The following is a 144,179-nucleotide window of genomic DNA, read 5'->3' as shown; positions in this document are numbered from 1 at the left end:
ATCTGTCTTGGATCTTGGGTTGGAGAATTGAAGAAATTCTGTTTCAATCTCACCTTGGATCTTGTTTATTTTCACTGCAATTGAATTTCCATTTCTGTTACTTGCGTCTCATCTACTTTCTTTGCAATTTACAATTCCCTTGCAATTGTTCTTGTTGGATCTAGGAAGGCATTGAGATCTAGACTTGGTTTTCTAGTCTCTGGGTCCTGAGATCTAAATTCCCAATTTACATTCTGTTTACTGCTTTCCATGTTCATTTACTTCTCTGCTCCAAGATCTGATTTCATCCACACCCTCTTCTACTTCTCTACTTGATGCAATTTACTTTTCCTTGTTTAAATTCTGCAAATCCAATACCCAATCCCCTTTACATTTCAAGCCATTTACATTTCTTGCACTTTAAGATTCTGCAATTTATATTTCTTGCAATTTAAGTTTCTGCCATTTAATTTCTTGTTATTTAAGATTCAGCAATTTATTTCCTGTTCTCTTTACTTTCAATGCAATTTAAATTCTGCAAATCACCAATTAATCAACCAAATCTTGATTCGCTTGACTAAATCAACCACTAAACTAAAATTGCTCAATCCTTCAATCCCTGTGGGATCGACCTCACTCCCGTGAGTTATTATTACTTGATGCGACCCGGTGCACTTGCCGGTGAGTTTTGTGTCGGATCGTTTTCCGCACGTCAAGTATTACTCAATACATCAGAAAAAGACATTTTTTAAAATCACATAAACACATAAATTTGAGAATCATAATAAAAATATAAATCATAACAAATCCTTCAGCATCAAAGTAAGTAATAAAAATTTCAAAATCATAGGAATCAGAATCAACAATTTAACATCAAAAAATCAAAATCAAAGTAAAATAATAAATATTTTAGAATCATAGAAACCAGACTCAGTAACTCAGCATTACAAATATAAATTATACTTAACCTAACTCACAGAAATAATGATAGGAATCAGAATCAACAATTTAACATAAAAAAATCAAAATCAAAGTAAAATTATAAAGATTTCAGAATCATAGAACTAGACTCAATAACTCAGCATTACAAATTCTTCAAAATCAAAGTAAGTAATAAAATGTAGAATGAATTATTTGATGAACTCTTAAATTTTTTATTGCTAGCCTTTTATTAAAATGTAGAATGAATTAATTTTAAAGATTTAACTTTTGTTGTTTATTGGATATTGTTGGACTTTTTATTTTTCTACTTTTAATAAAAAAAATAAATTTTCAAATTAAAATTCAAATATTAAAAAATAATTAATTTTATAAAATTTTATTTTTTTATTTATCGAATAATTCTAACCCCAAACCTTTGATTTTTTATTGTTGGACTTATTTAAAAATTTATAATAAATTAATTTAAAAAAATTTTTTTTATTGAATATTGCTAGAATTTTTTTCTTTTTCTACCTTTAATAAAAAATTTAATTTTCTAATGTAAAAATAAAAACAATAAAAAATTAATTTTATAAAATTCTAAATTTTTTATTTTTAATTTTTATTCACTGTATAATGATGGACTCCCAGACCCCTGACTTTTCTTTTATTGTTGGACTTATTAATAAATTAATTTAAAAAATTAATTTTTTTATTTACTGAATATTGTTTAGGAAAAATTTTAATTTTTTAGTTTAAAAAGTAATTTTAAAAAATTAATTTTAAATTTTTATTTTTGTTTCTTTATTCACCAGATAATGTTGGCTTCCTAGACCCTTTAGATTTTTATTGTTGGACTTTTTTTAAATTTAAAATAAATTAATTTATATAATTTAATTTTTTATTTACAGAATATTGCTAGACTTTTTTAAAAATGTAGAACACATTAATTTTAAAGATTTAATTTTTTTATTTTATTTGATATTGTTGGAATTTTTTTAATTTTTCCACTTTTAAAAAATTATTTTTTTAATTTTAAAATTCAAAAATTAAAAATAATTAATTTTATAAAATTTTAAATTTTAAAATTTTATTTTTTTATTCACCGAATAATACTGGCCATCGGACCTTTGACTTTTTTATTGTTGGACTTATTTAAAAATTTATAATAAAAAATTTTTAAAATTTTTTATTTACTTAATATTGCTAGACTTTTTTATTTTTCTATCTTTAATATAAATTTTAATTTTTTAATTAGAAAATTAAATATTAAAAAATTAATCTTATAAAATTTTAATCTTTTTTATTTTTTATTCAACAGATAATGTTAGAAGCCACGGACACTTGAGTTTTTTATTGTTGGACTTTTACTAAGATATAGAATAAATTAATTTTAAAGATTTAATTTTTTTGTTTACTGGATATTGCTAGACTTTTTTTTATTTTTTCACTTTAAATAAAAATTATTTTTTTAATTTTAAAATTCAAAAATTAAAAATTAATTAATTCTATAAAATATTAATTTTTTTTTTGTTTTTTATTCACCAAATAATGTGACTTCCGAACCCTTGACTTTTTTTATAGTTGAACTTATTTAATAATTTTAATAAATTAATTTTTTATTTAATGAATATTTTGGATTTTTTTTATTTTACTACCTTTAGTAAAAAATTTAATTTTTTTTATTCAGCTGACCCTTGACATTTTTATTTCTGGACTCTTTTACAATTTATAAAAATTAATATAAAATTTTATTTTTTTATTTACTTAGTATTGCTGAACTTTTTTAAAAATATTGAATAAATTAACTTTAAATATTTAATCTTTTGATTATTGAATATTGCTGGACTTTTTTATTTTTTTACTTTCAAAAGAACTTAATTTTTTAATTTAAAAAGTCAAAAATTAAAAAATAATTTTGTAAAATTTTAAATTTTTTATTCACCAAATAATGCTGGCCACCGAACCCTTGACTTTTTTATTGTCTGACTTATTTAAAAATTTATAATAAATTAATTTTAAAAATTTAATTTTTTATTTACAGAATATTGCGAGACTTTTTTTGTTTTTCTACCTTTAATAAAAATATGATTTTTTAATATAAAAATTAAATCTTAAAAAATTTATTTTTTAATATTTTAAATTTTTTATTCACCAAATAATACTAGACTTCCGAACCCTTAACTTTTTTATTGCTAGACTTTTATTAAAATGTAGAATAAACTAATTTGAAAGATTTAATTTTTTTTATTGTATATTGCTAAAAAAAATTATTTTTCTTCTTTTAATAAGAAAATTTAACCTTTTTAATTTAAAAATTTAAAAATTAAAATATAATTATTTTATAAAATTTCAAAAAAAAATATGTTTATTTTTTTATTCACTAGATAATGCTGTAACTCCGAACCCTTGAGTGTTTTTTATTGTTGGACTTATTTAATAATTTGTAATAAAATAATTTTAAAAATTCAATTTTTTATTTACCGAATATTGCTGGTTTTTTTTATTTACTACCTGTAGTAAAACTTTTATTTTTTTAATTTAAAATTTAAATTTTTTATTTTTGTTTTTTATTCACCAAATAATGCTGGCTCGCAAACCCTTGACATTTTTTTGGACTTTTTTAAAGTTTATAATAAATTAATTTAAAAAATTTAATTTCTTTATTTATAGAATATTGCTGGAATTTTTTATAAATGTAGAATAAATTAATTTTAAAGATTTAAATTTTTTTTACTAAATATTGCTGGACTTTTTTTTATTTTTTCACTATTAATAAAAAAATAATTTTTTTAATTTAAAAATTCAAAAATAATTAATTTATAAAGTTTTAAATTTTTTATTTTTATTTTTTTATTCGTCGAATAATGCTGGTCATTGGACCCTTGACTTTTTTATTGTTAGGCTTATTTAAAAATTTATTATAAATTAATTTTAAAATCTATTTTTTTATTTACTAAATATTACTGGACGTAATAAAAAAAATTTAACTTTTCAATTTAAAATTGAAAAATTAAAAAAATTAATTTTAAAAAATTTAAAATTTAAAATTTTTATTTTTTATTTATTGGATAATGCTGGACCAGACCCTTGAATTTTTTTATAGTTGGACTTATTTAACAAGTTTAATAAATTAATTATAAAAATTTAATTTATTTACTTAATATTATTGGACTTTTTCTATTTTATTACCCTTAGAAAAAAATTTAATTTTCTAATTAAAAAATTAAATTATAAAAAAATTAATTTTAAAAAATTTAAATTACGTATTTTTATTTTTTTATTTACCAGATAATGCGGATCCCCGGATCCTTGACATTTTTATTATTGGACTCTTTTCAAAATTTATAATAAATTAATTTCAACCATTAAATTTTTTTATTTATAAAATATTGCTAGAATTTTTTAAAAATACAAAATATATTAATTTTAAAAATTTTATTTTTTTACTGAATATTACTGGACTTTTTTATATTTTTACTTTTAATAAAAAAATTAATTTTTTAATTTAAAAATTTAAAAATTAAAAGATAATTAATTTTGTAAAATTTTAAAATTTTTATTTTTGTTTTTTTTATTTACCGAATAATGTTGGTCACCGAACCTTTGACTTTTTTATTGTTGGACTTATTTAAAAATTTATAATAAATTAATTTTAAAAAATGTAAATTTTTTTATTTTCTGAATATGACTGGACTGTTTTTATTTTTCTACCTTTAATAAAAAATTTAATTTTTTAATTTAAAAATTAAATAATAAAAAATTAATTTTATAAAATTTTAAATTTTAAGTTTTTTAATTTACCGAATAATGCTAGACATCGGATCCTTGACTTTTTTATTTTTGGACTTATTTAAAATTTTATAATAAATTAATTTTAAATATTTTTTTATTTAGTGAATATTGCTGAACTGTTTTATCTTTCTACATTTAATAGAAAAAATTAATTTCATTAATGTAAAAATAAATAAATAAATTTTTTTATAAAATTTTAATTTTTTAATTTTTGTTTTGTTTTCTTCGGATAATGCTGCCCCTAACCCTTGACATTTTTATTGCTGGACCTTGTTTAAAATGAATAAGTTAATTTTAAAGATTTAATTTTTTGTTTATTGGATATTGCTAGACTTATTTTATTTTTTTACTTTTAATAAAAGAATTTATTTTTTTAATTTCAAAAATAAAAAATAATTAATTATATAAAATTTAAATTTTTTTGTTTTTATTTTTTATTCACTGGATAATGCTGGATGTAAAATCTGTGAAATTAATAAATAATTAGTCAATAAATTAATAGTTAATTAAAGAAATTAAAAAATTAAATTTTATAGTTTAGCAAGGTAGAAATATCAAAAATACAAATTTTGATACCAATTTTAAAGATTTTGACCCAAAATTAGGCCAACAAACTAAACCGAACGAATCGGACCTAAGTGGGCCCAAACCCACTCAGCAACCCTAATATATGGCTGGCTAACAGCCTTCTTTCTTCTTCATTATTTCCTTCACGAAGAGAAAAGAGATTTGAAGAAAACCCCAAAACCTAATTTCCAATTCAATCTTCATTTCATCATAACTTTCAATTCGGAGTTTCGATTGACGAGCCATTTGCGGTCACGCGTGCATCTCAAAGTTCTCTTCAATTATATTTAAGCTAAGTGGTAAGTTTCTCTATAATTTGTGCCCAATTTTCTATTCCCCTCTTTTCCACAAAATTAGTTTGGATTTTGAGAGATTTTGATGATTTTGGTGGTTTAGATACAATATAACATTGGATAATTATTGGGTTTTACTCTAATCATTAATGGGTAAGGTAAGAAAATTCTAAATCCTTGTGAGTTATCCAATTTTGTATGCCCTAGTGCTAAATTATTGAATTGTATGAACTAGTTTGAGTTTATGTTGAATTAGAGTTGAATTTGTCAAATGGGAGCTCTTGGAACAAACCCTTGGTGCCTGGAATCATTGGAGTTAATTAGAAATCTTGAAGCTTGAATTATGGTAGTTTTGGGTTTAGGGAGGAATCGGCCAAGGTATAGTTTTAGTTTCTCATAGTTAAGATATAATGTGTCGTGAAAATTTAGGCTAGTTGACCATAGGATAAGATGAATATATGAATTATTATGTTTAATGAATAATGATGATAATTGTCAAATTTGATGTAAATGGGAGTTGAGTTGGTGGTTGGATTGATAAGTTATGACATGAACGTAAAATGTAAATTTTTTGTGTTTGATGTTGAAATTTGTGAAAATTGTAATTGTAAAAGTTGATTAGATTGGAGGTTTGGGATGTGGTATGTTGTGGAATGAATGGATAGTGTATGAATATGGTTTGAACATGTTTGGTGCTGTTTTGGCTAGGAAATAAGGGTTTTGGAATTGAAAATTTGAAAAACTTGTGGTTTGGTGATTTTTAATGAAACTTGATTTTTAACCAACTTCGGTGGTCCATAACTCTAGCTTTGGATTTAGGTTTTAGATGAAATTTGTTCAAATTAAATATAATTTCAAAAGCTTTATAACGGTATAAATTTTGTGGGAATTGGAGTTTTGTAAAGGAAGTTATGGACATCGAAAGTTAGGTGTAAAAACTTAAATTTATAGACTTAACAGCTTTTTACCCATTCTGTGTAGCTCGCATACACAAACACGCTCCCGACGCGGCCATTGGGCTCTGCCTAGAGGTTCTGCGAACACGGAGGAGTGACGCGTATGTGGGAAGCCCATTTTCAAAGCCGTGTATGCAACCATATGGCACGCGACGCGGGAAAAGTTTGCTATTGAGAGGCTCGCATACGTGGACCAGTGACGCGTACGCAAAACCCTTGTTTTCTGAAAGGTGGTTTTTTGAAGTTTTGAATCATTTCTCTAATTAACTTTCCAAACCTCTATAATTGCTTTTAAGGTATGATAGCTAGTGTTTAAGTTTTAGGACGAGTAAGGATATATTCAATAGGATAAAAGAGGTAGTTTCTATTTAATGTTTATAGTCAGTGACTTAGGATTACAAAGTACTATAGGTAAGTTAACTAGGGTAGTTTAGTGAGAGTTCTACATTGATTAAAGAAAAGATATCAAGGTGTAGAGGAGATAGGTTGCATATATATATATATATTAAAGAAAAGAATAAATGTTTCATCTGAGTACTCTTTCTTAAAAGTGTGACCCCAGGAGATGGTGGAAGGTAAGGATCCCCTTCTTTGTTCCTCCTGGTATTGTAAAATCGCTTCTAGTGAGATGGTAGGAGGTTATATCCCCTCCTTTATTCCTCTTGGGCATATAAGAAAGTACCTCCTGGGTAGACACAAGGGTTGTGGTTTCGCCCCACTTGCTCCAGGTTAGTTAGTATAGAGGCTCCCGGGTAGATGATGACAAGTCATCTTAGCCTAGTTTCACTAGTCTTTTTCTTTGTTTTCATTAGGTTTTATGCACTTTCTTGCATTCTAAGTAAGTGATTTGGAATGGAAATGCATGACTTCTTTGAATCAAACAACCACCATCTAATTGATGCTAAATCATGAGGTTTAGGCTAAATTTAATTGAGTTTTTAATGATTTATAAACCTTGTGAATTTGGTGATACTTTGATTGGTTGTTTTGATTAATTGTAGGTGAAGAAAAGAAGAAAAGAAGAAAACGTGGCCTAAGAAGTGTGGCTCAAGGAAGGAGGAAGTGTGGCACAACAAACCATGAAGCTCTCTCCAAGAGCACTAAGCTCACTAAGTGAGCGCTATACTTACTCCCAGGGGACCAAGGCACAATGCTCTGCTCACTTTGTGAGCTGAGCACAATATGAAGCCAAGAAACAAGGAAAGGAAAAACAATGCTCAGCTCACCAAGTGAGCATTATCGAGAGCACTAAAGAAATAATTCGAAGAAAATAAGTTGCAAGTGCATGCTCCAAGGCTTGAACTCATGACCAAGGGGATGAGGAAGGTGCTACTCACAAGGAAAAATAAGCCAAAATGGCCAAAATGCCACCTCCAGGATTCGAACTCAACACCTCAACGAAGAGAGGAGAGAGAAGCGCTACTTCCTTCACAAAGGAAAATTCAGCGCATGCTTCCCTCAAGTTTCGAACCAAGGACCTCCCTTGGAAGAGCCAATGCTCAGCTCACTTAGTGAGCAGAGCACTATACTTAGTGCATCACTCAATACAAGACACGGACCAAGGGAGGGCAGCGCGCATAATCACAAGGCAAGGAGCACAAGGCGCGCACAAGACATGCACCAAGGCACCAAAGTGATCTGAGCATTCCCCTGATGCATTGCACGCTACAAGGGAATCCACACAAGGCCTCAATGCTCAGCTCAACTTGTGAGCTGAGCATCCCCCTGGAAGCAAATTCTTCATGGGCTAAAAATTGAATTAAAAATCCAACTTAATTCATTTCTTCACCAAATCAAAAGTCCATCCAAATTCCAAAATCCAAGAATAGAAAGTGTATAAATAGGAGCTAGTTTGATGTAATTAGGACCTTTAGAATCACTTTTGAATTTTCCTTTAACTTCTATTTTCATTTTTGATCTTTTACTTTGGAATTTAGTTCTTAGAGAATTGGGGAGGAGAATTGATCTCTCTTCTTCCTTGTTCTTGCTTGAGCACTCTTTAATTTTCTTGCTTTGGATCTTGGGGGAAGAATTGAAGAATTTCTGTTTCAATCTCACCTTGAGATCTCTTGTTTACTCTTTCTGCATAATTGAATTTCAAATTCCATTTACTGCTTCTTCTTCTGCTATTTCTGCAATTTGCTTTCCTTTATTTCTTTTGCAATTGTTCTTGTTGGATCAAGGAAGGATTTGAGATCTAGACTTGTTATCTAGTCTCTTCCACTCCTGAGATCTTCAACCACTTTTTATTTGCTGCAAATTAAGCATTGCTTTTCTGTTCTAAATTCTTCAAGGCATTTTACTCTTCTGTTTGAGATCTACTTCACTGCAATTCAATTTTCTCTTTTATGTTTAATGAAATTTACTTGTTCTTGTTTAATTTCTGCAATCCCAACTCCCAATTCCTTTTATGATTCAAGCAATTCACATTTCTTGCACTTTAAGCTTCAGCCATTTACATTTCTTGCCATCTAAGTTTCTACAATTTCATTTACTTGTTCTTTAAGATTCAGCTTATTTGCTTCATTTGCTCTTTAATTTTACTGCAATTTCCCCTCTCCCTTTACATTTCAAGCAATTTAGCTTCTGTCAATTACAAACCACTCAACCAACATTTGATTCGCTTGACTAAATCAACCACTAAAGTAAAATTGCTCAATCCTTCAATCCATGTGGGATCGACCTCACTCTTGTGAGTTATTACTACTTGATGCGACCCGGTACACTTGCCAGTGAGTTTTGTGTTGGATCGTTTTCCACACATCAAGTTTTGGCGCCGTTGCCGGGGATTGAAATAGATTGACAATGATTAAGTGAAGTGGAGGTCTAGATTAAGCACTTTTTCTTTGTTTTTCTTTATTTTTACTAAGCACATTAACTGTTTGACACATTGTGTCACCTAACCTTCTAACCATATTTTAGCACTAGAATGTTCATGTTTCATTTGGTTTGTTTGTGATTTTTGCAAGTCATGGAGGCTGAAGTGCGTGAAGAGGGAGTGAGCAACAATGCCCAGCCTGCAAGAAGGGTGTTGGCCTTGACGTCGGGATTTTTGCCAGTATAGAATTTCATAAAAACAGTCGCGTTGTAGATATAGTCTCTAAACTGACAGAAATCCCTTCGTACAAACGTTTGGGTGTCACAAGTAACAAACCCCTTTAAAAATTGTTAACCGAGTATTCAAACCTCGGGTCGTCTTCTCAAGGAACTGCAAGGGGTATGTTCTTATTATTGGCTATGGAGATTGTGAATTCGGGGTTTCAAGAATGAGGAATAAGTAATATAAATGGCAAGTAAAATAAATGGCAATTAAAATAAATAAATACTATAAAGCAACTTTTGGCAAGGTGAGAGAAATTAGAAGTCCAACTTAGTTATCCCTCTCAACAATAATAAAAGTTGTATCTTAATTCCACTTAGTTAACCTTTGAAGCAAAGGTAAGTCAAGGGATTAATTAGTTTGACCTTCGAATCCTATTTATTTTCTAAGAAAAAGTTGGGATTATTGAAGTTCAGTTCAATTAGCAAGATAACGATTATCACTTACGCTGAGTTTGATAACTGTTGAGTTACTGATTTCTTAACCAAGGCCAAAAGGGGGAAAAAGTAAATTGCTGGAATAAAATATCTTCAGATCGGAAGCAATGGTAGCGTAAATAAAAGCAAGCAATCATAAACTGAAAATACCTCAATTATCATTAATTCAAACAATAATCTGTGACATGGAATAATTCATAAATTAAATTATAAAAGTAAATAATTAACTCAAATGCTGGAATAAATAAATAAAGTGAAAGGGAAGCTTAAAAACAAAGGAACATAAAAACCTGGATCGAGAGTCACTTTTACAAGCTAAGAGAAGTCCTAAATCCTAATCCTAAGAGAGAGGAGAGAACCTCTCTCTCTGAAAACTACATCTAAAATAATAAAAAGAGAATTATGAAAGCATGATCTGAATGGATGCAATCCCTCTACTTTATAGCCTCTAATATGAGTTCTCTGGGCCAAAAACTAAGTCAGAAATAGCCCAGAAGTCACTTCTAGCGCTTTCTGGTCCGTACAGGTCGCGGACAAGTGACGCGGCCGCATGGCTCACGCGGCCGCGCGGGTTGCGTTCCTACCAGGTCACGCGTCCGCGTAACTCACGCGTTCGCGTCGCCTGGCATCGGGGCAGCTATGGCAAATTATATATCAAATCGAAGCTCCGGACGTTAGATTTCCAACGCAACTGGAACTGCGTCGTTTGGACCTCTGTAGCTAAAGTTATAGCCGTTTAAGTGCGAAGAGGTCAGGCTGGACAGCTTAGCAATTTCTCCGACTTATTGTATTCCTTCTACTTTTGCATGCTTCCTTCCCATCCTCCAAGCCATTCCTACCCTATAATATCTGAAAACACTTAACACACATATCAAGGCATCTAATGGTCATAAGAGAGGATTAATAATAAGCAAATATAAGATCAAAGAAGCATGTTTTCAATCAAAGCACATAATTTAGGAAGGCAAATGTAAAACATGCGAATTGTATGAATAAGTGGGTAAAGAGTTGATAAAATCCACTCAAATAAGCACAAGATAAACCATAAAATATGGGTTTATCAACCTCCCCACACTTAAACAATAGCATGTCCTCATGCTAAGCTCAAGAGAAGTTACAAAGGAATGAAGAGGAATGATAGAATGTATGAGATGCAACCTATGAATGCAACTAAATGCAAAATATTTCTACCTACTTGGTTAAATATAAATAAGTTCTTCAAGACAAATATGAACTGGATTTCACTAATTCAAATCATAAAATACAACACAAATAATTTGCAAGAAGAAGATAGCTCATGAAAGCAGGGAACATAGAATTGAGCACTGAACCCTTACTGGTAGTGTATATCATTCTAACTCTCAAGTGTCTAGGGTCGATTCTCTCAATTCTCTACTAATCTTGCTTTCTATAGCTTGCTCTTCATCTAACAATCAACAAAAATTTAATGCACCAATACACAAATCAAGAGGTCTTTTAAGGGTTGTAATGGGGTTAGGGTCAAGGTAGGATTGTATTTGGCCAAGTGGACTAAAATTTGAATCCTTAATTAACATAAACTATTCCACCTAACTTAGGACAATCCATGTAATCATAATATAAAATCTGACTTCCCATTAACTATGTTTTCCATATATTCATGCATTCTAATTTCAAGTACAACTCATATGCATTGCTTTCACCACTTACTTTGGGGCACTTTGTCCCCTTTCACTTATTTTGCTCTTTTTTTATATATATTTTTTTCTTTTGTTTTTCTCAATGCATATGATTAATTTATTGAATGCATGAACATGTCCTAAACATTTCTTTCACATTTTCAGAAAATTCTAACATACTCAATTCTCAAACCAGATGTTTCCAAACCCACTCTTCCCCACACTTAATTCATAAGCATTCTCACTAGTCTAAGCTAACCAAGGATTCAAATTAAGGACATTATTGTTTTTTGCTTAGAGTTAATGATGTGCTAAAATAAAGAACAAAGGGGTAAAATAGGCTCAAAATTGGTTTGCAAGGGGTAATGAAGGGTTAAGGTCATATGGGTATGTAAGCTCAGTGAAACAAAGGCCTCAATCATATAAGTGTATGCATACATCAAATAATGGAAATATAGAATTAAGCAAGACAAAGATCACAATATTAGAGAGAAAAACACACACCAAAATTAAAATATTGGTTGATAGAATGCAACCAATCAAATAGGCTCAAAATCTCACTGGTTTTGTGTGTTCAAGCTTTAAACCATGTTCCAAAATAATATTTCTTCAAACAAGTTTTTCAAAAAGTTTTATTCAAATTAGTGAAATACTATATAAAAATTTCTTGAAAAAGAAAATATTACTTCAACCAAGTAGTAACTAAATGCACAAAATCAAACAAACATGCAAATGCAATGATTAACAAATTAACATTGGTGTTGAGAAGGGATTAGCTAACCTGCGGAGATCGGTATCGACCTCCCCACACTTAAAGATTGTACCGTCCTCGGTGCATGCTGAGATGTGCATGTGGATGGGGGTTGTGGTTCCTCAGCTGGTGCTCTCTTGTAGAGGCTTTCTCTTTACCCGTTTTGGTGGCCAGCCTGAAAAAGGGAGAAGAGAAAGGCACATGAAGTCAAAGGGATGGATCAAAGAGGAGGGCGGTACGAGTGATAATCATGCCAAGCAAAAGAAATAGTGAATGAAAGACATGGTCGCGATTCCATGTGATCAGTTCATCAATAGAAATATAGCAAGGCATGGGGAGTATTGGATGCAAGATGTTTATTAGCATGCCGGCAAGGGCATGAGTAGCATAGATCAAGCATCAAAAGCTTTAATGTATTGTTAGTCGTGAGAAACTAACAATAACATTTGTATTAACAATTATATTTAATTAATAAAATAGTAAAGGAAATTTGTGAAAAGCAGGCATTTATAGTAGTAGATTAAAAGAAATCTTAAAAATAGTGCACAATGCCATACGGGCGTTTTCACAAACACATAGCATGAATGGTAAATAAGCTATTTGAAAGTATTAAATTGAACATGCAAGCAATCCTTTAAAAAGTAATATATAATTGTCAAATAATCCACAAAAATATAGAAAAGCAATGACCCAAATAAAATTCCAACACCAATGAAAATAATGCAATGAATGAAAGTATGCAATTAAGTAAAAGAAAATGAAAGATAAGGAGAATGAGAAGGGAAAGAACTGAGTAATAAAGGAGGAAAGGAAAAATTAGGATTGGGGAAGAAAAGATAAGATATTTGGCAAATTTAGGTTGAGCTGTGCGACGCATGCGACGCGGCCGCGTGGGGCACGCGTTCGCGTGGATGCGCTTTAAGTATGGTCACGCGATCGCGTCGGTCATGCGGTCGCATGACCCATGTTATGCTTCTGGCGCGAGTGCAGCCTTGCGCCAGCACAACTCTCTGTTCAAATTAATTTATTTGTCAAAATAGGGTGACGCGATCGCGTGAATGTGCTTCAGAAAATGGAAGACGTGGCCGCGTCCGCGACGCGGTCGCGTGATAAGGATTGTGCTTCCAGCACCAATCCAGCACCACTCTCACACAATATTTCATTGTGCATCCTTTTACATCGAAAACTCAGGACACACGGCCGCGTGGGGCACGCGGTCGCGTGGGAGGCCATTTTTCCCATATGACGCGGTCGCGTCAGCGACGCGGTCGCGTGGGACGATTTGTGCCATTGGCACGCCTCCAGCCACGCTCTCGCGTGACTCTCTGTTCGTTTTTTTATTTTCTCCCCTCTCCTCGCGACGTGGAAGCGTTGCTGATGCGGTCGCGTCGCGTGGCCCCCTTATATATATATATATATATATATATATATATATATATATATATATATATATATATGCAAGTATGCAGTATGCAATGCTAATATGAATGTTATGCAAAACTCCAGGTTCAATACAATAAAATAAAATAAAACTTGAAAACAAATAAAACTAAATAAAAATGAAAAGGGAATGATCATACCATGGTGGGTTGTCTCCCACCTAGCACTTTTAGTTAAAGTCCTTAAGTTGGACATTTGATGCGCTTCCTGTCATGGTGGCTTATGCTTGTACTGATCCAGGAATCTCCACCAATGCTTGGAATGCCAATAGCCTCCGGGGTCCCAAACTAGGCATGTGAAGGTTCTGAGCAGCTTCAAACAGATTTTCAGGCTCCCGGGGTGATGAATATCAGAATATTTTCCAGGATCCCAAACTTTGGTTCCAAATCCGCTTTCATTTTGATCTATACTTTTCCATCTGGGCGGTTTGGAAATTAGATTCTCGCCACGGTGACCAAACGTTCTCTGTGATCCACTCAATTGAGCATGATACCAATCCTTGCACTTCGAGTTGAAGCGTGGAACCTTATTGAACCTTGTGCACCGGCTCTGAGTATGAGCCATTTTCCTTTCACTCTTAAAGCCGCATAGAGCTCTAAGCTAGCCATCTGTTTCAAGCAAACCATATTCAAGTGGAATATTGAAGATAAAAGACAAGGATTTTACCCACTTGTAGTTTGTGGTGGACGGTAACGGCCTTGGGATAGGTGTTTCCAGTGGTTCTGTAAGTTCTACTCCCTTATAATCTTATGTGAATTCTTCCACTTCAACCATCTCTTGATCAGAGTCTTCAATTTCTCCCTTATCATCGCTCAAGTCATATATTGGAGGTTGAGAAAAATCTACCTTAGCATCTTCTTCATATTCACTCGGGGAAGATTCTTCTGTCTCAAGGAATTCACTTGCAGATGCAAGTTCATCACTGAAAGAACAGGACTCGTGATCATCATTATCAAGTAAGCCTATGTCCTGGGTTATTCCGTTCAGTTCTTCATAAGATATTTGCAATGGAGGCGGTGCAAAATCCTCCTCAGCGTCAATTGTAACATCCTTGACGGAGTTTTTCATGACAACCAACTCTTCCTCTTCTGCAATGATAGCTTTCTCTACTTGTTCTAATACGAAGCTATGCTCTATGCTGTTCACTGGAGCTTCCTGCATCTCCTTTGTACTGCCTTCTTCATTGGATTCTCTGCATAAAGCCATGGGGGTCTGTTGAGGGGTTGAGCGTCCGGAAGACAATTATTTTAGCCTCTCCACCATTGCTTGCTCCAGTTGATGAAGGACTGTAGTACATTGTTTTAGTGATTCTTCGAGGCTACCCTGTGATTCTGACTTTGATGGATATGGGTATTGTGTATGGGGGAGTGGTGGTTCGTGGGGGTAATTGGATTGGCATTGGGGCGGATAAGGATCGTATGGTGGCGAATGGCGAAAAGAAGCTTGTGAGTGTGGTGGTTCGAGGTCATGTTGAGAGGATGGTCTATAGGCACGGGATGGGGCTTGTTGGTAGTTACAAGGTTGTCCACCATATCTTTCAACTAGGTATGCATTGTAGAATGGTCGTTGTCCATGATATCTTGGAGGGTATTGTTGCCTAAAGGGTTGATTAGATCCCCTTGACTGCATCCATCCTTGATTGGTCTGACCTTGATGCACATTTCTGCTGTAGTTTCTATTTCCTTCAACAAAGTTAGAACCAAACTCAAAGCGAGAGGGGTGAGAATTCATAGTAGCAAATAAAGATAAAAAGGAAAAATAAAAATAAATAAGCAAGCAAAAAAGAAAAATATTTACAATAACCAATAATAAGGCACACGTTTGCAATTCGCCGGCAACGGCGCCATTTTGACGTCGGGATTTTTGCCAGTATAGAATTTCATAAAAACAGTCACGTTGTAGATATAGTCTCTAAACCGACAGAAATTCCTTCATAGAAACGTTTGGGTGTCACAAGTAACAAACCCCTTTAAAAATTGTTAACCGAGTATTCAAACCTCGGGTCGTCTTCTCAAGGAACTGCAAGGGGGTATGTTCTTATTATTAGCTATGGAGATTGTGAATTCGGGGTTTCAAGAATGAGGAATAAGTAATATAAATGGCAAGTAAAATAAATGGCAATTAAAATAAATAAATACTGTAAAGCAACTTTTGGCAAGGTGAGAGAAATTAGAAGTCCAACTTAGTTATCCCTCTCAACAATAATAAAAGTTGTATCTTAATTCCACTTAGTTAACCTTTGAAGCAAAGGTAAGTCAAGGGATTAATTAGTTTGACCTTCGAATCCTATTTATTTCCTAAGAAAAAGTTGGGATTATTGAAGTTCAGTTCAATTAGCAAGATAACGATTATCACTTACGCTGAGTTTGATAACTGTTGAGTTACTGATTTCTTAACCAAGGCCAAAAGGGGGAAAAAGTAAATTGCTGGAATAAAATATCTTCAGATCGGAAGCAATGGTAGCGTAAATAAAAGCAAGCAATCATAAACTAAAAATACCTCAATTATCATTAATTCAAACAATAATCTGTGACATGGAATAATTCATAAATTAAATTATAAAAGTAAATAATTAACTCAAATGCTGGAATAAATAAATAAAGTGAAAGGGAAGCTTAAAAACAAAGGAACATAAAAACCTGTATCAAGAGTCACTCTTACAAGCTAAGATAAGTCCTAAATCCTAATCCTAAGAGAGAGGAGAGAACCTCTCTCTCTGAAAACTACATCTAAAATAATAAAAAGAGAATTATGAAAGCATGATCTGAATGGATGCAATTACTCTACTTTATAGCATCTAATCTGAGTTCTCTAGGCCAAAAAATGAGTCAGAAACAGCCCAGAAGTCACTTCCAGCACTTTCTGGTCCGTACAGGTCGCGGACAAGTGATGCGGCCGTATGGCTCACGCGACCACGCGGGTTGCGTTCCTACCAGGTCACGCGTCCACGTAACTCACGCGTTCGCGTCGCCTGGCGTCGAGGCAGCTATGGAAAATTATATATCAAATCAAAGCCCCAGACGTTAGCTTTCCAACGCAACTGGAACTGCGTCGTTTGGACCTCTGTAGCTAAAGTTATAGCCGTTTGAGTGCAAAGAGGTCAGGTTGGACAGCTTAGCAATTTCTCCGACTTATTGTATTCCTTCTACTTTTGCATGCTTCCTTCCCATCCTCCAAGCCATTCCTGCCCTATAATATCTGAAAACACTTAACACACATATCAAGGCATTTAATGGTCATAAGAGAGGATTAATAATAAGCAAATATAAGATCAAAGAAGCATATTTTCAATCAAAGCATATAATTTAGGAAGGCAAATGTAAAACATGCGAATTGTATGAATAAGTGGGTAAAGAGTTTATAAAATCCACTCAAATAAGCACAAGATAAACCATAAAATATGGGTTTATCAGACCTCTTACACAATCCCCAATCCCAGACATTATGGGAGCAGCATCCTCACCCCAAATGTTCAGGCAAATGACTTTGAGTTGAAGCCTCAACTAATTACCTTGGTGCAGAATAATTGTGCTTATGGAGGTGGCCCTCTTGAAGATCCCAACCAACATTTGTCTGTTTTCTTAAGGATTTGTGAAACAGTCAAGACAAATGGAGTTCATCCTGACATTTACAAATTACTTTTGTTCCCATTCTCTTTGAGAGGCAATGCTACTCAATGGCTGGAAACCTTTTCCAAAGAGAGCATCAACAATTGGGATGAATTGGTGAGCAAATTCCTAGCCAAGTTCTACCCACCTCAAAGGGTCATCAAGCTGAAAACAGAGGTGCAAACATTCATTCAAGTGGATGGAGAGTCACTGTATGATGTCTGGGAGAGATACAAGGCCTTAATCCGGAAGTGTCCCCTAGAAATGTTTAGTGAGTGGGATAGACTCCAAAACTTCTATGAAGGGTTGACCCAGAAAGCTCAGGAAGCATTAGATCATTCAGCAGGAGGCTCATCGCAGCTAATGAAGATAGCAGAGGAAGCCCAAAACCTCATAGAGATGGTGGCAAACAATCAATACTTCTTTGCTCATCAAAGACAACGCCAAACAGCCCAGAGAAGGGATGTATTTGAGCTGGAAGGTGTGGATACCATCTTCAAAGTGATGCATCAACAAATTCAGCAACAATTTGAGCAGATGGCTAAGAAAATTGATGGATTGCAAATCGCTGCAGTAAATACACAAAGCCAATCTCAAACTTCACATGGATGGAAGCAATATGAAGAAAGTTTTGGGACATTCAATTATGAGCAACAAAGCCCTGAGCAGGTGCAATGCATGAATAACACTTCAAGTTCATTTCAACATAATTTTCATGGTGATGCACACAAGACACCCTGGAAGACTCATTCTAATTCACGGTGGGGTGAGCATCAGAATCTAGGACAAAAGGACTTCAACTCTAGCAGCCTCAGCAACACAAACAACCGCAACCATTCATCCAATAATACTAACCAATTCAAAAGTTCACAAAACACATATCACCAACCCCATAACAACTCACAAAACCACCAGAATAACTTGCCCACATCCATATTCCACCCACAAAATACCCTCGCAAATGGTTCAAACAATTTCCAACAACAACCATCTCACTTTACACAACCACAACCAAATTCAGATTCTTAAAGAATCTCTAGTCTGGAGATGATGATGGAGAAACTCATGAAAAATCAAGAAGCAGCAAGAAAAGATCAAGAGATGGCAAGCGAAAACCAAGAGGCCTCAATAAGAAATCTTGAGATACACATGGAGCAATTGGCTAAGAAAATTTCAGAAATGGGTGAGAAGAGAGCAAATACCTTTCCCAATGTCACTGAAGAACACCCAAGAGACAAAGGAAAAGCTATAAAGTGGGAGGAGTGCAAGGCAATCACAGTGGAAAGTGAGAAGACTATGAAGAAGGAAGCCATCAATCAAGACAAACACAACAGAGAAATTCCACAAGAAGAGACAGAGGGGAAAAGTAAAGAGGATCAAGAAACCAAAAATGCACAAATTCCAAAGGGATACAAGAACACCCTTGAATCACAACTACAAGAGAAGAAGGAAGGAGTGAATCATTGTGTCCCCAAACTTTCATACCCTCAGAGGTTTAAAAAAGAAAATGAGAATAAGCAATACTCAAAATTCCTAGACATATTCAAGACACTCAGCATCAATATTCCTTTCTTGGAAGCACTTGAACAGATGCCACTACATGCCAAACTCATGAAGGAAGTGCTGACAAAGAAAAGATCCCTGAAGGAAGGACAGATTGTTGAGATGACAAAGGAATATAGTGCTATCCTCCAAAGAGAGTTGCCAGAGAAGAAAGATGATCTTGGGAGTTTTTACATACCTTGCACTATAGGAAACATAACAATTGAAAAGTCATTTTGTGACCTCGGTGCAAGCATAAACTTGATGCCTTTTTCTCTAATGAGGAAACTTCAAATTTCTGAGCTGAAGTCCACACGAATAGTTCTCCAAATGGCTGACAAATCCACTAAGCAAGCACTGGGAGTTGTGGAGAATGTGTTGGTAAAAGTGGGAAAATTCTTTCTCCCCACTGACTTTGTTATCTCAGATATAGAAGAGGACCCTAACACTCCCATCATCTTGGGGAGGCCTTTCCTAGCTACGAGCAGAGCATTGATAGATGTTGAAAAAGGAGAATTGTTGCTGAGAGTGCATGACGAGCATCTAGCATTCCATGTTTTTAAAACCTTGCATGAACCCATTCAAGAAGAAGATTTTATGAAGGATAAGGCCAGAGATCAAAGTTTGAAGGAGGCAGTCAATGAGTTAACTCCAAGACTTCTAAATCCATGCTTGAAAGTAGTAGAGATGGTGCAACAAATCAAAGAAGTCAAGGAGGAACTAGATCCAAAACCCCCAGATGAGAAATTCAACATCCCAGATAAAGAACTACCAAGGCAGAGAGTATCTCTTGAGAAAGAAAAGAAGAAGAGGCCAAGAAGGTGGAGAAATAAGAAGATCCCTACTGAAGGCTTCTCACCAGGGGATAAAGTGATGATAAAAACTGAACCAATGAAGGTGTGTCCACAATTATCTGAGTACTATACTGTGAACCGGATCCTTTCACTTGAACATCTAAAGATCATCAAAGAGGAGACCGGAAGGAAGTTCACAGTAAGAGGAGAAAAACTGAGGCACTATGATTTTCAGCCTCCATGATCAAAGAATGAAGGATGTCAAACTAATGACAATAAAGAAGCGCTTGTTGGGAGGCAACCCAACCTGAGGTAGTTTTCTTTTCATAAGCTTTTCAATAAAAAGGTTGTATGATTTGTATGTATTGCAAGGAGCTAAGTTTGGTGTTCCACACCAAAACAAATTAAGAGAGAATGAAGCATTCTAAGTTTGGTGTTCCACCAAAATTTGATCTAAAAACACATTCTCACTTTCTGCCTAATGCTAGCTCCAAGCAACCAGACAAATCATTTAACCATTTAGCTGTTTTCTAGTTCATAGTTACATAACTTTTGGCAAGGCTAAGAGAATCTATAATTGGTTAACTTGTTGCATCAGAGGTAGTGGCAAGGAATTGAGTTTGGTGTTCCCACACCAAATTAAATCCAAGAGACACACTCAATTTATGCATACTGACCATTCATTTAAGGGCTTGAGAAGCAAGCAACTTTTGAGAATTATGCATGAAACTAGCCAACATGTGAAGACAGTTTGCATTATGACTCAAAAGGGATACAACAAGAGGAAGAATGAAAAGCTGCAACTCAAAAGGTTGTATCTACACTTAATCCTTGTTGTTGTGAAATGTTTTAATTCAGAAATTCTTGTATGTCTTGCTAAAGTGTTCATCTAGTTGCAAGTGAAGTTGTTTGATTAAATATGCTGATATGCATGATGTTTGTTATCCATCTCTTAGCTTTGAATTCTGTTTTGTTTCCCTTGCTGTTTGAATAAAAGAGAGATGTTTAATTTAGAAAAGTAATTGTTCAATGTTGCAAAAGTTAGAATAAAAGTTAGTGGTGGTATATGTGTTTGATTTAATTGATAGCTCATGGAATAAATGCTGCAAAATGACTTGTTACTTGAAGCCTAAACTAGTTTGCTGCTATTATCTCTCAATTATTGAAAGTCCCTTGAAAATAAACCAAAACAGAAAGAAAAAGAAGAAGAAAAGCCAAAAGTTGGCAAAGAAACAAACAATAAGGCTAGACACCAATAGCTTGGACCCTAGGACATATGCCTGTGGTGTTTATGTACTAGGATATACTTGGACAAGTAAGTTCTAAGGAGTATTTTAAAACTTGGCAACTTAAATCAACTGATTTGGGATTGCCAACTGAAAGTCCACAATGAAGAGCAACCTAGCTACAAAATATTTAGTGATCCAAAAAGATGCTGGGCATCAATGATCCTAGGAAGAAGAAGGTGAGCCATGTGTCTGTAGTGAAGAAATGTTGAGTGAAATTAAGCTAAAGGCCACTGCAACATTTGCCACCAAGCCTTCAATAAATAATAAGCTCTTTATGCAAAAGAAAAAAAAAAGGAAAAAAACTAACAAGGGAAATGAGCAAAAAGTGAGGAATTATAGTAGCAACCTTGGTGAACCCTTAAGGAAACATTGTTTGTTTTGACAGCAAGTAATAAATGAGCTACTTTTAATCTGCATAAAACCCCATAGACCAAATTCAACTATCTGCTTAATAAGAATATATATACTTATCTATTTCATTCTATCTTCTCTTATGTTTGATGCTTGCTTGGGGACAAGAAAGTTTTTAGTTTGGTGGTGTGATGACAAGTCATCTTAGCCTAGTTTCACTAGTCTTTTTCTTTGTTTTCATTAGGTTTTATGCACTTTCTTGCATTCTAAGTAAGTGATTTGGAATGGAAATGCATGACTTCTTTGAATCAAACAACCACCATCTAATTGATGCTAAATCATGAGGTTTAGGCTAAATTTAATTGAGTTTTTAATGATTTATAAACCTTGTGAATTTGGTGATACTTTGATTAGTTGTTTTGATTAATTGTAGGTGAAGAAAAGAAGAAAAGAAGAAAACGTGGCCTAAGAAGTGTGGCTCAAGGAAGGAAGAAGTGTGGCACAACAAACCATGAAGCTCTCTCCAAGAGCACTAAGCTCACTAAGTGAGCGCTATACTTACTCCCAGGGGACCAAGGCACAATGCTCTGCTCACTTTGTGAGCTGAGCACAATATGAAGCCAAGAAACAAGGAAAGGAAAAACAATGCTCAGCTCACCAAGTGAGCATTATCGAGAGCACTAAAGAAATAATTCAAAGAAAATAAGTTGCAAGTGCATGCTCCAAGGCTTGAACTCATGACCAAGGGGATGAAGAAGGCGCTATTCATAAGGAAAAATAAGCCAAAAATGGCCAAAATGCCACCTCCAGGATTCGAACTCAACACCTCAAGGAAGAGAGGAGAGAGAAGCGCTACTTCCTTCACAAAGGAAAATTCAGTGCATGCTTCCCTCAAGTTTCGAACCAAGGACCTCCCTTGGAAGAGCCAATGCTCAGCTCACTTAGTGAGCAGAGCACTAGACTTAGTGCATCACTCAATACAAGACACGGACCAAGGGAGGGCAGCGGGCATAATCACAAGGCAAGGAGCATAAGGCGCGCACAAGACATGCACCAAGACACCAATGCTCAGCTCACTTTGTGAGCTGAGCATTGCCCTGATGCATTGCACGCTACAAGGGAATCCACACAAGGCCTCAATGCTCAGCTCAACTTGTGAGCTGAGCATCCCCCTGGAAGAAAATTCTTCATGGGCTGAAAATTGAATTAAAAATCCAACTTAATTCATTTCTTCACCAAATCAAAAGCCCATCCAAATTCCAAACTCCAAGAATAGAAAGTGTATAAATAGGAGCTAGTTTGATGTAATTAGGACCTTTAGAATCACTTTTGAATTTTCCTTTAACTTCTATTTTCATTTTTGAGCTTTTACTTTGGAATTTAGTTCTTAGAGAATTGGGGAGGAGAATTGATCTCTCTTCTTCCTTGTTCTTGCTTGAGCACTCTTTAATTTTCTTGCTTTGGATCTTGGGTGAAGAATTGAAGAACTTCTGTTTCAATCTCACCTTGAGATCTCTTGTTTACTCTTTCTACATAATTGAATTTCAAATTCCATTTACTGCTTCTTCTTCTGCTATTTCTGCAATTTGCTTTCCTTTATTTCTTTTGCAATTGTTCTTGTTGGATCAAGGAAGGATTTGAGATCTAGACTTGTTATCTAGTCTCTTCCACTCCTGAGATCTTCAACCATTTTTATTTGCTGCAAATTAAGCATTGCTTTTCTGTACTAAATTCTTCAAGGCATTTTACTCTTCTGTTTGAGATCTACTTCACTGCAATTCAATTTTCTCTTTTATGTTTAATGAAATTTACTTGTTCTTGTTTAATTTCTGCAATCCCAACTCCCAATTCCTTTTATGATTCAAGCAATTCACATTTCTTGCACTTTAAGCTTCAGCCATTTACATTTCTTGCCATCTAAGTTTCTACAATTTTATTTACTTGTTCTTTAAGATTCAGCTTCTTTGCTTCATTTGCTCTTTAATTCTACTGCAATTCCCCCTCTCCCTTTACATTTCAAGCAATTTAGCTTCTGTCAGTTACAAACCACTCAACCAACATTTGATTCGCTTGACTAAATCAACCACTAAACTAAAATTGCTCAATCCTTCAATCCCTGTGGGATCGACCTCACTCTTGTGAGTTATTACTACTTGATGCGACCCGGTACACTTGCCGATGAGTTTTGTGTTGGATCGTTTTCCACACATCAGTAGATACAAGGGTGTGGCTCACCCCACTTGCTTCGGGTTATGATGAATATTGTATAAAAGTGCAAATATATGATGTATAAGTAATGTTATGACAATAATTTACGATTATGAATGAAATGAGGCTTTTGCACTTACTTTATCTGAGATACAAGTTTTCTTAGGTAAAGAGCAATGGCTTGCCACCACGTGCTCCAGGTTGAGACTCGATATTCTGTTGACCCTACGACGTAAGGGTGACCGGGCACGCATAAATTTCTGCAAAAGATTCTCCCAATGAGTAAAATTTTTATATGAGAAAAAGCTATGCATAGATTCTTGGGGATGCGAGTCGAGGGACAGTCCAGGGTTTAGTAGCCGAACTTGTCGGGTTGACTTGATAATTGACAAATGAGACTTATCAGCCATAGGACAGGCATGCATCATATGCATATATTTGAATTGCTTGCTTTTGCTCTTATTGGGAATGTCTATGTGACTTTAATATGCTTAACTATTATTCGTACTATCTGTATTACTTGTATTCTAATTGTGTTTGTCCTTATTTACTTGCTTGTCTGTGCGGTTCTACCGGAGTGGGAGGTTTTGGATGAAAGTAGATGATGAAGGGTTAGGATAAAGTTTTGGTTAAGTGTAGAACCTTAGAGGACCACCCGATTTATGATTTTCTATTTTAAATTTTTAGGTTATATAATCTAAGTGTCAGAGTTTTAGGAATACCTCTGACTCTTCCGGGACCTTATATATTATCTATGTGGGCACCTTTACCATACTGAAAAGCCCCAGTTCTCATTTCATAAATGTTGTTGCTTTTCATATGCATGATGTGACATGTCTTATTGAGCATGTTGGATTTGCTTTTCTTGGAAGCGAAGATTTATCTTTTTGGAACTTTTTATATAATGTATTTAGATATATATATATATATATATATATATATATATATATGTGTGTGTGTGTGTGTGTGTGTAGTATTTCTCTGAATTCATATCAGAACATGTTTTATCCCTCTGAGAGGTTGACTTTGGAGAATTAGGATTGGTATTTTATCTTTTGGTTTACTATTGGGTTGTATCTATATATATTCTAGCTGGCGTTGACTTCACAGGTCGAATCTAGAACTTAATTATATTTATCCGTTGGAACTCTATATTTATATATATGTCTTTTACCTTCCGATATAAGCTTTCTATCTTATTATTTTTTGTGAGCGATGCAAATCTTCAGTTTATTTTGATCGTACCTCTTTTTTTCAAGACTCCTAGTTATATCATCATTGTTATATTTATATGTATTTTATTTTTAGAAGTCGTAGCGCCTCATCATCTTTGATTTATGACCTAGGCATAAAGCTCTGAGTGATAGGGTGTTACACTATGGTATCAGAGTAGTTCGTTCCTGTAGAGCCTGAGAAACAGACTGACTATGCTCTGAGCATACTCTGAGTCGTGTATATGTGCTATTTAGGATATCTGACTGATATACATAGCATAAAGTTCATGAGCATGAATTTGAAACCTTGAAGCACTAGACTTGAGATATTGAGACTGGTCACCTTGATATCAATTGTTTGGTATGAGCAGGAACTAAAGGGCGTCTCATGGACGCAGACGTGGACGTGGTCAAGGTCGAGGTCAGAGAGGTAACGAGGTAACCATACCGATAAGGAGTTTGACCGATTTTATTACCGCTATAATGAGCGCTGCTGCTGCTATTAGTGTTGTTGCTGCTGCGACCAGCCGAGCGATGGGTAGGATGGGACAACAAATTGGAGATGGCAGCAAAGGTGGTAATGAACATGAGGATAGAGATAATATTCCGAGTTCCATGGTACCAATGGAGATGGTGAGTTATCTAGAGTTAGTTAACACAGGTCAAGTAACAGGAGAAAGCTCGAGAAGGACTGTGGCGGCAAGGAGAGACCGCCAGGAATCTTACACAAAGAAAAAGAAAAAGAAGATTATACCTAGGAGCTAGAGTTTCAAAAGTGGTCGTTATGTCACTTCACATTCTCAGCGCCATAACAATGACTAAAGAAACGACAACTATCAGCAACCTAGCAAAGAAGAGGAAGCAATGACTCAACCAAATAATGTAAAGTACCCGAGATGCAAAAAGTATTATCCAGACAGACCATGCAAGGCCGGGCTAGGTGTATGTTACAGGTGCGGGGAACTAGGGCCTATGTCTTGGAATTGTCCACACAAGGAAAAGTCGGGATGCAGCTGAATCTGATTCTCAGACCCGAGATAATTGTGAATTTGTAGCTAAATTCTTAACTTCCTTGCACAATATGGGTATGTAGCATTCATCTATAACGCAAGACTAAGTTGAGAGAATCATGATTTCCAAATGAATGATCGACCGATGACTTCCGATTATTGAGACAGAGCGATATTTGGTAAATATAGAAGAGTGGCTAAGTTCTAGGAGGATAGTAATCAGAGTGACGTAGTAAAAGCGTTTTGAGCTTTCAAGTTGAGTTATATTTAAGGGATTAGAAGTGCTGACTGTTGCGCAGAATGATGATCTAAATTCTGTAACGGTGAACACTAGTGGAGAGAAGTTAGGACCAAAAGTGTCAAGCTTAGGATCGAACCTTAACTTAACTATAATGCATAGAATGTTGCCATTTGGACTGGCAGAACCTAAGATTTAGTTAGCACAGGAATTTGTTCGACCAAGCATTTTTCCATGGAGAGTGTCGGTTATGTCAGTGAAGAAGAAAGACAATAGTAGGAGGCTTTATCAGAGAGAGAGAGAGAGAGAGAGAGAGAGAGAGAGAGAGCGCCAACAAATCATCGCGACTCGATCTAGTCTTTCTTTTGTAACTTGAACGGGAATTTTATCTCAAATTTCTTCTTGAAAAGTAAATTGATCATCTCCCCAATTCTATTCTTTACTCGCTAATGGGTAGAAAAATGCCGGTTAAGAAATTTTTAATAAAAGCAGCATTGCAAGTACAGTTCTTAACCGAAGAAAATTCTACTATCAATTTAATTTTTGTCACAATGAAAATTTAATAACTGGGAGTAGAATTCCCAGGTCGTCTCCCAACGAGTTGACACAAGGTGCAATTTATTGGTTAGGATTTTTCTGAGAAATTATTGAAGTTGAGAACGGAAAATTAAATGGCTTGGAATTAAAGCGATGAATGATAACAAGAAGTGTTGTATATTTAAATAAAAGGCCTTGGCTAGGAGAAAATTAATTGGAGTTTCTATCCTTGTTGATTTTCTCAAGTATAATAGTAAAAGGTTGTTGCTTCCACTTAGTTATCCTCTAACTAATAAAGAAAAGTCAAGTAGCTAACACTGAGTCTGATTCACAAGTCCTAATCACTTCACACGGAAGGATTAGAGTTAGTGAAAATTGAGTTAGCCATCAATTTCCAATTACAAATTAATACTTGAGTATTCCAACTCAAGGGTTTCCAATTAATCAACTCCAAAGCCAAGTTGGGAGCTTTACTCCATTAACATGAATGCCATTTTCACAAACATGTAAAGGGAGTAGATAGGAAACATGGTAATTAAAATTAAATTAATAAAAGCAAAATTGGAGCTGATAATTAATTGAAAAAAATCAAACAAGTACTGGAATTAATATAAAAATAGTTCATTGCATTAATAAATTCAAAATTAACAATATCCAAATATGACCACGAGAAATTAAATGGAAAATAAAAGAGTAGAGTAATTGAAAAACAAACTATAACGACGAAGACTTCAATCGAATGTAGTGGTAGCTTTCTCAATATCCAATCCAAAAGCAAAAACTAAGAGTATTAAGAACCCGAGGAGAAGTAGTATTTTCTCTCTCTAGAATTCAAAAACTAAAACTAAACTAAGTGAAAAGTGAAAAAGTGTCGTGTGTCTCCGCTACACTCCTGCCTCTAGTCTGTGTGTTTGGACTTGAAACTGGGTCCAAATCAGCCCAGAATTTGCCCCCAGCGAGTTCTGATATGTGCAGCATGTGGCGCTCTATCACGCGTATGCGTCGGCCACGCGTACGCGTCGCTAGTCGTTTGCACTTGTCATGCATACGCGTCGGTCACGCGTATGCATCAATGTACGATGCGCCAATTCACGTGCACGCGACAGCCATGCATGCGCGTCGATCTTCGTTGCTCAACTCCTTAGTTTCTTGTGTTCCTTCCACTTTAAGATGCTTCCTCTTCATCCTTTAAGCTATTCATGCCATGTAAACCTGAAAACACTGAACAACCACATCACGGCATCGAATGGTAGAAAGAAGAATAAAAAAATTAACAATTTAAAGGCGTAGGAAGCAAGTTTTCAATCATGGGACAAAATTAGGAAGAATTTGTAAAATCATGCAGTTTGTATGAATAAATGTGCGAATGATTGATAAAATCCACTCAATTTAGCACAAAATAAACCATAAAATAGTGGTTTATCACTCGCATGTATCCATTTCTGAATCTTGCACCTTTAGAGATAAGTCTGAACTTGTTCGATATATCAAGCTACCCTTGAATCATTGCCAACTGGTATTTCTTTAAAATCAGCTGAGACTTACCTAATTCGATATGTCTTGCTCCCTCTATTAGGATTTTGGATTTGAATTTTTCTTGAGATGTACCTTAATTCTTCTCCTTGTGTACTTTGTTATTCTTCTGCCACTTTTGTTCGATCATTATCAAGGTTTCGGTCATCGAACCGTTCTAGTTACTGGTTCACTGATTTATTGGTCTAACTGGTCTAACCGTGGTTTAACTGGAAAAACCGTTTTAGAATAAAATAATAAATAAATTATAAATAAACATCTTAGAATATAAGAGCATCTTGTGAGTGACTATTGAAAGAAATGCCCATTCAAATAGTACAAAGTGTGAAGATATCAGATAATACCATGATATATTAAAAGAAACTCAATAAACAACACTATAATCGCTATTGCAAGAAGTCCTGAGAGAATGCAAAGCTAAATTAAAACAGTAAATATAGAAAGTAACATTTTAAAGAGAGATAACAAGTATATCAATACTCCATACTCAATACTCTTAACTGTTATTATCCTATTCCACAACATATGCAAACTATAATGTACAAATACTTCGTTTTTACTCAAATATCTGTACTATAGGCGTATCTGCATCATATACTATTAAATTAAACCTCCTAATTGTGACTATAATTTTGATAAAATGGCAGTATTTACATATTTTTATTTGTGCAAAACGGAAGACCAGACTAGATAACTTTCTTACAAGAAACTAGTATAACTTGGAAAACAACAATGATAAAGTGGTGCATGAATCCCCACACTTTCGTACAGCTGTACCAGCAAGTGCATTGGGTCGTTCAAGTAATACCTGAGCGAGTCAGGGTCAATCCCACGAGGATTGTGGTTTGATGCAAGTTATGGTTATCTTGCAGGTCTTAGTTAGGCAGATCAGAAGGTTGTTGGAAGAGTTGTCAAATTTGTATTAAAGGAATATTGTATGTAATACTCTGTAAATAAAAAGGAATCAGTAATAGGGATATGTTGAAGGATTGGAGTTGCTTTGTCTTTCTGAATTAACTATAGCATTACTGTCTTCTTTGCTTGTGAATGATCTCTTCAATGGCAGGCTGTAAGTGATTGGCGCCTTTATTGAGAGGTCATCAATACTTCTCCAGATCTGAACCCCAGGGTTAGTGTGGATCCATCTCTGCTTGAGGGTGAAGTGTGTACAGTCCATTCTCCTTAATGATCCTACTCAAAATGCCACAGACAAGGTCGGATCTTCCGAATCAGAGAATGAGGCATCATAGGGTTCTAGCCTCTACCACAGAGACCCAAATCTCCCCAAAATTGGCTGAACTGGTATCTCGAGAAGTCCCCAACGAAGTCGTGGATTAGCCGTCTAAGAGATGTATGATTCAAGCTAGTGGTGCGTGCTTTCCACTGAAGTATTCACACGAACCCAAGTAGACGCGGGTGTTTGTCAGGCACATTTGTCTTAATTTGATTAACAGAGCTGATTATCACTGATCATCCTACCCACCATGTTGAAGTACGAATATACATCTTAGAATTAATCAAACATGGATAGAATAAGGAACAGTAATACTTTTATTAATTCATGGGACTCAGCAGGGCTCCTCCCCTCAACCTAGGAGGTTTAGAAACTCATACTGATGCAAAATACAAAGTAAAACTCGAAAATAATGGTTGTCCTCTCTTAGGAGAACGTAAAATACACTTTAAATACTAAACAGATGACTAACAAGGGTAAAATAGTCTATTTAGTGCTAAAATCCACTTCTGGTGCTCACTTGGTGAGTGTTTGGGTTGAGCTTTGATGAGATCTACATGCTAGGGGACCTCTTGGGCGTTGAACACTGGCTAGGGGATCCTTTTTGGGCGTTTGGATGCCGGTCTCTGCTTTTGGGCCTGGACGCCAGGAAGGGGGCTGGAAGCTGGTGTGGGACACTAGTTTTGGGCCTTTTAATCCGAAGCAAAGCGCAGACTATTATACATTTTTGAAAAGCTCTGGAAGTCATCTTTCCATAGCTGTTGAGAGAGCTCTATTTGAATGTCTCTAGCTCGAGAAAAGCTCTTCCGAGTTTAGGTAGGTCAAATTCGGACAGCATCTGCAGTGCTTCTTCTGTCTCTGAATCAGACTTTTGCTCCAACTCCTCAATTTCAGTCAGAAAATAATTGAAATTGTACAAAAATACAAAAACTCATAGTAGAATCTAAAAATGTGAATTTAACACTAAAACCTATAAAAATTTAATAAAAACTAAACAAAACATGCTAAAAACTATATGAAAACAATGCCAAAAAGTGTATAAAATATCCGCTCATCATAAAGCCATGAAACAGAGGAACACAGACTCAACTTTTACTAACCTAAAATCAGTAAATCAGTAATCACAAATTCCAAACTCAAATCAGCAGCATTACAAAAGACCTAAGAGATCACAAATCACAGATTTTACCTCAAATCCCTGAAACAGAGTAACATAGACTCAACTTTTCACTAACCTTAAATCAGTAAATTACAGTTTCACTAACATTCCACTGGTAGCAGGAAGACGATGGCGGGACAACTAAGACACGATGGCAACACCACGGCGCACTAGCTGGAGGCCTGATGTTAGGATTTTTGCCAGTAAAGAATTTCATAAAAACATTCGCGTTGTAGATACAGCTTCTAAACTAACAGAAATCCCTTCGTGCAAATGTTTTGGTTGTCACAAGTAACAAACCCCTTTGAAATTGATAACCAAGTATTCAAACCTCGGGTCGTCTTCTCAAGGAATTGCAGGGAGGTATGTTCTTATTATTGGTTATGAAAAAGTGTGTTTGGGATTTTGGATTAAGGTAAAAGGTTAGTTGGGCAATGGGCACAGGTATATTTTCAAAGCAATAAAAGTAAATGAATGACTGTAAAATAAACTCTTGGCAAGGTGTAAAGACTGAAGGTCCTATCCTAGTTATCCTTATCAATTATGAAGAGAATTAGATTCTTTTCCCACCTTGTTAACCTCTAACTATGAAGGTAAGTTAAGTGGATGAATTAATTTTGATTCCTCAGGTCCTAGTCTTTCCTTGGGAAAGGCTAGAGTTATTGGAATATGAATTAATGAAATGAAGAAATCCAATTTTCAATCAATAATGAGTTTGATAACTCTAGAGTCACCAATTATTTAACCAAAGCCAAAAGGGAAACAGGAAAATCCAAATTATTTATATAAATAAAAGACAGCAATCATCAATCTGAAATATCTCAAATAACATTAATTAAAGAGATCAATCTAAACATGGAACAGTTCATAAATTTAATTGGAAAAATAAATAAAAAGGAACATTGAACCTGAATCGAGAGTCACTCTTAAAAACTAAGAGAAGTCTTAAATCCTAGTTTCTAAAAATCCTAATTTCTAATCCTAATCCTAATCCTAAGAGAGAGGAGAGAACCTCTCTCTCTGAAAACTACATTTAAAACTGTAAAAAAGTGAATTATGAGAGCATGATTATGAATGGATGCATTCCCCCACTTTATAAACTCTAATCTGTGTTCTCTGGGCCAAAAACTGAGTCAGAAACAGCCCAGAAGTCACTTCTAGCGCTTTCTGGTCCGTACAGGTCGCGGAAAAGTAATGTGGCCGCATGGCTCACGCGGCCGAGCGGGTTGCGTTCCTGCCAGGTCACGCGTCCACATTACTCACGCGTTCGCGTCGCCTGGCGTCGGGGCAGCTATAGCAAATTATATACCAAATCGAAGCCCCGGACGTTAGCTTTCCAACGCAACTAGAACCGCGTTGTTTGGACCTCTGTAGCTAAAGTTATAGCCGTTTGAGTGCGAAGAGGTCAGGCTAGACAGCTTAGCAGTTTCTCCAACTTCTTGTATTCCTTCCACTTTTGCATGCTTCCTTTCCATCCTCTGAGCCATTCCTGTCCTGTAATCTCTGAAAACACTTAACACACATATCAAGGCATCTAATGGTAATAAGAGAGGATTAATAATAAGCAAATATAAAATCAAAGAAACATGTTTTCAATCAAAGCACATAATTAGGAAGGCAAATGTAAAACATGCAAATAGTATGAATAAGTGGGTAAAGAGTTGATAAAAATCACTCAATTGAGCATAAGATAAACCATAAAATAGTGGTTTATCAACGCCTCAAGCAACAATTTCACCTGGGAATGGAAGAGGTGCCAAGCTATAAAGGGAAGACACCGCGGAGAAGGAGAAGGAAGAGGCCGCAGAGACGCGGCGGCAGCGGTTCTGTCCAGGAAGCGTTATTTTTGGGTTGGAAAGGAGCTAGGGCTTGCTCCTATTGTGTGTTTTGTCCAGGAAGCTGGAATGAGCTGGGTGTTTAGTGGGGTGAGGGACTGAGGGGGTAACTCGCGTGGGGTGGGTGGGTTTTCTTTTTTTTCCCTTAACAAATCAAAACGATAGTTTCATACGAACTGGTCTAACCAACCGGTTTAGCAATTTTCAAGCAGTTTTGTCAACAGCGATTTTAGCAAGAAAACCAGACCATTTTCTATGCGGTTCTTGATTGAACCGGTTTGATCGGTCGATCCGGTCCGGTTTTTAGAACACTGATAATTATACAAGACATATTTTTTATTTCTTGCGAACACTGTTCGTATTGTTCATTTGTCTTTTGAGCTTAATATCTTTTTGAAAATCAATTTGAGCCTAAATTAGTATCACGTATAATTCCTAGTTGTAACCATCGAGACGTTGATTCCTTAGAGCAAGACTTTTGGATGAGGAAGATAAAGCATGTAAGTGTGCGACATCAAGAGGAGTTTTGGAGCTTTAAATTCTTACCAACCGTAATGCCTATGATTAAGTTAAAGAGCTAGAGTGCACCGTTTCTATGGATGCCTGAATGTGAAGAAAGCTTTCGAATCTCAAGAGAAAGATTAACCTCAGTGCTAGTATTCATGATACCCGAACTTAATTAACTACTCGAAATTATTGTGATGCATTATCAAAGGGGTTTAGGATGCGTGCGAATACAACATCGTAAGTGGTGACAGACGCCTGAGCAGGAAGTCTCTAAGTATTGCTTGGATGACCAAAGAGAAAGAACTATTAAGTAAGTTAAGGTCTTAAGTTGGGTATTGAGAAAGTAGATGAAAGTATCAAACTGAATCGATTGCAATTTCCAAATAGTGGTAAGGCTAGAATTTGAAGAAACGCAGCAAGAGGATAAAGAACTATCAAGGATGTTGAATTCGTTAAACAAGAAAATCAAGAAGAGATCGAGGGAGACAAAAAAGGAACTTGGAGGAATGAAGAAACGGATTTGGAGGTATAAGAAGAGATTAGTATGCCTAATGTCAAAAGTTGACACGTGAACTGTTGTTTGAAGCTCATAAGAATGAATTTTTGATTCACCCTATAATTACTGAAACGTATCATGATTCAAAGAAGATATTTTTGGTGGACCGGAATAAAAAAATGACATGGCGGTGCATGTGATTAAGTAGCTAGCATGTTATAAAGTAAAGAGTGAGCACCAGAAACCATACAGAATGCTGCAACCATTGAAGGTTCCACAATGAAAGTGAGAAAGGATTGTTATTAATTTCGTAATAGATTTACCAGAGTCTAGGACAAGATTTGATGTCGTTAGGTAAACGCGTATTGAAGGACCAAGTCCACTTACTTTCTGCCTATAGAAGAAAACCATTCATTGAAGAAATTGGCGAGACTCTACATCAGAAAGATTGTAAGCTTGGACGGTGCACGAATCACCTCTAAATTGAAATGAACTCAGAGAATTAAGCGTTTTAGGTCCCGAAATGATAGCCGAGACGACAGAAAGAAGATCAAACAAATTCGAGCTAAGATTTTAATTGTGTAAAGCCAACCGAAGCCTAGAGAATAGAAGAAGGAAGTCCTGTATTTTTGAAGGTTACTGTAACAAACTAGAACCGATGAGCAATCAATGCTAGAGGGTTGAAGCTGAAGTGCTTTGGGACATGAGTTAGTGGCAAAAAAGGACCGTTACAGATACTGAAGAGAACTGGGCCAGTGGCGTATCGGGTAACTTTACACCCCACATCTTTTGAACCGGTATGACGTATTTCACGTTCCGTAGTTTCAGAAGTACATTTCTGATGGCAATCACGTATTAGAACCTGAACCAGTGCAACTGAGAGAGAATCTAACATTTCAAGTAACTACGGTTAGAATTGACAATACCAGTGTTAAGCGGCTATGCAGGAAAGGAATCTCATTAGTAAGGGTTGTTTGGAATCGAATCAGATACGAGGAACACACCCGAGAACTTGAATCAGAAATAAGGGCAGACTACCCTTACCTATTTTCAGGTAACTGAATCTGAATTTTAGAGACAAAACTCCTAATTAGGTGGGTAGGATGTAAAATTTATGAAATTAATAAATAATTATCTAATAAATTAATAGTTAATTAAAAAAATTAGAAAATTAAATTTTATAGTTTAGGAAGGTAGAAATATTAAAAATACAAATTTTGACACTAATTTTAAAGGTTTTGGCCCAAAATTGGACCAACGGACTAAACCGAGTGAACTGGGCCCAAGTGGGCCTAAGCCCACAAACCTAACCCTCATATATGGCTGGCTAACAGCTTTCTTTCTTCTTCATTATTCCCTTCACGCAGAGAAGAGAGATGTGAAGAAAACCCTAAAACCTCATTTCCAATTCAATCTTCCTTTCATCATAACTTTTAATCCGGAGCTTCAATTGACAAGCCGTTTGTGGCCATGATTTTATTTCGGAGTCTTCTTCAATTATATTTAAGCTAAGTGGTCATTTTCTCTATAATTCGTACCCACATTTTTTTCTCTTTTTCACGAAATTAGTTTAGGTTTTGAGTGATTTTGATGGTTTTGGTGGTTTAGATACAATCTAACATTGGATAATCATTGGATTTTACTCTAATCATAAATAGGTAGGGTAACTTGTGGGTTATCCAATTTTGTGTTCCCTAGTGCTAAATTTTTGAATTGTATGAATTAGTTTGAGTTTATATTGAATTAGAGTTGAATTAGTCAAATTGGAGTTCTTGGAACAAACCCTTGGTGGCTGGAATCATTGGAGTTGATTGGAAATCTTGAAGCTTGAATTTTTGTAGTTTTGGATTTATAGAGGAATCGGCCAAGGTATGATTTTGGTTTCTCATAGTTAAGATATAATGTGTCGTGAAAACTTAGGCTAGTTGACCATAGGATAAGATGAATATATGAATTATTATGTTTAGTGAATAATGATGATAATTGTCGAATTTGATGAAATGGAGGTTGAGTTGGTTGGTTGGATTGATTAGTTATGACATGAACATGAAATGTATATTTTTGGTGTTTGATGTTGAAATTTGTGAAAAGTTAATTAGATTGGAGGTTTGGGATGTGGTATGTTGTGGAATGAATGGATGGTATATGAATATGGTTTGAACATGTTTGGTGCTATTTTGGTTAGGAAATAAGGGTTTTGAAATTGAGAATTTGGAAAACTTGTGGTTTGGTGTTTTTTAATGAAACTTGATTTTTGACCAATTTCGGTGGTTCATAACTCAAACCTAAAATTTAGGTTTTGAATAAAATTTATTTCAAATTAAAGATAATTTCAAAAGCTTTGAAATGATATAAAATTTGTGCAAATTAGAGTTTTGCAGAGGAAGTTATGGATGTCAGAATTTAGGTGCAAAAAGCTGAATTTATGGACTTAACAGCTTTTTACCCATTCTACTTAGCTCGCATACCCGAACTCGCTCGCGACGCATCCATTGGGCTTTGCCCAGAGGTTCCGCGTACGCCTAGGGGTGACGCGTATGCATAGGGGTGATACGTACGCAGGATGCCCATTTTCAAAGCTGTGTATCCGACCATATGGCACACGATGCAGGGAAAGCTTGCTGTTTGAGAGGCTCGCGTACGTGGACAGAGTAATGCGTACGTGGAACTCTTGTTTTCTGAAAGGTGAATTTTTGAAATTTTGAACCATTCCTCTAACTTTCCAAACCTCTGTGATTGCTTTTAAGGTATGATAGCTAGTGTTTATGCTTTAGAATGAGTAAAGGTATATTTAATAGGATAAAAGAGGTAGTTTCTGTTTAATGTTTACAGCCGGTGACTTAGGATTACAAAGTACTATAGGTAGGTTAATTAGGGTGGTTTACTGAGAGTTCTACATTGATTAAAGGAAAGATATCAGAGTGTAGAAGAGATAGGTATTTTAATATATATATATATATATATATATATATATATATATATATATATATATATATACTTCTTATATTATAAAATTGATTAAAGAAAGTAATAAATGTTTCATCCAAGTATGCGACCTCAGGAGATGGTGGAAGGTGAGTATCTTCTTCTTTGTTCCTCCTGGTATTGTAAAATCGCCCCCAGCGAGATGGTGGGAGGTTAGGATCTCCTCCTTTATTCCTCCTGAGCATATGAGAACGTATCTCATGGGTAGATGCAAGGGTTGTAGTTTCGCTCCACTTGCTCCAGGTTGGTTAGTATAGAGGCTCTCCGGATAGATGCAAGGGTGTGATTCGCCCCACTTGCTCCGGATTATGATGAATTATGTATAAAAGTGCACATATATATGATGTATAAGTGATGTTATGGCTGTAATGAATGAATATGAATGCAATGAGGCTTTTGCACTTACTTTATCTGAGATACGAATTTTCATGGGTAAAGAGCAGTGGCTTGCCACCACTTGCTCCAGGTTGAGACTCGATACTCTGTTGACCCTACGACGTAAGGGTGACTGGGCACGTATAAATTCCCAGAAAGGATTCTCCCAATGATCAAAATTTATATATGAGAAAAAGATATACATAGACTTTTAGGGATGCGTGTCGAGAGATGTATGTGTGTGTGTGTGTTGTGTGTGTGTGTGGGGGGACTTTTTATATTATGTATTTATACTTATGTGTGTGTGTGTGGGGAGCTTTTTATATTATGTATTTATGTGTGTGTGTGTGTTGGGGGGGGGGGGACTTTTTATATTATGTATTTATATTTATGTGTGTGTGTACAGTATTTCTCCGACTTCGTATAAGAACATGTTTTATCCCCCCGAGAGGTTGACTTTGGAGAATTATGAGTGGTATTTTGTCTTTTGCTTTACTGTTGGGTTGTATCTATATATATTCTAGTCGGCCTTGACTTAGCAGGTTGAGTCTAGAACTTGATTATATTTATCCATTGGAACTCTAGATTTATATATATGTATTTTACCTTTCTGTATAAGCTTTCTATTTTATTGTTTTTCTTGAGCGATGCAAATCTTCGGTTTGTTTTGATCATACTTCTTTCTTTCAAGTCTCCTAGCTATATCATCCTTATTATATATGTATGTATTTTATTTTTAGAGGTCGTAGCGCCTCACCACCTTTGATTTACGACCTAGGCGTAAAGCTTTGAGTGGTAGGATGTTATACTCGACCCCCAAACCCCGTGACTTTTTTTATTGTTGGAATTATTTAATAATTTCTAATAAATTAATTTCAAAATTTTATTTTTTATTTACTGAATATTATTGGACTTTTTTATTTTACTATCTTTAGTTAAAAAAATTAATTTAAAAATTAATAATAAAATAAATTAACTATATAAAATTTTAAATTTTTTATTTTTATTTTTTTATTCACCAGATAATACTGGTCCTAGTGTAAGACCCAGGTTTTTGAAAATTAAATAATTAGCTATTTATGAGTTATTATATTTGTTGAGTTTTGTTTTTAAGAAAATTATTTCTAACAAAAATAATTAAATAGAATTTTATGATTATTAAAGTTTAATTCAATTATGACTTATTCTATTAGTTTAAAATATTTATTAGAAACTATTTTAAAGATAAAATATTTAAATTAACTTTTATTATTATTATTATTATTATTATTATTATTATTATTATTATTATTATTATTATCTAAAAAAAAACAAAAAGAAGAAGAAGAAGTGACCGAAGCCTTTAGTCATATGCTATATATATATTGATACATGCTTTATGCTTATATGCCTAGGTATAAATAAATATATATATATATATGTATATATAATCAAAGGTAGAGAAATGGAAACGTGGCTTGTTTATATAAAAACATATATAAACATAATGTGATACAATTCTTTTATTCCATATCATCATTCTTCATTTCATTCTTATCATCACCACCGAAAGAAAGAAAAGAATAGAGAGAATGTGAGTTTTCATGGAACCGTGATCCACACCAAAAATTTTATTTTCAATTTTTTGTGATCAGTAACTCTAATAAAAAATCTAATCCGGTAAAAGTGTTCATATCTTCCTCCTCTATGTATTGGCGTCACTTTTGATCGGTGAAAGTTGACGATGACGTAGTTCCTCTTTCCCTTGAGTTCGGCCAACTGGAGTTCTAGGAGGCACAGATGATTTCTGAAGCTTTCCTCTTCAGCAGCTCGGTCAGAAAGTTTCTCCGAAGTTTTCGTTGATTTTGATTTCATACGGAGGTAGGGGATTTTGTTTTGAAATTAACTGTTTTTAAACTATGAATGCCATGGAAGTCTAGTGGGTATTTGTAAATAATTTATGATTGTTTGAAATGACTGAATGATGAGTTTGAGTTGTGTTTGTGACTCAATTTGATGAATATGTATTTGATTTCTCGATTGAAAAGAGGTTGAAAAGGGTTCAGTTTGGACCCGAAAAAGGGTGGCTAACCCCAAGTTTTAGGGGAAGTGCTGTCAAAATTTTTATAAAATCTGAGGTTTTATTTGAAAAGTTATTTTAAAAGATTTGGTTTTAAAAAATTAAATTATTTAAAATATATTTAGTTAAGAAAAGATTTATTCTATTTTAAAGTTTGATTTATTAAGGAAAATATAATGTTTTAAACCCAATCTTTTAAGGAGAGATTTTGTTTTAAGTAAAGATTTGAGGTCGGTTTATTAAGAAAAAGAATCTCTGCCACAGGAGAGCAGAGAACAAGGATTTAAAGAATATATTAATTAATGAAGCGTCTGCCACAGGAGAGCAGATGTGACATTGTTTGGGCCTTAGTGCCAAATATAAAGTGGGGACGCCCACACACTGAGAACTGTTTTCCAGATGTACGCTTATTGATTTGGAAAGTCACACTGTATGCGGCCTGGCCGTACGACTTAAAGTCACACTGTATGCGGCCCGGCCGTACGACTTATAAGCATACTGTATGCATCTGGAAAGCCATATCTGGGACTTGTGCCCGGGTAATGTCGGGAGCGGGTAGGCAACCGACACATGAGCTCATGGCCTGCATTAGGAATAGACATGCATCATGTTGTTTGCACATTTGTGTTTGGTTGTGTTTGCTTGTTATATTTTCTCTGTGATTGTGTTGCTTGACTTGTTTGTCTTATTGCAATTTGTTTGTGTGTTGATATGTTTCTTGTGCTATTAGTTGGTGTATTGAGGTGACTGAGAATTGGGCTTTGTTTTTAGTTCAAAAAATTAAAAAGGGTAATTAAGTATATGAAGTAAGAGTAAGAAGTATTTCCAAAGGTTTTAAAAAGAAGAAAATAGTTTTATTAAGTAAAGTCAATTATTTGCATGTTAATCATTACTTTTACGGCATTCTCATTCCCTACTGAGAACGTGTGGTTTGTTCTCACCCCAAAATCTTCCACCCTTTCACTGACACAGGTTCGAAGATTCAGTTAGGAGATGCAGACGACTAGTAGATTTACTTGTGATTCCTGTTATTTTTATAGAGTTTCCTCGCCCTTGTTACTTTAAGTTTTATTTTATCCAGAGGGGTAGATATTGTATTTGAGTTTTATATTGAATTCATTTGTATAGCACTTATTATTATTAATAATTGTGTGATCGTAATTACTACAAAATAATTTTCTGGTATTTTCTTATAAACTGAAACGCGATATCGACCTAAAGGCTCAATAGTAAATTTATAATAAAGGAAATCAGGTCCGTACGCCTTACTTTTGGTACGATCATGATGTGCTAAAAGTTAGGGTGTTACACCTAGGACCCTTGATTTTTTATTGCTAGACTTCTTTAAAAATGTAGAATAAATTAATTTTAAAGATTTATTTTTTTATTACTGGATATTGCTGGAATTTTTTATTTTTTATACTTTTAATAAAAAATTAATTTTTTAATTTAAAATTCAAAAATTAAAAAATAATTAATACTATAAAATTTTAATTTTTTTGTTTTTTATTCATCGAATAATGCTGGACTTTTGGACCCTTGACTTTTTTTATTGTTAAACTTATTTAATAATTGTAATAAATTAATTTTAAAATTTTAATTTTTTTATTTAATGAATATTCTGGACTTTTTTTTATTTTAGTACCTTTAGTAAAAAAATTAATTTTTTTAACTTAAAAATTCAATAATAAAAAAGTTAATTTTATAAAATTTTAATTTTTTAAATTTTTTATTCACCGGATAATGTTGACACTCGGACCTTTGACATTTTTATTTTTGGACCTTTTTAAAATTTATAATAAATTAATTTAAAAATTTAATTTTTTTATTTACTTAATGTTGGTGAACTTTTTTAAAAATAAAGAATAAATTAATTTTAAAAATTTAATTTTTTTGTTTATTGGATATTGCTGGAATTTTTTTTCTTTTACTATTTTTATTTAAAAATTAATTTTTTTAATTTAAAAAGTCAACAATTTAAAAATAATTAATTTCATAAAATTTAAATTTTGTATTCACCAGATAATTCTAGGCACCGAAGCCTTGACTTTTTATTGTTGGATTTATTTAAAAATTTATAATAAATTAATTTTAAAAATTTATTTCTTTTTATTTATTGGATACTGCACACTATCCTTTTAATTTTTCTATCTTTAATAAAAAATATCATTTTTTATGTAAAAATTGAATAATAAAAAATTAATTTTATAAAATTTTGAATTTTTTTATTTTTTTATTCATCAGATAATACTAGACCTCCGAACCATTAGCTTTTTCTTTGCTAGCCTTTTATTAAATTGTAGAATAAATTAATTTTAAAGATTTAATTTTTTTGTTTATTATATACTATTGAATTTTTTTATTTTTCTTCTTTTAATAAGAAAATTTAACTTTCTTAATTTGAAAATTCAAAAATTAAAAAATAATTAATTTTATAAAATTTTAAAATTTTTATTTTTGTTTCTTATTTACTGAATAATGCTGTACTCCCGGACCCTTTTTTATTTTTATAGTTGGACCTATTTAATAATTTCTAATAAATTAATTTTAAAAATTATTTTTTTATTTAATGAATATTGCTGGTTTTTTTTATTCCTACCTTTAGTAAAAAAATTAATTTTTTAATTTAAAATTTAAATTTAAACAAAAATTAATTTTAAAAAATTTAAATTTTTTATTTTTATTTTTTATTCACCAAATATTGCTGGACTTTTTTATAAATATAAAATAAATTAGTTTCAAAGGTTTAATTTTTTTATTTATTGAATACTGCTGGACTTTTTTATTTTTTCACTTTTAACAAAAAAGTAATTTATTTAATTTAAAAAATTCAAAAATTAAAAAATAATTAATTTTAAAATTTTTATATTTTATTTTTTATTTTTTTATTCTCCAAATAATGCTGGCCATCAAACCTTTAACTTTTTTATTGTTGGACTTATTTAAAAATTATAACAAATTAATTTTAAAAATTAATTTTTTTATTTAGTGAATATTGCTGGACTAAAAATTAATTTTTAATGTAAAAATTAAATAATAAAAATTAATTTTATAAAATTTTAAATTTTTTATTTTTTTATTCACTAATTAATGCTAGACCCCGAACCCTTGACTCTTTTATTGCTGGACTCTTTTTAAAGTATAGAATAAATTAATTTTAAAAATTTAATTTTTTATTTATTGAATATTGTTGGATTTTTTTAATAAAAATTTAATTTTTTAATTTAAAATTTTAAAAATAAAAAATAATTAGTTTTATAAAATTTTGAATTTTTATTTTTGTTTTTTATTCACTGAATAATGTTGGACTCCTATACTCTTGAGTTTTTTTATTGTTGGACTTATTTAATAATTTTTAATAAATTAATTTTAAAAGATTATTTTTTTATTTAATAAATATTGCTAGACTTTTTTTATTTTACTACCTTTAGTAAAAAAAATTAATTTTTTAATTTAAAAGTTAAATAAAAAATAATTTTAAATTTTTAATTTTTTAATTATTGACTTCTTAAAAATTTATAATAAATTAATTTTAAAAATTAATTTTGTATTTATTGAATATTGCTAGACGTTTTTTATTTTTTCTACTTTTGATAAAAAAATTAATTTTAATGTAAAAATGAAAAAATAAAGAATAATTTTATAAAATTTTCATTTTTTGTGTTTGCTTTTCATTCATCGAATAATGTAGGCCCTTGGACCATTGACTTTTTTTGTTGGCCATTTTTTAAAATTTAGAATAAATTAATTTTAAAGATTTAATTTTTTTATTTACTAAATATTGCTGGATTTTTTTTATTTTTCTACTTTTAATAAAAAATTAATTTTTTAATTAAAAATTCAAAAATTAAAAAAGAATTACTTTTATGAAGTTTTAAATTTTTATTTTTTTATTTTACGAATAATGCTGGCCCTGGACCATTGACTTTTTTATTGTTGGACTTATTTACATACTTATAATAAATTAATTTTAAATTTATTTATTTTAATTGAATATTGTTTATTTTTTATTTTTTTACATTTAATAAAAAGTTTAATTTTTTAATGTAAAAATTAAATAATAAAAATAATTTTATAAAATTTTAATTTTTTTATATTTTTATTTACTGGATAATGCTAAATTCCCGGACTCCAGACTTTTTTATTGCTAGACTTTTTTTAAAATGTAAAATAAATTAATTTTAAAGATTTAATTTTTTGTTTATAGGATACTGCTGGACTTTTTTTATTTTTTTTTAATAAAAAATAATTAATTTTAGAAAAAGGTATATATAGAATCACAAAGAGCCATGAAAGAAGAACGAGAGATTTTGATCAGGTTAAGTGCATAAAGGATAAGGGTGGAGAGGTGTTGGCTCAAGAGGAGAAGATTAATGAAAGGTGGAAGAGCTACTTCTATAAGTTATTTAATGAGGGACAGAAGACTCTTTCGAGCCTTGGTCGGTTATCCACAAGAGAAGAAGATCAAAACTTTGACTACTATCGAAGAATTCGAGACTTCGAGATAAAAGAAGCTTTAAAGTAGATGAAAATTGGCAGGACAGTAGGACCTGATAATATCCCGATTGAGGTTTAGAAGAGCCTTGGAAAAAAATGTATCAACTGGTTAACCAAGTTTTTTAATGAGATTTTAAGGTCAAAGAAGATGCCTAATAAGTGGAGAAAGAGCACCTTGGTACCTATCTACAAGAATAAGGGGGATATACAAAGTTGCGAAAACTATAGAGGGATCAAGCTCATGAGTCATACCATGAAGTTATGAGAAAGGGTGATATAATAAAAGTTGAGAAAAGAGACACAAGTAATAGAGAACCAATTTGGATTTATGCCAGGCAGATTTACCACTGAAGCGATATACCTATTAAGAAGGATGATGGAGAGGTATCGTAGTAATAAAAGGGACCTACATATGGTGTTTATTGATTTGGAAAAAGCGTATGATAGGGTGTCAAGGGAGGTCTTATGGAAGGTTTTAGAAAAGAGGAGAGTAAGGATCACATATATTCGTACAATTAAAGACATGTATGATGGGGTCACAACTAGTGTGAAGACTCAAGGTAGTGTGACAGAGGAATTTTTTATTGGTATAGGATTACACCAGAGATCATCCTTAAGTCCATACCTTTTCACGTTAGTCTTGGAAGTACTCGCAGAGCACATCCAAGAGCCTGTGCCATGGTGCATACTTTTTGCCGATGATATCGTCCTTATGGGAGAGTCAAGGGAAGACCTAAATAAGAAGTTGGACTTATGGAGAGAAGCTCTAGAAGGGTATGGTCTGCGCATAAGCTGTAGTAAGATGGAATATATGGAATGCAAGTTCAGTCTGAGAAGGAAAAACCCTAATATAGAGGTGAAGATTGGAGAAAATATCCTACGAAAAGTTAAAAGTTTTAAGTATCTTGGGTGCATCATACAGGATAATGGAGAGATTGAACAGGATGTAAATCATAAGATCAAAGCAGGTTGGTCAAAATGGAGGAGTGCATCTGGTTTTATATGCGACAAAAAAGTGCTTTTAAAACATAAAGGTAAAAAGCATATGAGGATGAACACCAAAGGGGAGCACGAACATATGCTGAGTGTGGCAGAGATGAAGATGTTGAGATGGATGAGTGGTCATACGCGATTGGATAAAATAAGGAACGAAGATATAAGGGAGAGAGTTGGAGTAGCACCCATTGTGGAAAAGATGGTTGAATCGCGTCTCAGGTGGTTTGGACATGTGAGAAGAAGACCGATAGAACACCCAGTCAGGAGGGTGGATGAGATGAAAGATGGATAAAGGGGTGAAAGGCAGAGGAAGACCTAAGAAGACCATCTATGAGGTGGTCAAACAAGATCTACATGTAAACGGTTTTTCTATAGACATGATACATGATAGAGCACAATGGCATCGTTTGATTTATGTAGTCGACCCTACCTAGTGAGACAAGGCTTTATTATTGTTGTTGTTGTTGTTTTTTAATCAACGAATAATATTGGTCCAACAGACCCTTGACTTTTTTATTGTTTGACTTATTTATAAATTTATAAATTTTATTTACTGAATATTACTTGACTTTTTTTATTTTTCTACTTTTAATAAAACAAATTAATTTTTTTAATTTAAAAATTTAAAAATAAAAAATAATTAACTTTATAAATTTTAAATTATTTGTTTTTGTTTTTTATTCACCAAATAATATTGACCCAAAGACCCTTGAGTTTTTTGTTATTGGACTTTTTAAAAATGTAGAATAAATTAATTTTAAAGATTTAATTTTCTTGTTTACTGAATATTGTTGTACTTTTTTTATTTTTTACTTTTAATTAAAAGTTTAATTTTTATTTAAAAATTCTAAATTAAAAAATAATTACTTTTATAAAATTTTAAATTTTTTATTTATCAGATAATGCTGGCTCACCGGATCCTTGACTTTTTTATTATTGGACTTATTTAAAAATTTATAGTAAATTAATTTTAAATAATTTAATTTTTTTATTTACTAAATATTGCTGAACTTTTTTATTTTTCTACCTTTAATAAAAAATTATTTTTTTTAATTTAAAATTTTAAAAATTAAAAAATAATTAAGTATATAAAATTTTAAATTTTTTATTTTTGCATTTTATTCATTGGATAATACTGACCCTTGACCTTTTTAGTTTTGGACTTATTTATAAATTTATAATAAATTAATTTTAAAATCTATTTTTTTGATTTATTGAATATTATTAGACTTTTGTTATTTTTCTACTTTTAACAAAAAAAAATTATTTTTCTAATGTAAACATTAGAAAAAGCAATTTTATAAATTTTAATTTTTTTATGTTTGTTTTTTACTTATTGGATAATGCTGATTCCGGAACCTTTGATTTTTTTTATTGCTAGACTTTTAAAAAAATATAGAATAAATTAATTTTAAAGATTTAATTTTTTTGTTTATTGGATATTGCTATATTTTTTTTACTTTCAATAAAAGCATTTAATTTTTTTAATTTAAAAATTGATAATTAAAAAATAATTAATTTTGTAAAATTTTAAATTTTTTATTTTATTTTTTATTCATCAAATAATACTGACCCAAACTCTTGATTTTTTTATTGTTGGACTTATTTATAAATTCATAATAAATTAATTGTAAAAATTTATTTTTTTATTTATCAAATATTGTCGGACTTTTTTTTTTTCTACTTTTAATTTAAAAATTAAATAATAAAAAATAATTTTATAACAAATTATCAAGTACTGCTGGTGAAGTGCAACTTCGGCTCGACGTAGCTGAAAATCAAGTAAAGCCACATAGTGGCTTCCTTTGTGAGCCGGTTTGCTCTCAGACTGATGGGAGCCATTTTTGTGTTGCAAGTCCAATATGAACCTGGCTCACAGATCTTTTGTAGAATCGCATCCCATGGTTTTTGGTCAATTCGTAGGGACTTTAGTTTCTCATAAGCATCCTTTTCCCCGTGAAGGCCGTGGAATATTGAGAAGATTTCTGATATCATCCGGCTTCACGGGAATTGCTTGACCTCAAAGAAACACTTCCTCCATGCCTGCCTCGTAATAATTTGCATAGAACTCCTTGACTAGGCGTGGGCAAACGTCCTCCACTGGCCCTTGAGTCGAGAAGTCCCAGCCCCATTTCCTCACTAGTCCATTGACATACTGGCAGATTTCATCATCCACCGCTAACTGACTCTCGTAGTGGAGCTTTGTTTTGGAGTACAATTTATCATAATATGACTCCACAAATCGGTTTTTTGAAGCGAGTAGGATCATTGGTTGGGCGCCCTTTTCCGTAACATCCACGAAAGCCTTAACGCGCTTTTCAATGGTCTCACCACTGCGATCACTTGGAGCCCGGCGACAATTAATCCTGAAAAGAAAGGATTGCGGAAAAAATCGGTCAACTTACAGCCAAAAGGGTTTTAAGGCAAAATGGACAAAGCTAAAGTCAAGCAAACAAAGAGGGAAAGTATAATCAAACAATAATCCAAATGTGCATCAATTGAGGAAGTTCAAATTCTATGGAATGAGGTTAAAAGCACTAAAATACAGTGAATTTAAAGGTTTGTGACATTGAAGAAAGATAGTGCCACAATTAGAAAAAGAAAATGTCCAATTCACTTTAGTGTGCCTAAGATGCCTTAGAGAATTCTCACAAAATAAAACAAATAAACAAGAGAGCATAAGGACATTAAGGCAATCAAAGAATTGATGCAATTGTAATGGATTCTGCAAAAAAAGAGTTTTAGCATATGATGTGCAGTGATTGAAATTCAAATTTCAAAGAAACCAACATGACATTTACACACAACACATATACTCAAAACTTAAATGAGTGAGAAATTTGTTGATCCTTTATCACAAATATTCATCTCAACAATGAATCATGCCAAAGAAAATCAAACATTCTAAATCACATAGTAGCTACAACATGCAATTCAAAATGCAAAATAGGCATAGAGGCATATAATCGAACAATTGGTGCATGAGATAAAGAAGAATAATGTTAAAATCAGCAGCCTTTCACATGAATTCAGTAATTTCAGCAAGAACGACACAAATTAAGCATCAATATCCATCAAATAATCAAGAATAAACATTTACAATCACATCAATGCATACCGACGTTAATCACTTGCAAACAAACATTGACTTTCAAGCATTAAACCAAAAATTTCATTAAAAACTGAGATATTTTTTTTCGAACACTTAGTGTGCAAAGGCATAAAACAAATCAAATAGCACAACCAAATATTCGTTCAACTTCAATTTACAGAATTCAGCACCAATTACACAAAACCAACAACATATTGCAAAAATTCAGCAGCAAATCAGTCAAACAATCCAAACCAAATGAAATTCAAACTCAAGAATCATGATAGCATGATTAATTATATATATAAACCAACGCTAATCATAATCAGTAAATCCTAATTCTAATCTGAATCAACCTAACAGGAACAATATTTCAACAAAACATTCAGCAACTTAAGAATATTTCCAATTTCTCAACACAATCACACAATTAACCCAATACCTCCAGCAATATATTCTTAAAAAACGAGCAGTAAAACAGTGAATCTCCACACAATCAAACAATTTTCATACAATCTCAGCAGCAATTTCTCAGCAATTAAGCAGCAAAACAACGAATCATAAATATAGTCAATCAATGCAATCAAACAATTCCAAACAGCTCCAGCAGCGATATCCATAAACAAAAAGAAATTGCAAATAATTTCAGCAGGCAATTCTCAGCAAAATCAGCCATTAACATAACATGTCATAGAGTCAGACAATTAACCAAATGAACTCAGTAGCAATTTATCCATTAATTCACTCAACAACTCAAAATATTTCCATACACCTTCAGCAAAAATCAGAATCCAACAAACTAAATTAACCAAAAATCAACTAAAATAGAAAATTAAACTAAACTGAGCATAAAACTGGTGAAAATTAAAACTAAAATACTAATTAAACCTAAACTAAATACTAGTTATAACTGAAACAAAGATAAAATTCCAAAGGAGAAGTTGAACTGAAACCTGTTTGAAGAACAGGGAAGGGGAATGCAGAAATAGGGGAAGCTGGGGAAGAAGACGAACCAAAACGCGAGGAAGGATAGGAGGGTTAGTCACCACGGCTCCGTGATTTGGCGAGGCTGACGGCGGCGATAACAGACGGAACGACGGAGCAAGAAGAGAGGAGGTGGTCCTGGTTCGAGGGAGAGAAGAAGAGAAAGGGAAGAAGAAGAAAAAGTATCGGCGGTGATGGTGTCCGGCGCAGCCGACGGCGGAGGCGATGGTTGAGACTGGGCGAAGAAGAAGATGGAGATGGGGATTGGGGAGGGAAGGAGGGCTGCGCGAACGCTGCAGAGAGAAAAGATAATTAGGGTTTGAAACCTTTCCTTCTTTCTTTTTTTTAATTTTAAAAATAGGGATCGCGCGCGCGAGGAACTATTGCTCTTGCGGTGTTTACCTATGGGAACCCCACTCGAGCTTCACGCAAGAATTCTTTTTTTTTTTTTTAAAAACTTACTAAGCTTAAAAAAGGGTTTTCTAACCTAAAACTTAACATTTTAAAGCCAAATTCAACCCTAAAAATTTACAATTGACTAAAAAATATAATAAAGCCAATAAAAAAGGATATTCAAAATAAGAAAAACTATGAATAAAAGGATTTTTTTTTCAACAAAAACAACCTAAACATGCACAAGACTTCTTAACCTAAATATTTACATTTTAAAAACAAATTAAACTCCAACTTAACAATATTTTTTTTAAAAAACTATTCCACTATTCAAACATGCAATTAGTAATGAAAATTTGCTAAATCAAGCTAACAAACAAGATAACTATTTACAAGAATAATAAACGAAAGTGAGGTTTGGAAGGTTTTATTATAATGAGGTGTCTCCCACTTGACACTTTTGTTTAAAGTTCTTAAGTTGGACATTTTGGTGAGCTCTTTGTCATGGCGGCTTATACTTGAATTCCTCTTTGAATTCTCACTAATGTTTATAGCTTTGAGCATGGCGCCATCTCCTCCGTCGACGTCTTATCCGATCAATCTCAGTGTCACATAGTTCAAAGTTGTGCTTAGCATTGTTATGGTATCAAAGCTATAAGTTTCTGATATCAGAAATTCAATTCTTTTAAGTTCAATGATATTTCTTACAAAACATTGCAGTTGGCAAAATAGAACCCAATTAGTGAAGTCTTACCCAAAGTCAAAGTGAAAGATATTGAAGATGTTACTAAAGAGACTGTGACAAGAACATTAAAAATGGCCATTACTTTCCATTCAATCCTCTAGAGTGACGATGGACATTGGCTTGGAGATTATGGAGGTCCAATGTTTCTTATGCCTGTCTTGGTAAGTTTTATTTTGAACATTTGATCTTTTTTTTGTGTGTGAAATTTTCTCTGTTAATTACTATATTCCACATATTCTGACCTTGAAACGCATGCTTTTTGACAATATTGAAATTTCATCCTTCAAAATAGTGTTTGAAATTGTCTTCCTTTCCAACTGATAACATTGGAACTCAAATCATGTTTGGATTAATTGCTATATTATGCATATTTTGGCCTTGAAACATATTATTTTTGGAAATACTATAACTTTTTGCCTTCAAAATTATGTTTGATATTGTCTTCTTTCTAACTTGATAACTGTGGATATCTAATACTATTTGGGATATCCAATCAAACAAATAATTACATTTTCTGTCACTGGGGCACTAAATAGTAAATACAGTCTTAATATCTGAACATAAAAAGAAGATATGCCGATATCTCTATAATCTACAGGTAAGAGCTTCGTCCCATCCTTCTCCCTAATCTTTGGGCTTGTCCTAGAAATTATTCTCATTAGTTAACTGTAACTACAGAACAAGGATGATGGATGGAATTTGCATATTGAAGGTCCAAGCACCATGTTTGCGTCTGTTTTGAATTATGTTGTTTTGAGATTACTTGGTGAGGAACTTAATGATGGAGGAGGGGACATGGAGAATGCATGAAACTGGATTCAATTACATGGTGATGCTACTTACATAACATCATGGGAGAAGATGTGATTTTCAGTTAAAATCTTAGCATACCTTTGAGTCTCTTAATTTTTTTATTTTAAATTTTTATCATATGAATATTAAGATATTTTTAATGATTTTACTAATGTATATGGTATATTTGTTTATTTTCTACTTTCTGATTTCAGGTGCTCGAGGCACATGAATGGTTAGGAAATAATTTCATGCACACTGAGATATGGCTACTTCTATACTTGCTCCCATTTCATCCAGGTTATTGTGCTTTATTCTAGTTGTTTATCCATCAATATTCTCAGAGAGAATACATGAACTAATAGATGGGTAAAAATATTTTTAATTTAGGAATTATCCACTTAAGTGGTTATCGATGTTAATGAACTGTTACTTAAATGATAGATTATTTCCAAGAGTTCATTTTTCTTTCATGCTTTACAGTTGAGTGTTTCTTGTTGGGATTTTTATAATTGGATCAAGTTTCTGATATGATCATTTTTTGTATATTAGTTGGACTTTTTACCCCAGGAATAGAGAAAATTGTACTATGATAGTGAGAACTCCTTTCAACCTAAACACAAAACTTGATCTTGTTGCTGGAATGTTGTTTGCAATTGCATCTTTCAGGCTAACCGGTGGAAGAACCCATATCCAACCAAGGTTTTAGTCAAATTTCTCGTTGTATCATTATTGTTCTAACATCTAAACTCTGGCAAAATGTTCTTATCCTACATTTAGTTAACTCTATTTATTTAACATTGTAATACTCCGTAAGTCAGCTCTTTGTTTAGCTCACTACTTAACTAATTTAGTCATGAAGTGTTCAAGAAAGGAATCATGGAAACAAGTTAGATATAAAACTGAAACAATTTAGACAGCATTCGGATGGAAAAAGATTAACAAGCCTGCAACACATTACATCAGTATTCACCCAATACCCAGATAGGGAATATGTTTCTATACGCAGCATAAGTGATCATGCAATGCTTGTTGAACACCCCCATGAGTTTGTAACAGGAGAGAAAAGAAACATTGATTTAGTTAATTTATTTAGTATTTTAACAATTTAAATGATATATAGAATGCAAGATATGGGGTTCTAAAGTCAATACCTCTTGTGGATAGTCACTATTGTCCATCTGGGAATTTATCATGCGGCTGCACAGTGCAATGATTTTGGATCTATTTTGGCTTGTTCACACATTTATATTCCACGTGAAATATAAAATTATATGATCAGACAAATGCATGATAACATGAATTTACAAAGCATTCACTACAAGAAAATAGAATATTTGTAACAAAAATTTTGTATCAAATTTAAAATTGTTACGAAAAATGATTTTTTGTAATAATAATTGGTGATTGTTACAAAAGAATAATGTTTTGTAACAACATTACAAGTTGTTACAAAACATTTTAATATTTTGTAACAACTTGATTTTTTTTGTTACAAATTATATTAGTTTTTATAACGAACTGTTGTTTTGTTACAAAATATTATAATATTATAATATTTTGTAACAAAGAATAAAATAGTTGCAAAAATTTCAATTGTTTTGTAACAAAAAATTAATTTATCACAAAATTTAACATTGTTTGTAACAAGTTATTTGTTTGTCACAAAATGTAAGTATATTTTACAATAAAATTATTTCAAAATGTTAAACACTTCGAGAGTAAAAAAATTATTTATATAATTCTTTTTAGAATAATTTATTTTGTTTCAAAAATTAAAATATTTTACATATTTTAAGTTATTTTTATTATGAATAAATTATGATTTATTTTATTAAATTAAGCTCTAAGAAATTAATTTATTAGGAATGATTAAATTATTTTTTATAAATACTTTAAGTTTAAGTTAATTTTATCATAATTAGTTGTTTTATTAACTTTTACTTTTAGAGATTAATTTATTAGAAATGATTAGATTCATTTTTATAAATACTTTAAGTTTAAGTCACTTAATATTTATGTACAATTTTTTTTATAATTAGTTATTTCATATAAATTGAAATTAAAATTCTACTGATGAAAAAATAATAAAAAGATATATAATTTAATTAGATAATTGATATTTTAGATTTAAATATAATATATAAAATTTGATGAATATATTTATTTTATAATTTAAATTTAAAATAATTTATCTCAAAATATGTTTATTTTATAAAAAAAATCAGAAACCTTTATTCCCAAAATGAGGAACCTAACCCTAATTTTACCCTTCCTTACCAAGATACCATCACTCAGCCACACCCTACCACATTTCATCCCCTTCAACGTAACAAATTTCAGAAATAAAAAATCAGAAAGAGGAGAGTGATGCAGAGGAGGAGAGATATTGCAAGAGGACGCCGCTGCTGTCGCCGTGGGTCATTTCTGCCGTCCCCGCCGTCGTCCTTGGAGACCGTTCTTGCTGCAACTAAAGCTTCCACTGTCGCTGTCAGGTTACTCCTGTCATAGAGCCTTCAATGTTGCCACTATCCACCCCTAAAAGGGGATCTCATCGCCGCACTCTGCTGCCATGAAGCTGTCGCGTCTTGCCGCCAAGGGTTCTGTCGCCGTTGCGCCTTGCCTCTGTCACTACTAATCCATCGCCACTACTGCCAGGTCCCGTCGCCATCATCATCGCAAGTAGAAAAGGGGGAAAACGAACAGAACGTGAGGGGGAAGAGGAGTTCTCATCGTTGTTGTACGCCCAATTATCGCTGCTGCTTCCAATCCCACCGTTGCTGTTGCGCCGCCGCCTCCGGAGTTCATCGCCATCGCCAAGGTCCGCCGTGAAGAGTAATGCAAACGGAAAAGAAAACAAGAAAGTTGCTAATAGGGATTTGGGAAAATGGCTCTGTTCTGCCTCTGTCTCTAGGTTTCGCAAGTTGCCAGAGTCCTCAACTTTGATAGGTAAAGCAAATTTTTTAACTGGTTTGTTGTTGCCTTTGGGTTATTTCTGCAGACTGCTCATATTTGATAACATAGAGAATGGAAGCTTAAAAGAGCATCTCAATGGTAAATTTTGAAAGAAATTAGAAGGATTTTAGAGGAGCCTCTCAATAATAATTGGAACTATTTTTATTTATTTATTTATTTATTTCAATGTTTGAATGCTGGTAGATCCCTTGAAGACTCCCTTAAATTAGAGGATGAGGTTGCAGATTGCTAATGAAGTTGTAGCAGCACTAGTAAGCTCTTTAAACAAAAGCTTGTCAAAGAACCAAATTTGCCTAATGTGTTTTGACTTGAAACTGCACTCTTTTTATCATATTTTTCTAATGCAAATAATTTGAGGACTATGAAAAGTTAATGTCTCATTGAGTTCATGAATTGCTATTGGATGTGTGGCATCCCTACTAAGCTGTAACTGTTTAACATTTCTCATTCTTGGAATTTATGATAAAATAAATATTGGAAACTATCGTACTTGGTTTCATGGAAGCGAGTGTAAATTAGTTTATATATATATATATATATATATATATATATAGGAAGATTAAAATTTTTACAGTTTTTCCAACAGTTGCATGTTTCATTCAGTTTGCCAATGAAAAACAAAAGCTTAGATGTATATCTACAAGATAGTTGATGAGCGGATAATTTATACGCTTTTTGGCATTGTTTTTAATATGTTTTTAGTATGATTTAGTTAGTTTTTAGTATATTTTTATTAGTTTTTAGTTAAAATTCACTTTTCTGGACTTTACTATGAGTTTGTGTGTTTTTCTGTAATTTCAGGTATTTTCTGGCTGAAATTGAGGGATCTGAGCAAAAATCTGATTCAGAGGCTGAAAAGGACTGCAGATGCTGTTGGATTCTGACCTCCCTGCACTCGAAGTAGATTTTCTGGAGCTACAGAAGCCCAATTGGCACGCTCTCAACGGCGTTGGAAAGTAGACATCCTGGGCTTTCCAGCAATGTATAATGGTCCATACTTTGCCCGAGATTTGATGGCCCAAACCGGCGTTGCAAATCAGCTTCAGAATTCCCAGCGTTTAACGCTGGAACTGGCATAGAAATTGGAGTTAAACGCCCAAACTGGCATAAAAGCTGGCGTTTAACTCCAGAAAGAGCCTCTACACGAAAATGCTTCAATGCTCAGCCCAAGCACGCACCAAGTGGGGCCGGAAGTGGATTTTTCTGTCATTTACTCATTTCTGTAAACCCTAGGTTACTAGTTCACTATTAATAGGATCTTTTGACATTGTATCGGTACCTCATGACACTTTACACGTTTCTTTGTGTATCTTCCACGGCATGAGTCTCTAAACCCCATGGTTGGGGGTGAGGAGCTCTGCTGTGTCTTGATGGATTAATGCAATTACTACTGTTTTTCATTCAATCATGCTTGCTTCCATTCTAAGATATTACTTGTTCTTAAACCGGATGAATGTGATGATCCGTGACACTCATCATCATTCTCAACTATGAACGTGTGCCTGACAACCACCTCCGTTCTACCTTGGATTAAGTAGATATCTCTTGGATTCTTTAATCAGAATCTTCGTGGTATAAGCTAGAACTGATGGCGGCATTCAAGAGAATCCGGAAGGTCTAAACCTTGTCTGTGGTATTCTGAGTAGGATTCAATGATTGAATGACTGTGACGAGCTTCAAACTCCTGAAGGCGGGGCGTTAGTGACAGACGCAAAAGAATCACTGGATTCTATTCCGGCCTGATTGAGAACCGACAGATGGATAGCCGTGCCGTGACAGGGTGCGTTGAACATTTCCACTGAGAGGATGGGAGGTAGCCACTGACAACGGTGAAACCCTTGCATACAGCTTGCCATGGAAGGAGCCTTGCATGCTTGAAGAAGAAGACAGTAGGAAAGCAGAGATTCAGAAGATGGAGCATCTCCAAAACCTCAACCTATTCTCTATCACTGCAAAACAAGTACTTATTTCATGTTCTTTTACTTTTCACAATTAATCCTGATAATTTCTGATATCCTAACTAAGATTTACAAGATAACCATAGCTTGCTTCAAGCCGACAATCTCCGTGGGATCGACCCTTACTCACGTAAGGTATTACTTGGGCGACCCAGTGCACTTGCTGGTTAGTTGTGCGGAATTGCAAAAGTGTGATTGCAATTTCATGCACCAAGTTTTTGGCGCCGTTGCCGGGGATTGTTCGAGTTTGGACAACTGACGGCTTATCTTGTTGCTTAGATTAGGACTGTTTTATTTTTGTTGGTTTAGAGTCTTTTAGTTGAGTCTAGTTTTATATTTTAAGTTTGGTGTCAATTGCATGCTTTTGTTTTTCTTCTAATTTTCGAATTTGCATGTCTTTAGTCCCTTTTTGATCCGTAAAAATTCTAAGTTTGGTGTCCTCTTTGTGTTTTTCCTTTAAAATTTTCGAAAAATTGTGTTTGATTTTCTAAAAATTTTAAGTTTGGTGTCATTTTGTTGTTTTTCTCTTTCTTCATTTCAAAAATCAAATCTCTTTCATAAAAATTTTTCAATCATATCTTTCTAATTGCTAATCTCAAAATCTTTTTAATTAACTAATTGATTCAGTTTTCAATTTGCTTTGATCTTATTTCCTTTTAATTTTTGAATCTTTATTTTATTTTCCTTTTGTTTTATTTTATTTTATTTTTTTCGGCTAATTCAAAAAAAAATTTTTATCTACTTGCAATCCATATCATTCCCTTTATCCATCATGGACCTAAGTGAGATTGATCAGTCCAGAAGGACTTTGGGGTCATATGCTAACCCCATTATAGCTGCATATGGGAGTAGCATCTGTACACCTCCCATCAAAGCAAGCAGCTTTGAGCTAAACCCTCAACTCATTATCATAGTGCAGCAAAATTGCCAGTATTCCGGTCTTCCTCAGGAAGAGCCTACTGAGTTTCTGGCACAGTTCTTACAAATTGCTGACACAGTACATGATAAAGAGGTGGATCAGGATGTCTACAGACTATTACTGTTTCCATTTGCTGTAAAAGATCAAGCTAAGAGGTGGTTGAATAACCAACCTACAGCAAGCATAAAGACATGGAAACAGTTATCAGACAAATTCCTGAATCACTTTTACCCTCCAAAGAGGATGACACAGCTAAGGCTGGACATCCAAGGCTTTAAACAAGAGGATAATGAATCCCTTTACAATGCCTGGGAGAGGTATAGAGGTATGCTAAGAAAATGCCCCTCTGAAATATTTTCAGAGTGGGTACAGTTAGACATCTTCTACTATGGGCTCACAGAAAAAGCTCAGATGTCTTTAGACCACTCAGCTGGTGGATCTATACACATGAGGAAGACAATTGAAGAGGTTCAAGAACTTATAGACACTGTTGCCAGAAACCAATATTTGTACTCTAGCAATGAGTTCTCTCCAAAAGAGGAAGTCATGGCAGTAGCCACTAACCCTAATCCTCAAGAACAGATGATTGAGCTTAATCAACAATTGCTCCTGATTACAGAACAGTTAGCAGAATTTAAAGAGATGCTCCATGAAACTAAAGTTGCTAACAAAAACCTGGGACTGCAGTTGAATCAAGCAAAACAGCAGATATCTAAACAGATAACAGAAGAATGTCAAGCAGTTCAACTGAGGAGTGGGAAGACATTGAATAACACTGCTCAAAGTAGCAAAAAGCCAAACAAGGAACAATTGACAGAGGATAACCAAACCACTGTTCAAAATCCCTCTGAGGACAGTAAGAGCCCAGAGAGGAATGCTATTGGCGTTCAAACGCCAGAAAAGGAGGGAAAGCTGGCGTTAAACGCCCATTCCCTGCCCAGTTCTGGCGTTCAAACGCCAGAAAAGGGGGAAAAGTTGGCGTTAAACGCCCATTTTCCACCTAATCCTGGCGTTCAGACGCCAAGGGAGGATCAGACACCTGAGAGTGCTGATAGTAATCCCTCTAAAAAGGCTTCGTCAACCACTTCTGTAAGGAATAAACCTGCAGCATCTAAGGTTGAAGAATATCAAGCCAAGATGCCTTATCCTCAGAAACTCCGTAAAGTGGAACAGGATAAGCAATTTGCCCGCTTTGCAGACTATCTAAGGACTCTTGAAATAAAGATTCCGTTTGCAGAGGCACTTGAGCAAATACCTTCTTATGCTAAGTTCATGAAAGAGATCTTAAGTCATAAGAAGGATTGGAGAGAAACTGAAAAAATATTTCTCACTGAAGAATGCAGTGCAGTCATCCTGAAAAGCTTACCAAAAAAGCTTCAAGATCCAGGAAGCTTTATGATACCATGCACATTAGAAGGTGCTTGCACCAAGACAGCCCTATGTGATCTTGGAGCAAGCATCAATCTAATACCTGCATCCACTATCAGAAAGCTTGGGTTGACTGAAGAAGTCAAACCAACCCGGATATGCCTCCAACTTGCTGATGGCTCCATTAAATATCCATCAGGCATAATTGAGGACATGATTGTCAAGGTTGGACCATTTGCCTTTCCAACTGACTTTGTAGTGCTGGAAATGGAGGAGCACAAGAGTGCAACTCTCATTCTAGGAAGACCTTTCCTAGCAACTGGACGAACTCTCATTGATGTACAAAAAGGGGAAATAACCCTGAGAGTCAATGAGGATGAGTTTAAGTTGAATGTTGTCAAAGCTATGCAGCATCCAGGCACATCAAATGACTGCATGAGCACTGATATTATTGACTCTTTGGTGGAGGAGGTCAATATGACTGAAAGTCTTGAATCAGAGCTAGATGACATCTTTAAAGATGTTCAGCCTGATCTGGAGGAACTAAAGGAAATAAAAGAAATTCTGAAAATTCCTCAGGAAGAAGATAAGCCTCCTAAACCAGAGCTCAAACCACTACCACCATCCCTGAAATATGCATTTCTGGGAGAAGGTGACACTTTTCCAGTGATCATAAGCTCTGCTCTAAATCCACAGGAAGAGGAAGCACTAATTCAAGTGCTAAGGACACACAAGACAGCTCTTGGGTGGTCCATAAGTGATCTTAAGGGCATTAGCCCAGCAAGATGCATGCACAAGATCCTATTGGAGGATGATGCTAAGCCAGTGGTTCAACCACAAAGGCGGCTAAATCCAGCCATGAAGGAGGTGGTGCAGAAAGAGGTCACTAAGTTACTAGAGGCTGGGATTATTTATCCTATTTCTGATAGCCCCTGGGTGAGCCCTGTCCACGTTGTCCCTAAGAAGGGAGGCATGACAGTGGTTCATAATGAAAAGAATGAACTAGTTCCTACAAGAACAGTTACAGGGTGGCGCATGTGTATTGACTACAGAAGGCTCAATACAGTCACCAGAAAGGATCATTTTCCTTTACCATTCATAGACCAGATGCTAGAGAGACTAGCAGGTCATGAATACTACTACTTTTTGGACGGCTACTCAGGTTACAACCAAATTGCAGTAGATCCTCAGGACCAAGAGAAAACAGCATTTACATGTCCTTCTGGAGTATTTGCCTACAGAAGGATGCCTTTTGGTCTATGTAATGCACCTGCAACCTTTCAGAGGTGCATGCTCTCTATCTTCTCAGATATGGTAGAGAAATTTCTGGAAGTCTTCATGGATGACTTTTCAGTATTTGGAGACTCATTTAGCTCCTGCCTTAACCATCTAGCACTTGTTCTGAAAAGATGCCAAGAGACCAACCTAGTTTTAAACTGGGAAAAATGTCACTTTATGGTGACTGAAGGAATTGTCCTTGGGCATAAAATTTCAAACAAAGGAATAGAGGTGGATCAAGCTAAAGTTGAAGTAATTGAAAAATTACCACCACCTACCAATGTTAAGGCAATCAGAAGCTTTCTGGGGCATGCAGGATTCTACAAAAGGTTTATAAAGGATTTTTCAAAAATTGCCAAACCTCTGAGTAATCTGCTAGCTACTGACACTCCATTTATTTTTGATAATGAGTGTCTACAGGCGTTTGAAACTCTGAAAGCTAAGCTGGTCACAGCACCAGTCATCTCTGCACCAGACTGGACATTACCATTTGAACTAATGTGTGATGCCAGTGACCATGCCATTGGTGCAGTACTGGGACAAAGGCATGGTAAGCTTCTGTACGTCATTTATTATGGCAGCCGTATTCTAAATGATGCACAGAAGAACTACACAACCACAGAAAAGGAGTTACTTGCAGTGGTTTATGCCCTTGACAAGTTCAGATCTTATTTAGTAGGATCAAAAGTGATTGTGTACACTGACCATGCTGCTCTTAAATATCTACTCACAAAGCAGGATTCAAAACCCAGGCTCATAAGATGGGTGTTGCTTCTACAGGAGTTTGATATAGAAATAAGAGACAGAAAAGGGACAGAGAATCAAGTAGCTGATCACCTGTCCCGGATAGAACCAGTAGCAGGAGCATCTCTCCCTCCTACTGAGATCTCTGAAGCCTTTCCAGATGAGCAATTATTTGCTATTCAGGAAGCTCCGTGGCTTGCAGACAGTGCAAACTATAAGACTCAAGGTTCTCCTGCTGTAACCATGGAGTGGAAGCATGAAGAGCTTCTCTCAAAACAGAGTCAAACAGAGCCCCCACAGTCAAACTCTAAGTTTGGTGTTGGGAGGCCACCACCAACTTCTAAGTTTGGTGTTGAACCCCCACATTCAAACTCTAAGTTTGGTGTTGGGAGGTTCCAACATTGCTCTGAACATCTGTGAGGCTCCATGAGAGCCCACTGTCAAGCTACTGACATTAAAGAAGCGCTTGTTGGGAGGCAACCCAATGTTATATTTATTATTTTCCTTTGTTATTTTATGTTTTCTATAGGTTAATGATCATGGGAAGTCACAAATTCAATTGAAAAAGCAGAAACAGAATGAAAAACAGAAAGAAAAACAGCACACCCTGGAGGAAAACCTTGCTGGCGTTTAAACGCCAGTAAGGGCAGCAAATGGGCGTTTAACGCCCAGTCTGGCACCATTCTGGGCGTTTAACGCCAGAAAGGGGCACCAGACTGGCGTTAAACGCCAGGAATGGGCACCAAGCTGGCGTTAAACGCCAGAAATGGGCACCAGCCCGGCGTTTAACGCCAGGATTGGTAGTAGGAGCATTTTTGCTCGCCACTTGGTGCAGGGATGAATTATCCTTGACACCTCAGGATCTGTGGACCCCACAGGATCTCCACCTACCCCACCACTCTCTCTCTTCTTTCTTCTTTTGCTCGAGGACGAGCAAACCTTCTAAGTTTGGTGTGGTAAAAGCGTTGCTTTTTGTTTCTCCATAACCATTTATGGCACCTAAGGCCGGAGAAACCTCTAGAAAGAGGAAAGGGAAGGCAAAAGCTTCCACCTCCGAGCCATGGGAGATGGAGAGATTCATCTCAAGGGATGCACTTTTCTCCACCTCACTAGGAGAATTGAGTTCCAACATGGGACAACTAAGGGTGGAGCACCAAGAACATTTCATCCTCCTCCATGAAATTAAAGAAGATCATAGAATCATGAGAGAGGAGCAACAAAGACAAAGAAGAGACATTGAGGAGCTCAAGCACTCCATAAGATCTTCAAGAGGAAGAACAAGCCGCCATCACTAAGGTGGACCCGTTCTTTAATTTCCTTGTTCTTTATTTTCTTGTTTTTCGAATTTCATGCTTATGTTTATCCATGTTTGTGTCTTGTGATCATTAGTGTCTTAGTGTCTATGCCTTAAAGCTATGAATGTCCTATGAATCCATCACCTCTCTTAAATGAAAAATGCTTTAATCACAAAAGAACAAGAAGTACAGGATTTTGAATTTATCTCTGAAACTAGTTGAATTAGTTTGATGTGGTGACAATACTTTTTGTTTTCTGAATGAATGCTTGAACAGTGCATATGTCTTTTGAATTTGTTGTTTTAAGAATGTTAAAATTGTTGGCTCTTGAAAGAATGATGGAAAAGGAGAACTGTTATTGAGGATCTGAAAAATCATCAATTGATTCTTGAACCAAAAAAAAAAACGAAAAAAAAAGAGAGAAATAGAAAAGAGAAAAAGAAAGAGCAAGCAGAAGAAGCCAATAGCCCTTTAAACCAAAAGGCAAGGGTAATAAAAAGGATCCAAGGCTTTGAGCATCAGTGGATAGGAGGGCCTACAGGAATAACATCCTGGCCTAAGCGGCTAAACCAAGCTGTCCCTAACCATGTGCTTGTGGCGTGAAGGTGTCAAGTGAAAACTTGAGACTGAGCGGTTAAAGTCGTGATCCAAGGTAAAAAGAGTGTGCTTAAGAACCCTGGACACCTCTAATTGGGGACTCTAGCAAAGCTGAGTCACAATCTGAAATGGTTCACCCAATCATGTGTCTGTGGCATGTATGTATCCGGTGGTAATACTGGAACACAGAGTGCTTTGGGCCACGGCCAAGACTCATAAAGTAGCTGTGTTCAAGAATCATCATACCTAACTAGGAGAATCAATAACACTATCTGAATTCTGAGTCCTATAGATGCCAATCATTCTGAACCTCAAAGGATAAAGCGAGGTGCCAAAACTGTTCGGAAGCAAAAAGCTACTAGTCCCGCTCATCTAATTGGAACTATGTTTCTTTGATATTTTGGAGTCTATAGTATATTCTCTTCTTTTTAGTCTATTTTGATTTTCAGTTGCTTGGGGACAAGCAACAATTTAAGTTTTGTGTTGTGATGAGCGGATAATTTATACGCTTTTTGGCATTGTTTTTAATATGTTTTTAGTATGATTTAGTTAGTTTTTAGTATATTTTTATTAGTTTTTAGTTAAAATTCACTTTTCTGGACTTTACTATGAGTTTGTGTGTTTTTCTGTAATTTCAGGTATTTTCTGGCTGAAATTGAGGGATCTGAGCAAAAATCTGATTCAGAGGCTGAAAAGGACTGCAGATGCTGTTGGATTCTGACCTCCCTGCACTCGAAGTGGATTTTCTGGAGCTACAGAAGCCCAATTGGCGCGCTCTCAACGGCGTTGGAAAGTAGACATCCTGGGCTTTCCAGCAATGTATAATAGTCCATACTTTGCCCGAGATTTGATGGCCCAAACCGGCGTTGCAAATCAGCTTCAGAATTCCCAGCGTTTAACGCTGGAACTGGCATAGAAATTGGAGTTAAACGCCCAAACTGGCATAAAAGCTGGCGTTTAACTCCAGAAAGAGCCTCTACACGAAAATGCTTCAATGCTCAGCCCAAGCACCCACCAAGTGGGCCCGGAAGTGGATTTTTCTGTCATTTACTCATTTCTGTAAACCCTAGGTTACTAGTTCACTATTAATAGGATCTTTTGACATTGTATCGGTACCTCATAACACTTTACACGTTTCTTTGTGTATCTTCCACGGCATGAGTCTCTAAACCCCATGGTTGGGGGTGAGGAGCTCTGCTGTGTCTTGATGGATTAATGCAATTACTACTGTTTTTCATTCAATCATGCTTGCTTCCATTCTAAGATATTACTTGTTCTTAAACTGGATGAATGTGATGATCCGTGACACTCATCATCATTCTCAACTATGAACGTGTGCCTGACAACCACCTCTATTCTACCTTGGATTAAGTAGATATCTCTTGGATTCTTTAATCAGAATCTTCGTGGTATAAGCTAGAACTGATGGCGGCATTCAAGAGAATCCGGAAGGTCTAAACCTTGTCTGTGGTATTCTGAGTAGGATTCAATGATTGAATGACTGTGACGAGCTTCAAACTCCTGAAGGCGGGGCGTTAGTGACAGACGCAAAAGAATCACTGGATTCTATTCCGGCCTGATTGAGAACCGACAGATGGATAGCCGTGCCGTGACAGGGTGCGTTGAACATTTCCACTGAGAGGATGGGAGGTAGCCACTGACAACGGTGAAACCCTTGCATACAGCTTGCCATGGAAGGAGCCTTGCATGCTTGAAGAAGAAGACAGTAGGAAAGCAGAGATTCAGAAGATGGAGCATCTCCAAAACCTCAACCTATTCTCTATCACTGCAAAACAAGTACTTATTTCATGTTCTTTTACTTTTCACAATTAATCCTGATAATTTCTGATATCCTAACTAAGATTTACAAGATAACCATAGCTTGCTTCAAGCCGACAATCTCCGTGGGATCGACCCTTACTCACGTAAGGTATTACTTGGACGACCCAGTGCACTTGCTGGTTAGTTGTGCGGAATTGCAAAAGTGTGATTGCAATTTCGTGCACCAATAGTTCTGTATGACTTGGCCTATTTTTTAGTTCTTTCTTTTGACCGATATGATTGTAGAAACATGAATATATGAGGCTGTTTTGTCACTTATATCTGTGATAAATTATTTAACGTTTCACAAAAGTTGTGAAACATGATTCTGATTTTGGGCTTTTGTTGTGTTGATTGTAGCTGCAGGAATACTTGTTTCTTTTTAGTGATCCACCGGCATATCATGTCTCCATCAGCTCAAGAAATATTATGTTAGATGAGAACTTTGTAGCTAAAGTAAGAAAACATTTCTTTTCTCACTAGAACTATCATCTTCTATATTTGATTGACATGCCAGAAGTAAATAAAGCACTTCAATGTTAAAATAGTGTGACACCAGATTTTCTTCTCTAATACAGTTATTAGATTTTGGCCTTCTTACTCCCAGTGCAAACTCTATCATGATGCCGAATTCAGGAGGTCCTTATCTCTCAACAGAAAACAAAACAGGTTATATACATTAGAGATGTTGAGAGGCTTAGCTTGTTCTACAATCACCACGGTTATACAACTTGATACATAATGCTTCACTATTTTTGAATAGAGATGTATGAACATAATGGAGTTTGTAATTTGTTGTTTATATTTTGGAGATTTATAATTCCTTGTTTTTCTTGTCCTATGTATCTATCTAGTTCATTAGGGTTTTTCAATGTGTCTTATTAGTTTGTACTTTAAAGTTTATATGTTAAAAATTTATAAAACAATCTTAATTAAATGAAAGCTATTTGAACTATTTATGTTATTATATATTATATAAATGTTGACTTGTTGAGTAAATTAGTTAATATATTAATTAATTAAAAAATAATATAATTTGGCAAATTATGTGTGTAATTTGTATTAAAATAATTATTATAAAATAAATAGTGTTTTGTAACTAAAGAAAAAATTGTTACAAAATCAAGTTATATTTTGTAACAAAATTTTATAATAGGAAAAAATATATTATCACAAAAAATATTTTGAAGATCAAAATCTGTTATCACTTTTGTAACGACTTTTGGTTTTTTGTATCAGAAAAATTTGTTACAAAATATTACTTTGAATTGTAACAGTTCCATTTTTTGTTACAAAAACTTTTTGTAACGGGACATATTGCAACGACCCCTTTTTTTTGTTACAAAATCCTTTTGTTTCAAAATTTTGATTTTTGTAACAATTTTTTTGTTACAAATATTGCTTTTTCTTGTAGTGATTGCCATGGGTTTTATATAATACATGCATCAACACAAGTGGGATATGTATAAGCTATTTAAGATTTTTAAAAATTGTTGAAGTGATAAATTATCCTACCTCAATGAAGAATGGATTTGGTGCAATAATAAACTAATAAGTTCAAAACCATGGCAGCAACATAAAAGTATCAAATATTTTGCTGTAGATATACTTGTCCGGTAGTAATGAGAGCCAGTAAGGCCCACAATGTATTTACGATATAAGCCCTATTGTTTTCAAGATTTGAATACACTTGAAAAATAGACATTGGAAGAAACATAACTATAACTCTCATCCTTTAGCTTCCTGAAAGTAATAGAGTATTCTAACTGAATGTTACTTAAAAACAAAATACAACACGTTATATCAAAATTGTATTATTTTCATAAAATTCATCGTCTTATACTCTCTTTTTCTTCCTACACACTTTTCAGAAAGTTATAATCTCAGCAACTTCTTTATCATGTTTATGAATGTACTACTCAGAAAAAACTCTCCCACAAGAAAATGCATAGTAGTTTTAGGGATTTCTAAGAAGAAAAATAAATGATATTGGCATTTAAAAATAGTAAAATTAACCTTGTTTTGACAAGACAAATAACTCTCCCCATCCACCATTTGAAAGCTGCTTAAACAGCAGAAATTCACAAGCTTTGCATATGGCTAGAGAATCACTGTTACTATTTCCAGCAACAATCAACCCATTTATCCCAAACCATGTGGCATAGGTAAAGCAAACTCTCCATGAACCATACCTGTTAACCAGATTTGAGTGGTTTAGAGGTCTACTAAACTAATAAAGTTCCATTCATCCTAAAAGCAAGAGAGCAAAACCACAACATGCATAAATTAACCATCAAATCAATAGAAAAAAAATTGAAAATAGTGGTTTCCAAAAAGGGAGTAGCCAACCATGAACCATCCGAAGCTTGAACGCTTTCAATATATACAGTGAATTTTTTAATACATCAGCTTATTTCTTCTTGGCGATGCATGGAATATAATTTTTGAACTAATGACAATGCTTGCAGAGAGGCTGATGTACATTCCACATAACTATAGCACATAACAAATAGAAATATTAAAAAATTCAAATGATGGGTTAATGGGTAGAAAGAGGAATGCAAAAATTTATACTAAACAAGCATTTGACAACTTACCAATAATCAATAACAATATCGCCAAAAATTTTCGCTGGATTTATTATCTGACAAAAGAGAAAGCATTCATCTAAGTGTGTATCTAATTTTAATCCAAAATCAACTTCCTAAATTTTTAGGATCAACTCATCAGCTGTAATTCTAAAATCTAGAGGAAAGGCCAAAAATTTTTGTTCACAAACAATAATTTCAAAGATTTAGCTTTTCTGGCATAACTTCAAATACATGTGCTTGACAAATTGAGAAATTAGTTTTAAGAGAATATGGTAGAGGGATAATTGACTACATTGTAGTAGATTTTCATACTTTATTATTCACATGGTATAATTCAAATGGGCTAATTTCTAATTATTCATAAAAGAAAGTTACCGCCAGCCATCTATATGATCGTGTGAGTTCATATGTTGCAAAGCCACCATCGTTATTCTGAAGAGTTAGGAAAATTCAATAAATAAATAAATACATCTCTGGATAATAACATTGATTTTTCAAAGAGATTCAACAAATTTTAAGGAAGCTATTTGCTCATACACCGTGGATCACAGTCAGACACACAAGATATTTAAAATAAATAAATAAATAAATATTGTTAGAAAAATGAACAAATTAATGAGAAAGAAAAGGTTGAATAGAGAGTGGATACGATATCTTTACAAGAAAGAAAAAGATAAAATGAAGATCTTCTTCTACCAATCTATCAATGATTTATTTGCTCAAACTACTCAGATATTCTAGCTTCAGCCATCATGAGTCTATTACCTGCAATGAGAGCACGACATTAACAGCATCATATAGCCTCTCTGCTTCGATTGGCTCACCAGCAATCTTTGGTGAAAATTGGAAAGTAATAGAACAGCCTGAAAAGTAGCATATTTATCAAAATGGCAGAATAAATTAAACAAGTACAATATTTTCTACTTTTTTCAATCAATAATTACTTTTAGTTCTTCAGATGTGCAGTCAGATATCGGCCATCCATGATCTTTAGTTGAAAAAGGCCAAGCACCTTTGAAAATGTGACGGCACCAATAATTAAGATCATCTAGACAAATTTTTAAAACCTTTTGGAAGAAAAAAATGAGAAATGTTGATCAACAAGGGTGAACCGATGCAATAATAGTAATAAAAATGTAAAATTTACATGTGATTTTTTAATAAACGAATGAGTTTTTTTAATAGTTTGGCCATATTCTTCAAGGAGGTTAGATAAAATAATTGCTTGGACAGCAAATACAACATCTCATAGTTGACTTCCATTGTATCCCTGCAACAAAAATTGGTTACAAGTAAATTTCGTGATGTAAGCTTTAACAGACACTATTATATGACCTTAAGAAATATTCAATAATGCTGCAATAATAGTTTCACATATTATTTTGCACCATATAAATATCAATTTTAAGCCTATATCATTCTTAATCATCTGTGGATATGTCCAATTACATTAAAAACATCTTCTAATCACTCTAATAAGAGTGAATAGGTTGACTAATATATGGACCTGCATTTTCATGCCATCTTTAGCAATTCACAAATAATCATTAAGCCTTGGAAGATGCAACTTGAAGTCCTCTAAATTTGGATCTTCTATCCAATAGCAGAGCATATTCAACACCTGATTGAGAACCGTGCAAAACAACATGAACAAAATAATTAGTATTACATTTTTATCCCCAAAAATAAATGAATAAAAATTGTCAGTATTTTTGCTAATCAAGTCCCTCTCAAAAATTACCTTGTTTACAGGACCTATGCAAATATACCGAGTATTCTCATTTTTATAGGGTATATGCTTCATTACAGTCGTTAGAGCCCTTTCTCTCAACTTTTTTCCAGGCTAATGCATCATAATGGCTCAAGATCTTGTGTAAAAGTGGCCCAAAGAGCATCTTGAATGAATGGATGAGGATAGTACAAGTCTTCCTACATGAAAACAAAGACAATCCTCTTGTAATATTATCTTTATTAGCACAATTAAATTGGAAGTTAACAATTTTAGAAAAATCAAATGCTAATTTGCTATGCCCCATTGACGGAGTTCCCAACAGTCTGACACTTCTCACTTACATTCTTCCACACAGTTTAATTTCATCACAAAAGGAATGAGCCTCTGCATTGCTCAAGCTTAAAGCTAAAGAAAATTTTAAAATTCAAACAACAGAGGACATTAAATATATAAAAACTATTATTGTATTATCACCTATCAGTTAAAGCTTTTGAGAGAATCAATGCTTTAAAATGGAGATAACATGTTATAATGGTGGTTTACAATGGCATTATTCTAAGGAAAATGATAAGCACATAAGAAGTTTCCTAGTAATTACTTAGTTGATAACGGGGTGGCAAACAAAGTAGCCAGTAATAATAATGACATGATGGTTGCCATTGTAGTTTGTAGATGGGTATTATGTGGGCATAAACAATAGTAACCGGTTTTGCTTGGATATAAGTTCTAGTATCAATTTAACAAGATAATTAACATATGATTTTGACGAGAAAAAGAAGCCAATACGAGGAACAAAGTGCAGATTCTATTTCCATGCAATTGTTAACTAAAAACGAAAATTCTAAGGGTGGAGGCTCAAAATGTTTTCACAACTTACAAGCATTACTAACCTTAGCACACAAATTATGAGCTTTATCCCATTCTATATCATAATATGGTGTGTTATAGAGCTCTTTTCTCAAAGATAACACTGTTGGTGTGATTAAACCAACAAACCTCTTGTCATATAAGTAGGACATGGGCAAATAGACCATCCAGCAATGACACCACATCCTTCTTGTACATCACAAAAAATATACCTCAAAGTAAAAAATACATATAACATTAAACAGTATTTAAGATAATTCACCCAAAAAAATTACAATAAACATAGACAACTAATTTTAAAATGATTATCTATATAAGTAATCAATAATAGAAGTCATTCTTAAGGAATAAGGACTGCATACACCGCATGAACTCCTGAACACATACCACTATACCAGCCTTTTATTCAATAACCATGATATACAGTACTTGATCACAACATAAAAGTTTTCAGATTGAACAACAAATAAATTCTAGCACAAAGTTTACATCAGAAGTTTTTTGTAAAACTTTATGTTAAGTCATCTTGTTCAACTCAAAATGATATATGTATCTCTCCAGCAACAAGATCAGCTTTTCGTGTTTAGGTTGAAAGGAGTTCTCACTACCATAGTGTAATTTGCTCTATTCCTGGGTTAGAATGTCTAACTAATATACAAAAGCTAATCATATTATAAACTTGATCCATTTGTAAACTTCCTGATAAGAAACACTCAACTATGAAGCATGAAATAAAAATGAACTCTTGGAGACAATCTATCATTTAAGTAACAGCTCATTAACATCAATAACAACTTAAGTGGATAGTTGTTAAAAATATTTTTACCCATTCATTAGTTCATGTATTCTCTTTGAGAAGATTGATGAATAATTAACTAGAATAAAGTACAATAATCTAGATGAAATGGAAGCAAGTATGGAAGTAGCCATATCTCAAGGGGCATGGAATTATTTCCTATCATTCATGTGCCCCGAGAACCTATAATCAAAACCTAGAAAATAAACAAGTATACCATATACATTAGTAAAATCATTAAAAATGTCTTAATATTTATATAATGAAAATTTAAAATAAAAAATAAAGAGACTCAAAGATAGGCTAAGATTTTAACTAAAAGCCACATTTTCCCCATAATGTTATGTAAGTAGCTAGTACCACCATGTGATTAAATCCAGTTATGTGCCTTCTCCATGTCCCTTCCTCCATGATTAGGTCCCTCACCATGCAATCTCAGAACAACATAATTCAAGACAGAGCTAAACATGGTGCTTAGACTTTCAATACTGAAACCCCATCCACCATCCTTGTTCTGTAGTTATAGTTAACTAATGAGAATAATTTCTGGGATAAGCCCAGAGATTAGGGAAAAGGATAGCACAAAGCTCTTACCTGTTGATTATAGAGATTCATAATATTTCTTTTTTATATTCTTCTGTTAATGTTGCATTCAGTGCCCCAGTGACGGAAATTGTAATTATTTGTTTGATTGGATATCCCATACAGTATTACATATCCATAGTTATCATGTCAAAGAGAAGCCAATGTCAAACATAATTTTGAAGGTAAAAAGTTATAGTATTGTAAAAAACAATGTGTTTCAAGGCCAGAATATGCATAATATAGCAATTAACCCAAATATTATTTGAGTTCCACAGTTATCAATTCAGAGAAAAGACAATTTCAAACACAATTTTGAAGGCTAAAATTTTAGTATTGTCCAAAAGCATGCATTTCAAGGTCAAAATATGTGGAATATAGCAATTAACAAAGAAAAAATTTCACATAGGAGAAAAGATCAAGTGTTCAAAATAAAACTTATCAAGCCAAGCATAAGAAACATGGGACCTTCATAATCTTCAGGCTAGTGTCCATCGTCACTCTGGAGGGTTGAATGAAAAGTAATGGCCCTTTTTACACTACAACATTTTTAAGTTGAGGCAACATTTAAAAAGTATTGCTAAAGGCTGACAAAAAGTTACTTTTGATCTATAGCAACACTTTTAGACCTAAGGCAACGTTTTTGGACGGCGTTGCATATGCAGCCGTTGCCTTAGATCAAGGCAACACTTTTTTGTTTCAAAAGCAACGCTTTTGAGAGCAACACTCGGTAAGTGTTACCTTTGGTTGAAAAATAACAACACTTCAAAGGTGTGTTTGAGACAACACTTTTGCAGTGTTGTCTCTTCTCTCGTATTTTGGTCACTACTAAAAAGTGTTGCCTATTTGCAATAAAATGTAACTCTTTTACGTGTTGCTTCTAAGTTGGAATTTACAATCTTTTGAAATGTTGCCTATTAGTTTTGAATATGCAACCCTTTAAAGTATTGCCTTTTCTTTTGGATATGCAACCTATACAAGTGTTGCCTTTTCTTTTGGATATCTAACCATACGAGTGTTGTCTAATATTCAAAATATGCAACTAATAAAAGGGTTGCCTTTTTGATAAAAATAAAAATTATTTTTGTAATAAAAATACAAAAAAATAAAATTTACAATAAATTTTTTTCATACATGTGTAATTATTTTAATTAATAAATAAATTTGTGCAAAATAGAAAAAAATTATAAAAAAGACAAAATAACTAATAATAAAATTCTAATTAAAATAGATATTAAAAAGTTCAATTAGTATTTTAAATACATGTTCATCAATAATTCTCAACAAAATAATAAAATTCTTGTCTAACAATAATTGTCATAACAAAATAGTAATTAATATTTATCAAAAAGATGTCAATCTACTTGCATATTTTATATCCATGCTTGACTTATCCCATATGCTAAATCTGCAAATAATACACAACAAAAAATAAACAACTTATCATTAAAACTGAAATTATAATAAAAATTTCTTTATGATATTAAATACTATAGATATAAAAGTAATAAATAGGTCTAAAAAACTCCTTCTAATGTGGCCAAGCTATAGGACGAAAGGATTCCCTTGAAACAAAAGAAATATATTCAGACACACAATCAATGCAAGAAATATATTCAGACACACAATCAATGCAAAAAATGCAAGCTTCGACGATATTGTTAGCAATGCGACTTATGTTTCATAAATAGAGGAAATAAAGAAAAAATGGTATTATCACTTGAATACATTTAATTCTTCTCACTTGAATAGATGATGATATTATATAATAAAGTTTCATCATTAAAAAAAAACTGTACAAACAAAAACGTGTATTTGCATTAACATTATGATGAGTTGCAAGCTGAATCTTAATTTCATGCACATACAAAGAGATTTTATCACATATGTGAAGCTAGCTACCTACAAATTAAATTGTGGTCTCAAGGCATCTCTCAAAGACACCATATACATGCATTGGCTTTAAATCTGAGGATATGTGTTTGCGAGCTGATATATTGGAAGACAAAGGAGAATAGAAAGAAAATGAACCAAAACTTGCAAAAATTTTCCAAAGAAATAAACCCACGCACTATGGTTTCTGTTTCCCAAGTAATGAGCTATGTAATTCAATGCCATTGTGGTTCCTTGAAGGACCTGAAGGTGGGAATGGCACCGCTTTTGGCAAGAATACAAAGAGACTTTGAGGCAATAATGCTTGAGGCTTTGCCTTACTATTAGGGCTTCATTTTGAAAACTTGAGTTTGTCTAGAACCATAAGAGATCTATTAAAAGGGTGCTCTCATTAACCAACACTCCCCCAGTGGTTCCCATAGGTGATTCATAAATCTCGAGTAATCATGGTAGAAGATCCCACTTTTTTGTGAAACAAAGTGAGAATGGATTGCTGAGATCAAAGAGCCACTGAATAATTTCATACTTATTACAAACTATAAGCCTATAGCTCATACTTTTCATCCATATTTACAATTCGTAGGAAGATCACATTGTTAATGAGCTAACAACATGACAAGAGTGGAGAAGAATATCTATATTGGAAACCAAAATTTTCTTGTTCCCACAGGATTAGATCCAAAGCAGGGTATCTAAGTCTAACCATTGAACAACATTTTCCACCATTAGTAAGATTTATTCATGAGAAAAGAAAGGTAAGCCAGTAACTCTAATGAAAATTGTTATTGTTGTTATTAATCAACCATGTTTATCAATGTCAAAGATAAATTAGCCACAGCATCCCAATTTGCCAGTCAAAGAAAGATTCTTTACTACAATATCCTGATTTTCAGCCATTTAACTTACTTGGAAATAGATCATTCTTCATCAAATCTGGGAAAAGAAAGGCAGCTACCAGTCCAGTTCCAAAGACAACTATATATGTTGTAATTGCAATTATGAAAAACACAGGCCATTAACCAGATATGAATAAAAGAAATAAAATTTTGAAAGCATGTATAAATAATTATAGACTCTACAATTTCAGAAACGAATTTGATCAAACCTGTAGCAGTCTTAACATTCAAAAACAGGGCAGCCACCAGAAATGCGAAGGCAATTTGTAAGTTTACATAGATAAAATAAAACATAAACTGGATTCCATAGTTATTCTCTCTGAAGAAATGGAATCCTGAAAAGAAAAATTAAATATCGTCAGTATTAAAGAGAATTGGAAAACACCAACCAAGCAGAAGTGAGGAGAACATGTGTCTGGGGAACTGGAAAGCAGCCAGAACGCAGAGTCCGTTGTAGGACAGTAAGTGCAATTGGGAGCGGATGAGAACTTTGGAGGGTATAAGTTAGCAAGAAGGAAAGGGCAATCTTAGGCTTAGAGTGAGGTCTGAGAGGTATAAAAGATTGCAACATTTCATCAATAACTTGCATTTGCATGTTCTGGGAAAATGAAGAAAAGAAAGAAAAAGGATTATTCTTTGAACTATGGCAGGACTCTAAGGGAATGAGAAGGTCAGGGATTTTAACATAGTTTTTGGCTTCCTCTTCAGCACCTTTGTTTTCCTCTGTTCATGGAGGGCTCTAAGGGAGATAATTTGAGTCAAATAGATGGAAGTTAATAATAAAGCACCTTTGTTTTCCTCTGTTCATGGAGGACTTTTGGCAAACACTTGGTGGGTAACCAAATAGATTTTGAGTCATGGTCATGTGTTAATCATAATTCAGCTGAAAGTAAAGAAATCAGAACACTTAGGCAAAGATAATAACAAGGTCCCAATAATTGAAAGACTTGCCAATTATCATTAATCTTGTGATATATATAAGATGCATATTATTAATATTACCTTATTTTCAAATTTCAACGTCTTCCCTAGGTTCCTCAAGTCATTATATGATGCAATATGTAAGTGAGTAGGGAGCTTCTTAATCTTAAAAGCATAAAAGACTAGAGAGGTCCCCTTAGCGTTCCCCAATTCAAGAGTTATGGAAATGCACCAAACTGAAGCAAATGTTGTATTGATTCTTTGTAAAAGTTTGAGACTAATCAAAATATGGTCCAAGATTATAAAGCACACCAAATGATCCCCCAAAAATAAAATGCCAGACAAAAAGTTCCATAATGCATTAGCACTGGAAGTGTTATGCATGAAACGAGACATAAAAGCTCGAGTTTGAACCACAAACACATTATTAATTAACTTAATCAATTGCCTTGATTGTCTGTGTGTAAGAAGCATTGATAATAATCATATAATTTGAAGGAAACATACCAAGAAAAAGACAATTCGAATTTTCTGTCTGTCTTAGAGTACCCTATGGTAACACTAGTGAAGTAAAACAATGCTTATACTAGAAATTAGGAAGAGCATTAAAACCTAAAATTTAAGTTAGTATGGGAGCCAACTTTTTTAATTAGTATTAATCAACTTTTAATCCTAAATTTTAAATTTCAATTTTGAATCTTAAAACTTCCAGAAATTAAGATAAATTTACAATAACAAATTAACTCTCTATACTTATTTGGTGAAAAAAGAATCTTAGTATCAATTATAAATATTCACTTTTAAGCCACTAATTCACTTCTTACATACTTACATTAGCAACTAATGAAATCATTAACTCATGAATACAGAGATAGAGAATATAGCTAACAGCACCAATTATATATATTCCCATGTTTATTCTTTCTTTGATTTTACTTTTGAACTTGTGCACTGTGCACAAACTTTAAAAATAATTGAAGCAAATTGTGCAGGTTCTCATTTGGAATATTTCTTAAGACATTGAATTCTTTTGATTTGAGCTATTTCTACGAGATGAGTTCCTAATTTGAAACTTCAACAATTTTTTGCCGCGTTTAAGGATTTTCTAGGTCTGCAACTCTTTTTCATTTGTGTTCAACTCTAGAATTGAATCTTAATACTGAGATGAATCCAATGTTAAATTTCCCAAATTGAAATTTCATCAATAATAATTGAATAACAAGCCAAAAATTCACATAATTTTGTGAAGGCTTCTGCTGGTTGGCTATCTATTTCTACCACAAGAATATATTATAACAACAAAACACTGCAATGATTTTATAAGACTAGAAATAATTAAGCAGTAACTTCTCATCAAAATCATAAATAAAATATTAGCATCGAATATTTAATTTTAGCATTATAAATAACAACCATTGTTACTTAGGATAATAAAAGATTACTAAAATTTAAAGTTTGAGTCACATACTGCTGGATTGACAGAGAGCTCCTCATCTAGTGATTCAGGAAAGACCTGAAGAGGACAAATTATATCAAATTATAATTGAACCGTTTACAAGTTGGATTTTGTCACCAAATTAAATAAGAAAAAAAAAAGCTACTTACAGCCAAAAATCGATATTCCCTCTCTCTTTCTATAAATGCTGGTTTCTGAGTCCCTTGGAAAAAATAAAAATTCATTAGTGAAATTCCTGTTACAAGGCAATACAAATTGACCTTAAAAAAGTATTTCTAACTAATAATTCAGTGCATTGCAGTTCAGAGCCAGCACCTCTGGTTTTTATTATCCTCTCTCTTTCGTTAATCATACTACTATGCATAAGTTTCATTGAATTTCAATTTAAATATAACCAGAAAACTATAAGTAACAAGGACCTCAGTTTTGAGATTGACAATACTGCGAGTGAAGAAGAAATTAACCACAACCGTCCAGACACGGCGGAAAAAGGAGTGTAAGTGTGCGTGTAAACAGCATCACATTTTCTCTGCCTCAAAATGACATCACGTTAGCATCCATAAATGCATTAAACGACAACGCAAAGAGGAGTGTAAGTGTGTGTGTATGTGTGTGAGAGAGAGAATCGCAAAGTACCGGAGAGAAGAAAACTGAAGCCGCATATGGAGATGTAACCGTCCGGTGAGACTACGCTTCTAAATCGGACTCGCCGTTGAGCTCTTTCACCCACTGGCATCGGAGATTCAACATCGGAGTCATCAATTGAAAGAACACACACCACGAACCGTGAGTAGAGAGGTTGTTGTATAGAGGAGCGCGAAGAGAGAGGGAATGATTCAGCACGAGTAGAGAAGGAACCGTAAATAGCATCGATTTAGGAAAATTCAAAAGATGATGATAGGGTTGGGGTTGGGGTTATTAGGGTTCCTCATTAGAATTTTGTTTCTAATTGATATGTTATAAACACACAAATGATGAATGAATGAAAGCTGATGTATTCACTGTTTGAATCATTTGCTTTTTTATTTTCTTAACTAAGGAGGGAAAAAGTAATTTCTATTGTTATATTTGGAGGGAAGGTTAAAATTTAAGTGAAAAATACATTTACATGTTTTAGACAACACTTATGATGGGAAGTTTATGAAAGATTTTAAAGTAACTCCCATAAAGTGTAATATGTGAATATTATAAGTGTTGCAAGTGTAATTTGTTGAAGTAACGTTTTGTACATGTTCTTTAATTGATGAAAGATAACGCTTATAACGTGTTGATTACAAAAATGTTGCCATAATATTATTTCATTGCAACAAAAATTAAATGTTGCTTTTGATAAATTTAGACAATACTTTTTAAGTGTTGTTTACTGTATATGTTGCAATAGCTTAAAAATATTGTAGTGTTATAAGAAACATCATTGAACTTAAAAGGATTGAATTTCTGATATCAGAAACTTATATAGCTTTGATACCATAACAATACACAAAATATAATATACAACCTTCCAGTATAACAATATGATAAAATGATTATCTAAAATATCCTCATTTTAAAGATTTAAAAAACACTTCTGAATTGATTTCCACGTTTGAAGAAGGAACAAGTATGAAACAAGTACACAGTATAGTAATAATTGCTTTAATTTTCTAAGAAATTAATGAACTAACTCAGTGTTTGACCGATTAAAAGGAAATAAGACCACAACTAAAATAAGAATTTCTATAAGAGGGGATTATTATGTGATAAACCACTATTTTATGATTTATATTATTCTCCTTAAGTGACAAACAAATTTTTGTACGAAAGGATTTTTGTTGGTTTAGAAGCTATACTTTCAATGAGAGCTTATTTGTAAAATTCTAGACCACGCAAGAATCTGTTCGTCATTATGCCAATAGCAATCAACTTTGTAGACAAGGCTAAGAAAACACCTGTACAAGGATTAGTTTTGCACCCAAATGTAGCGGAAAAAATAACTCATGATCTTACCACCCTAGACCCAACTATTCAAACTTAACATATGCTGTCACTTTTCCTTTACATAAAGTATGAATCATTGATAACTCCAATCTTTAAAATTTTTCAAACAGGGACCACTAATCTAATCAAATGCTTTTGCAACTTTTGATACTTTATTTAAAAATAAAAAAGAATAAAAAATAAAAATAAATTTATAAAGTATAAATTATAAATAAATAAAACAAATTTACTTCAATATAATCATTTCAAAAGAATAGAGTGATACATAAAACATGAAAGAGACAAACAATGCAAAGTCACTAGCAGTGTATTCATTGAAAAAGTATAAAAATGCATCACTTAAGACAACACCACATTTAAAATAAAAATAAAATTTAACAAATTGCTAGTGACCAACAGTGTCAAATTTGTTCTGGAATCTCGAAGAAGAACAAAGATACACAGTTTTACACAAAAATAACTCAACTTGCAAATTAAATTAAGATACCAATAAAATACTACTTAAATAATGCCAAACAGAAAAATATTACAAAAATGCACGTTGCAATTATAATTATGACTATAATCACAATTATAATTTCTATTATAAGTTTTACCAAGCATCATCATTATTATAATCACTAATCATTTCGTCTTTACTGTCTTCAACAATGATATCAGAAAATGAGGAAAACACAAACTCAAACGCACAAAGATAGACTTCAAAAACAAAAATTTGAAGAAACTAAACTTAAAAAAAGAAAAATTTTCAAAACTTGAATAGAAATTAACCTAAAAGAGAAAAAGAGTACCTGAATGCGCATGAAGAGATTAGCGGTATGCTTGTGTTCGAAGCAATTCTCGCGAAAACTCTTGCGAGCAGCTTCAATCTGAGCAAGCTTACCGAGATTAGGATCGAACTCCCAAATCTGCCAGCCAACGTGATCGTTAAGTGTCCAAAGCTATGGACTTCTACCATCGGAAACTTTAAGCTTCCACATTCTCTTCGGTCTAAACAAAATGAGAATGGAAAGAAATTTAAAAGTGACAAAGATGAAATACAAATGCAAATGTGAAGGTAAAAATGGAAAAGAAAATGGATGTGATGGAAGGTATGTAGGAATAAGAGTAAGTAGATGCCACAAGGTTAAGAAGAAGTCACACAAGGTTGTAGAAGCTGACCTGGTTCTGATGGTGGTTGTTTGCTGTTGATACCTCTTATGCAATAATTATATGAATATCATACACTAAAAATGTGACTCACGATAAGTCTATAATGCCATGAATGCTCGTATTAAATATTCGGATTAACTATGTGAGCTCCCTTCGAATCTTTGACCCTATCCTTTCACTGGTTCAGTGTCGATTTTGGTGGAATTAGAATTGTTGTTGAACTTGAACAAATTTTAATTAGAATTGTTATTGAATCTGGTGGTTGTTGTTGTTGTATTTGGTTTTTTAGTATTATTACTGAATCTGAATTTGTTGTTGATTATGAATTGTTATTGAACCTGATCAAATTTTAGTTAAAACTAGAATGAGACCCGCGCGATGCGCGGGATGGTAAATTAATGATAGTATATAATAAATATTAAAAATTATTATGTTTTGTAGAAATAAATTAAATAGGTGTAAATTGAAGTTAAATTTAAAAGGTGTTTTATTTTAAATAATTTGTAGTATAAAAGATTTGGATGTTGGAGTTATACAAAGTAACATTTTTATTTGGTAGTTTGATTTTTACATTTGTTTTAGTTGATGGACTTAGTCATTTTACGTGGTACTCGTCCTCCTTTTTTCTGTTGGTTGTTAGAGTTGCTGCTTTCTTCTTTTTGTCGTAGGTTTTTGTGAAGACATGTTCTTTATGAATTGTTAAGTTTGATGCACTTTCTATTGTGTTGTTTGGTTCCATCTTTGTATGTATGTTCTTCTTCCGAAGATATGTCTTGAATTTGAATTTGTGTGGTTTTCTTTCTCCTTAATCTCTTGATAGGATGGTGTTTCAATGTCATTATTTTTCTGAAATGTCATTAGATTTGAAGCAGTTGTGCCCAATAAATTTTTTGCGTCGCCATCAAATAGTATAAAAGTTGTTGTAACACTTTGATCTGAAACCTTTAATTGAATTTAGAACCTAAAATAAGTATTGGGTTAACAACTAATAATTTGATAGATGAGATTATGAAAAGTATATAGAGTTACCTTATTGTTGATTATTGTGGTGTTTGATTACATGTACCACAAATGTAGTTATTTCTTTTTTTTATATGCTTTCTTCTTACACTTTTTACATTTAACATAGTTTCATCCTAATTTGTCATCAATTTCGTTTATCGTTGCTAAAATTGTGAAGATCTTTTCCTATTCCAATATTTAATTTATGTTATCATTAGGTATATAGTATTTGAGTAAGTATGAATGTATAATGCATGTTGTGATTTTTTTTGTCATACCTGATCATCAGATTCTCATTGCATGGCCATTAGATCTTGGATAGTTATTCGATTTCTAATCGTTCTGCTCTGAAAGAATGATGCTCTATTAAGTAAGTTTGAAATGTGCAGTTCAGAAATAAATTTTTTGTGCTAAATTTGATGTTATATGAAGGAATAATGATAAGAGACTTATATATGTAGTTTAAATGGTATGGAATTTAAATACTTATAATGTAAAATTTATTATGATTAATAATATTATTATGACGTTTGTAATACGGATATTTATTACCTTTAGTGAGTTATTTATAAAAATTAATAAATTAATTGTTGCGGTTATAAATTTATTGTATTATTTATAACGGTAAGATATAATAAATATAGGAATATGAATTCAATGTATTTGTAGGTTACAAACTTATTGGATTCTATTTTTTAGTTTTTTATTTGTATATTTTATTTTTTTGCTGATTTGGAAATAATAGTTGATTTGGCAAGAATTGAGTGGTTGATTCTAAAGTTGTGCCAAGTAAGCAATATTGCTGATATGGCATTAGTAGGAGGAAGAAAATGTCTCAAAAGTAATATGGTGCATGCTTATGTATCTACTTTTATATATTAAGAATAGATTGTTGTTTAATTTGGTGGTTGTTGTTGTTGTATTTGATTTTTTAGGAGTGTTACGGAACTTGAATTTGTTGTTGAATTTGAGCAAATTTTAATTAAAATTATTATTGAATATGATGGTTGTTGTTGTATTTGGTATTTTAGGATTGTTACTGAACCTGAATTTGTTGTTGATTATGAATTACTGTTGAACGTGAGCAAATTTTAGTTAATTTTTTTTTGAATCTGGTGGTTGTTGTTGCATTTGATTTTTAAGGATTGTTACTGAACTTGAATTTGTTAAATTTGTTGTTGATTATGAATTGTTGAACCTGAGCAAATTTTAGTTAAAATTATTGTTGAATATGGTGGTTGTTATTGTTGTATTTGATTTTTTAGAATTGTTACTAAACCTAAATTTTTTGAATTTGTTATTGATTATGAGTTGTTGAACCTAAACAAATTTTAGTTAAAATTATTGTTGAATCTGGTGGTGGTTGTTGTTGTATTTGGTTTTTTAGAATTGTTACCAAACCTGAATTTGTTGTTGATTATGGTCACTAAACTTTAATCTTATTGTTGGATAATATTATTAATTTGAATTTTGTTGCTGGATAACAGAGTTGAATACTTGAATAGTTGAATTTGTTGTTGATTATCATGACTAAATGTTGAGCATTGTTGTTGTGTTGTTTGTTGCTGAAATTAAAATGAGGAAAATGTTGATCAAGCTCCAAATTTCTTCTATGAAGATATTGATGTCGATTTTTAGATTATCCCTTGGACTTAATTTACTGATTATGTTATCTTTTGATCGCTCTTGTTCATTTAAATTGAGAAAGTATTTTGTACAATAGACTAGTTTATTATCTCTTTTTACATCATTAGTTATATCTAAAAATTGATACAGGATTATTAACATGTTTGTAAAGAATTGCATTTTAAGTTTTAAAACAATTTTTTAATTTTATGTAGATAATTTTATATTTTTTAATTAAGACCAGGTTAACTGGGTGAATCAGTGACCTATTGGTTAAACCAATGACCTGGTCATATGAACGGATTGATTACCGGTTTGGTTTTGATAACTATGTTCTTAACCTTGTGGCTTCTACTTACTCTTATTCCTACATACCTTCCTTCACATCCATTTTCATTTTCATTTTCAATTTTGCATTTGCATTTGCATTTCATCTCTGTCACTTTCAAACTTCTTTCCATTCTCGTTTCGTTTAGACCGAAGAGAATGTGGAGGCTCAAGATTTTCGATGGCGGAAGCCCATGGCTTCGGACAATTAACAATTACGTTGGCTAGCAGATTTGGGAGTTCGATCCTAATCTTGGATCACCGAAAGAGCTCGCTTAGATTGAAGCTTCTCGCAAGAGTTTCCGCAGGAATTGCTTCGAACACAAACATAGCGCTGATCTCCTCAAGTGCATTCAGTTACTCTTTTTCTCTTTTAGGTTAATTTTCATTCAAGTTTTGATAATTTTTCTTTTTATGTTTAGTTTAGTTTTTTCTATTTTTGTTTTTAAAGTCTATCATTGCGTGTTGAAGTTTGTGTTTTTCTCATTTTTTGATGTCATTGTCTAAGATAGTAAAAACGGAAGGATTAGTGATTATAATATTGATGATGGTTGTTGGTAAAACTTATTATAGTGATTGTAATTGTGATTATAATCATAATTATAATGGTACCATGCATTTTGTAACATTTTTCTGTTTAACGTTGTTTAGTAGGCATTTTATTGGTATCTTAATTTAATTTGCAAGTTGAGTTATTTTTGTATGAAATTGTGCATCTTTGTTCTTCTTTGAGGTTCCATGACAAATTTGACATTGCTGGTCACCGGCCATTTGTTAAATTTTATTTTTATTTTAAATGTAGTGGTGTGTTGAGTGATGTATATTTATGCTTTTTCGATGAATACACTGCTAATGACTTTGCATTGTTTGTCTCTCTCATATTTTATGTGTCACTCAATTCTTTTGGAACAATCATATCAAAGTAAATTTTTTTATTTATTTATAATTTATACTTTATAAATTTCTTTTTATTTTTTATTCTTTTTTATTTTTAAATAAAGTATCAAAAGTTGCAAGAGCATTTGGTTAGATTAGTGGTCCCTATTTAAAAAATTTTAAGGATTATAGTTATCAATGATTCATACTTTATGTAGAGGAGAAGTGACAGCATATATTAAGTTTGAATATGTGGGTCTAGGGCGGAAACATCATGAGTTGTTTTCTCCGCTACATTTGGGTGCGAAACTAATCCTTGTGCAGGTGCTTTCTTAGCCTTGTCTACAAAGTTGGTTGTTACTGGCATAACAGTCTCCTCTATAGAAATTCTGCTTTTAGTTGTGATTTTATTTGCTGTTAATCAATCAAACACTAAACTAGTTCATTAATTTCTTAAAAAATTGCATTAATTATTACTATACTGTGTATTTGTTTGATACTTGTTCCTTCTTCGAACGTGGAAATCAATTCAGAAGTGTTTTTTAAATATTTAAAATGAGAACATTTTAGATAATCATTCTATCATATAGTTATACTGGGAGGTTATATATTATATTTTTTGCTTTGTTATGGTATCAAAGCTATAAGTTTCTGATATAAAAAAATTCAATTATTTTAAGTTCAATGATGTTTCTTACAAAATATTGCAGTTTGCAAAAGAGAACCCAATTAGTGAAATCCTACCCAAAGTCTGAGTGAAAGATTGAAGATGTTACTAAAGAAACTGTGACAAGAACATTAAAAGGGGCCATTACTTTCGATTTAACCCTCTAGAGTGACAATGGACACTGGCCTAGAGATTATGGAGGTCCCTTGTTTCTTATGTCTGGCTTGGTAAGTTTTATTTTGAACACTTGATCATTTCTCCTGCATTAAATTTTTTCCCTATTAATTGCTATATTTCACATATTCTAGCTTTAAAATGTATGCTTTTTGACAATATTGCAAACTTTTTCCTTTAAAAATATGTTTGACATTGTCTTCCTTCTGACTTAATAACTGTGGATATCAAATACTATTTGGGATATCCAATCAAACAGATGATTACACTTTCTGTCACTGGGGCACTGAATGTAGTCTTAACAGAAGAACATAAAAAGGAAATATGCCGATATCTCTATAATCAATAGGTAAGAGCATTATCCCATCCTTTCCCCTAATCTTTGGGCTTGTCCTAGAAATTATTCTCATTAGTTTACTGTAACTACGGAACAAGGATGGTTAATGAGATTTGCATATTGAAGGTCCAAGCACCATGTTTGGCTCTGTCTTGAATTATGTTGTTCTGAGATTGCTTAGTGAGGGACCTAATGATGGAGGAGGAGACATGGAGAAGGCACGTAACTTGATTCAATCACATAGTGGTGTTACTTACATAATATCATAGGAGAAGATGTGGCTTTCAGTTAAAATTTTAGCCTACCTTTGAGTCTCTTTATTTTTTATTTTAAATTTTCATCTTATGAATATTAAGACATTTTTAATGATTTTACTAATGTATATGGTATATATGTTTATTTTCTACTTTCTGATTATAGGTGCTCGGGGCGCATGAATGGTCAAGAAATAATCCCATGCCCCCTATGATATGGCTACTTAGAGACAATACATGAACTAATGGATGAGTAAAATATTTTCAGTTTAAGAACAACGATCCACTTAAGTGGTTATCGATGTTAAGTAGCTGTTACTTAAATGATAGATTGTCTCCAAGTGTTTGTTTTTCTTTCATGCTTTACAGTTGAGTGTTTCTTGTTAGGATGTTTACAAATGGATCAAGTTTCTGATATGATCAGCTTTTGTATATTAGTTGGACTTTTTATCCCAGGAATAGAGCAAATTGCACTATGATAGTGAGAACTCCTTTCAACCTAAACACGAAAGCTGATCTTGTTGCTGGAGAGATACATATATCATTTTGAGTTGAATAAGATGATTTAACATAAAGTTTTATAAAAGACTTCTACTGTAAATTTTGTGCTGAAATTTTTGTTGTTGTTCAATCTGGAAACCTTTGTGTCATGATTAAGTACTGTATATCATGGTTACTGAATATAAAAGGCTGGTATAGTAGTATGTGTTCATTAGTTCATGCGGTGTATGCAATCCTTATTCCTTAAGAATGACTTCTATTGTTGATTACTTATACAACGAATCATTTTAAAATTAGTTGTCTATGTTTATTATAATTTGTTTTTAGGTGAATTATCTTAAACATTGTTTAATGTTATATGTATTTTTCACATTGAGTTATATTTTTTGTGCTATACAAGAAGGATGTGATGTCATTGTCAGATGGTCTATTTGTCCATGTTCTACTTATATGGCAAGAGGTTTGTTGGTCTAATCACACCATCAGTGTTATCTTTGAGAAAAAAGCTCTATAACACACCATATCATGATATAGACTGGGATAAAGCTCGCAATTTGTGTGATAAGGTTAGTGATTCTTGTAAGTTGTAAAAACATTTTGAGCCTCCACACTTGGAATTTTTCTTGTAGTTAACAATTGCATGGAAATAGAATTTGCACTTTGTTCCTCGTAATGGCTTCTTTTCTCATCAAAATCATATGTTAATTATCCTGTTAAATTGATGCCAGAACTTATATTCAAGCAAAACTGATTACTATTGTTTATGCCAACATAATACCCATCTACAAACTACAATGGCAACCATCATGTTATCAGTGACCCTGTTTACCCATGACTAGCACACTTTACAAGCCGACAACCACTGGCGCCATACCTCTCACGATCACAGACCTCCAACGAGGACAAAGACCCCACTACTCCTCTCTGTAGCCCCTAACTTCAACTACGATGACTGCTGTCCAGGCTTCTCTCCTCAACTAAACCCAATGCAAAACTGGACATCAGAACTGTAACACCCTATCACACAGAGCTTTACACCTAGGAGGTAAATCAAAGGTGGTATGGCGTTACGACCTCTCTCTCTCTCTCTCTCTCTCTCTCTCTCTCTCTCTCTCTCTCTCTCTCTCTCTCTCTCTCTCTCTCGATATATATATATATAACTAGGTGCCTTGAAGAAAGGGGTACGATCAAAACCAAACCGAAGATGTATCACTCACAGAAAATGATAAGGTGTAAAGCTTATACAGAAAACCAAAAGACATATATATATAGAGTTCCAACGGGTAAATATAATTCAAGCCCTAGACTCGACCTGTGAAGTAAAGGCCGGCCAAAGTATAAATACATATATACATAACCCATAAAGTATAACCCAAAAAGAAACACCTATTTCTCCAAACCTCTAAGAAGGACAAAATATAACATATACAAGGCGGAGAATATATATATATATATATATATATATATATATATATATATATATATATATATATATATATATATATATATATATATAACAAAATATAAACACTAAGTCCAATAATTGTTCTTTACTTCCAAAGAGTCTCTAGAATGCTTACTGAGGTGCCCAACGTCCTGCATCTGAAAATAACAACATATGTATGAAATGAGAACCAAAATTTCTCAGTATGATAAAGGTGTCCACATAGATAATATATAAGGTCACAGAAAAGCCAGAGGCATTCCTAGAACTCCAACAGTCAGAATTAAACTTAAGAAGTATACTAAACCAAAAATTTGGTAAGTTATCTAAGGTATCCCAATTCCAGATCTAACTTTAACCTAACACTTTACATTCCGTCTCCTTCAACCCTCCGAATCACTGGTGGAACTACCCTCAGCGTCACCTCTGCCAGAATGAGGGACCTCTCTATTGCAAAGACATACAAAACAATCAAGGAAAACACAATTATGGATAACCAGTACAACATATAAGACAAGTAGCAATTAATTATAGTAAAACAATTAGGCAAGCCAAGACAAAACCTTCTCAAAAAAATCACACAAATGCACATGATGCATGTCTGTCCTATAGCCGATGAGTCTCATCTGTCGGTTATATAGCCAAACCCGACATGTCCAGTAGCAAACCCTGGATAAAACACCAAATACAGAGCAAGTGAGACCCAACCGCAACCCTTGCATCTTACCCGCGTACCCAGAGCAAGGGAACAACCTCACCCTTGTCTTTTACCCAGGCAGTGTTACAGTTCTCAACTCAGAGCAAGCGACAATAAAACTCAGCCCTTACATCTTACTTGGAGTCTCAAACTCTTACCCGGAGCAAGTGAACAACGCCATTGCATCTTACCCGGCTTCTCGACTCTTACCCAAACCAAGTGGATAAAACCACTGCATCTTACCCGGAGTCTCAACTCTTACCCGGAGCAAGTGGATCACACTATTGCCTCTTACTCAGTAACATATCACAATCAAATTCAATCTCATTTTCAATATCACTTTAATTCATTCATATTCATTAAAATTCATAATTAAACTCAGTTCTCATCATTCTTCTCTCCAAAATGGCTAGTGGTACACAGGTACTATAGCTTCAAGTGCAGAGTGGATTTAACATGGTACGACTTGCCACCAAAGATCTCATCAAGATAGTTCTTGCCATCCAAATCCAACGATTCTGGGATTCATCGATCAAGGAAAGTGTGGTCATTAGTGTTACTAGCCTGTTGACAAAATCGTTTGACAAAACCCTAGAAATAGAAATGTCGATACTGCAATTATGGTGGCGAGGGAGGGAACAAAGTGAAGAGCAAGGAAAATTTCAGGGAGGATTTTGTTGGTGGATTCTGAGTATTGGAAATTTTATTGAGAAAGGTTGGAGGAAGGAGCTAACGGTAAAGAATTAGAATGAGAGGAAGAGGAGGTTCCGATAAAAGAATATGGAGGCAATGATGAGGATGATGATGATGACGGAGAAGATGGAGGTGATAGTGGTGGGGTTGATGGTGGGGGGCGTGGCTTCCTTGTTTGGTCTGATAGGTTTCACAAATTAGGATTGGATTTTGGTGAGACTGAGATAGAAGGGACAAGGAAGGTTTTTTATTTGAATAAATAAAAAATACATTAATTCTCATAATACGCATGGATAAAAATGTAAATGCATAGAGTTACTTCAGAGAAAGCACTTGCAAAATGGGTTAAGCTTCATTTCAGGGGAGCACTCGCGAATTGAATCTGACATGGCAGAACCACTTATTGCTCGGCGCCAGCAAACTAGGCAAGAGTAGCCATTTTGTGACTGGTGCCCACGAAATAGGCACATCAAGTAAGACAGACACGAAATGGTAACCAACTCATTAGTTGTACTTAACTGTTCCTGCAGCCTGGTTGCACTTATCTGAATTAATAACTTTTAAATTGAAAGACTCATATGTGAAGTACCAAAAAAAGATACAATGGAAACAAGGATAATAAACAGAGTTGTGAATGAGAAGTTTATACAATTATACCTAGAATGATTTAGAGTGTGTTTAGCAAACGCGTTCGGAAAGAGAGAAGCGCGTTTGAGTCTCTTGAACCTTATCTTTTATTTTCTTTTATAAAAGAATACCAATAACCATTACCTTCATAGCTTCATAGTAGTTCTTTCTAATTCTTCGTTTCATATTTTTTTCATCAAAATCTTTCAAATTTAGTTCAATCTCTAGCAAAGTGAATATTTGGTTCAAATTTTAACCCTATATTTTTTTATTTTTAGTTTTCTCGTATTTTTTATTTTATGTTTTGAAATACAATGTTGGTATTTTTGTGGAATTCTACTTTTGTGAAGGAAATTTTTGATATTATAATATTTGTATACATATATATAAATTATTATTACTTACAATGAAAATAATTTTGGTAAAATTCAATAAAAGAATGATGCTGCTAGAAAGATGGTGTCATTTTTGAAGTGACACAAGTATTCAAAAATAAGAAACTTGATATGAGAGAGATGGTGATGTTTATAGAAATTAAAAACTTAGTGATGGTTTCAAACCGTCACTAAAAATATTGTGACGATTTAAAAATCACAAAATATAAGGAGAAACTGTCACAAAATTTACTAACTTAGTTACAGTTTTAAGTCGTCACGAAATATAGCATAAAAAAACACTTTGAGTAGTGTTACAAATTAATGACGATTTTATACTTAAAAAACCATCACAAATAATTTAGTGACATTTCTTACCAACAGTAGTCCAAAATCGTCATTATGTCACATGGCGATGCTCAAATTTGTGACACTTTTTTAACAGTTACGAAAAAATTTATCAACGGTAAAAATTGTTATTAAGCGTCACCAAAATGCTATTTTGTTGTAGTGCATTTAAAATTTAAAATAGGGGAACATTATACAAAGGCGAGTTCTATGGTGTAAAAAGAGAAATTTTTCTACATATATATGTATGTGCTGTTAAAGCCATAAAATAACAACTGCCTATTATAAGAGACAAGATCGGAAGACTATTAATACTTTTTTATGTTACTTTTGCTGTGCATCACGTGAGGCATTGAATGGGTTTTTTTTTTTTTTTTTATCATGGTGAAGTACTGAAGTGTTAAGAAGAGTGATTATATTTAACACTGTTAATGATTCAATATAATCATAGGCCTTATATTGCTGGGCTTTATGGAAAATGTTAAAAGGATAAGAAGAAGGCTTGAAGAGGGTAGGTAGAATAAAGATGTTAGTTCATGTATATAAAAAAAAGTATTTAAGATGTTAGTATAAAATCTGCTGTGTTTAGAGTCCGTTAACATATGACTCAACTATACATAAAATTTAAACTCTATATATAAAATTAACACAACTACACAAAAATATTATACATAAAATTATAAATTTTATTTTATAATTTAAAATAATTAAATTAAATTCATATCAATATTATAATTATTTTTAATAATATTATTTATAAAATTATTATAATATTATTTATATTAATATACATATTATAATTTTTATTATTTATGATCAAGAAAAAAAAAACTTTTTCTTGAATAAAAAGAGGAGAAAATCAATAAAAAAGCCATACATGAATTCAAAGACGCAGCGCACTCTATTACTCTCTCTTTTTCTATTACTCTCTCTCTTTTCCTGTACAGCCTGTACATTGTTTGTTAGTATCCACTATCCTTGTCTTTGAAAATAAAAATCTCAATTAAAAAAACAAAAAATTCAAAGGAATAAAATATCCTCCTCACTCTAATTATTATTATTATTTATGATCCCATTATAATATCATTTACATTAATATATAATATAAATTTTATTATTTATCATCCTATTATAATGCAGTTATATTAGTATACATATTATAAAATTATTCTTATATATTATAATATTATTCTTATAAATAATATTAATAATATTATTTATTATAATGTCTATAATCAACTAATATTAATCTCTAAACATTAATACATCAATACTAATTCCTAATTTTCAAACTTTAACCCTAATCTATCAATACTAAACCCTAAAATTTATCGATCTTTATTATTTTTTAAATTCTAAATCCTAAACACTTAAATTTTAAAAAAAAATTTCTAAATCCTATGTTATTTTATTTATTTAACTTTTTTGCTCATTGTGGTATCTTGTTCCCCCCCCCCCCCTTTTTTTAATTTGGTTATGGTCATATGTTGTTTTTCAATTTCATATTTGATAAACAAATTTTATGCCCAATAATTTCAAATTTCAATTTTCTTTCCTAACAAATATATATATATATATATATATATATATATATAGTCCTACTAACAATCACACTTTCGGCATATATATACCCACCAATAACAATAAAACCAACCCTCATCCCTCAATGTTTTAAAGTTTAACAAAATAGTAAAAAAAAACCCAACAATATCAGGTCATAATTATCTTCAATAATTAAACATGTTAAGTCTAATCATTCTTTTTAACCAACAAATGTCTCACGTGATGCACAACAAAAATAATATAAAAACGTGCTAATAGCCTTCAGATCTTGTTTTTATAGTGGACGGATGTTGCTTTATAATTTTGACAGCACATATATACATGTGTAGAAGGATTTTTTCTTCTACACGATAGAATTCGCCTTATATATAACTATATTTAAAAAAAATTGAAAGCACAGTACTGACCTGTTCGATTTGTTCACTATATCAACAGTTTGATTTGCTGTTCGTAGGACAATCGAACCAAATTAACATCGATTTAGTTCTGTCGATTTTTTTTATTTTTTAAATACAAATAACCAAAATTTCAATCACCATAAAATGAAGTTTAAAAGAGTTAATAAACTAAAATAACAAGAGTGCATCACATTCAAATTCAATATAATTTCAATTTGTCCCAATAATTAAACATAAAAACAAAGACAATTAGAAATGTCTAATAAACAACAAAAACAAACACACTTTAAAACAAAATAAAAACCAAACCACACCAGAGTTGCACCCACATTAGTTCAATCAACCTTCATTTTCTTTGATCTACGATGGGGCGGGGGTTTGGTAAGCACACTGCTGTCCATTAAGAACGTACCACGGACTCAACATTTTCACCTCCAACTTCAGGCGTCGGTTATTCAAACTCATCAACCTAATCAAGAACAGACAAGCAACAACAATTAGAGATAGTAATTTTATTGAAAAAAATTATTCAAACTCATCAACCTAATTAAGAACATACCAGCAACAACAATTAGCGACAGTCATTTTATTCAAACTCATCAATGTATATTCAGGTGTAAAGTCAAATGAAATCAAAAGTATACCATCATTCAAAACTCATATTTTTTCCAACAGAATAGCAACAACAACAAAATTATAGCCATAATGAGGTTGAAGATTATAACATTATATATCAACTTATGACGTTAAAAAAATTGTTTTTTTTTTCCAACAAACCAGCGGCGACAACAAAATTATAGTCATAATGAGGTTGAAGATTCTACCATTATCAACTTATAACGTTAAAAAAATTGTTTTTTCCAACAGATCAGCAATAACAACAAATTTTATGCCAAAAATTGTGAATATACTAAGTTACCGACCTCCGAAGAAGACATTGTTGAGTTGCACGAGAGGGCTCGAACTGAGGCTGTTGATCGGTAACGAAGAGGACTGCTTGGCGATGGAGAAGGCTGCTTGGCGACAGAGAGGGCTGCCCAACGATGGAGAAGAACTGATTGGTTTAGGGTTTGCTGCGACAGCACAGACTGGATGACGGCATGGACTGGACGATGGTGCAAACTAGATGGATGAGCGGATAATTTATACGCTTTTTGGCATCATTTTCATATAGTTTTCATTATGTTTTGTTTAAGTTTTATTATATTTTCATAGGTTTTAGTGCAAAATTCACATTTTTGGATTCTACTTTGATTTTGTGTGTTTTATGATGATTTTAGGTATTTTCTGGCTGAAATTGAGAAGCTTGAGCAAAAGCCTGATTCAGAGACAGAGAAAGGACTGTAGATGCTATCAGGATCTGACCTCCATGCACTCGAAGGAGCATTTCTAGAGCTACAGAAGTCCAAATGGCGCGCTCTCAATGGCTATAGAAAGCTAACATCCAGGGCTCTAGAAATATATAATAGTCTATACTTTGCTTTGAAAATGAAGGCTCAAAGCTAAAATTCAACGCCAGCCACCAGCCCCAGTCTTGGCGTTCAACGCCCAGAAGGGAGCAACTGGTGTCCAACGCCCATTCAGGAGTCCAAAGCTAGCGTTGGACGCCCAAAAGGGAGCACTAGCTCGTGGATTTCACTTAAGATTAGCCCAAACACTCACCAAGTGGGCCCCAGAAGTGGATTTTCACACTACAAGACTAGTTTATCTTATTTCTGTAATTCTTAGTTATCAGAATAATATATATAGGAGGAGATCAACCTTATTTAAGATCTTCTTCCCCCACTTTACATTCGAACATTGTTTTTCTGTACAGTATGAGTCACTAACCTAGGTTAAGGTTAAGAGCTCTGCTGATTCTTATGAATTAATAATATCACTATTCTACTTCAATCTATGCTTGATTCTATTCTAAGATGTATCTTCGTTCTTCATCCTAATGGATTGGGAGTGTAATTTGACCGTCATCCCTATTCACATGGGTTCTTACGAGTCATTGACGGGATAGTATTGAACCACCAGCTTGACTATACATCTCTTAGATGGCTAATCCATGATTTCGTTGGGTACTTAGAGACATCAGTGCAGCCGAGGTACGGGGCGATTAGGGCCTTTGTGGTATAGGCTAGAACCAAAGGAGCAGCGTTCTCTTATCCAGAAGATCCGACCTTGTCTGCGGCGTTTTAAGTAGGATCACCAAGGGAATGGACTGCTAGAGCTTCACCCCGTTCAGATTGGATGACCGCTGACCCGGCATTTGATCTGAAGCAGAGGAGATTAATGACCGCTGACCCGGCGTTAATCATATACAGCCTGCCATGGAATGAATCAATCAGAAGTTGGAGTAGATGGTGAGAAAAGTTAATTCAGAAGGAAAAAGCATCTCCGAAGCCTCAACCGTTCTCATACCATTGATTTCACACCTATCTAGTAACGTTTTATTTATTTATCTGTTTTATGCATTTTTCGTGACAACTATATTTTCTATTTTTTATTTATGGTCTGATTGGTTGGGCCTTGGGCCCATTTTGGGTCCAGTTCAACCGATTTGACCCGTTCGGTCTAATTTTGGGCCAAATTCTTTGAAATTAGTGTCAAAATTCTCGTTTTAATGAGCTCTATTCTAATTTAATATAAAACTTACATTTTTAATTTTTCTTATTAAAATTTAATTTATTGACTATTTATTTACTAATTTAGCTGGGTTTACATCCTACCCACCTAATTAAGAATTTTGTCCTCAAAATTCAGATTTAGTTACCTGAAAAGAGGTGTGGGTAGGGGTCTCATTTTGGATTCAATACTTCTCGATCTTAATCACTTGGTCTCAACTACTCATCGTTCCTAATTTGTTCAGATAACTTCTAAGAAGGTACAACTTCCCTTTTTCAACTATCTAGGCCTTCCCTCTCTCTTTACCTGTTAGCTTTGTGCAGTTAGAATCTTTGTTCGAATTCACTGATCTCTTCTCCGTTATTTCTGTTGTTAATCTAGGACTTAAGTGTCAAATCCCTCGGGATTAGGTCGATACCCGAGTGACTAACGTATCACGCCACCTTAATGTATAACCTGATCATTTTTCCTCCGATCAGTGAAAGGTGGATGGATTTTTGGTCATTCGATTCACAATTACCTAATGGTATTAAATCCTTCGATTACTGCTAAAAGTTTGTCTACTGGGGCGTCGTCATGGCATCATAAGGTTGCATCCACCCACATCCTAAGTCCTTGGTTAATGTATCATTAGGTTCAGAGGTGATGAATCTCGACACAAAGGTTGCTTTCTTCTCTCAAAGTTCGAAAACTTGCTATATCGGGGCATCTAAATAATCAATGCATATTGACGCGTCGATTGAACCGCATACAACATGGTCGACAAAATTAAAGCTTCAGAGCTTTTCTTGTTGTGGTATACTACTCATTCCATCTTTTGTATTTTAAAAGCTTTACTCTTAATGGATTATCACCATGATGGTTATATTTAGAAACTATACAAGATGTTTACCGCATGCGAGGCAACTCCTGAAAAATATCAAGCTGAGAGACGTTCACATCACACAACCAGAGTTTATAAATAATGAAAAAGGACATCTGGTATGATGACCACACTATGTCTTAAGATGATAAATAAAATGTACAAGAAGAAAATCAAGATGCATAGTAAGAGAGGAATTCGATCTTGAAATTGTGAGAGAGAGAATCAAGGAATTTCAAGTCAAGTAAGTCTCAACTAAATTCCGAAGAATATAAATTGCAAAGGTGAGAAACTCCACTCACAACAAATTTCTCAAGTTCAAAATTGACGTAAGTATGCCCAGACAAGGTTCATGTAAGTAAGGAGTAAAAATTCGGAAAGATGGACAATTCATTACGAGTGTTGCAAAACTTATCGGGTACTCGCGGGTTACTTATATTTGTTTTGTATGGCTAAATGACGAGAGCTGATAAGGTTAGGAATTAGCGAGTAGGCTCGGGATAAGATCGGTTCTAGTTTGTTTGATGGCATTGTAAGAGATGAATTTGTGATTGATCGTGATAAAAGCTGGCTATGTGTGAGTCGAGAGCAAACACACAATTGTATTTAAGTTAAAATGTGTAGTAAAGCATGGAGGGCTTGAGTAATTTAAAAGAATTATCAACTCCAATTGTTAAAAGGGCTTCCAAATTTAAACAAAACTATGAACTAAGAAGAAGAATCGGAAGAGCTACCAAATAACCAACTATAATGTTGAAATAAGCTCGAGTAATAATGAGTATGAAAATGTTTGGGCTGCTGACTTGTGATGTAACCATGGTACATGGACGATTTGACAAAGGTGATATTTGAATTGGCTTTTAAATTGAACTGTAATAAGTTAATTATCGAAAGTCTTTCTGTTGTTGTCTTCCTCTTCCTCTGATATCATCGGTATTTCACATTAAGAGCGCTTAATCGAACGGACTTCATTTCTACTACTCACTTCATCTAGCTTTCCAAGTTTTGTCGACTTTAACAGTGTTATTGTACATAATGTAACTAAGAATGATTTGGTCCTCAGCTCTAATCTTTATCGCTACCCACACTCTCTCGCCGCCTGAGCAATTTGTAGCTACAAGCTAAATCCGTGTCATGCCTCTTCCTCGCAGTTTTGGGTTGTTAGGATTGACACCTACGGTTCTGGTTTATCTTAAGTATGGATAAGTGCGATGTCTCACTTTCTATAACACAAATAAAATTCAGGAATCAGTTTCAGCCTGCCCCCTCCTCGTTGTTACCCACCGTTACCTCGGGCCCTCCTACATGGACAAACTATCACCCTATGCCTCTGATTCGCTTATTTATAAGAGTCTTGATCATTTGTCCAACGCCAACCCGAAACTTCACTAAACTCTGCAAGCTTTGATGGCAATACCCTACTCCGAACGATTTGGTTTGGTTCTAAATCCAACACTAGGTTTGACATTTCAATGTTAGATCTTTCTTCCCTATCCTAGTCTATGAGTAATCATGGTATCCTAGAATGATACATTGCCCCTCAAATTCAATCATTGCAATTACCATAACCTTGTGATTGTGATGGATCTGCATCATGAGTTTCCTCTACGTGGACTAGGACAGTCCTTAACTAGATGTCCTGGTGATCCGCACCGGTAACACATGCCTTGCTTGTTTTTATGCTGCCTATTTGGTCGGTAGTTCTCAGTCCTCTTGAACTCTTGACTCCTTGGTGCCAGGTTTTGATGGTGGTCTCTTCGGCGGAACTCCCATTTATCATTCTTTGCCACAGCTGCATTCCTCACACATTCTTTAGCTATTCGACTCTTGTTCACAAGTTCAGAAAACACCCTGATCTCCATCGGTACAACAAAGCTCAGAATATCACTTTGAAGGCCCCCCTCGTACTTAATGCACTTTCATTCCGCAAAATTCTCAGGCGCACCTTGGAAAATGCTAGAAAATTGGCACAGTTCTTCGAATTTATTAGTATACTCAGCAACAATCATTTGGCCTTATTTTGATTGAAGCAATTCAAGTTCTTTGGCGTTTCTGACTGAGCTTGGAAAATACTTTCTGTAAAATTCTGTGCAGAATACTTCCCAAGAGATTATAATACCGTCTGGCTGCAGGATACGCCGTGTTCACAGCCACTAATACTGAGCCTCGTTTTGGAGCTGATAAGTTCCAAATTCAACCCACTGCTCTTCAGGAACCTGCTGAGCCTACAATGCCTGCTTCATTGCCTGAATCTAGTTATCCGCTTCAGTGGGGTTTGAAGTTCCTCTGAAGGTTGGAGGGTGAACCTTCAGAAAAGAGGAAAGCGTCATAGGGCCCTCTTCGCCATTATTTTCATTGTACCCATTGTTCATCTGGTTCCCCAGCGCTTCGGCTATCGCAGTCATGTTACCCAGGGCAGCCATGAAATCTACAAGGTCATTCCCTGTCGGTTCGGGATTAGCATTCCCTAATCTACCTCTGCCTCGCCTGCAACCGCATCCACGAGTCGCCATATGGTTCCTGTTCACACCAAACAAGTGATATCAAGGTGATCAATTTTAATATCGCAAGTCTAGTGCTTCAAGTCCCAAATGCATGCTTATGAACATTTATTATAACACCCTAATTACCCTAAGCCTTACCTCATGCCGTAAAGCAAAGGTTAATCAAAGGTTACGATATATATATATATATATATATATATATATATGGAGTAATAATTCTAGAAGTCCGATAGAGAAAATAAGCTCAAATACAGAATTACAAAGTGTGAACGTTCACACAAAGCTACAAGTGTAAAAGACAAGATCGACTATGTGAGATAGCAAGATATATGTAGTTATATAAGAGTATAATAATCATAAGATACTAGTCTAAGTCTGCGGAGTTTAGGTCGACTAATTAAATATAGACATATAGAGTTTTGACAGTAAAACAGCTTATATAGTATCTCTCTCTCAAAGTAAGCCTCTAAGGTAAAATAAATACAAAAGTGAGAGTACTAATAAAAATAAATCGAAAGACTCCAAAAACATGATAAAGATCATCCACTCTGTCACCGTCAAGCAACTCACCAAGGTGGGTCGCGACCTGTATCTGAAAAACAACAACAGCATATGGTATGGGAACCGGAGGTTCTCAGTATGGTAACAGTGCCCAATATGTAAGATGTAAGGCTCTGGGACGCCGAAGGCAATCCTAGAACTTCACATCGAACACAGATATTCAAGCTTAGAATAAAATAAATAAATAAAGAATTTAAACCATAAACCGGGTTATCTAAACTTAGGGGAATTCTAACTAATACTAATCACACCGTTGTATCCCACAGCCTTCGCCAACCTAACCTCTGTGCGATCCCAGCGCCACCACCTACCTAACCTCCTCAACACCAGACAATCACAAATAATGCAAACAAGTAATACACAGGTAGTAATCATATATAACAAGTAATTCAATAAGCAAGTAAGTATATTATACAATTAGGCAAACTCAAGTAATCAAAGCAAACAAACACATAAGAGATGCATATGATGAATGCATGTCCTATTGGCTTGTGATATCACTTGTCGGTCCGTAAATGCCAACTCGACACATCCTTCCGGATGTAGCCTTTTCTGCCACGCCAGAGATATAGTGCCATGCACACTCATGTAGCAGCGAATCTGCTACGCCAGAGATATAGGCTCCGCACACTTCATGAAGCAAAGAAGGAAACAATCACAATAAATCATGTAGCGAAAAAATCTGCCACGCCAGGGATATAGGCCCTGCACACTCTCAATGACAACTACTCATGCAGTAGAGACATCTGCTACGCCAGAGATATAGGCTCCGTACACTCTCAACAACAACTAGTCATGCAGTAGAGAAATCTGATACGCCGGGGATATAGGCCCCGCACACTCTCATATAATCCAATAACTTCATCGACTTCAAATCATCACCAGACATCACCATTTCTCATCTCAAATCACTTTCAATTATCAATTCTCAACATTCCAAGGATATAGTGCCTCGCACACTTTCCTTCAATATCTGTCAAGCTCATAATAACCATCATCAGTTCTTAATTCCATTCCAAACTCATTAATTCATCAGTTTCTCAATTCATTGTCAGTAATCACTAAGTTCACTACTCTTCCTTCTTTCTCAACCAAACTCATCCTCAATACACCAGAAACTTAAACCTCCATTCTCTAACTTTTCAAAGTAAAACCCAAATTAAATCTCCTAAGACCTTTCCCATGTTTTGATACCCGAAAATAAGTCAAAGAGTCTTAAATAGGTGTCACAGAAGTTTACAAGCTTGTTGAGAAGGTGAAACAGTTAAAAATAAGATTTTAGTTGAGAAACAAGACATGTGCATATGGACAAGGGTGTGCGTGGCATGCCCAGGAAAGTTTTCAAATGTGTGCGTACGCATAGAGGTGTGCATACACACAGGTAGTAACATTTTTAACTCTATTCATCCGCACAAGGCATGTAAACGCCCTCAACAGAGTGCACCTTCCAACGTGTGCGTGCGCACAGGTTGCCAAAACTTCGTTGGTTGTGTGCGCGCACAGGTTGTGCTAGCGCTCTCAACAGCAAGTCTTTCCCTGTGTGTGCATACACACAAGGCTGTGCGTGCACACATGTTTAAAAACTCACAGGGGTGTGCATGCGCACACAAACCAAAAATTACAAATTCTGCAGCATGCACAGAATTCAGATTTTGACACCAAACTTTGAATGATCATAACTTCCTCTACAAAAATCCATTTCCTACAAACTTTAATTCCACTTAAAGATTCTTCAATTAACTTTAATTTAAAGCAATTTCAAAAATTTTTTAAAAACTGAGGCTCAAGTTATGATCCGTCAAAGTTCACCAAAAATCTGTTTTTACCAAAAGTCTCAAAACCTCAATTTTACCAAAATTCCCAATTCAAAACCAAACTAATCACAACCCAAACAAAGCTAAAACATCATAGAAGTCCATACCATTCTTCTCCCAACTCAACCATCCATATTATCCCAATTACATCATTCAACACCATCAAAACCCTTAATCATCAACATCCAAAACCATCATAAACACTCATAATCATCATCAACCAACAACAACATCAACAACCACTTCAAATCCTCATTCATTTCAATAACCATCACTTAAAAATATCAACATTAACCAAATCTATCTAAATTTTTATTCCTCACATTATCCTCATAAAACTCACATCCTCTAACAATAGTCATCAAAATCAACATTCATACTCCTCATCAATTAACCTCTATATTAGCAATCATAATCAACCTTCATATTACCACAATCAACATACACACTCATCAACCTCAACCAACATCATCAATATCATCAATCCCTCATCAACAACAAATAAATCACAACATTCTTCATCCACCTCCATACAACTTATCATCAATTTTACATACAATTAAACATACACCCAAATATTCAACCCTATCTTAAGGTCAATTATCCTCCATGCACGAAACTACCAAAAAGCCAAGACAACTCCAAAAAGCACCAAAGCTCAAACTAACAACACACATATCACCAAAATCAAAACCTAAAAACCACAACATACAAAACTACAAGGGTTTATAAGGAACTTTACCTTGTCAAAAGAGGATTGGGACAATTCCCAACAATTATCCGCTTCTAGAGATCACCTAAACAAGTAAAGTCACAAAATCTACTAAAAAACCATAACCAAAAAATGCAGAGATTTAGGGCTGGAAACTGGAGCTTGAGCTTCGATTTTTTACCATATTTTCTTAGATAGAAATGAATATCTCAACGATAGCTTCGCGTGGCCACAAACGGCTCGTCAATCAGAGTTCCGTAGCTCAAGTTATGGCTTCCGGAAGGTGAAGATGAATAGTGACATTCCCCTCTTCTCCTCTCTTCTCAATTCTGCGCCCCGGCCCTCTCTCTCAAGTTAGGTCATAATGAGCTAAATGCTCATTAATTGGCCTTATATATGTTGGGCCTTGGGCCCGGTTTGGGCTCAATCCAACCCGCTAGCGTTTTTAGTCCGTTTGGCCCACTTTGGGCCAAAACCTTTAAGATTAGTGTCCGGTTTCAATTCTAAATTATTTTTGTCCTTTCAAATAAATAAATCAATTTTCAAAATCTTATTTTCCAAAATACGCGATACTGGACAGACTAGAGCCGGTACTGCCAGCTTAAGCGTTAGTACGTGTTTTTATAAAAACTTTTTGAAAAAGATACATTTTCCAACTCAGAAAAATTTATTGAAATCAAATTTCACCTTTATATTTTCAAATTAAAACCTCTAAATTTTGAATCTACTCTGGGCACTTAAAATTATTATTTTATCAAAACGGTTATATCGGTTCTTACATTTATGTCATATATTAGTTAGATATCCTAATAGCACATAGGCACATATACAGAGAATGCACAGAAGCATAATCAGTCCATCCCTCAGGCTCTATAGGAATGAACTGCTCTGATACCATAATGTAACACCCTACCACACAGAGCTTTACACCTAGGATGTAAAACAGAGGTGGCGAGGCACTTTGACTCTAAGGATAAAATATATACATATAATAGCAGAAAGAATGTGATAAACTAGGAGCCTTGCAAAATAGTTGAAACAAAAATCACGAAAATAAAAAGTGCAACACTCAGGAAATGTGATTACTGGTGTATTAAAAAAACTAAGGTTTAAAAGAATAAATAAATAGGAGATAGGAATAGAGAGACAAGAAAATGATATAACAAGCTCATAACTCAGCTTGCGAAACTAAGGCTAGCCAGAGAATATTTACATGCATATATACAATACCCCAAAATCCAAAATACAAAGATAAACCCTAATTCTCCATAAACCTCTAAGAGATACAAAAGTAAAATATAGATACATAGGGAGAATCTACACATACATACATACACATATATATATATATAACAAAACAGAACAGAAATATAAACCCAAAAGCCCACTTCGCTGCAGAGAGCTCCAGACGCCTTGCGAGGTGCCTCTCGACCTACATCTGAAAAATACAACATTATATGGAATGAGAATCAGAGGTTCTCAACATAGTAAAGGTGCCACACACATAATATATATAAGGTCCTGGGAATGCCAGAGGGAATCCTAGAACGCCGACACTCAGATTATAAAGTTTAAGAGGATTAAACGGAAGCCATAAAAGGTGGTCTTCTAGGATATCTAAGTCTTACTTAACTTAACCGTAACTCTAAGTCTTTCCTCATTTCCTTCATACCTCCATCTCCGATAGTTCGCATAGACAAACAAACAGACAAGACAAGCACAGGTAAAAAACAAGTAGTTCAAGTAACAATTGCAACAATTAGTAGAATATAATCAATTAGGCATTCCCCATTAATGCATAGCAAACAAAGCACACATATGCATATGATGAATGTCTATCCTACTGGCCATGAGCTCACGCGTCGGTTACTTTGTCAGAACCCGACACATCTGGTAGCTAACCCAGTCATTTGTCTCTAGGTTGCGCATCTCCAGGAGGATCATAAATAAAGGAGAGTGCCTTTCTACCTTCTCCTGGAGGTTTCACGAAGGAGAGTGCCTTTCCACATCGAAGGAGTGTGCCTTTTCACCTTACAACCAGAGAAGAATGTGGGGAAAACAATACGAAGGATAGTGCCTTTCCACCTTCTCCACATCCACATCACGATAAGAGAGGGAACTTCCATCCTCAATTTGTCATCCGAACACATTTTCAAGTTAATACGTAAGCGGGATCACACCCAAACCTTGCCATCTCGACCATTTCGGCCACATACACATCTCGACCATTCCGGCCACACACAGTCATCCTAAATCTCATCATTTATCATCATCATTTCCTTACATTCATTCTTTATAGCCATAGTTTAGCATGGTCTCATACATACACCTCATATCATTGCAATTTGTATCTAATTCATCATTTAAGATTATTACTTCACTCTCAAGTTATCACATTTTCCTAGCTTCAGCTCATTACTAGACTTACTACTATAGCTTAGAGCTAAAAGAATGAAAACGGAGGTTTAGAAGTTTGAAATTATGCTTGGAAAGACAAAATACAGTTTTGTTGAAACAGCGGCCACGCGTACGCGTGGACGTGCAAAAAGGCTTGCTCGCGTACGCGTGGATCCTAGCCCGAGAGGGTTGGTCGCGTTGCGAGCGACTGAACGCGTACTCAAATTCCATGCCCACGCGTACGTGAGGACATGCGTTTTCCAAAAAAATTTTGCCAAGTCTGAAATGCTGTAGAATTCCAAATTTCAAGTCCAAACTTTCGACGCACATAACTTTTTTGTTTTAAAATATTTTTTATTCATTCTTTGAACGGCGTAAACTTCACGAACTCAATTTTCATTTAAAACAGATTTGAAATTCTTCAGAGGTTTGGAAGCCAAGTTATGACTCGCCGAAGTTCAGCAAAAAAAAAACCCAAATTTACATAAATGATCCAAACCTTCATTTTCATAAACCAACCTCAACTCTTCCTTCCTTTACACATATAACCAATCACAACAATCATACCAATTATAATACCAAAACTTCCATCACCTTACTTTAGTCACTCACACATCAATACATACATAAACTCTTTACCAATAACTTATTACTCTAGTCACAATAATCACCATCAAACCACTACAATTCATATTCATTCACCTTCTCCACTTTACAAGCACCAATAAATCTTTAATTAGCATTCCAAATTCAGCACCAACAATTTAAACCAAAACTCAATATTTATCATCAAACACTAATCAATTTACATGTTTGTACATTCATCCCTATCTTATAGTCCACTAGCCTAAGTCTTCACAAAATATTATATATTATATACGCGAAATCTAAACCATACCTTGGCCAATTTCCACACATTATCCCAAGCAACCCTCTTAGGCGAAAAGGCAAAGATTTAACACCACAATTCAGCTCTAACACCCACCAAGTTTTCAATCAAACTTCCAATAGCTCCACATCATATATATACACATACACCTAATACATGATTCATATACCCAAATACCGAATTCAATACCCAACATATAAAATCAAGGAATTAGATAGGATTCTTTAAATTCTCACTTTACCAAAGCGTCACACAACAAGAGTGAACGTTTTCCTCAAGCTAATTGGGTCCTATAACATCAAGGATAAAAAATCTCAACACATGTAGTCATAATTTTCGAAAATCAAGGGGTAGAGAGACTGGGTGATCGAAAGAGAAGCTTACCAATGAAATTGTTCTGATAGGTTTGTAGAGATCGACGCGCTGGATGCGTGGCCACAAATAGTGCGACGATCGGAGCTTGGAGTGAGAAGTTATGGTGGTTGGAATCAAAGCCTAGGGTTGGAACCCTTCTCTTCTCTCCCCTTGCATAGCTTCAGCATTCTTGGCTGAATGGAGATGAAGAGTGTTGCTTCTCTTTAAGTGTATGGGCTGATGGGTTGGATCTTGGGCTCATTTTGGTCTTGGTTCAATCGGTTCAACTCGTTCGATCCAATTTTAGGCTAAATTCTTTAAAATTAGTGTCAAAATTCTTGTTTTAATGAGTTTTATCCTAATTTAATATAAAATTCACATTTTTAATTTTTCTTATTAAAATTTAATTTATTGACTATTTATTTACTAATTTAATGGAATTTACAAAAATATCCTTCAATAATCATTATTATAATTATATATTAGTAATAATAATATAAAATATATATTTATTATTAATGTAATATATTTAATTTATTTTTAATATTTTAACTTCTTAAAAAAATATTTAATCTAAATTTTTTATATATTTCATGATTAATGATAACATATTAAAGACAAATAAAATATATTATAATAATAAATATATTTTATATTATTATTTTTACTACTATAATAATATCAATAATAATTTTAAAAGTAATAAATATTATTTATTTTTAATATTTTTATTAATCATTAAATATATAAAAAATTTTGAATTAAATATTTTTATAACAAGATAAAATATTAAAAATAAATAAAATCTATAATAATAATAATAAATATATAATATATATAATACTAAAATAATTGTCACTAATTTATATATAAAAATAATTATTAAAGAGTATTTTTATAACAAGTTAAAATATTAAAAATAATTGAAATCTATTACAATAATAATATGTATATATTTTATATTATTATTTTTTCTAAATTAATAAAATAATTGACTAATTTATCTATAAAAATGATTATTAAAGAGTATTTTAATTAAGTAGACTAAAATATATGTTATTTAATTCTCGCAAGAAAAAAAAAAGTGTACATTTGAAAGATAGAGAAAACAATTAGTATTATTTAGACATCTTGCAAGAAAGAAAAGGATCATTTTCTAAAAAAATATTATTAATGGTGTGTGAAGAATTATTTAAACGATAAATACATGAGCATATGGATCCATGTCTTTCTCTAGCTCTCTCTCTCTATATATATATACACTAGCACTAAACTTGTCCTTTTACCTTGTTAATTTGAAATAATTTTTTCTAAGAATAAAATTTCATTAATTAAATTAGTCTTGGTTTTACAGTTAGCTTCATCTCTATTAATGTAAACAATAGCTTTTGGAAGGAGGTGATCTTCAAAGTGGGAATATTGGTGACTATGAAAGATGAAATAAATTTGTAATTAATAGGATTAGTTAATGACTTGTTGTAATTGACGAAAATAAATCAATTCCAACTCATCCTTTGAAAATATTACATATTGCTTAATATCTAAATATATTGTTTTGCACACCCATCACAGAATAAATAATAATATATTACACTCACAACTCATCTTCCGATCAAATTTCAAGTGCCAGACATAAAAGTAACTGTCATATCTACCAAACTTAAAAAACTATGGAAAAATAAGCTATTTTCTGAATTTTCACTTTTAAAGATTTTGTGAGAAAAAAAAAGTAAAGAAATTAAAAACGTTTGATTTATTGTCTTTTTCACTTAAGGGGTTATGTAGAATTGTGCACAAAATTGCACATAAATATTTGGGAAATTATCTGGTGCTGACAGAACTTTTGTCGAATTTATGGAAGAATAATATTGAAGTAAGGTGGGACTCATCTTTTTATTTTTGAGCCCTACAAGTGAATTTCAGACACCATATTAATGGCAAAAGAAGGAGGAACCATCGTATCTGGTGAACATGGTATTACCACAATCTGTGTGCCTAGGAGAGATAGTTACTTGCATTCTGTAGGCATGTGGGTTGGAGATAATCCATTTGATTTTGTTGTTCCTGTCACGTTGTTCCAAATCATTATCTTCATTATAGCTTCCCGAATATTGTACATTGTTCTCAGGCCTCTAAGCACACCCAAATTCGTCTGCTATGTTCTGGTAACTTTTATCATATTTAAATTTTATTTTGTTTTTCTCAATATTCAACATATATATAAGATTAGCATTTGTTTAAGACGAAAAAAAGAACTTTATGAACACAAGATGTATTCATCCTGTCTATTTGTCTTTATATTATTTATACATAATTCACATTTGTTTTTATTAGGGAAACCAATTATTAAACTAATTAGTAAGCAATTTTTTTATGATAGTAATGAAACTTGTCATGACATAATAATTAAATTTTGCATAAACACAAAAGATATTAGCTACATCATAATTGATAGTGCCTACTTTTCTAAGTACTTGCCAAAACATTTCAGGGTGGCATTCTGGTAGGACCATCAATTTTGGGCAACCATTTATTTGAAGTTGTATATCCTCCTATACAATCTCCAATTTTATTCTTGTTGGGAAGGTTAGGTGCTGCATATAGTGTGTTCTTCATCACACTGAAAATGGACATAGTCCCAACTATAAAAGCAGCAAAAAAATATTGGAAATTAGGTTTCATGCCGTTCTTAAGTTCTTTTCTTGTTATGTACACCCTAGCACACTATACCAACTTGGAATATAGAGGTAAATTAAAGCAACCAAGCATTCCTTGTTGGACTAGTTTTCCCGTTGTCTCAGATTTCTTGATGGAACTCAACCTTATAACTATGGAAATAGGTCAGATCGCTCTGTCTACGGCTATCGTATCCGAAATGTGTCAGTGGATTGTGTTGATAACCTACGTGTTAGCAACAAACACACTAAACTTCTCATTTGCAAACCTAAGTTTCCTTGTGGCCTTCTTGATGTTCTTGTGCTTTGTTGTAAGACCAATAATGAAGGTGATAATTAAAAAAACACCGAAGGGGGAACCGGTAAAACAAGGTTATGTTATTATGGTCCTTCTAGGTGTTATTGGCATGGCAACAATTAGTGATATCATTGGAATAACGTTCATAATGGGACCCACACTTTATGGTTTGTTTATCCCTAATGGTCCCCCTTTGGCAACAACAATAGTGGAGAGGTCTGAAGTTGTTATATCGGAACTTATTATGCCTTTTTTCTATTTGACGTTAGGCACAACCACAAAAATAAGTAGCATTACTGATGAATATTGGTACCAAAATTTGATGGTTGAGTTTGTTGTTTTGTGTGGGGTCATGACAAAAGTGCTTGTAACTATGGTCCTTGGCATGGCGCATAATTTAAGATTAAAACATGGGTTTATTCTTGGCCTTATGATGAGCATTGAAGGCATACTTGACCTAATCTTATTTCATGGAATGATGAGAGCACAGGTATGTACTATCTTATTAATCTTATTTTACAATTTATAACTTGAAAGTTAAATGTGACTTTTGATTATGTAATTTTTTGAATAATACCAACATTATAAATGTCAAAAAAAAATATTAAAAATAACTTAAATGAAAGACATTTTAAATTCAAATAGTCATGTTCATGCACACTAGCTAAAATTTATTATATATAAAAATAATATTTGCATATAATAGAACATTTATTAACAATTCATGGGTTAGTTGTAAAAAAAAAATATTTTTGCTGATGTAAAAATACAGAATTGAATGTCAATGTATCAAAATTAGATTGATCATTACTGTTTACAAAGCATATTTGTATAATTACTACACTAAATTTTTATTATAATTTTAAATAAACCCATTTAACTAGGAATATCTTTTTTTTTTAGATTTTTGAAGATTACATATTTGTTATACTCGAGCTTCATGCTTTGTTGATAACCGCTATTTCTGCACCATTGATAAAGTTCTTATACAAACATCATCCTCGTTTGTCAAAAGAGCCAAGTGCACATGATGCAAGAGTGAGAACAATCCAAAGAACTTCTTTAACATCAGAATTTAGCATCATTTCTTGCGTACACAAAGACACAGATGTTCCTAGCATGATTGCGCTTCTAGAATCCTTTAACACCTACCAAGAGAGTCCTCTGTGTGTCCACGTCATACACCTTGTTGAGCTCTTGGGAAAAAGTACACCCATTCTTCTTCCTTTGAAAAAGAAAAACAAGAAGGTCAAATCATCCGCCATTTATCTTGAAACCAACCACATCATGCGAGCATTTGAGAATTACTCGCAAAACTCTGCAGGTACCATATAACTAAAATCTCGATTTAATTTTATAATCTTTTGATCTTGTCATTTTAAATGGATCAATCAATTTTACAAATAAAAAATGTTAGAGGAACAATATAATTTTTTTTTTTTTGTAGTTAACCATCAATATTTAAAAATATAAGTTAAAAGTATATTGTTAGATTGTTATACTAAAGAAATTGGTATGATGGCTATACTAAAAGTGTTGGTCAAAATAAATAAATTTTACCAATCTTATAATTTTTCTCTAAAATTTATACTAAGTTTGACAATTTTACTATTTAAAATTTTTTTAACTTGACAGGTGCGGTAACCGTGCTTTCCTATGTCAACATTGCACCTTACAAGATCATGCATGAGTCTGTTTGTAATCTTGCTGACCACAACCGGATATCTTTGATTCTCATCCCTTTCTATGAATACAACCAAACCATTAATAGCCATGACGGAACCTTTATTCGTGACCTTAACACCTCCTTTCAACTAAATGCAAGATGCACAATAGGCATCCTAGTGGACAGGTATATTTCCATACATGGGATGATAAAATATATGACCAGTTCTTTTTAATCCTTTTATAATAATATGAAACATTGTGTGCCTCTTAATTACATCCAAAAATTTTAAAGGGTTAACCATGACTAAATATTAAAAATTGTTCACTAAAAAATTTTTTTAGTTCCTAATAATTTTTTTTATAAGTTCTCTAGCATTATTTTCTTCTAACATATTAGTCCCTTTATAATTTTAAAGAAAGACTAATTTATTTTATATAATGATATTTTTAAGATTTAATTGTCTTATAATAAAATTTATTAGGAAGTTATTTGTTTAATATAATTAAAATTTAAATTAAAAATAACAAAAAGATCAATTTATCTGACAAGAATAATTTTTGAGAATTTATAATAAATAAATATTTATTAAAATTTTCAACCACCTAGCGGGGCTCAAAAAATTAGTTTGACACTATTTAATGCTTTTTTTTGTATGTCTTGACACTATCTAATGTCTGTGTATATATAATTCCTTGGAACTATTAATAACTTTTTTTTTTATCTTTCACTGTAAACAACTAATTTGTGGTATCATATATATCAGATATTCAACATTGGCTTTGAATGCATCGTTATCATGTTTTCATGTGGCTATCTTCTTCCTTGGTGGGCAAGACGATAGAGAAGCACTAGCATTAGGTATTAGAATGTTGGACCGTATAACCATAAAGGTCACACTAGTGCAATTCATTGTACAAGAGCAACACAACTTTGATAGCAGCAACCCATCATCATCATCATCATTAGGGTTAGATAATAATAATAATAATAATAATAATAATAATAAACCAGTAGAAGAAGAACAAGCAGAAGCAGATAAGATATTGGACGAATGCTTGGTAGATGAATTCAAGGGGAAGAAGATTGTCCACAACAATGTTAATTTTCATGAAATTTTGGTAGAAGATTCCATAGGTGTTTTAGAAGCGATTCGGGGCATGGAGATGGAGATATATGACCTTGTCATTGTCGGAAAGAGGCATCAATCTATGAGTATTACGGATGAAGAAATGATGGATTTTATGGACAACGCGGATCAATTAGGAGTTATTGGCGACATGTTAGCGTCCACAGAGTTTTATGGTGGGAAAATTTCACTCTTGGTGATGCAATGTGGAGGGAGGAAGGTTTTGGAAAAGAAAACCTCTACTAATCGAGGTTTAAAACTTTAAGATTTTAGAAGGTCCTTTTTGTTTTAACCAATAATTTAATCAATCATATTTCATGTACATTAGAAATCTGTTATCAGTATAGAAATATGAAGTGGCTTCACATTCATAATTGCACGAACACGACTATGCCGCACGCATCGTCTCTTCTATGTCACCGTACACTGCTCACATCTTTCCCTAACTAGAGCAGAAACACTGTTCCTCCTTCTCCTCATGACCAAAATCATGGCCGACGCCGCACCTCTCTCTTCGTTTGTCTTTCTTCTCTTTTTCTACGTTAAGGCACTCACACCTCTTCCTCAACCATTTTATGAAAATTTATTTAAGTTGAGAATTATTGACATTTTCCATCCACCAGTTTTTATGGGCATATTAAAATAGAATTATACTACGTGTATACCAAAATCAGCCACCAAAGTTAGCCACCAGTATAAAATACATGCTGGACTATAAATACACATTGAAAATAAATTAAACCACATATGTATTGATATATAAATATATTAGTGACTGATTTTAGTGGCTAATTTTAGTATACAGATAGCATTTTCTATTAAAATATTATTAGAGATGTTAGTAGTTAGGAGTTAAGTTAATAATTGCTAGTAATTAGTAAATGAATATTTACAAGGTGAGTTAGTAATATTCTTATAAATAGGATAACTCTTATATCATGTAACAACAAACAATTAATGAATGTTAAATAAGACAAGTTATGGCTATTTTTGTCTGATTTTCTTTGGTTACCAAACATTTTCGCAACAATTTTGATATAACAACTTCACATATAAGATTATCTTTTTATTCTGTTCTTCTCCTAGAAAGTTAACAAATAAATTAAAAATTAGGTTTGATTAATTGTGGGATTTGGATTTGATTTAGAGTTGGAAAGTACTTTGTTATTAGCTAATGGGTACTCGCATCCTGCATTGCTTTTCTTAATTTGTTTTTAAGAATCAAAATTTCTTGATTAAGATGATTTCTTTACTGGTCAATTGTATGATTTAATTGCTACTCATTATTGTACTCTATATATCAACCAAGATGGTGACAGCATTAATTGTCACTGGTTAGTGGTTAGTGGTTACTTATTTTCTATACCATGAACAAAAATTTAAAAAAATTAACATATTTGTGTGTGTTTGGTGTTCACGATGTTGATTGCACTTTCTTAGGTGGTGTGAGCATTTCTTGATTTATATTATTAAGCATACCATGTAGAAATCTATGCCAAGCCTCACGACTATTTTATATATAAAACACTAGAACTGATAGTACAACTAATACTTACATACTTAGCTCTACTCTCTACAGTCGCCCAAACTCAGCCAACCTGAGTTTGTCAAAATATTTGGGGGAATACTGAGAGAGGCTTTGTCAAAATATCAGCTATTTGCTCAGTGTTAGAAATATGAGTAACAGCGACAAGCCCCTTGGTGACTTGATCACGAACAAAATAGAAGTCTAGTTCAAAGTGTATGGTTCGATTGTGTAAAATAGGATTATAAGCAAGGAGCACGACATATTGTTACAAAAAACTGTAGGTGACATAGTACAAGGTTATTGTATCTCAATGAGTAAATGCTGAATCCAAATGAGCTCAGTAAATACCGTTGCAAGCGCACGAAATTCTGGTTTGGTAGAGCTTCTATTCACTGTTGATTGCTTGCTACATTTTCAAGAGACAAGATTTACGCCAAGAAAAACACAGAAGACAGAAGTAGACTTGTGATAAATCAGAAGCCCAATCTGAATCTGCAAAGCTGTAAGGCGCAAGTCAGTGGATTTCTAGAAGTGTAAAGCAAATATCAAACGTACCTGCAAGGTAGTGAAGATTCTCTTCAAGGCTATCCAGTGTTCTTGCTTGTGAGAGGCCATAAATTGGCTAATTTTATTGACCCAATATGCAATATCAGGTTTTATGATTATGATATATTGTAAACCTCCCAGCAAAGAACGAAATAATGTAGGATCATCACATCACTTGCCATCTGTTGCTGTTAAACGATTAGAGCTCATCATAGGTATAACACCCTAATTAGCCTAAGTCTTACCTCGCGTCGTAAAGCAAAAGTTAATCAGAGATTACGACAGTTCTAAACTCATACATAATATATATAGAAAGAATAGTATAATCTAGAAGGCCGATGAAGGATATAGCTCAAAAACAGGATTTTAAAAGCGTAAAACATACTAACGAAGGTACTAGCTTAAGGCACAAGAAACAGATAAGATATAACAAAAGATAAGTATATAATATCATAGGAAACTAGTCATGACTCGCGGAGTTTAAGCCGGTTAGTCATATACAGGTAAGCAGAACCATACAGTAAGAACAGTTTATATAAGTTTGGTTCTCTCATATACATGCCTCTAGGCTAAACAAAATATAAAAGGAGAGATGTATACACAAAGTAAACCAAAAAGACTCCAAAAGAATCCAAGATCCTCCGCTTCTGTCGCCATCCAAAGCAACTCACCGAGGTGGGTTGCGACCTGCATCTGAAAAACACAACAAAGATATGGTATGAGAATCAGATGTTCTCAATATGGTAACAGTTCCCAGTGATATAGGATATAAGATCCCGAGACGCCAAAGACAATCCTAAACTCCATATCTATCACAAGATTTCATTACTTAAGCATTGTAAAACAGATAAGCATGATATACCAACATTGACTTAAATAAACCAGGTCATCTATCTTAGGGGATTTCTACTCTAACCAAACACCGTTGTCCCACAGCCTTCACCAACCGATCCTCCATGCGATCCCATCGCCACCGCCTTCCGAACCTCCTCAATCCCAGTAGAAAATACAGGTAATATACAATGCAAGTAAAGCACAAGTAGAAGCATATAAGGCAAATAATTCAGATAGCAAGTAAGTATGTTATTCAATTAGGCAAGCCATTACAAGTAAACAAAGCATACAAATAGATAGAAAATACATATGATGAATGCCTGCCCTACTGGCTGTGATATCACATTGTCGGTTCAACTGCCAACCTAACACATCTCCATAGAGACGTCGCCCTTTGAATTTCTTATATGGGAACCCCCGAGATATAGTGCTCGGATCACTGTCCAGGTACTGGCGCCTGCACGCTCTATAGATCCGAAGGGATGCGAGTGGGATACTCTTACCTCAGACCTTACATCTCAACGTAAACGGGATTAACCACCATCCTTACGCCACCGCCGCTATCTTGACAGGCGGGATTAACCACCGCCCCTGCCAGGCGCATAGCGTCTCATAATCTTAGTAAAACAATATTTCAGTGGTTTTTAAAAAGCATTTTCAGTATACAGAAATCCATCATCTCAATCCAAGTCCCCGACTCATCTCAACCACTGTCCATTCATAACTCAGTTTCCAAATACCACAAGTTCATCATTTCTCATCTCATATACCAATCATCTTTCACCTAACGTCAAACCATTCTCAGCACACCAGAAACCTAGGCCTCCATTTTCTAATTTATCATAAAATCATGTACTAGAACCCTTAAGTTATACCCCATGTTCTAATACTTAAAACTAGGCCCAAAAGTCTTAAAATGGTGTTATAGAAGCTTGCAATCTTGTTGGGAAGGTAGAATAGTTGAAAACAAGTAAATTTGAGAAACAGGACGTGTGCGGCCGCACAGGAGTCTGTGCGTACGGACGCTCAGAAAATTTTAAAATGTGTGCGTACGCACAGGTGGAAAAACTTACGGAATCTACTCACTAGCACAACCTGTGCCAGTGACCCTAACAGAATGGCCTTCCCAACGTGTGCGTCCGCACAGGTTGAAATTCTTCCTTAGATATGTGAGTGCATAAGCTATGCTAGCGCTGCAAACAGAACGCACTTCCCTGCCTGTGTGTGCGCACAAGTGTGTGCGTCCGCACAGATCAAAATTTTTGCAGGTTGTGCGTCCGCACAAGGTTGTGCGTGCGCACATATTAGAAATCATAAAATTCTGCAACTTTGTAGAATTTCAGATTTTTAACACCAACTTTGAACGATCATAACTTCCTCTACAAAATTTCAATTGTTACAAACTTTATATCGGTTTAAAGGGTTTTCAAAGATCTTTAATTTTAAATAAATTTCAATCAGTTTCAAAAATCGATGCAAAAGTTATGATCGAACAAAGTTCACCAAAACCCAATTTTTTTCCAAACTTCACCATTTACACAATTTCTTACCATACACATTCTAAATCATATCAAACCATTCAAAAACTTCATCTTTCATAAAAATAAATCTGTTGTGCCCTAATACATCAACATTACCACATTTTCTTCCTCACTTCATCATCTTCAATATCAACACCAATATATCACACTTTTACAACCATAATGCCAAACAATCCAATTCAACATCACTTATATCATCATTATGTCTTTTCAAGTTACACAATTAATCATCATTATCATATTACCATCATTCATCATACGCAAACCCAACAATCATTAATTCATCATAAACCACCACATATCATCATTTAACAACTCAACAACCATTTAAATTCAAACCTATCCTATGGGTCACTAGCCCAGGTGTCCATGAATATTATATACTACATAGAGAAAATCGAAACCATACCTTGGCCGATTTTCTATATGCACCGAATGTCCAAGTTAGCACAAACAAGCTTCCAACCACAATCCAAGCTTTCAATTCTACTCCAATAATAAGCACAATTAAGTTCCAATAGCTCCCAAAGCCACAATAATCAAACTATATACATATAAATCACCTCAAATCAACTTAGGATTTCTATTAAACATAAATTTACAAGAGTTTAATGGCTTTTATATTTTCCAACAGATTTAAATGTCAAAACCCAAGGCTAAGAAAGGATTAGAGCAAACCTAAACATCCAAAATCACAAAAACTCACTTAATCACAAACCCTAAGAATCGAAATTTTGGAGAGAAGAATAGAAATGATTTTCGTGGTTACCTCTCCAGTTTCTTATATGGACTTTGTAGAGCTCTTCACAAGGAACGCGTAGCCGCAAACAGTGCGATGATCGGAGCTCTATAGCTCAAGATATGAGCTTGTGAAGATGGTAATGAATAGTAACCATGGGGTTTCTCTCTTCTTCTCTTTTCAGCATGTATGAGTGTGTTTGTTTGTGTGTTATGCTAAAATGGGTTCACTTATGAACCCTTTTATATGTTGGGCTTGGGCCCAACTTAGACCTGGTCTAACCCGTTAGCGTTTTTAGCCCATTTGGTCCAACTTCGAGGCAAACCTTTAAAATTAACGTCCGATTTTCTATTTCTAATGTTTTTCTAAGGTTTTTGACGGTTTTCACTTTTTTCCGTGCGATACCGGGCAGACTTGAACCGGTTCAACTGTCGGTTCGCGGTTTTTTACGGTTTTTCGCAGAAAGCACATTTTCTGACTCAGAAAGACCCACTGAGTCAAAAAATCACTTGTAAATCCTCAAATTCTCTCTCTAACTTTTTGGAATCTAATTTGAGCAATTAATCACTTAATTAACGGGTTGATTAGTTGCGATTCTTACAATAGGTGTAACCATAGGTTTAAAGTGTTGCATACCAGATTTTTCTAAAAGTTCATGTATATACTTGGTCTGACGTAAAGAAATATGAGTAGAAGAATGAGATGTGGCTTTGATGCCTAAGGAAAAATGAATGTCACCTAAATCCTTCGATAAAAAAGTAGAATGAAGCTGATTTATTGTCATCTAGATTTCTTTTTCATTACTACCCGTAACCAATATATCTTCTACATATATGAGAATGTATGTAACATGAGAATCTGAAAATTTAAAAAAATAAAGAGGGATCCAAACGAGTGCATGAAAAGCCAAAAAGTACTTTATTCAACAATTGATATAGAATTATATATAAATTTTAGAAGAAGGACTGGCAGACTTGATTTCTGAACTGCCTAAAAAAATAGCACAGCCAACTTCTAAAATTTATAATTAATCTTATAAAGCTTGAAAATATATGAGACGAAAAACACTGTGAATTTTAGTATCTCTAGTTTGTCCCCCACCAAATTTTAGCTCACGAAGAGGTGTTATGGATTTATTGTAATTTTTGGAAGAAAGTGGCAGATTGTAATTTTTGGGCAGTTATGGTAATTGCCCTTTATCTAAATACTAGTGTTAAATCCGTGCGATGCACGGACTTATATTTAAATTTGACATATTAAATTTAAAATAATATTTTATAATCATAAATTTTTTTGAGTTTAGTATAACACGATCATCGTTATTATATAATAAACGTATTGAATATGTTATTTTATCTTTATTCAAAATAAAAAGCAAATAGAAGAGTTTGAAGTCTATAATATTCTTGAACCATAAGAAGTGAGACATGAAAAAAATAAGAACATATATAACTGTAATAATAGCATGTCAATTTTATACTAAATTTTATACTAAAAGGCTAATAAAAATCTATCGACAACCTAGTATCTTACTAACTTCATTAGAAAAATAATTGGCATATGATGTTGTGCTCCTTGTTACACATTTCATCTCAAATCTGAAAACAGAGTTATAGACAAATTAGTTATATCTACAGTAAATATTTATACAAAAGTGTAAATCATAACATACTATTAAAATGAAAATAATATTATTCTTACCTAAATATTATTAAAAATTTCTTTAAACACGACATTTGTTGTTGATGACTTTGAATTGCCGTCTTCGTCTAGAATTAAAATCCTGAGGCCACTGCGACTCTTAACTCTTGACAAAGCAACATAAAGTTGTCCATGGGTGAACACTGATTTTGGCAAGTAAAGTCCTACATGTGATAATGATTGACCGTGACTCTTGTTAATGGTCATTGCAAAGCATACTGTTAATGGAAATTGTCTTTGTTGGAACTTAAATGGCAATCCTGAATCTGAAGAGATCAAGTTCATTCTTGGAATGTACACTTTATCTCCAATATTTCTACCAGTCACTACTATTGCTTCAATTATGTTGCTGCCAAATTCGTTAATTATTAATCTTGTCCCGTTGCATAAACCTAAAGTCTGGTCTATGTTTCGCAGTAGCATTACAACGACTCCTAGCTTCAAAGTCAACTTGTGATTGAATAGTCCCGAATATTTGATGTCATTTAGGAACTCTAGTGTGAACCACTCTTATTGTACATCTTCATTCTCATCAGCTTGACATGTTGTGTCAGAACTCAAATACTCCTTTTTCATCCCTGAAAAGATTGTCAAGATAAAATCGTTTACTTCCTCGACACTCTCAAGCATGGGTTCAAGAATTGCCCTACTCTAAAAATACCTGTAATCTGACATGTTTTGCAACAAATTTGGATATGCAAAGTCTACCAAACGAGAGAGAGGGTCATTAGTAGTTGTAATTTCAATTTCAATTTTTGATTATCTGGAATTTCAATTTCTGATTCATCACCAATAACAGAACCAATATTTCCATTTCCAACATCAAGTATCCAATTAGCAAATCTCTTCATTTCACCTTTATCTTGATCTGAAGAAGACATTAAAAGTTTTATGATTAAAAATATAGGAATTAGTATTAGAATTTCAAATTTCAAATTTTTAAATAGAGTTTCCTAATTAGCTAGTGCAAATTTTAAATTTTTAAATAAAATTTTTTAATTAAACGTTCGTTGTTCATTAAGAATATAGGAATTTGTTAATTTAAAAATAATTTTTATTAGTTTTATCAAAAATAGTATCAATCCTATTATTTATCGATAAAAAAAATAAAATTAAAAATAATTTAAAAATTAATAACCTTATAAATGACGTAAATTTAGAAAAAATATTTAAAAATGGAGAAAAACTGAAAGTACTTCTATTGTGGAGAAACAATATAAAAGATAACAATGTAAATTGAGTAAAGAGAAAATTTATAAATGTGTAAAAAAATTTAAATTTAAAAACCGAAATGATTAAGGAGTCACTTAATTATGAATTAGTATTAAAATTTCAAATTTCAAAATTTTAAATAGAGTTTCCTAATTATCTAGTACAAATTTTAAATTTTTAAATAGAATTTCCTAAATTAATTCAATTTTGTCGAAACAACATTAGAAACAAAATTCAGAATTCAGTATAGAAGAATATCAAATTAAAATTTTCTTTTAAATAGTATAAATAACCTCACATTTTAATAAGACTAATAATTTTATTTACTTTAATATAATCTTTTGTAATTAGCATAATAGCTTATAAATTATATAAAGTTTTAAAAAATATTCTCAAACCCAATTGCTTACTTAAAAATTAAAAAAAATTATTTGAATTTAAATTTAAAATTTTAAACATAATACTTTAATTAAAAATTATAATTAGACTTTTTTTAAAATAAGTACACATTAAAAATTAATAACTTTATGAGAAATTTATAACTTTATGACATTAAATAATAAAGTAGAAATTAACAGAATATCAACGGTGTGAATCGAATTAAAAATAAAACCACAAGTAATAACCAAATAATTTCAATTTATATTTAAAAAAATTTAAATTCCAAACATAAAAATCGAAAAGAACCAAAAGAAAAATAACTCAAGAAAAGACAATGTTTTCACCAAAACAAACATATGATTGCCATTATTCTATTAGATAGACTCTAAAAGGGATTCCAAAACATGTGCATCTAAATTCTCAAGTTTCATTCTCAATCTTGATCTTCTTGCAAGTTGAGGTATCTCCTTGCACTTTCGAATTTTCTGACTCCGAGGATATCGCTTGGTTGGTGTAATAGCATTTTTCAACACTTCAAAATCATCATTGTTCGCAACTTCATTGGAGGATTCAAACAACAAATTCTGTACAAAATACTACGTTAAATTAAAGACTTCCTTCTCACCTTTGATTTTATCTCAATAATATTTTTTGAATAAAATAAAGATCTAACTTTGAGAAAACAAACAAACAAAAAATTCATTTTTTGAACAAACTAGTGTATGTTCCCGTGTCCTACACGGGATAATACATAAAATTATATAAATTTTTTTATTAAATTTAAATAAAAAATATACATAGTAATTATTATTATAAATATTTTACAACTTGAAAATATTAAAAATAATTAATATTTATTTTAATCAATTTAGATTTATTGAATGGTCATCTCATTTGCCTGCTTAAGCAAGTATTTGTAGTTTGAATTTCGCCTTGTGTGTATCACAATCCATTAATTAGCGATAGACCCTTAATAAATAGAGCATCAATATGTGGTGGATTAATTCTCGACTTGCCAAGTTAGAAAATCCATAGAAAAAAAATTGTATTTGTCTTTAAAATAGATTAATTTTTCATTAATAAAAATACTTATAAATTTTTGTCTTTGTTGAAATTTACTTGGGATAATTTTATTTATTGCTATCGTATTCATTCTTAAAATCAAAATAATATGATCAACATTATTACTTGTTAAAACTTCACATTTTATAAAATAATTTTTAAATTTCCAAATTCATAAACTTATGTCATTACAAAAGTTATTAGATCGATTAATATTTTTTGGTAATATGGTGTATCGAAACATCATCGTTGAGTATTAGTTAGTGTGAAAAGAAACTGATAGCAACTTTTGTTATTCAATATATAATTTATTTTATTGAAAAATAAACTAATATGGTAATGAGGACTCAAGGAGAGCGTGAGAAACCCACTTTTCATCCCTCGTTCCTATTTAAAAAAAAATATCCCTGTTCTTTCTCCATCATTGCAAGTTCCTGTTTAATTACCCCTTAAAGAACGCAGATCTCTTTGGGTATCTACGAATATTCTTTAAAAATTTTTAAAAAAATTAACACAAAAAGACATAATATAATCAATCATAAAATAATCAATTCAATATAATTCAATACAATTTATAACATATTCGTTATGAAAAATAACATTTCAAAAGGAGAAAACATAAAAAAATAATCCAACATAATAACATAACATAATTTTTTAGGACTATACTGAGCGACATAGTGACGGACTTGATGAGAGGTAGAGAAAGTGAGTTAGAGAGAGAGGATCAAGGCTGAGAATGAGTCTAGAAGAAAAAGAAAAAATTCGAATTGGAGACAGAAATTAGGATTACTAATTTCAAGAAATGGATTTACGTATATATAAATTAGGATAAATTAATAATTTTATATTCGCGTATATTTAATAAGTTTCATAGGGCGGGTACTTATATCCGTTCCCCTATTAGGAGTGGCAAACGGGAAAGTCCGTCCTGTCTCGCTAAAAGCTCACCCCGCCTAGTAAGATGATCCTGAATTTTTCTCCCGCCCGTCTAATAGTAGGCTAGTGGGATCTCCTTTTTTTTATAAGGCATTAAATATTAAACAATATATATAATTTCACAATAATTTCAATAAATTTATAATTCCTAAAAATATAAAAAATTATAATTTTTAAATTCATGTACATTAACGTCTTTATAATTATAAATGTGTAATAAATATAATTATAAATAATTTTTTTGAAACAAAATAATAAAACCAGCATTGTTCAAAGCAAAACAAATATTATCCAAAATATAACTTCAAACTTCTTCAATTATCATCTTCATCATTTTGTAGATCAATAACATCATAGAAATTTATAAAAAAATAGCTCTACCAAAATAAAAGCTTGGCCCAGCGAAAAAGTCTACCCCGTCCCGCAAAAGCCCGCCAAATCCCGTGGATTAGGCGGTGCAAGGTAGGTGAGATTTTTAAGTTTGGTGGCCATAAATTTCCAGCCCAACCCGCATTTTTTAGCGGGTTATACGACCAGCTCGACAGATTTCGACCCGCTTACCACCCCTAGTCCCCATTCATTTTCGCATGGCAGGTCGTGAGAATTTCAGGAGTCCTCATCTAACTCCAAAACGCGAGTAATCCGTGCAAATACCCATTTCAGATGTTTTTGTGATCATCCTTATTGCTAGCATTCATTGGTTCGTGACTTGGAGTTATTCTAGCCACTCAATAAATTCTTAGATAATCAAAGTTTAGGTTATCTCATTTTTATAAAGTTACATGTATCCTTGTTATAACAATATTAATAAAAGATAAATGGATAAACACTAAACTATTGTTTGGATATAAGATAAAAAATAAGAGGAAAGAAAATGGAAAGAAAAGTATATTTTTTTTTGTGCTGTTTAGATGAAAAAAAATGAATGAAAAGAAAATAGAGGAAAAAATTTCTTTTGCTTAAATGGAAGGAAAAGTAAGAAGAGGAAAAATTATAATAGAGAAAAATTATATAAATATTTTTATATATTATATATAAATTATATTTCAAAAGGTAACTCTGTATTTTTATTCATGTTTGCACTTTTGAATCAGTTTTTTTGTGCAACTTTGAAGAGAAAAAATTTACGTGAGCTTCGTATACACTTTTATGTTTTTCATTCAATTTCTTTGTTAAACCAAATAATAAAAAAATAATTTTTCCATCCATTTTCTTCTCCAACATGTCATTTCTCTACAAATTCTTCTAATCTAAACAATGCATAAATATATCACATTTTTTATATATATAACAATAACTAATATCACATATTAGGCTAATTTACGTTGATAAATCAAAGTCACCCTAAAATTACCTGAATCCCCTAAATCCAATAACGTTACCTAGTTGTCTCCATTTAAATCGAATTTAATGAATTTGAATTAGGATAATAAGTAATAAATCTAATTTATATTTAATAATTTACCTCTAACTTATGGTAAAAATGTAAGATATGATGCCAAAAAAAAATTAAAGCGTCATAAATTTTTTACTAACAAAAAAATATTTTTTATTTTTTAGACACGTATCTATCTTTTTAAGTTATACATTTTGATTTATATAAATTAATGATAATTAAATGTAAAAAAATACTAATTAATAAATGAATAAATTTTAAGATAAACATGTACTGAACAAATTGAAATAAAATAAAGACTTTTAATTATGATCATTAATTATAATTACATATATTTACTTCAAGATTTATACTTCAAAAATACAGTATATTAATATTTTGCATTTTTATTTTTTAATTTTATACTATCACAAACATTAATTACTCTCCAATAATGACAATACTTTTAAAAAAATAAACGTAACTAAATTATCTTAGAATTATATAATAATTTTTAACGTAACAAAAATAATATACAATTACCTAAAATATAATATTTGTGTAGTAACTGAAATTTAATTGTCAATATAAAGTAATATATAATATCATTTCATAATCAAATAAGTGTTTAATCGAAGAATTTAATATTTATATAATAATATGACAAAATAAATTAAAGTTTGAGTTTAATCATAGCAAGCGTTCAAGTTTAAATTTTTATAAATTAATTTATTTGTGTTAAAGTGAATTGCACAATAAAAAATTCATAAAAATTTCATATATTGAAGTAGACAATAATTTATTTGTAAATACAAAAAGTGTATTGAATAAGTAAGAAATTATTTTATTTTAATTTGGTCCATAATTCACATGATTTGAATTTAGCTCAATATATATGATTTGATTTTATTTGATTTAATTATTAGTTGAAAATATCTCAGTTGCCTATTTTATTCATAGATTTATTATTTTAATGACTAATAAATTAATCAAATTAATTAATTAGTACACACAATAAATTTGGGTTAATAAATTTAAAAAAATAAATTAAAAATACTAACAAAATATTAAAAGAAATAAATTAGAAAATACTACCAAATCAAATTGATATAAATTATAATAAATTATATAATATTTAAATATTTAATCAAATTAATTGGTTGATATAGTTAATTTATCATAATAACTTATAGTTAATGAATTAAAAGAAATAAATCGGAAAACATTCTCATAAGCATGCTACGTCATGTTCATCATTAAGTATAAAAATTCGATTTTTATATAATAGAATAGATAAATTTAAATGCGTAATATTATTCTTATTAAAATTATCTAATTATATTTATGCAACTTAAACTTTTAGAGAAGATTATTAATAACATCTTATTGGTCAAAAAACTTATTAATGACTCTAGAGTCTAGATAACTTGATGTGATTTTTTTTTATATTTTACATTAACTTTAGATAAAAAAATTAGTTCTGACATATAATTGAAAACTTAAAATGTAATTAATAAAAAAATTTTATCTATAATTATTAATAAGATATAATCTAGATATAATGAGAAATAAATCATATAAATAGAGATTTTGTATAATAGGTAGAGTTAAATTCAAGAATAACGATATTTTTTAATTATTTTTTTAATTTATTCAATAATAATAATAATAATAATAATAATAATAATAATAATATATTTGTCTAACTTAATTTAATTTTCTCGTAGACAATTTCTAATATATTTTATATTCATCTACATTTAAAAAAAAAAGAAAGAAATGAAGGATATATAATCTTTAACACGGTGCTCTTTTAGGTATTTAGAAATCTGGAAAAAAAAGCTTTGAAAAACCAAATAGTCACCTAACTTTTCTTGCCCTCAATTCTATGATCTCACTCCCAAAATCCCAGGAAAGTAGAATATTGCTAGACTTGTTTTCGAATGCAATAGAGAAGAATATGCAACTTTCATCTCGTCACCGTTATTCCACCTGTCCAATCACTACTGTTGTCGTGTCTGCTCTGTCGCCGTGTGTGTTGCTATGCGTCATCCAATTTAATTTAATTATAATAAATAATAAATTATTTATTTTATTTTAGATTTCATAAATGAAAAAAACCAATTCACTGATATAATGAATTACAATTAACGTAGTCTAATTAATTAAGTAATATAAATTTTAATAAATTATATTAATATTTAAATATCCAATCAAATCAATTAGTTAATATAATTAAGTCATTGTAATAAATTGTATTTAATGAGTTAAAATAATTAAATCGAGAAACACTCTTTGGAGCATGCTACGTCAATTCCATCATTAAATGCAGAAACTCAATATTTATATAATAGAATAAATAAATAAAATAAATAAGTAAGTAAGTATTTGCACTATTATACTTCTTGTTCTACATGATGACTTAAGATATTTGTTTTGTATGTTAAATAATATAAATAATATTTTGTATCTTATATTCATTAAATATTGATATTAAGATGAGAAAATTATGTAATAAATTTTATAAATAGTAATTATAAAAAATAAATAATTATTTATTATATATAATAATTCTTGGTATACATAGGATCGAATCATGTATATATTAGGATATCTATTTTAATTATGTGAGTAATTATTGTTATTTTTAATTTTTTATTATATTAGTAAATAATATTTAAAACTAAAAGAAAAAATAACTAAAAATAAAATTTTCTTAATTTGAATAAAAACTCTCTTATAAATATAGTAAAAATATAAGATGTGATATAGAAAAAAAAAAAAGCTAAAACGACATAAATTTTTACTAAAAATAAAAATATTTTTCTATTCATTTTTTTAGACACATAACTATTTTATTCAAGGTATAAATTTTAATTGGTATTTTATAAAAAAAAGCAATCAATACAAAAATAAAACTTAAATAAGACAAATATGTTCTGAAAAAATTAGAATAAAATAAAAACTCTAATTATAACAATTAATCATAATCATATATATTTATTTTAAGATTTATACTTCAAAAATTTAGAATATTAATATTTTGTATTTTGTATTTTTTTCAATTTTAAACTATTATAAATATTCGTTGTTCTCTAATAATAGTAATTCTTTTAAAAAAATAAACATAATTAAATAATTGTAAAAATATATAATGATTTTTAAAATAACAAAAAAATGTATAATTACCTAAAATATATTATTTTTATGTAGCAATTGAAATTTAATTGTCAATATAAAAATTATATATAATATCCTATCATAAACAAATAAGTGTTTAATCAAAGAATTTAATATTTATATAATATAAAAAATAAATTAAAATTTGAGCTTAATCATAGTAAACGCTCAAATTTAAATTTTTATAAATCAAATTTTATCATTTTTTTCTCGAAGTAACTTATACAATAAAAAATTCCTAACGCATTATTGATACTCAAATAATAGAAATAATATATTAATAAATAAAAAATATTATTAAAAGTTAAATATACAAATAAAAAATTATAACTTGCAAAAATATCTCTAAAATTTATTACATAAATATTAAAAGTGATGTATTTATATAAATTAAATTATATTAAATTATAAGATATTTAGATATTTAATTAAATTTAAAAATAAATGGTATGCCAATTTAAATAATTTAGATTGAAGATTAAAAAAATATATAATCAAATTATATCATATAACATAAAATTTCTATAAGTTTCTTTTATAAGATATTTAATACAAAAATATTTATCATCATCTGTTTAACGTAACAATTTAAATTTAGGTGAATTGTTCCAAAAAATACCTTTTTCGAATTATTTATTGTTATTATCAGGTTAATTTCATAACATTCAATAATAACATAAATGATTATATTTGAACCACAAAGTTAACCTAAAATAAAATATAGAAATTGATGAGAATAAAATATTAAGACAAAAAATGATTACAAGCGTAAAAATAGAAAAAAAATATATCAAATTTAAATAATGTCAAAAAGAATCTAATATATAAATATGTGAATTGTAAAAATAGAGGGATACATATATAAAGAAGAATAACATGCATATATGAACGTTTTTTCACTATATTATAATTTGCTCCAGCTATACGATGAATTCAGCGGCAGTCAGCGGCTCCAAAAGTTTGCATCGATGCACCTCGAACACATGACCTGATTTTTTAAGCTGCAAGTATGCCGAGCACATTGTCGTCCAATTCCATTAGCAACGGTAGTGCCTAAATTAAGACATTTTCGAGTTATAAACAAATACACACTCTCTTGTTTCAAGCTCCCGGACACGCTGTTAACTGAGATTCATAGCATGCTCTCGCAATTTTGGTGGGGTCAAAAAGGCGCAGAACGAAGAATGGTTTGGATTAAATAGGACACGGAGGGTTGGGGATCAAAGACCTAAGGGCACAAAATTTGGCCTTATTGGGCAAGCAATGTTGGCGTCTAATGAAATACCCTAATTCTACACTTTCAAGAATGTTCAAAGCTAAATATTTCAGATATACATATTTCTTACATGCAGAGATAGGAAGAATACCGTTGTGAGGCTGGAGAAGTGTTCTTGAAGGTCGCAAGGTGATCGAGAAAGGCTTGTTATGGAAAATAGGTTCTGGTGCTAATGTCCGCATCTTCTATGATCCTTGGCTCCCACCACCATTGTCCTTTAATGTCCCTCAAGCTGCAGTCACAATCCCACCTAATTTACAAGTGTATTATGTTAGTGCACTACTAAATTCTGATAGAAATTGGATCAGAAACCTGATTGAGTCAATTTTTCCAATTGATATATGCAATAAAAATTTTTCAATCAAATTGGTGCTGGACAAAATCTGGTATATATGAAGTTGGGTCAGGATACAAAGTTGCTTATGAGTTCTTTCATTCTCCTACTTCATTGAGGCCTCAGAACATACAGAGTAATAGAGTATGGAATAGTATTTTGGAATTGAAATTACCTCATAAAATTAAGATCTTCTTATGGAAGAGTCTTCATAAAAAGCTTCTGATTTTGTAACAAATCTATAGCCGGTTTGCTTTCACCCCCGCCACTTGCCCAAGATGCATGCTGAAAGATGAATTAATTTCTTATACCTTGTTCCAATGCCTTCTGTCTTGAGTCTAAGTTTAATAACCCCTTACCTATGGCAGAGAGAAGAGAAGACCTTCATCAATTGGTGGCAACGAGCCTTATCTTGGGCAGGGGCTCAAACCGAAGGTAGACAAAAGATCCTCTTCATCGTGGCACTATGTTGGAGCACTTGAAAAGCGAGAAATAGGTATGTCTTTGAGAAACTAATAAGCCTAGCGCCGGAGATAGTGCAAGAAGCCAGCAGTTTAGTGCGTGAACTCAATAGCCATACCTGATGAATGCTGCTCATTTCTCTTTATTCTTACTTTACTCTTACTTAAGCTTTTTGTCTTCTAATCACATTTGGTGATAATTGGGAATATCCAACTTCTTTTGTACTTCCTTATGGAAATAACTTTATTTTATAATAATAAAATAATATCTATCTTAGAGAAAAAATAAGTTAAAATAGCAATTTAAAAAGATGAGAGTATTAAAATTTTTATATTTATAAAAATAAATATATGATTACCCATCATCAAATTCTAATTCAATAATAGTGTACTTAGTATAATTGCCATCCTTTTCAAGAGTTCTCTCATTTTCAATTCCAGCAAAATATCCAACAACATCTGAAATGATTTAAAATAAAAAAATTGTTGTCAATAAGTTTGTTTAAAAAAAATATAGCCGAAATTATCAATAAAATAAATAAATCTATAAATAAATTATATTTTTTCTAAAACAATAAACTTACCTACTAAGTAGGTGTAATCTTATTCAGGAGCATTGAGAGTGTCAAAACTCACAAAATTAAATCCATATCGTGGGATACTTGACAATTCTGAGAGTCTGTGCACATCCGTACGTTGATTTAAATTAACCACATACTCAAGATGTGGAAGTTACCCTCATTGAGTTCAAAACCAAAATAATTTGGTAAGATATTCTTTCCTTTAGCAAATTCACGAATCGAGATATAAGAACCCTTTTAACCGAGGCGTGTATTTTTCCTCCCAAGAATTGATAAATAAAAATCAAAAGAACAATTAGTTGGGGATAAACAAACAAATTTAAAATAAAATATAAAATTATTAGTAGAAAACTCACGTCTTCATCGAATCAAACCATCTCAATTGAGTATGACAATGAAGAATTTTCGTAACTTGGTAATGTCTATAACCATATCACTCGTATACGTATACACAAATTGTCGATTGTAGGATTGATTTCTGCGATTTTGTGAATACCAGCCATTGGAATAAGTAGAGAAATTTTAGATTTTGAATGTATGTAAAAAAAGGGTTTGATGTACTTTGAATTATGGTGCTATACATATCTCATGACTTGTATACTTTTATAGTTGACTCATAATTAAAATTTTTTAAATTTGATTGACCTTAATTTAAATTTGAATTAAATTTGTAAATAAAGTAAATAAATATATTGACAATTTTAAAAATTCTAAATTAACGTAAACATATTTAAATCAATTTTTGAAAAAAATCTACAAAAATTTAAAAAATAATGCTAAAAAGAATCAACAAATTTTTAAAAAATAGTGTTAAAATTTAAAAAATAACAACCTAAATAAAATAATTTAAAATTTAAAAAATAACAACCTAAGTATAACAACCAAAACAAATTATTTAAAATTTAAAAATAACAACCTAAGCAAATAAACTCCCAAACTCAACCTATGAGGCCACATCAGTATATGAACTCTCCATTTGTATTACTATAAAGATGTTGCGCCTAAAAATTGATGATTCATGATTTGTTTGGTTAGCTTGTTTCTAAGACTGTGTTTGTTTTGTCTATCCTTTAATACATAAACACAGAAACATAGACATTAAAGACACAGACACAATAAAACATAAATTTTTTAAACTTGTTTGGTATACAAATATAAAACAGAAGACACAAATTACAATTATATTAAATTTTAATATTACTCTTGTTACAAATTGTTATTAGTACCATTACTACACAACTACTATCTCAACCAAACTACCATCATTAATAATCAGCCACCATTTTTTACTGTACACAAATTTTGTGTCTTTGTGTGCCTTTGTATCTTTTCATGTATATCAAAATTTTATGTCTTACTAACTAAACAAAAAATGTGTACTTCCATATCTATGCCTTGAGTAGACACATCCACTAAACAAAGGCAAAGAACGTGTTGATAGAAGGTGGAAATGTGTGGTTTCTTGAAAAAATGAAGTGCATGGTTTGTCCAAATTCAAGGATTTGCCTAGCTATTTAGACTCTAAATACTGAGTCCTATTGAGGTGATTTGCCTAGCTATTTGGTCAAAGTATAAATGGATGGGACCTAGGCTTCACTTGATCTTCTTAATAGAAATTGAGCAATAACTTATTGCTTCATGTGAACGAAGTCTATCTTGGAAATCCAAAAGTATTATTCTAATTTATCACTATGATGATTGTTAGACAAAGACAGAAAATGTTTATAAACCGGGATCATGTTTTATATTAAAATGTATTGGGTTAGGAGTGGAAATAAGGATCACGTTTTTCGCTCATTAGAGGTGTTAGTTGTGGTATTTAAATGTATTTTACTCTGGTTGATTTTTTTGTGTGAGTTCTAGTCTCTTGTTCCTCATGTTTTGAACATGATACTTGTCTTACCAAAATAAATAAATAAATAAACAAATGGTTGATTATTAGTAATTTTTTTTGTTAATTTTTCTTTAGTATTTATCCTTTTGCTAAAACCGAAGACAGATTATTTTTGCTATTTTTCCATCGTAATTAAGAATTTTAACTTGTGACCTGTGAGGCAGATACATTTAGCACTAAGCCACTAACATTTGTTTTTCTTTTCCTAACAGATCTGTAACATTGTGTTTGTTAGATGAATTTTGAAAAAAAAAAAGAATAATAATAATAATCATAGGATCAATTAAACTAATCGGGCTAAGATTACAGTGTGTGTTGGACCACATCACAATGCCCAAAGTCCTTAACCCAATTTTGATTTTTCTCTAAATAAAAAATATTGGAAACATACTCAAAAATCCACAAAAAAAAAAATCAAAATATCCTTCCCCAAATGTTGGGAAACATACACCAATAATAACAACTTCGGAACTAAGCAAAAAAATACAACCCTTTCATTATTGGGTTGAAGAATTCAACGATTTTGGTGGTCCTAACAGAGAGGCAGATCCAACGGAGGGGGCTCGATGGATTGCAATTCTCGATTTCCATTCTCTACTAAGAGGATTGTGGCCAAACCCCATGTAATGTGAACATCCAAGTGACAATGCATAAGCCAGGCACCTAAAATATAAGATCAAATCAAACATCAACATATTATTAATTACTTTATCATCACAAGATTTATAACTAGTGCTATTTAAATTAAATCTATTAAAGCTACTTGAAGTTGTCTAATAATAGTGAAAGACTTAATAATATGCATAAGGTCCTAAGAATTTATACAAGTTAAAAATGGAAATTTAAGAGTGTGTTGAATTTATATTTTTTATTTTTATTTTCAATTTTTTTTAATTCTGTGAAAAAAATAGAATATAAAAACAGAAAACTTGATTTTATTGTTTTTAATATTGTTTATTTTTCTTTAACAAAAATCTAATAAAGACAAAATATATTGAAAATAAAAATAAAAAATAAAAACGTAAACTAAAGGTACTCTAAATATTGGAACAACATTTGTAATTAAAATCTTCTTTAATGAAACAATTTATTAGAAGGATAAATAAATAATTTAATTTTTGACCTGGATTATCAGCAACAAACCGAATAACTGCCCATCCATTCACAGGCACGGCCACAGTGTTCCTCAAAGGTGGATCAACAAGGTTGAACTTTGATGCATCTTTCTTGGCATCAAAATTTCCAAAACCTTGAGCAACAATGTAGAAATCATAGCCATGAAGATGAATAGGGTGGTTCTCAGGGGTCACAATGCTAGTGTCCTGAATTACAATCTGCACTCTTGACCCATACTTTAGCTTGTAAGCCTTGGTCCCTCGAATCGGCTGCCACAACGAACGGCTAACGTTGCCCGTGTAGTCGAATTTCACGGCTGGCTGCGCCGGAAAATCAGTGGTGAACACTCCCGGAATTCCAAGTTGGTGTGCTTGAAGGATGGAAATCTTGTTTGGGAGAACAAATGAGACATTGTTTATGCTTGCAGTGAACCTTGTCCCGTTTGGACCTTGGCATCGATTTTTCCTAAAATTTGGTGGGCACCTATGTTCCAACATTTTAGGTAAATTTTTAGATATAAAAAAGGATTTAAGGCAATAAAAATAGAGTTCAGAAACATAGGAACACACTTAGATGGAGGGAACATATAGTCCAAAATTAGAACTAAGTCACAAAAGAGAACATATCATAAAACGGTTAGTAACAACTAACAACAAGAAGACTAACAGAGCAGTGAGCAGAGGATCTAAGTTTAATTCACGTCATTCTTTTGCTTTTTCTAAAAAAAGGATGAAGTTATAAAACTAAAAAATTATGAAATATTTATTAATGAAAAAAAAGTCTGCACAAGTATTCAATATCGTTTCAAGACTCTTAAAATAATTATTATTAAAAATTTGATGTGTTACTCAGTTGTTGGTAAAAAATTATTAGCCTTCTAAAATTTTTAATTAAAAAATATTCTTAAGAAACATGACATTAACTAATTTTTTTCAACTAACATCAGCAATTTTTTAAAAATTATTTTGTTTATTTTAAATTCTACATCATAAATCATAATTCTTTAATCTTAAATCCTAAATTATAAATACTAAATTTTTAAAAATAAAAACTTTTAAAAATAAAAACTTTTAAAAATAAAAAAATTAACTAATGTTTATTAACTAAAAATTAATTTTTTATATTTTTCAATTTTTAAGTAAAAAAAAATTAAAAAAATTAACTTTTAGTTAGTTAACATTAACTAACTTCTTTTAAAATTTATAATTTAAAATTTAGAACTAACGATTATAATTTAAGATAAATAAAATAATTTAAAAAATTTAGCTGATTTTGTCCAAAAAAAAGTTGCTTGATTATTCTTACAAAAATGTTATTCTTAAACAAAAATCAATCACTAAATTTAATCATTATATATATTTATAATTATTTTTAATATTTATTTTATATTTCAATATTTATATTATAATAATGACTAATTTTTGTAACTAATTTTATCTAGAATGTTGATTGTTTAAAGTATTTGTGCATGGGGCATATATACCTGTTGAGTCCCAAGCCAACGGTGAAAAACAAATTGTCGTCAATCTGAGTAGGAACCTCAACTTTTCTTGGGCTGAAGAAGCTTCTGCTGAATGCAGTAACTGTATTTGTGTCATTGTAAGCAGGAAGTGATGGCATCACTGGTTTCATAACAGAACTTTTCTTGTATTGGAGTATGGCGGTTGTGGTGGTGTTGTCAAAAGCAGCGTTTTGTGCTGATTGGTAGGCACGCGCCGCCATGTAGTACCGGGAAGCTGGCTGGTCGCCGGTGATCAAGACGTCGGTGGTTTGCCCCGGGCCCAGCATAAGGACTTTGGTGGTGAATGGCCTTACGTAAGAGGCATCGGCGCCAACCACCGTCAGCTTATGGTTGGCGACGGTGAAAAACAGTGGTTGGTTGAGTGCTGCGTTTACCACACGGAGGAGGTTGGTCTCGCCGGAATCAATTGTAACAATGCTAGTCCCTGCATTGCAAATTATTATTACTTAAAAACAATATTAATGATTATTGTTAATACTAGTGTCTAATATTAATGATTTCATTTTTCTTTTCAACATTTTCCCCATCAAAAGTTCACTTCATTATTATGATTATTGTTATTGTATGTGCCCACTTTCGACACATAATTATTTAAAATCCTTTTCCTAAAGTAAAATTTATTAGCCAGGATATATATCATGTGACATGTTCCATTATGTGTAATCAAAATTAACAAAGAATAATAATCAAACCTTTGGTAGAGCACTTATAGAGATCACCAGGTTGACCATTAATAGTGTAGGCATCAGAGACATTAGGAGCTGCTCCTGTTCTTGTGGCCTGCCTCACCACATCGATAGGGTTTGCATCCCACCATTCCCCTAATCATCATTATCATCACTTTCAATATTAATTAATTTTTAATGAAATACTTTTAAATTTGGTTTAGTCATTTTTTCATATGTATAAATTTGACAATAATTTTTTTTATCAAAAATAGAAAGACTCAAACCCACAATCTTTTAGGTGAGTATGGAGATACTATGCCATTTAAACTATAATTCATTGGCATAAATTATCTTTTATTATGATAGTATGAAGTTATAGTTTAACATTAACTTGTTAATAAAAACTAATGCAACCTAAAAAAAGCTACCGCATTAAAGCTCTAAGAAGAATAATAATGTGAAATGATACACAATGAATGTCAACTAATAATTAATTAGATTGCATAAGTAAGAATAATTACCTAGAAGAATGGGTGTTTCTCGGTGAGGCTTAGGGAAAGGGTAGGGGTGTCCTTGTATAGGACGAATGATTAAAGCTCCATAAACAGTGGCCCTTAGCCATGAGCTATGAGCATGCCACCAAAGAGTACCTTCTTGTCCTTGAATTGTGAACCTGTATGTGTAACTCTCTCCAGGTCTAATGGGACACTGTGTCACAAATTCTGGTCCATCTGCCCACCCTGTTCTCATTTGCCTTACACCGTGCCTAAGCAAAAATATATACAGCAATATAATTAAATAATAATATACTATGTTTCTATATTTAGAAACTTTACTGTACTCAACCATTGAGACTATCTTATTTTCAGACAATTTATCTGTTGCTACAATTTTTTTCTTTATTTTGTAGTATTATATATGTTAAAAATATAAATACATCATATTTCAAAAAATTTATAAAACCATATATACTATAACAAAAATCATTTTTAGTGACAATAGCATAATGATCTATATATATCTTATTTAATTATATTTTTACAGTAATTATATATTTGTTATTATTATTGTATGTTATAATGTAGTTATGTACTTTTTATAATTATTAAAAAGATTTTTATTAATAATAGTATAATTGCCGCCAAAATCATTTAGTGACAAAATATAAAATAACTAATATCTAATTGCTATTAAAAACAAAATAAATAATCGTAAAATGTGATTTTTAATTGTGCGTAACTTAATCAACACGAGCTAGCACATATAGACAAGGATCTTGTGTCTCTTAATTAACCATTTCTTCTGAGTTTGATTCTCTCAAAAGATTAAGAGTCATTCGGTTTAATTTATTTTATAGTATCCATTCAGGAGATTAGTCATTGGATCTTCAACCCAATGAATATCATGATCCAAACCAAAAAAGAACAAATGTAGAGAAAATGATCGATATGTCCAGAATTTGAAAAAGTTAAAGATTTAAATGTATTTTTAAATTTTCAAAAATTTAAATGTTTACGGACCAAAATGTCAAAGACCTATTTATCTTTTTTTAAAAAAATTTTTTGATGTTATGTATGCACTATTAGGGTATATACCAGTGAATGGTGACATTGTAGCGAGCTTTGTTAGTGACTTTGACGACCAAAGTGTCTCCATTGTTGACTTCCAAAGTAGGGCCAGGATATTGTCCATTCACAGTTATTCTATTGTGAGTTTTGCACAGCCTCTTCACTGGTGTTGCTTCAACCTATATATTCAAATTCAATAAAAGAAAAAAAAGGGGTTGGGGAATAAGAAATAAGAATGAATAGAGGGTAATGAGAGAACTTACAACAAACTCGTGCTCACAAATTTTGGCCTTTGCTGAGGAAAATGCGGAAGTTAAAAGAACAAACATGGCTAATAGAAAGATGAGAATAGTAGGATACTCCATGTTTTAGAGTTTAATTATTTGTGCTAATAATGGTATGGAGATTAAGGTTTTTGCTATATGCAAGTAAGAGTGTATTAAGAGAGGGTGCTTTTATAGGGAAGATTAAAGAAGAGAGAGATATGTTGGAATATTTGGTTTAGTTAAGAAATAATCCGTGGTCAGAATGAATGCTGGGAAAACATGGTTCGTGCCAATAAAAGTTGTTGCACCCACTTGTTAATTGATGAGTTCGTAAATGCTTGCTTCATAAGTCTTCAAATTAGGGGTTGAATTTTATATATTCACATATATAGTCAATAATAGAATATATTAATTTTGGATTTGGATCCTCTAAAATTTAAATTTTATTTTAGAGAGTAAAATGTGATCTTCTACTATTGAATAGTTTCTCTTTCATATTTATTCTTGGTCCTATCTATAAAATAAATAGTGAGAGATTCTATTTTACTCTCTAAAGTGAAATTCAAATTTTAAAGGATCTAAATCCATTAATTTTAATCTACTAATCTTTTTTATTTTTTTTAAATATATAAGACTTATTTGGGTGAGTTTAAAAAGAAAAATTTTTCGAGTGGTATTTTTTAAAAAAAATCGTTGAAAAAGTAAAAATAATTTTATATTTGGATATCTCATGTAAAAAATTTTTTTTATTAATAATTATATTTAAGCATAATAATATAAAAATATTTTTTGTTTATTTATTATGTGAAAAATATTTTTTTAAATAATTTTTTAAAAAAATGTATATTATTATTTCTAAAAAAATTATTTTTTTAATATTTTTATTTTATTATTAAAAATTTACTAAACACACCAAAAATAAAAATATATTTTTTATTATAAAAATATCTTTTTTCAATAATTTAGTGACGTTCAAATAATTTCAGAGTGAGATGTGATCGATCAATAATTGATTCCATATTCATATTTTTAGTAATTTACTTGTAACTAACCTGCTTGTTTAATTTCTTGTTTAGAAATAGTAGCATATCATTCAAAAAGAGACCAAATCAAAGCTAGGCACAATAGTGTTATATATTATTCCTTGCTCTATATTACAATTTTTATGCTCCACAAAATACCATTGGACTGAGCAATAATAACTGTTATAAAAAAAGTAGCTCTTGTATTATATGTGACTTTTGGATAATATTTTACTTGCGGCTGAAGAGTTTGATTATTATTATTTTAATTAGATACGGTTCATCCTTTAATACTTCTTATTAAATGAGAGCGTTTTAATTTTTTTATTAATTATGCAAATTTTAACTTTTCATTCTATTTTGTTTTATATGAATAGTTGAGATTTAGATAATAACGTAACCTGCTAATAATCAAGTTAACCATAATTTTTTGAATTTTTTAAATGGGCTCATATATTATTTTACACAATGAAAAACAAAATAAAATAATAGTTAATTATTTTATTTATTATCTCTAATAGCAAGTCCTTTTAATTGGTTTGAGAAATAATGTGCTTAACTCTTCTTACCATTTTGTTAAAACAAATATATATATATATATATATATATATATATATATATATATATATATATATATTTGAAACAACATTATGTCATAAAATTATTATATTGAAATTAAGTTAAATTTTAAAAAAAAATTTAATTATTATATATAATATTTTTGTAAAACTAAGTATTTATTTAGTGACCTGTATACCGCCGTCAACATCATCAGGATACTTATACTAAACTTTGATTTATTCAAGTGTCCATTCAAAGGGAAGAAAAATAAAAAAAGATTAGTGTTAAAAGTAGATCGACTATACCATATTAGCATTAGGTAGTTGCGCAACAAATAAAGTACTAAACCAAAAGTAGTGATCTGATTGGATCCAACAAGAATTTAGTTAGACATAGATATTATGAAAAACATTATTTTTAAGTTATAACTATAAGTGTTAAATTAGGTGACCTGTCAACCTAAGCTACATGGAAGATAACAACATTATCAATTATCTATATCTATAAGTATTCAGTTATAATCTACGCACACGAACATGTCATATACTCAAAGATACGTACTTGGTTGAACAAGCCACAACAACGTCACTTCACCAACGTTAGTCGTCATCATATCATATATAGTGCTATTAATTAGTGCAACATCTTTTTTTATTAATTAAATCTATAATGTCAAAGACAACATATATAGGAGGATTTTGGTTTCCTAATTATCTCTGTTAATTTTTTGAAAGATGAGTTTAATTGTTTTATGTATGTAGTATTAGTATATAAGAATTTTGTGCTTATTATGTTACGATAAAATATAGAAAAGTAATTTTTATTTAATTAATATTAATTATCTTTTTAATTTAATTTTTTTTTATTTTTTGAATGATTTATAATTTAAGTTTATAATTTAGGATTTAGAGGAGGCTAGAGTTTATAATTTAAGATTTAGAATTTAAAATAAATAAAATATTTTTAAAAAATTGACTAATGTTGATTGAAAAAAAAATAGTTCTCTAGCTTTATTTATTATTATTATTATTATTATTATTATTATTATTATTAATTAATTAATTAATTAAGTGTTATTATATAAACAAAAGTATATAGTAATTAATTTCTATTTTTTATTATCTTAAGAAAAAAAATTATTTATGTGTTATATATATATATTATTCAACGTCAGTATAAAACAAAATACTCATAGTAGTTCCAATAGTTAAGAACTTTTTATTTGTATTTGTTACGTGGATAACTTGAGTTTTAATGGATTGGGCTTGTAAGGCTGGTTTAAATGTCTAGATGTAGTGGTTTTTGACTTGGTATGTGTCTGGGAACCTCCATCTGACTTGCGTGTGTGAGGGAATGAGAGGTGCTATCTTTAAAGACACTTCGATGCCTAAGTCAGCAAAGAATTTAGCAGATTTAAAGAATATTGGAACTTAGAGATACCTGAGGGGTGTCAGTGTATTTATAGTGGTGATCCAATAACCACCGTTAGAGTAGTTTCACCTTTTAAGGTGAATAAACATTTCTTTATCTTAGGATAGTTGAGATATGACTCCTGGAAGTGGATTGAGAGATTTTAGAGACAATTATTTATTTGAATAAGTATTATCTGTCATCTATCCTTCGAGCCTGACTTCCTAGGGAAGGAGTCTGTATTGAATCCGACTTCTTCCGAAGAGGTCGGTGGGAAACAAAGGCCAATCTTTAAGTTGGTCCTTTTGGTGTGTTTGAGTCTAGACCATAGTGTTGGGTCAGGGTATAAACTGTATTTATATTTTTTGTTTTATTAAATTGATACAATTTTGTCTATCTTATTATCATTTTCTATTTGTCGTTTTCATTTCAAGGAAAAAGTTGTCTCAGAACAAGATTTATACAACATTAAAACACAACACATCATGGCAAGTATATGTGAACAGTTACCAACGACTTGTGATTAATGCCTTCATTGGAGACTTTTGTTTGTGGTTTGTATAGTAGTGGAGCTTTGTTTAATAATTTACTAATTTAGTTTTTTTTAGGTTATTAGCTGTAAATTTTCTTGAATATTCTTTAGCCGAAACTAGTGACTAATTACTAATTTAACTTTTTGATGAATAAAAAGTTGATCATAAAATCCATTGTAAAAATCGAATTTACTAATTTTAACTTACTTAGATATGGACCTCTACGAGGATGAGGATCTTATGCTGATGACCAATTATGAAAAATGATTTGACATCTGAAATCTCATAGTCAACTAAAGGGTGGGGAACATAGAAAAGTCTTTGGAACTTGTCTATTGTAATGTCATATGTGATGTGAAATCATACAATATTTAAATCTTAAATCACAAGGAAAGATAATCTAGTTTTTTTTTTCTAAAATAAAAGAAAAGTATAATATTGTAAATTGAAATTTAGAAATTATAAATTCATCAATTAAAATTTAAAATATGTTTAACTATTTGGAAAAGAAAAACATAACGCTAACTAGTATCTTTTAAAAAGTTGCATATGTACAAAAGATTAATATATTTATTTTAGCAAGTTAAGGAATAAATGTTAGGACATCAAAATGAGAAATATTAAGAAACTAATATTTTTAATATTTTTTTTATATTTGACCTAATGCCAGCTAATTTCTATTTTTTTAAAATTAAAAGTGCTGACCCCTAATATTTTACTAAAATTATAGTGAATGAAAACTGAAAAGTTCCTTATCTCTCACATTTTTAGTCATACATAAGATTCTATTCAAGTAAATAAAGTAATAAAATTAATGATTATTTTAAGAGAGAATTTAGAAAAAGGAAATAAAAATTGAATATTAGACTCTAAGTTCAAATAAAACATAATGAAAAAGATAAATAACTAAACTTTTAGAATACTTGATAATTGTTAAAAACTACTAATATATTAATTGAAGATAAATAACTAAATTATAGATTCAATATTATCATTGTCTTCTTGGACACCGCAAACAAAATTGAAAATTTATTTTTGTAAAGTTATTAAGTGTTTCAAGAACATTAATATTTTAGTATAGTTTTAGTCATTTGTATGAAAAATATATAATTAAAATTAAAGACTAAAATGATTAAAATATCAATATTTTTAGAATACTTGATCATTTTTCTTCATTTTTATTTTCTTGTCATTTTATTCTTTCCCTACAAACAGTTAGACAGTTAGTTACCACACCCTCCCTGTCTGAATGTGAAGTGATAAAGTGCTATGAATAATTGATTAGCGAGATAGATAATTATTCTGCTTTCAGAGATTAACATGATGAAAGAGATATAATGTAACCAAATTGAGATTTGATAGGTGAACAAGAAACCCAAGATATGACATTAGATAGGGTTGGTAGCTGGTACAGTTTGTTACTCACCGTCTTAGATTCTTAACAAGTAATAAATTAATATAATAAGTTGTTAGATCGATATAAAATGTGGGAACTATGAAAAAATAAAATTGTGCATTGAATTCCTTATTCGTTGAATAATAATTCTCAAATTAAATAACTATATGCATAAAATGGAAGGAATTTTTATTTTTTTTAAAACAATTGACATAGTTATTTACTATACAATATTACAATCCCTAAACAAAAATCCCGCGAAACATGTGATAAAAACAAAATTGTACATGAACATACATTTCAATTTTCTTTTAAGAAATTTTCTCATGTGAAATTACACTACTTAGATGAGAAGAAAGCAATAATTTTTCTTTAATAGTACTACATGAATACTAAACCACACAAAACATTTATACTATATAGAAGTACAAATTAGTTTCACAATGTCTATAAAATGCGAATCAAATTCATACTTATAATAAACTTTATATTCAATTTAAATTATAATCAAATTTTCGCGATTATGACCTAAAAAATATGCTTTCATATTAATTATTGAATTTTTATGTTCACTTAGTATTTTTATTCCTTTTCTCATCTCCTCATCATAGTCAAAGTAAAAACAAAATAATAGATAAAAGTAATTTCTTTTCTCTAGAAGACTTTTAACTTTTTATACTATTGCTTTTCCTTGTTTTCTCTAGGTATTTTCTTTCTTTTGTTTTCATTTTCATGGGTTGTTATAAAGTGGTTGCATAGTACTTCTTATTTTTAACTTTAATGCCACGCTGAATGTTCACTCCATCACGAGAAAAATTACAAAATTTAATATAATAGATGATGAAATGAACGACCAATTGATCGATCATGCTCTTTTGTTTCTAATAATAACATGGGGCCTTCTTAAAGATCACGCTCAAAATTATATGTTTACTTTTTAATTTTGTAAAAACTAAAAACAAATAAAAGCACGTTGCTCTCATGGAACCCTAATAATGGATTAAATAGGAGTCTATATATAATAAATTCAATAATAATGCTATGTGGACCTCGGAGTGAAAGGTCGAAAGTCGCTATAATATAATAATGTTGTATTAACTTTTAATGTATGCATGCATGCATTTCGTGGGCATCCAATGTCCAAATTAATGGCAAAAAAACTTATTTATGATTGGTCAAATAGTTAGCTTATTTGTCTGTTTAAATAAGTATTGAAAGATTTAAATTCGTCTTATGTATACAATAATTTATTGGCCAATAATAAACTTTTAAATAAAACTTAAATTTGTAATAAATTAATTCTTGATCTATTAGGTTAAAAAATTTTGTGAGAAGAAAAATTGATGGCACAAAAGATTTAGAAAGTACCACAGTTTCTTGGATAAGGTTGAAGAAATTAAATGGACTTAAGCTCAAACAAATTCATGTGGTTACACATGGTAGAAATATTGAAAGCCCAACAACTAAGTTGAGTCAAACATCAACCTATTAATTATTATTGATTCGAAAAAAATAGATCAACTTGAAATTTGACCTCGATCAAGCTTGAACTAAACTAGCAATTATTGGTGGGTTCAATCGAGCTTTTATAATGAAAAAATTTTCGTTTGAAGACCTAATTTCCCTTTGAAATTTTAATTGATTACTAAATTATATTTTTCCAACCGCTTATAAGTCATAACTAGTAATGCTAACTTCACATTGCCAAAAATACGGAGAAATTGAATTGGTCAAACTGTACTTTGTTGGACTAAACTGAAAAATGAAAGAAAAGGAAGAAATGTTAATTACACATTTAATTAAAAATGACTGTAAAAATGTTGATTTCGGTCCTAATTTTGAATGTGCTTTTTAGGAGTGTATAAATGAGCATTTTTGGATGTGGAATTAGTTTTTGATGTATTTAGAGACGTTTTGTTAACTATGCTTATTTAGAAGTGAAATGCTAAGGATTAGCAAATTTTGTGATTTGTCGTTATTAATTAGTCATTATCAATATTTTTAATGGTGTGAAATTATATCTAATGATATAAAATTATTTATTTTTTTAATAATTAAAAACTAACTAAATTTTAATAAAAATACTGAGCCCTAAATTTTCTCTATTTAAACAACGGGAAAGAAAATAAAGAATACATACAAAACATACTGGCATTGATGAAGTTTTACGAAAGAAACTATACAGGGAGAAAAATGTCTGAGAACAAAAAAATTTCAACCAAAAACCGTCAGAATGTTTATCACTTTCATATATTAGACTTTCAAAACCCACGCCCCTATCATATATTGATTTGTCATTAATTAGATAATTTTTTTATACACTAATTATAAAAAAGACTAATGAAGTAATTAATATTTTTTAATTGGTATTAATACTAATTTATTTATTTTTTAAAAGCCTCAATGAAACCTTAATCACCGTATAGCACTAAATCTTGATAATCGTATAGCACTAATAGCACTAGTAGTGTAAGGATATTAATCTGATTTTTTAATCACACATTAATGGTAATATCGATTATACATTTAGTATTATTTTAGAAAAATAATATAATTATTTTAATGAGAGATTTAATTAGTAATAACTTATATTTTTTTAATTTTTATTCTTTGTATTTTAACTCTTCTCAAGTATTAACTAATTTAATTTTTTTTTTTTTGTAATGACATTTGAAGGAGTCGAAGATTTTAACATTTATTAAATTCACGAGAACACGAAAATTCATACGATAGCTCTAACGAGATATGCTTATAAATTAATTTAATATTTTAAAATGATATTTATGTTTATTTATAGACAAATTTAATATTTAATTACATATAAAATATTTTATTTTCAAATGTTACCATAATTAGATTTGAAAAAAGAATGTCATATAATACTTAAATTAATTTATTTAGTTAACAAATTTATTCATAAACTCCAGCTATGTTACACTTGCGGTACATAGCCGGTCCCAAGCCTGGATAAAGGAGGAGGGTTGTGTTAGGTCTTCGGCAACCAACATAAAAATATAGCCGAACCCCCATGACATGAATCAAAGACATTATTGCGCTAAAGTTAGGTCGTTGCCCGGAAGCAACGCGCCGTATGGCTCGAGTACGGTGTCAAAGTAAGAGCCGCTGCATTAGTGCCCGGATGTAGTGTTAAATAAGCAAGGGTTCTCGCGTTTTCGTGAACGGACGAGGGTAAATAAGCTAGTTCACAAAGTAAAAGGTAAAGGTCGAAGCGACAGAAGGTGGAGATTTGGGACATGGAACATAGGCACTCTAACAGGAAAGTCCATGGAGGTGGTGGACACCATGACAAGGAGGAAGATTAACATTATGTGCCTACAAGAAACAAAATGGGTTGGTGCAAAGGTTAGAGAGTTGGATACTTCTGGTTTCAAACTTTGGTATACAGGAAAGGTGAAGAATAGGAATGGGGTTGGAATAATTGTGGATAAGCAGTGGAAGAAGGACGTAGTGGATGTCAAGAGGGTGGGAGATCGGATCATCTCTATCAAACTTGTGGTGGAGGGAGGTGCTTTCCATGTGATTAGTGCCTATGCACCGCAAGTGGGTTCGGACGAACAACACAAGATAAGATTTTGGGAGGATCTAGAGAGTTTGGTTCAAGGCATACCTTTGGGAGATAAGATTTTCTTAGGAGGAGATTTAAATGGCCATGTTGGGAGAGAAGTGACTGGATATGGGAGTATTCATGGAGGCCATGGTTTCGGGGTGATCAATGCCGAGGGTAAAACTATTTTGGACTTTTCCTCAACCTTTGATCTTCTCATCGCAAATACATGTTTTAAAAAGAGAGACGAACATCTTATAACCTATAAGAGTGGCATGACAAGCTCTCAAATTGACTTCTTCTTGTTGAGGAGAGTCGACCGGAAATTTTGCATTAACTGTAAAATTATCCCGGGAGAGAGTTTGACAACACAACATAGGGTGCTCGTCATGGATTTTCGTGTTGAGCAAAAGTTAAGGAAAAGACATCATACGAAAACTTCAAGGACAAGGTGGTGGCGGATGAAAGGTGAGGAACAAAGAAGCTTCCTAAGACGGGTAGGAGAAGAGGCAAAGTGGAATGGGAATGGAAGCGCGAAAGAGATGTGGAGGGAGATGGCAGAAGTTATTAGAAGAACAGCAAAAGAAAGTTTTGGTGAATCTAAAGGAATAGAACCAAGAGACAAGGAGTCCTGGTGGTGGAATGCGAGTATACAAGAAAAGATAAAGATAAAAAGGGAACGCTTTAAAGAGTGGTCTTTATGCCGCAATGCAGATAACTGGGAAAAATATAAGGCGGCTAAGAAAGAGACAAAAGTGGCTGTAAGTGAAGCAAGAACAAGAGCATATGAGGGTCTCTACCAGTTTTTGGACATGAAAGAAGGAGAAAAAGGTATATATAGAAGCGCAAAGAGCCGGGAAAGAAGAACGCGAGATTTGGATCAGGTTAAGTGCATAAAGGATAAGAATGGAGAGGTGTTGGCTCAAGAGGAGAAGATTAATGAAAGGTGGAAGAGCTACTTCTACGAGTTATTTAATGAGGGACAGAAGACTATTTCGAACCTTGGTCGATTATACACAAGGGAAGAATATCAAAACTTTGACTAATATCGAAGGATTCGAGACTTCGAGGTAAAAAAGGCTCTAAAGCAGATGAAAAATGGCAGGGCAGTAGGACCTGATAATATCCCGATTGAGGTTTGGAAGAGTCTTGGAGAAAAAGGCATCAACTAGTTAACCAAGCTTTTTAATGAGATTTTAAGGTCAAAGAAGATGCCTGATGAGTGGAGAAAGAGCACCTTAGTACCTATCTACAAGAATAAGGGAGATATACAAAGTTGCGAAAACTATAGAGGGATTAAGCTTATGAGTCATACTATGAAGTTATGGGAAAGGGTGATAGAATAGAGGTTGAGAAAAGAGACACAAGTAACAGAGAACCAATTTGGATTTATGTCAGACAGATCTACCACTGAAGCGATATACCTATTAAGAATGATGATGGAGAGGTATCGTAGTAATAAAAGGGATCTACATATGGTGTTTATTGATTTGGAAAAAGCGTATGATAGGGTACCAAGGGAGGTCTTATGAAAGGTTTTAGAAAAGAGGAGAGTAAGGATCACATATATTCGGGCAATTAAAGACATGTATGATGGGGCCACAACTAGTGTGAAGACTCAAGGTGGTGTGACAGAGGAATTCCCTATTGGTATAGGATTGCACCAGGATCATCCTTAAGTTCATACCTTTTCACATTAGTCTTGGAAGTACTCACAGAGCACATCCAAGAGCCTGTGCCATGGTGCATGCTTTTTGCCAATGATATCGTCCTTATGGGAGAGTCAAGGGAAGCCTAAATAAGAAGTTGGAGTTATAGAGAGAAGCTTTAGAAGTGTATGGTCTGCGCATAAGCCGTAGCAAGACGGAATATATGGAATGTAAGTTCAGTCTGAGAAGGGAAAACTCCAATATAGAGGTGAAGATTGGAGAAAACATCCTACAAAAAGTTAAAAGTTTTAAGTATCTTGGGTGCATCATACAGGATAATGGAGAGATTGAACATGATGTAAATCATAGGATCCAAGCAGGTTGGTCAAAATGGCGGAGTGCATCTGGTTTTATATGCGACAAAAAAGTGCCTCTAAAACTTAAAGGTAAATTCTATCGCACCGCTATAAGACCGGCTATGCTGTATGGTACGGAGTGTTGGGCGGCTAAAGGGGAGCACGATATAAGCTGAGGTGGCAGAGATGAAGATGTTGAGATGGATGAGTGGTCATACGCGATTGGATAAAATAAGGAATGAAGATATAAGGGAGAGTGTTGGAGTAGCACCCATTGTGGAAAAGATGGTTGAATCGCGTCTCAGGTGGTTTGGACATGTGAGAAGAAGACCGATAGAACATCCAGTCAGGAGGGTGGATGAGATGGAAGATGGACAAAGGGCGAAAGGCAGA

At 32.4% G+C, this 144,179-nt stretch overlaps 3 protein-coding genes and 1 pseudogene across 3 annotated transcripts; 1 reads left to right on the top strand and 3 right to left on the bottom strand.

The window, feature by feature from the left end:
* Positions 1-51,307: 51,307 nt before the first annotated feature.
* On the bottom strand, positions 51,308-95,433 carry LOC130956859 (cycloartenol synthase-like; annotated as a pseudogene).
* Positions 95,434-104,736: 9,303 nt separating this feature from the next.
* Positions 104,737-108,835, top strand: LOC130956857 (cation/H(+) antiporter 15-like). The gene is made up of 6 exons (XM_057883815.1): positions 104,737-104,967; positions 105,294-106,265; positions 106,679-107,099; positions 107,411-107,627; positions 108,208-108,302; positions 108,567-108,835. The coding sequence occupies exons 1-6, from the start codon at positions 104,737-104,739 to the stop codon at positions 108,833-108,835; spliced, it is 2,205 nt and encodes a 734-aa protein (XP_057739798.1).
* Positions 108,836-115,459: 6,624 nt separating this feature from the next.
* Positions 115,460-116,340, bottom strand: LOC130956856 (uncharacterized). The gene is made up of 2 exons (XM_057883814.1): positions 116,250-116,340; positions 115,460-115,953 (listed from the first exon to the last, which is right to left on the bottom strand). The coding sequence occupies exons 1-2, from the start codon at positions 116,338-116,340 to the stop codon at positions 115,460-115,462; spliced, it is 585 nt and encodes a 194-aa protein (XP_057739797.1).
* A 12,073-nt stretch (positions 116,341-128,413) lies between these two features.
* Positions 128,414-133,447, bottom strand: LOC130956064 (laccase-12-like). Its single transcript, XM_057883089.1, has 7 exons — positions 133,292-133,447; positions 133,056-133,207; positions 131,982-132,226; positions 131,485-131,613; positions 130,754-131,216; positions 129,278-129,753; positions 128,414-128,817 (listed from the first exon to the last, which is right to left on the bottom strand). Exons 1-7 carry the CDS (start codon positions 133,391-133,393, stop codon positions 128,687-128,689), a joined length of 1,698 nt encoding a protein of 565 aa, XP_057739072.1. The 5' UTR covers positions 133,394-133,447; the 3' UTR covers positions 128,414-128,686.
* Positions 133,448-144,179: the final 10,732 nt, after the last annotated feature.

This window comes from Arachis stenosperma, chromosome 10, assembly GCF_014773155.1.
Source record: "Arachis stenosperma cultivar V10309 chromosome 10, arast.V10309.gnm1.PFL2, whole genome shotgun sequence".
NCBI lineage: Eukaryota > Viridiplantae > Streptophyta > Magnoliopsida > Fabales > Fabaceae > Arachis > Arachis stenosperma.
This window is presented reverse-complemented; position numbering and strand designations above follow the sequence as displayed.

What these genes read in the sequence shown, in the direction of transcription:
- LOC130956856 (XM_057883814.1), bottom strand. Translation starts at nt 116,340, where the DNA reads ATGTCTTCTTCAGATCAAGATAAAGGTGAAATGAAGAGATTTGCTAAT. An exon ending in AAATATTGGTTCTGTTATTG is followed by an intron (nt 115,954 to 116,249) that starts GTGATGAATCAG and finishes GGTTCACACTAG; the next exon opens with AGTTCCTAAATGACATCAAA.
- LOC130956857 (XM_057883815.1), top strand. Translation starts at nt 104,737, where the DNA reads ATGGCAAAAGAAGGAGGAACCATCGTATCTGGTGAACATGGTATTACC. An exon ending in ATGGAATGATGAGAGCACAG is followed by an intron (nt 106,266 to 106,678) that starts GTATGTACTATC and finishes TTTTTTTTTTAG; the next exon opens with ATTTTTGAAGATTACATATT. An exon ending in TAGAGAAGCACTAGCATTAG is followed by an intron (nt 108,303 to 108,566) that starts GTATTAGAATGT and finishes AAATTTTGGTAG; the next exon opens with AAGATTCCATAGGTGTTTTA.
- LOC130956064 (XM_057883089.1), bottom strand. Translation starts at nt 133,393, where the DNA reads ATGGAGTATCCTACTATTCTCATCTTTCTATTAGCCATGTTTGTTCTT. An exon ending in TACAATGTCACCATTCACTG is followed by an intron (nt 132,227 to 133,055) that starts GTATATACCCTA and finishes ATTTTTGCTTAG; the next exon opens with GCACGGTGTAAGGCAAATGA. An exon ending in CTATAAGTGCTCTACCAAAG is followed by an intron (nt 131,217 to 131,484) that starts GTTTGATTATTA and finishes TTTGCAATGCAG; the next exon opens with GGACTAGCATTGTTACAATT.